At 39.1% G+C, this 144,179-nt stretch overlaps 5 protein-coding genes and 4 long non-coding RNA genes across 34 annotated transcripts in view; 4 read left to right on the top strand and 5 right to left on the bottom strand.

The window, feature by feature from the left end:
- Window positions 1–22,650: 22,650 nt before the first annotated feature.
- On the bottom strand, window positions 22,651–30,510 carry Arp6 (Actin-related protein 6). Of its 9 annotated transcripts, none has more exons than XR_015325082.1 (10): window positions 30,269–30,510; window positions 29,760–29,960; window positions 29,320–29,406; window positions 28,705–28,896; window positions 28,038–28,238; window positions 27,654–27,863; window positions 27,117–27,212; window positions 26,619–26,916; window positions 25,020–25,219; window positions 22,651–24,813 (listed from the first exon to the last, which is right to left on the bottom strand). XR_015325082.1 is itself a non-coding variant. In XM_086985493.1 (9 exons), exons 2-8 carry the CDS (start codon window positions 29,901–29,903, stop codon window positions 26,644–26,646), a joined length of 1,203 nt encoding a protein of 400 aa, XP_086841619.1. In that variant the 5' UTR covers window positions 29,904–29,960; window positions 30,269–30,510; the 3' UTR covers window positions 22,651–24,813; window positions 26,619–26,643. The 9 variants fall into 9 exon arrangements, 7 of the variants coding, with proteins under 7 accessions (XP_086841619.1, XP_022653146.1, XP_086841620.1 ...); XR_015325081.1 differs by having other exon boundaries at window positions 25,020–25,101; XM_086985493.1 differs by lacking the exon at window positions 25,020–25,219.
- Window positions 30,511–30,697: 187 nt separating this feature from the next.
- Window positions 30,698–35,893, top strand: LOC111246956 (uncharacterized). The gene is made up of 5 exons (XM_022797407.2): window positions 30,698–31,162; window positions 33,050–33,283; window positions 33,684–33,855; window positions 34,303–34,433; window positions 34,639–35,893. Exons 1-5 carry the CDS (start codon window positions 30,929–30,931, stop codon window positions 35,437–35,439), a joined length of 1,572 nt encoding a protein of 523 aa, XP_022653142.1. The 5' UTR covers window positions 30,698–30,928; the 3' UTR covers window positions 35,440–35,893.
- A 1,204-nt stretch (window positions 35,894–37,097) lies between these two features.
- On the bottom strand, window positions 37,098–55,754 carry Atg7 (Autophagy-related 7). Of its 5 annotated transcripts, XM_022797402.2 has the most exons (15): window positions 55,507–55,749; window positions 48,539–48,724; window positions 47,663–47,883; window positions 47,427–47,534; window positions 46,878–47,100; window positions 45,911–46,203; window positions 44,681–44,760; window positions 44,396–44,541; window positions 43,919–44,161; window positions 43,226–43,415; window positions 42,566–42,662; window positions 42,223–42,312; window positions 40,217–40,330; window positions 39,893–39,973; window positions 37,098–37,505 (listed from the first exon to the last, which is right to left on the bottom strand). In XM_022797402.2, the coding sequence occupies exons 1-15, from the start codon at window positions 55,541–55,543 to the stop codon at window positions 37,323–37,325; spliced, it is 2,292 nt and encodes a 763-aa protein (XP_022653137.1). In that variant the 5' UTR covers window positions 55,544–55,749; the 3' UTR covers window positions 37,098–37,322. The 5 variants fall into 5 exon arrangements, with proteins under 5 accessions (XP_022653137.1, XP_022653141.1, XP_022653138.1 ...); XM_022797406.2 differs by lacking the exon at window positions 43,919–44,161 and having other exon boundaries at window positions 55,507–55,754; XM_022797403.2 differs by lacking the exon at window positions 48,539–48,724 and having other exon boundaries at window positions 55,507–55,750.
- Window positions 48,701–55,245, top strand: LOC147756364 (uncharacterized). Its single transcript, XR_015325084.1, has 3 exons — window positions 48,701–48,817; window positions 50,042–50,538; window positions 52,622–55,245. It is a non-coding gene; the product is annotated as an uncharacterized LOC147756364 (long non-coding RNA).
- A 224-nt stretch (window positions 55,755–55,978) lies between the features above and the next one.
- Window positions 55,979–119,745, top strand: LOC111246953 (uncharacterized). Of its 14 annotated transcripts, XM_086985481.1 has the most exons (38): window positions 55,984–56,530; window positions 56,716–57,041; window positions 70,486–70,785; window positions 74,078–74,273; window positions 74,559–74,842; window positions 77,568–77,776; window positions 84,905–85,013; window positions 85,472–85,644; window positions 86,087–86,233; window positions 88,047–88,229; window positions 89,578–90,003; window positions 91,007–91,179; window positions 91,943–92,085; window positions 92,514–92,645; window positions 93,370–93,477; window positions 94,963–95,024; window positions 95,226–95,293; window positions 95,555–95,706; window positions 96,169–96,254; window positions 96,579–96,699; window positions 99,365–99,587; window positions 99,800–99,948; window positions 100,438–100,572; window positions 100,882–100,985; window positions 102,198–102,413; window positions 102,507–102,782; window positions 102,992–103,138; window positions 103,611–103,742; window positions 104,446–104,552; window positions 115,306–115,361; window positions 115,722–116,356; window positions 116,817–116,912; window positions 117,045–117,116; window positions 117,513–117,593; window positions 118,110–118,182; window positions 118,442–118,586; window positions 118,835–118,856; window positions 119,321–119,745. In XM_086985481.1, the coding sequence occupies exons 3-38, from the start codon at window positions 70,542–70,544 to the stop codon at window positions 119,384–119,386; spliced, it is 5,751 nt and encodes a 1,916-aa protein (XP_086841607.1). In that variant the 5' UTR covers window positions 55,984–56,530; window positions 56,716–57,041; window positions 70,486–70,541; the 3' UTR covers window positions 119,387–119,745. The 14 variants fall into 14 exon arrangements, 13 of the variants coding, with proteins under 13 accessions (XP_086841615.1, XP_086841613.1, XP_086841614.1 ...); XM_086985486.1 differs by having other exon boundaries at window positions 55,984–57,041; window positions 118,442–118,548; XM_086985484.1 differs by having other exon boundaries at window positions 55,984–57,041; window positions 118,442–118,548; window positions 119,312–119,745.
- On the bottom strand, window positions 103,200–104,869 carry LOC147756363 (uncharacterized). The gene is made up of 2 exons (XR_015325083.1): window positions 104,729–104,869; window positions 103,200–104,212 (listed from the first exon to the last, which is right to left on the bottom strand). It is a non-coding gene; the product is annotated as an uncharacterized LOC147756363 (long non-coding RNA).
- A 3,293-nt stretch (window positions 119,746–123,038) lies between the features above and the next one.
- On the bottom strand, window positions 123,039–125,149 carry LOC147756362 (uncharacterized). The gene is made up of 3 exons (XR_015323850.1): window positions 124,849–125,149; window positions 124,414–124,677; window positions 123,039–124,233 (listed from the first exon to the last, which is right to left on the bottom strand). It is a non-coding gene; the product is annotated as an uncharacterized LOC147756362 (long non-coding RNA).
- A 12,503-nt stretch (window positions 125,150–137,652) lies between these two features.
- LOC147756361 (uncharacterized) lies at window positions 137,653–140,444 on the top strand. The gene is made up of 2 exons (XR_015325086.1): window positions 137,653–137,958; window positions 138,192–140,444. It is a non-coding gene; the product is annotated as an uncharacterized LOC147756361 (long non-coding RNA).
- Window positions 140,433–144,179, bottom strand: part of alpha-Man-Ia (alpha-Mannosidase class I a) — a 39,810-nt gene continuing 36,063 nt past the window's right edge. The window contains exon 7 of the mRNA XM_022797633.2: window positions 140,433–144,179. This exon is cut by the window's right edge and continues 22 nt beyond it. Coding sequence (XP_022653368.1) covers window positions 143,730–144,179 — 450 coding nt within the window. The 3' untranslated portion in view covers window positions 140,433–143,729.

Here is a 144,179-nt window from a genome sequence, read left to right as displayed (position 1 = left end):
GACTCGGTGATCAGCGAAGCCGCCACTTACTACTTCGTTTCTATTCCCTCAGGATTCGTTATCTTACTTCAGTCCGTCTGCTGCTGCTCTTGCTATGCAACGTGGTCCTCGTTGATGTCCCTTCTACCATTTTAGTTTTTTGCCGCTCAAAAAACGATAAAATCATCATTCGCAGCGACGCACGTCCTGGTGGTCGTCGTCATCATCATCAACAATAAAGTTGTTCTTAGCAGAAAAAGTAGTTCTCACATCTTGTTTAGTTTGTTGAACAGCGCAGGTCGATTAGGACCAAGCCTCAAAAGGTCAAAAGTGGGACACCGTTATTGTATTATTGCTCACCGTTTAAGGGCGCGTTTGACACACGCAGGGTGATTATGAAGCCCATTCGTTATCAGACGAGGCAGCTACCATAACAAGCCACGACAAGCTATACGTTTTCTAGATTCGAAAACGATGATCGATGACTTCCTGAAGGAAACCGGCGCACAAGAATCAAGCTGGGTGGCTAGTTACATGCATCGAAAAAGTAAATGTTCGCTTGTGCTACAAATGCTTAGTGTACATTTTTTACCCAGTTCAAATCTGCATTTTGCACGAAGAAATTAATTCTCTAAAATCATTTTACACATTTTTATCGCTACACATATTGATAATATGCACCTTTCGTTACTATATACCTTGTACGGAGGTAACCAAAACATATTAAAACGAAAATGATGCTGGGAATATGATCGTTGATGGGATACTTACTTGGTTGCAGGCTGACGAGGTAGACTGTCGCTCCGCAACATCTTCACTCTCACTGTCACCCCTTTAATCATTGCAAAAGCAGAGAAGCGTCACAGGCGAGCCACTTTTGCTGTTGATGCAACCGGTATAAATCTTTGGCCACAGCAGCGAAAAAACGAGCTACTCGATCAGACCGGACGCTTGAAGGACCGACTCCAGACCTTACTATCGATCAGCGTTTGATGAGTGGGAACACATTGTTGGAGTGACGGGTAATATTGTGCGTCAGCCTCATTTACATCCCCATCTTGGGACTTTTTCAAATACGTGCAGGCGTCTAGATATGAGCTAACCGACGACTGAAGATCGCGGTGGCCGCTGAGTCTCACTCATGTCAATTCACTATTAGCACAGACACTGGTAATGAAAAGAGTGACATCAGGATCGCTGCGTCAAACTAGCCACAACAACAAAAGCCAGCGCAAGTGACACAATTATTACTTTGTTAGGTCATCAACGGTCATCCTGGACCGAAATAGCATAATAGTAATTATACTAGAAAAAACATGTCTTTTGCCGGTAACCTCCTTACGCCGTTCGTTGGAGCCAAAGCTCCAGGAACCCGAACTGGAAGCCATCGCACACCCCCAACCGGCTAAACAAAAGCAATGTAATTACACAAGCCACCACACGCAAACCCAGAGCTATGTCCTCGTCCTACTTAGGACAAGCATATTATAACATGAATCGTGTGCAACTAATAGCTCATGTATAATCTATTTTTACCCATTCTTCAGCCACATGTCTAACAGTTGTATATCTATAATGAATAACTGAATTTTTTCTATTAATGCTCGAACATAAATAGAGCATTACCGTCCATTATCGATTTAAATGTTAGACAATTATTACCATTAGCTAGCAGCAGCGAAAATGATGTGGAAATCCTGTTGTGTAAAAGAATTCGAGCCTTCCCTTAGCCATATGAAAGCAATTCGTAAATAAGAAATAAGAGTTATACACACAGGCACGCTTTTGTCGCTTAATCTTATTCAGTACAGGCGGATTAAATCATTTTAATTCAAGAGCGAGATGTATTAACAACATTTACTATCAGTCGGAAAAGGTTTTTCTTCGCAGCTGCTTTTGCGGAGACAGTTCCTTCAATTATAGGCCCTAATAGGCCTTTCCTTGCTACAACCAAAAAAACCTCTCTTTCAAAAACATGCAGATCTCAAGAGCGATAATAATGGTTTTGTCTTTTCCTATTAGCCTGTAAGTGGATCAATCAATCAATCAATCAATCAATTAAAATGGTCGTACTTGTCGTGTTATGCGTATTTGCGCCGGCGCAGATCAGAACGATAGGCATAACCAGTCTTCTAAAGAAATTATTTTCTACGCTTTGTTTTGGGGACGTCGATGGTTCGTGAAACAGTAATGTTTACACAAAATGTGACATGTTCAGACAAGTTAAATAGGAACTTAAAAGTTTTTTTCATCCAACAAAACCAAGCTAGCTACTTGTCTGAGAGAATACAAAGCGCACACGCCGCATACCTTTAAGTTTCGGGTTTTACGTCGTTAGCCATTGCATCAGATGGCCAGCTTTGGGCCCTGTGTTTATACCCGGCTTCAAACCCAACAGGCAGATACGCTATCCATTAAGCTATCACTGAGTGTCACCGATCTACCAAGCGCTAGCCTCGTTCAATGTGCAAAAGAGTCAACGTACATCTTACAACGACGATGTATATCCAGAGAAGCGATTTCACACACCCCAAAGATCGAGTAGAATAGATGATGGTACTAATCAAGAGAGCATAAAAAGACATACCAGCTTGAGGGGAGCTTTCCGTCCGAAAATACAATTTAAGCGAAGACCCTACACTCTTGTAGGTGATTAGTATTATTTTGTTAGATGTTCACAGTAGCAGTACAAAAATATACAGATAAACACAAACAATCGCATTCTCTCAACGTGCCCAAAAGCCAACAGCGCATTATGCGGCCGTCCCTAGCGGCCCACCTGGCCACGATAGATGCGTCGCCGATCTGTAAATTTAATGAGAGGCAGCGCTGGAATAAGGAACAAAATCATCCGCATTATTCCAACGTATGTTTGTTGTCATACTTTCTTCCTATGTACCTCGTAGCAGCTTTGCTTTGAAAAGGTAAGATCCATTTACTTAGGCTCACCCAAGCTCTTGGATGCAAGTGGACTTTAATAACAAATCTAGTATGTTCGTAGCCCGTCCTTCTGCTTTTCAATACCACGTGTACGTGCCACCATGTTACCACCAGAAACAATGTTACCTCTTATTAACAAACCTCGTTTTAACATATTTACAATAAATGGCTATATGTCCGAATGATCATACATGCATAACGGTTCTCACATGGTATGCACATAGGAGGAAACCAATTTTTTCCGTCTTCTAAAAGAAATACTGAAGGTTCGGAAGTTAACAATATCAATAATGCAGGTTTCTTTTATGGCAGCTTCTCGTTTCATCCAGTTTTCCGCAGACAATTCATCCATGGCACAAATTTTTTCCTGAAATTTGTCCATCATTTACGTTGTCGTAGTACAGGTTGTTCTTTAAACACTTCGATAAAACTAGCGGAAAAAGAGCGAAGGTTTGATATATAATCTGGGGAAGGGGGAAACGCATTCGACGCCACCTCGCCTGAAGATCGGCTCTTCACCGAAGTGATCCTTTAGTAATGCAGTCACTTTATTAGTAATGTGGAGGGTAGACTATCCTGTTACTACTACGTGTCCAGATTTTAGATCGCAAAAAAAGCCTGCGAATATTTTAGAATTTTGTTGAAAAAGGGGGCCAATGATGTCTTCGACCTACACATGTAGTGTCAGTGTCTTTTTTTTATGTGATCTTTTTGCGGATAGCCGGGAAATTCTCGTTCAGCGGAAAGTCGCGGACTGTAAGCCAGCTTAAAAAATATCCGTCTCGTAATTTCGGAGAGACAGCTAATATAGAAGAACGGGGGCAAAAGACTAAATAAAACGGATATTTGCCTTGATGTTTTGGTAATGTCTTAAGTTTGTAAGGTCTGTGGCAAAAAAAAATAGCTATATACTCACTTGGCTTTTTGTTGGCGTTACTTTGAAATTGCTCTTAGACAGCTCCTTTGGTTTCGTCTTCAGCATCCTGGATTACCGTTAACAATATGCAGCACTAAAAAACAGGTACACATCATCAGGGCTTATTGAAGGGCCTTAGCTACTGACCAGACTAACGCGCAAAGGAAACATCCAATCCACAACGAAGAACCTATTACTTTCAAACCAGCAGTCAACAATTCTCTGGCAAGATTTCTCAAACTCTCAAGTTAGAATGACCGAAGATACTAGTGCGGAATGAACAGAGGACCTGTTATGACGCATAGCGTGACACTGTTGCGGCACGCAGGCAGACAGGCGATATGCCCTGACCAGCAATCGCGGCCTGCAGGACGGAGCGAACTACACTGCACGCAAAGCACAGGAGCACACGGAAGCTCTAAAGGAGGAAAAAAGGACTTCATCTCGGAAGCGGAAACTCGTGGTCTTCTGTCATTGTAGAATGAACGTATTGGCTGCGTTAGACAAGTAAAGTTGATTTATTCAGCACTAAAAGTTTTCTCTTGTAGAAATTAATGTTACTACTATATTAACGGCGGAATTTCTGTAGCAGAAGCAGAACTTCATGCAAGGTTGTCTTTTATCACAATAGCTTATTATGTCAAAAAACAACACTTACGACACTAATTATGATTATGAAATGTAAACTTTGTCCTCAAATTCGAAGCCTTATGTTTTTAAGAAAGGCTTTTAATTATTTTTAAGAATGTTTTTCTTTTGCACTGTGTAATCACTCACCATCATTGGATACGATTAAACACTGCTTTATATGTTCGGTGTGCTGTTTCTGTATTGAGAGTTATGTTTAGCATAATTTACCGCATCGACCCTATTTTAAAGCCAATATGCGGGAATCAAGAAGTTCATTGAAATGGCAATGTAATAACCAGCCCCAATCGGGCTAGCGGATGCCTGATTTTCTTTTCGCATAATATACGCAATATCACTTTGTACCCAAACGTTCTAACAACTTAATTTACAGAGAACGAGACAACTAGAGTAGTTTTAGTGTATAATTACTGTAATAATTAGTAGCAGAAAAACATCTTAGATCTAGAATACTACGTTCAACATAATTAGGAACACAGGTCACATTACTGAGAAATGAAGCCGCCCAGAGCAACGACGCCCTTGTTGCCAATGGGAGTAATAATAATAACAACACGTTAACCATTACCGCAACAATAATGACGACAGCATAATCATTTACGGCGGGGAACCTTTTGACGGTCAACAGCATTGCCGCCTTCGGTGCAGCAGTAGCGGCAGCCGCAAGCATTACCGTGCTATTTCTTAGACGGCCGCTAATCGACGCCTGCCCACTTCTACTGGGCCGAATGTCAGTGGCGCCACCACCGGCCGTCCTTGACAATCATCAGCATCGCCACAAAAATAACAACAAAAAACAATATTGCCACCATTGCGTTGAATTCTGCCACTGCTCCTCTAGCAGCCTTCGGATTGACATAAAAAATTGAACCACCGAAATAAGTACCCAAGAATAAACAAGGTTATTTCTCGCATTTTCTGCCAGTCAATATGGTGCGTATGTTTATGGAATCCTAAAACAACACATGTATCTGTGTCGCAAAGTGAACGGCCATTCACTTTAACGAATACCAAAATTCGCTGAAGGGCATTGAAAAGCTAATAAAGACTTTACATATTTTCGAAATTATGGAAAAATTTCGAAATCGACGCTACGCTTCTTCGCAAATATTTCACTGCCTACTTTTCTAAAGACTATCAAATGTTTACATGAGCTTTGTAAGAAGTCCTAATCTTTTTTTTTGTAAGTTTGTAAAAGATAAATTCTAATTTGTAAAATAATGATCGGGTATTGAATTAGCAGACTGTCTGAATGTTGGTTTCATTAGACGCAAAATTACCCATAGTAACTCATCATAACGCAACCAACAAATTCAAATAAGTGGACCGCGGGGTCCGAATCGGGACTCCCTGATGGCTATCCCGAGGGTTGTTCTATCTATTAGAGATCAGACTATATTCGTTATAAGCGCTGCCTTTTTTGTTGGCCTGCGATTGGGTAGCGAGCAATAAATTAGAGAACATCAAATCCGTCGTTTGTTTAGCTTACCAACTCTCCGAGTGGATTCGAACCGTAAACATTTACTTACTATCAACAATTGGTACTGCAGATTGTAACAAAGTTCATTTGTAGGTTCGTACAAGCGATCCATCAGCTAGAAACATCGAAGTACGCTCGAGCCGATGTAGATATACGTACAGCCTATACGTACATGTGTCCACATTGTTCAAAAGATCGGTAAAAAATGATTCTATTTAATCACGAGGCTTGTGTTGTTGCGTTCCATTGCTATCTAATTCATTTATGAAAAGAGTGAACTTCAACAGTAAGACACCACCTTATGGTGGGATTTAGGTCAGAGGAAATAGGAGACAACCCCCAAGCGGCAGTGCGTTGCCAAACCAACTCGAAAAATTCAATAAGAACAATAATCTATACAAGCATATCTTCGCGCCGTGTTAGCTCTCACTTTTGCCGTCCTGGCCATATACTTCCATGTGTGAAAAATTAGTTAAAATATTGTTCCTATGCAAGTTATTTTTTGTAAGTTTTCTTGTAACTTCTTGGCGACGACAGCACGAGTGTAGCTCAACTTTCGAGTTCGAAGTGCACGTCGATATGCCAAAGATGGTTCATCGTGATGGACGATTTAACGCAGGTATTGATGGCTTGGTTACTTTGAATAGGATTATCATTGATACGTTGTATTTGTTGGCCTTGATTTTTTCAACTTTGACTTATATGAACTTTCACTATCAGGTGAGTTCACTCACCATTTATGGCTATCTTGTATAGAACGGATTCACTGCAGCGATAAGAAGTACATAGTGAATTTATGCGTTTATTTAGATTTTAAGGATTGTTCTATTGAACACTTTTTCCCCGGCGATCGAGTACTACTTTGAAGTAGTATGTACTCTTTGAATTGCCATAGGCAGGTATTTTTCCAGCTATTGCGTTGGTCAACTCTGATATGTCCTTTTCGTCTACGTATGTAAAGACGTTTTTAACTTCCGATGTAAAGGTGCTACATTACAAATGTGTCGAAGATAATTGAAATAATCATCAAACTACTCGTTGAAAAAGGCTGTTATCTATATATTTCGGACGAGTAAAATACAAGCGAGCGCATGCTGTCAGCTTGAAAGGTTTAGGTGAAACTGATTTGTTGTTGGCTTGTTCCAGTTCTTCCTTCCGACTTATTACTACTTAAGGCGGATTCTTCGACTTAATGAACTTGTGCTAGGCTTCGTGTGGGATGGCATAACATGCCCCATCACTGTGATGACCCAGCAACCAATCGGCCGTACACTCGATTGGATTGGAGCCGAGTTGAGGGCCTGAAAGTGGGAAAGGGCTGACAGTAAGGGCGGCCGTCACCGCCGCCGCCGCCGCCGCCGCCACTACCACAACCGTTTCTTCTTGCTCCTCCACCTCCTTCTTTTCTAACGCTGCGTTTCTAACGCTCCACGTTGGACATAGCTAACGGTGCTGGCAGAGCAGCGGCCGGCATACATCCGCTCGCTACTGCTGCGGCTGCCGAAGCGTCTTCGAGAGACAAAAAAAAAAGCCAGAAAGAGAGCACTGCTGCTGCTGGTAAGAAAGAACAAAGGGCAAGAATACGGACTGGAGGAGGATAACAATCTGGAAAAAAAAAGTCTATTGAATTAGCAGTGGGACGTTGATTGTTGAGGCTTAGGAAAATGAAAAATAGGTGAAAGAAAATGGGTTTGAGGTGACAGAAAGGAGGCGTTTTTGGCGGTTATTTCGTATTTCATCGTTTACTTCTCTCTCAGTATTTACTTCGAAAAAACTGGCCGTTGCCAGTGTTGCCACTACTGTTGATGTTGTTGTTGTGGTTTAAATAGTAGTGCGCCTGCGCTGAACCGCCCTCTGACTGGCGAAGGCGCCGCCCACGCCCGCACTGCGCACTCCTTAATAACATCTGTTTCATTCCTTCACTTATCGGACAAACGCCATATTACAGAGATTCTAGACACTACTCGCATATCCACCTAACCATCAATCGTCTCAGGCAGACAAACCTAGGTATACCGTCATCACCATAATGGTCATGATGACGAGGTTTACATCAGCAATCATCGTCGAAAATAATCATGATGATGATAGTCGTGGTGAGCTCTCATTGTCAACTTTTTCGGCCAACGTCATATACCTTCAATTTGATCTCTTTGGGTTTCTATTACTCAAACTGACTGTCGCCGCTACATGTGAATGCCACCATATAGTGGAATAAGCCACACCTGCATTTGCAACAATAGATAATCAATTAGTTTGTAATCAGTGCTGACAGTGCTTTACCATGGCAACGGCCGATCACGCAAGCAACCTATGCTTACTTGCCAAGCAAGGGACGAAGGCAGGTCCGTGCGGGTTACTAGGGATCGTGCAGTGGAACTGCGGGGGCTCCAATATACTAACGTTACCCGCATGAAACGCCTCGGATGACATCGTAATCCTGATCGAAACCTAGGTAACTGACCTTTTGGAGCTTGCAAGTTATTACTCCGTACGCTGCTTTGCTTATAGGGACTCGACCTTCTTTGTGGCAGAATACTAGTCTTTTAGAATCACCGGGTCAAAGAGCTCACAGTACATTTAACTGAGGACAGCGTAGTCGCGTCGCCGAACCCGGGATAAAACGTACGCCTAGAGGCTAACGAACCAACTTTGACATTGGCTCGTCAATGGTATCTTTAGCCTACATCTATTGTGGTGACCGGAAGCATCAATACTTAATCAGGCCGTACGGTAGCGTTCGACACACGCTAAATGACCAACACTGCTGGATCCGACAACAATTCGAACTTGACGCTAACGTTCTCTGGCCGAGTAAAGAACCCCGTAATAGATGTCTTAACCACGAATTTTAGTAGAGAGAGGATCAATCCGATCTTCGGGTAAATAATTTGTCCATCAAGAGAAATCGGCTGTTTGTCCCACGTGTGTTTGTTGTAATGTCCGCTACAGGTTAAACTACCCCTCAACGGACCAATCAGCTCGTTGCAGCGCACAGGAAGCACCAATAACAAGAGAACCAATAATCTTGGAACAGGAATTCCCAGTTTACGAACTAACGCGGGCAACATTCAAGTAGGGCAACTGGGTCAAGTGAGGTATGGAACGAACGCCTCAAGAACCCGCTAATTCTGTCAGTCTGCTGGGTAGCGTTATTAAGCGAATGTCTTCGCTCGGGAACTTTAACAGTCCAATAAAATGGCTCTGTTTTATATGTCGTCCCTAAAGGCCAACAAGGGCACACACAGCAAACGCCACGGTGTGGTATCGTAAAGGGCAGTGTACACAACATGCGTATGCTTTTCTCCCATCTCCTAGCACGACGAGAGCAATGCGCATTTAGAAAAGAACGCTCATTATCCGCGGCATGTAAGAGTTTCAATCAAAGAGCAAACAACTGATTGGGATCGCGTGTCAATTCACGTCTGCTGCATTTGTGACTTTAAGGCAGCACTTGGCTCCGTCTCAAGAGAGGCAGCATTAACAATTCGACAAGGATCGGGCTGACCGCTAGTGGGTCTAACAGTGAGAGAGTTGCTGTCAAACCATTGGGTCGGCCGAGGGACACAAACTAAGCTTTCTTCTGTTCTCTCTTCTGCTAGAGTACCTAGCCGAAAAAAGTTCGCGCCTTCAAAATGCTCCCATATACACACGACCTAGTCGTCTATGGAAATAACCGATTCCAGGTACAACCTTCGAGCTTGGTTTAACGATGGGTTTCACATACGTTACCATATTAGGCCTCTAAAATACGTCAACGAGCTCCCGCACATCTAAAACTGCTTGCGCCGCATAGAGCGCGCAGCTTCACATCGCACATAGATGAAAGCTGCACAAAAGCATTGTTAACAGAGTTACCAAAACTTGTTGTTTATCTCAACGACATCAAAATCACCCCAGCGCCACCAGTTGAAATCGACGTAATGTAGTAACGATCGTAGGACAACGAGCAGCTAGATAGGCTGAGAAGGTCGTTCCGAAGTACGAAGTAGACTCGCGTGTCCGCTTGCCGAGAGGCCGTTCTTCGCCAAAGAACTTAACATACGCTTCAAGCTTTCGCAAAGTCACACTTTTACGAAAATCTCGCTAATTAACAATGGAAATTTATGGAAATTGGCAACGATTTCTGCAGCAGTGGAACGACACATAGAAAGAACGGTTTGGCCGTCAAGCGCTGTGTCATGTCAGACTTTTACAAACCCAATAGAAGCTACGTCCGCAAAAATGTAGATAATGTCTCCGATATACATCATGCTGTTCGCCGGTAACATGTGCCGCCGGTACATTCTCTTTTTGAAGCTCATTATTATAAACTCTATGCAATCTTGTATTACTCTAGTCATGTATATGGATCTAATTGTAGTTATTCTATATATATTGTAAGTCGTTAAGAGCCATTCTATAGAAGCGAATAGAAATTGCTTTGGCAGAGCGTTACAGTGACTCCCATCGATTTCTGAACCGACAAAATGGCGTAAAAAGTCGCTTAAAAAGAAGCCTCCGCACCGTTAATTATACCTCGCATAAACGGCATGAATAGCACTATGGATAGCATTATCTCCTGTTTTGCTACGTCAGTAACCCAATTATATTTAAATGACTTAGTCTCTATTTTCTATTACCAATCTCGACCAAACGATCACCGTCTACTATCTACTGACGTTTGAAAGTTCCATTCTCTAGCAATTTTTTCCTTACCATATTTGCGGCTGTATTAATATCTGCTCGTTACGCCCGTACTAATAAAGCTACGTACATGATACAATGATGACACGATAAAGGAGATACATTAAAATCATTTGTCAGCTTGTTTCACACCGTCCTTTTACGTGCCGGGCCTAAAAATGTTTTTTTTTGGAAATTTTTGGAACAATAAAGGCGGCCTACATGCTGATTTGTTTCAATTCGGCGGGCTCTGCTGTTTCACTTGCAGCGGATGTAAATAGTTATTTTGCCCTTGACAATAGGACAACTAGGATTATGTGAAATGGCCTGACAAGGACCCTACAAGTGAGCGGGCGTCTCATGCTATCTGTTTAAGAGGAAAGCTGCTTAAATATTTTACGTGTTTGGAACGTGTGCCACTTCAAACCACCTTTTCCTCTCCAACGTGGACAACTTACACGATAGTCACTGTTCAAAGCTGAGTTACTGTAGAGTCATGCCATACTTCTACATTCACTGTTACTTTAAGCAATTGCTAGTTAGATTTTTATACGTTATTTAGAGAATTTCGATTACCCCTCCTCAAGCTATATTTACTATAATCGGGATGTTATTTATCTTCTTGGCCACTTCCCATTGCGAAACAGTCTTCCACCTACCGTCTCAACGTGGTGCGATCAACAACTAACCATTCGTTAGTAGAAGTCTCATTCGCAGTATACGTCCCTATTGACAACAAAGTTGAAGTATCAATAGAAGGTGTGTGAAATAGATGCGCGTATATCTATTAAAAACGTGTTCGTTACGGGATGTTAACATAGCTCTAGCATCACCATATTACACTGACGACTGACGCAAAGCCTTCCGGCGGCCCACAAAGTACCGAGTACTTCGATTACCGGGGCCACAACAGGGTCAGCCTCAAATATCGGTAGTTAAATAAATTCACTCAAATAGAAATGAACGAACGTAAGGCACCAGCTGTCAGTATCGTTACATGTTAGGTCATAGACACCAATTAGCTACAAAACGTAAAATGCACGTGTCGAATAATTTATGCAGATGCAACATCCTATATAAAAGAGGTAAATGTGTGCTTTTCAATAACGAGGAACTGATCCATCCATTGACAGGCACAGGTCTTCGTGCAACCTGCGTGCGCGCAGTTAACCACTTAGGCCACATCAAGCAATAAATGGGAACTTGTTGTCAAATCTGTATTCCGCTCTAATCGCAGTACTGGCTGAAGGCTAGCAAATCACATTGAAGAAGGTGGCCGGCACTTGTGCTTATATACGGCACGCAGCAGCAGTAGCACTAGCAGCTATCGCGGTCGCAGTCCCTATAGAATAGTAAAGCTAAGACGAAGGGTAGCAAAACGAATCAAAGCTGGTAGCGTGACTCTGAGGACTCTGTGTGGGTTTAGGCATTCAGAGCAAATCTCTCGTCGCGCAGCAAAGGAAGATCGGGCCTGATTGAGTACGAAGGTATTCCAGACTTCTTCTGTTTCATCTCTCTTCGCTGGGCAACCGAACCACGAACACCGGTCGCTGACCCCTATATTCTGCTACGCTAAGCACTCATCGACTAAGTGATCTCCTCCCAACTTTGCCATATCAGCATTGTTCGAGGTACGCAAGGAAACGTTACAGAGATCCTCTTAATAATCGCAGTATACTCAAGTTTCAACGTTACGCTCTGAAGCGATACAACAACCGTATGTTTCAATGTAGGTGATCAGGAATACTTTATTAAATTATCAAGTTTGGATGATCCTCCATGTCGCTTCATCTTACATAATCCGTCGGAAATTAAATACTATTAAATTATACTAAATTATGTATATATTATTAAATACTATACTAAAGGTAATGAAAGTTAACTTTGTCACACGTAACTTACACAACTGAGTTAAATGTTCGAACGGCAATAGCGTCAGTTATCCAATATCATCCATAGGGTCAATGTAATACATTCGTACGACATTCGAGTGAACTTTTTTTGGGGCAATTATATTGTATCCTTTGTGTTTTGCACCGTTAGTAATATCGGATAGATACATACATGTCATTTACTCTGTCCTTTCTGGTACTGATTTTCAAGGATATAGGTCGTCCACTTTGCACACAGCCCAAGTTGACATAAAGCGTTAAGGGCCATGTTTGACTATAGTACTCTGTCTGTTAAACAGCCGTATGCCCCACTAGCAGCACTGCGTATAATTAGGTAATAATACATTTAGATCACATTCACCCTGGCGCCTGGATTGGCAATTGACGTTCGGCGTTTGAACTTCACAGTAGTAATTATCTCGGATAGCTAACCTGACTCGTATAGATGTTTAGGTGAAGGCATTCAGATTAAAGCATTACAGGCATATTTTTAAATAAGTCTTATTATTAATATTTAAGAAAATCTTACCTAAATTTCTTATCTTACCGAATGTCTCAATCATACGGAACACACACACATATATACTACCAAACTAGTAAAACTTCACTAATGTTGCCTATGTCGCAATTTTTAGGCGCAAGCATCTGTTTACAACAAAGCTTCAGGAACCCTAATTTTAAAAAAAACTGTTATTAGTCCATGCAAACGCACGTTGACGAATCGAATTTTTTTTTTTATAACAAACCAAGCTTAATATATCGATAGTTCAAGTTCGAATCTGATCACTGTTCGCGGCTATTTGATTACTTAGAACAAAGTATATCATTATTAATGTAAATGATACCTAATTTAAAGCTCTAAAAACTCTACATTTTCATGTAAAACAGAGCACAACTACCGCCGACCGGCGAAGAAGCGTCTTGGCACTGTCACAGACGTTTCTTGGTCAGGAAACCTCAAGAATGAAGCAACGAAGAACACAACAAAAAAGACTCAGGAAGAGGAATGTGAACCTTTTTCCTTTACTCGTTCCTAGACTTCGTTGTTTCGTTTGCCGTTCCCATTTTAGCTGCTAGTGATTAGGAAGCAGCATCTAAGAGGTTTGCCTGTTGGAGGAACAACGAAACTGCCTGAATATGCTGCTGCTTTTAGAAATAATAGCGATGAAGGGAGTTATGAGATCGAACGAGACTGACCATGAGAGCCTTCGCGAATCTCTTTGCACCTTTCGACGTCTGCGCCAAGCCTGTTATTAAAGCACATTCGAGCTTCGTACCAACCGCCACCCTTTGGCAAACGCCCGCCGATCCTTTCGTACAGCTATTTTAACCACGATCACTATTATTACTATTGTGATTATTGCTATCTCTCAGTTATTGGTAATAGTGAGATGAGCAGTGGTGCGCTAGTGCTTTAGACGAGGGAATCTGAAAATAAATTGAGACGATTCGACTATTTTTTTTTTCTTAATGTTTTTAAAAAAAAAATTCCTAAAAAAGCGTGAGCTGTACGGTAAGCTGCACGACGGCCCCGTTTAAGTGTTTAGAAAGGACACTTGAAGTAATGTTCGTTGGAATAACGAAAGCATATGACATCACACAGCCAGAAGCTATAGAAATATGACTGCTTGTCATGCAGGTCAAACTCATATTAATGTATGGTTTTTTTGGCATCATTTTGTAGACGTAAAGGTGGCAATTGTGTGCTGGTTGTAGAAAACTTTGTATAACCTGACGAGTATTGATTAAATGAGCAGAACTTGGCATTAGGATCTGGCCAGTGCTAGCATTATATATATATATATATATATATATATATATATATATTAACGGAAATATTAGTTAAAATTTAATGAAGTTAATCGATGCCGCCCGAAAGTCGAGTACCGACGACCGTTCTATTTTGGTTAGATCGCCAGAAAGTCTTCGATCCTTGTTTAACGAAAAGGCATGTACTCTATGCAAAAATCAACCACCAAAAGTCTCGCTTACTGGTTAGGATTCAGAGGACGTGCCTATGGTGGGTGAAAGAAATTTTTTAAGCAATGTTTATATTCTAGGACTGGTCCAAAGAAGTGAATATGTTGCCGCCATCTTTCTTCTAGAGAAGCTGACGCATCACTGAGAAAGTTCAGCTGTTTTTGATCTTAAACAGCTAAAATACGTGCATTTCTACGCTATACGTCGTCCACAAAGACAGTCCATCTACTCGTCGTAACCGATTAGTGCAGGGTTAACTGCTTGAGAATCTGAACAAGGCCAGAGCGAGCGCAAGTGGCCACCGATGGGCCCAGCTGTAAGTCCGCTTCATTATTTCAGTTAATGGGTTAGTGAGCGACGAAGAGTCCAACAAGTCTTGACACGCCAATATTGGCTAGCTTATTCTTTTCTATTAAGAGGACTTCCGCGCATTGGGACACATTGACACGAGCTTGCCCCCCTATTTCAATTCAGGCTTGAAGCTGTAGTTACGGTGAATGATTCTCATCTCGCATAAACGTAACCGCTAGAAGTGAAAGTTCTACAGATGAGACATATGTTCTTGTTCAGATATTGTCTTATCCTGGTTTATTGTTGCGGCGTTTCCAAACTCGAAAATAGATAGTAACATGGATAAAATAAATTAAAATTCAGTCACAGGTTTTGTTAGATGATAATGCATAGAAAAGATGCAGTCATTATCGTAGTATCAACATAGTAACGTTATGTATCTTTTGAAAGTGAAATACATATAGACAGGCTATATCCTGCATAATAGAAAGTGCAAAGTTTGCTATCTCCACTGTCTTTTCAATCGGAATTTTTCATGGCCTCTACCAGTCAACTTCTTGGTCCATGTTACTATCTTTAATTCTTATTCACAAACGTGGTAAGCTTTTGTTTTTCTCAAGTCAAACCTTCATTTCAACTCCTTGATGGATGGCGGCTGGTTAGACTTATTTCTTTCTCTCTGAAGCATGGAGAACCAGAATACGTTTGAGAATCCTGGCTTTGTTCGATCAAGGGCGCGAAGTTGATAGAAAGCAAGTTGGCAGTAAGTTAGTCTCAAACTACTGGTAGTGTATGTCACGCACACAGGGGACTTTCAGATCGAAGAGGGTTCGTGCAGTGTCAAGCGCGAAATGTCTTGGACCATCAAACATTGCTCTGCCAACAAAGTCTTTTGAATACTTTGAGGGTCATGCTCGCCGAAAGCACGCCTGTTAGGTGTAAGCGAAACCTATGAAGCGAGTTTACCACAGCAAACGGATCTTCTTAGGGGAACTTTATCGTCAAGGTCTTTTGCAAATTAACATCAAGCTTCAAGTAAGCAACATGGCCTTACAGGGTGGCTAAAGCTTGTTGGAGATAATATCCGTTAGCGACATACCAAAAAGGATCGTCTGTATCTAGAAGAATTTTACTGACAGCTAATGTTTTTTTAATCTCGCTGGTTACCATAGAGAATAGAAGTGCACTGAGGCTACCGCCCTGAACAGCGTCTATCGTTTGCTGGAAAGGACTTAGGTACGTTACATCATCATAGACATTGCCTTTAGTGTCCATAGATTGCGCTTTTCATTAATCAGATTGCTAACTCAAGTAAGACGATTTTCCGAAAGCCAAGTACACCGTCATAGAAAAGCTATAAATGAGACTTGAAGCTGTTGAACGAGTGGTTAAGCGAGTAGATCTAAAATATCAAAGTTTAGAACCTTCTACCCACCATATAGATACTATTTAAAGCTTAACAAGAAATTAGGATCAAACTGCTACAAGCACAGCAGGTCTGCATATAACTGATTTGATCCTTGAGCATGATGCTTACAAAGCAGGTAATCCTAGTCCTAGCAATAGGTTCACTAAATCATGTTTGACTCGAAGTGCCTTTAATTAAACTTTAATTAACAACCGCAATTATTACCTACCTCTGTTTATTATAGAAAACATTTTTGGAATCCGGCACAAATTCAAAAATTTCAATTTGGTACACCGCATTAGACTCAGCCATGTGTGTTTGTTTAACTTGCTTTTACTATATAGTCAGATCACTGGAGTGTCAGTGATATGCTCTTCATAATTATTGTTTGTAGCAATGTATTTTACGATTGGGGATTTTTAGCTACTATAGGATTTTTGTGCCCTGTTAAGTAATCGCAATAGCTAACTGCGTCACGTATTCGCTTCTAAGCATATAATCCATATGTACGGATCTGTATTACAATAATTACAAAGAGATCACTAACCCCTATTTCTTATTAGTTGAACTATATGTAATTTTTTTCTGCATAAAATCGAAAAAAACCAATCAACCATCCATTACCACTTTTCGAATTCCTGCATTATCTGAGAGTGAGTACGGCTCATTTCATAAACTCTTCAAATCGAATGAGCTGATGTATGACATAGTAATTAGTACCTTCTCCTCACCAACACTCTTTTCTTTAAATTGGATAAATTGTGCGTTCCATCCTCTTTGATTTTCTATAGGCCTGCCTCTTTTGGCTAATCACTCCACTTCGTAGCAGCCTTATTGTTGGTCCTTGCTGGGCTTTTATGTAGTCTATGCACCCCTCGCTACATACCCAGGACCACATACATACTTAACACTTACGACTGCTGGCGTGTTTCTCCATGGAGTTGCCAGGAAGATAGTTACCGGTCCTTGCTGAAGACTTGAGAAATGTATAAGCCTTTTTTGTGTCCTTTGTTTCCTAACTCGAAGAATTGTTCTGCAGTCGTCGGTTCAGTTATGGTGGAATCGTTGAGCAAGCAAAGTTAGCATGCTCCGCATACGTCGCGGACAAATTGCAGGTCTCTCGCAAGTCGGGGAGATAATAAGCATTTGCTATATTAGATTATAATGATTTATGTCTTCTGCGAAAAACAGTATACCTACTAGGAAACTAAATACTATTTATCACAGTAAAAGTTTTATCGTCATCATCCGAAAGATTTAAAGGCTAGGAGCATTTTTGAAACTTATGTTTTAACAGCCATTCAGTTAGTCAATCGATATTCTGTTGAGCACTTTGTTCTGTTACTTCACACATCCTACCTCAGACGGTTGCTATTTGTATGTATAACGGCTAAGTCGCATTACCAGTATAACGCCAACCAGCCGTTAAACGTATTTAAATTGTTTAACAAAGATTACTACAATCTACTACTTACATGCTCACCAAGACAAAATTCAACAAATTGACACAGTCTATGGAGGATTTTTTGAAATCTGTGAAATTCTTAAATAGCAAAAAATACTCTCAATATATTAATGGATTTCTTTAATCGCTGCAATCAGGCAATACCAGGAAACGTGAGCACTATAGCCAAGCATTGTCCGAACTCCAATTTTTTGTCCTATAACGTGCGAGCCTCACTTATATCGTCGTTCTGCTGCACTTTGTACGCGGGGCATTTAGACAAGGACATAATAAAGTAGTAAAAATAGGTATAGTTAATTACTAGACTTAGACGACACTACCGTTGCCTGTTCGCTTCCTGCGTTAGTACATGTAAATACATAATTTTTTACTATTAGCGTATTTCTATTTTCTATTAACGTATAAGGCGATACCGTGTACTTATCCTTGTATATAAGTACACGGTACCGCCTTATACGTTAACAAGACATGGGGTTTCTAGTATGTCCGTTTGATAGAAATTTTTTAAATCAAGTAAGTTTATAAGTGCGACTTTCGATAACGGATTATATTTGTCTCCTGTTTCGGACTTTCTTGCTGATAGGGAGGCAAGACATACTATACAAATTATATGAAGTATGAGGATAGACACCAATATACCTAACGAAAAGATTATCACTTAAATGAATGATTCCTCATACTATTATTCACGTCGTTTTATATAATTTTTCATAAAACGACGCCTAGCCAAAGGCACAATAATTGTAATTGATTGACTGACTGGATGGCTATTAAAAATTAAATTTTAAAAATACTCTTTTAAGTCTTTCGGATGATAACAGCAAAGCTTTTACTGCGATAAATGGTATTTTGTTTTGTAGTAAGTATATGGTTTCCTGCAGACGATATAAATCATTCAATAGCAAATGTTTATTATGCATGAAAGATAAATTTATAAAAGGAAATATGTTTACATGGCTAAACATTGAAAACAGTATCTGTGTGCAATATTTGATGCGTATGAAACACCTTACATTATTGCAATTAGGTAAGTGCTCGTTGTTTTTTTTCGTTCATTTTTTGGCCATTGGGGTAACACACGATAGTTTTTTGTATTTCACATTTAGAAATCGAAAATAGCCATTGATTCAGCTTACGCTACTTAAAAACGCAACTAATTTTTTTGCACTTTTAAACCGTCTTCTTATGTTCTAATTTCTAATTAAATCTTTATATCATCTGCGTACACCTCGTGTTTATTATCATCTACATTTATTTATTCGCTCCCTTAGCGCTACTTCGAGACTACGAGAAAACGCTGTATAGGCCTTAACCACAAACAATAATGCTATAGAAATTCTAACTCGGGACAAAGGTAGTTACCACGCTAAGCTTTTAAGTACTAACTAAGCTAAAGGCTTTGGGCATAAATTTAATCCTAAACTCAATAACTAATAATTCCAGTTTGTGCAGAGGCAATGGGTAAATCACTCTGAAGGGCTTTATTTGTAACTACTAATGAGAGCCCAATCTTACTAACTCCTATCATTCGACTAGCAGTAATACCGACATTTAACGAAACTATATGGCCGTGAATAGAGAGGGCTATCCACGAAAGTAATGTCTATGCTATTATCGATAACTGTATATTTTCAGTTATCGAACACACTGAACATATCATTCCAAAATAGAACGGTAGTGTTCATGAAGAAAGTTCAAACTTTTTTGTGGATGGAAGATACATTTAAATCTAACGCTTTTTGCTGCAACGAATAATAATCATTGCAAGAGATGTTACTGCTTAATTCAGCTTGATGAACCTTGCCCAGTGTGTTACATAAAGCTCGTAAGCGTATTGAAGAACCGGTGGAAACGTAAATCAATTAAGTAATCTCTCAGTTCAAGCAGTACATTTCAGATTTATACATCAATAATGTTATTTAGAGACGTAACTTCAAACTACTTTAGTTCTAGCTTATAAAAAGTGTGAATGTTTCGATCAGTATCTTCTATTCAGTCTTTATGTAGAACAGGTAATCTTCGTTCCTGTAGTGCAAGGAAATCGATCTGAGTATAGAGGTTTGGAGGATGAATAGTCGACAAAGACGGGCGACAAAATCTGCTGAAGTAACCAGCGGGCGCAATGCGACGGTAATAAACTAGGAAGCAGTTTTTTTTAAAGTATCAACAAGTGGCTAAACTCACAGAGAAAGATAAATCTTTCTCAAACGGCATATAGCTGATTTAAAAATAACAAAATCACCCATTTATTAGATGGTGGCAGGAAAAAAATAAGCTAGAAGATAAAGATATAAGAAGACAAATAAATAAAGTCCATTGTCAAATATTGAATTTGCGTGTTTTATGGTCCTACATAGAACACCAGCCGTTTTAAATTTTATATACATGGTGTCATATTCGGTGAATTGAATGCTATGACCTCCTGATGGAGGTGAGGGCCTTCAATAATTAAACAAGCCAAAGTAGCTACTATTAGTGATCGTGCTCTAATAAAATAAAAGCATTCTGTATCTCAACAGAGTATGCAAATAGAGTTTTATATTCAGTAAACGGAACCACCAACTTTACATAGCGGACTCAGCTCAAGGTTAGTACTTTGGAAAGGAAGACGAAGAAAGCCATGAAAAGCTAAAGTTAAAACTATAATATTATCTATGCGAAGCTAGAGCAAATACTCAACGGACTTCTGGAGTGCACCCAGCCAAACGTAAACACCATCAATTGCCCCATCGCCGGACCTAGCCATTACTCTTTCGCAGACACTTTGTCAGCCTGTCCTAATAGAAGGGAATTTGATTGCAGATGTACACCTTTGACCGATCGTCATTGCCCTGAGGCTTTGCAGCATCAAGTCCGTAGTTCTCTTGCAGCTAGCCGGTTACAGTTATTTTGTTTCGTCAATTTTCTCAAGTTAGCATTATACTCCATGAATGAAAGACACTCTGCTGTACCCTCCAGGGAAAAATAGTTATCCAGTGGACTGCGTCGCACATATACACATAGACTTCCATCTACTTAAAATTTAACTTAGAGCGATCACTCTAGCGGGTGATCGCTCTGTTGGGCTGGTCGACAGACACAAATTTGAGAATGTTGTGTCTAAGTCATACTATGTGGCTGGCCAATAGATGGTTACATGAAACTAAGTTATGTGACATTAGAGAAAAGAGTCAATAGTAACAAAGTACTATTTACAACGTATAAATAGATAACGGTTATATAGAGGATCTTGCCATACAGAAATGGTATCTTAGTTAAACAGTGTTAGATATATATGGTTTGTTCATATAACTTATATATAGAGTTCGAAAAGTTACTACTGAATTACGGTATGCAGCATCTCCTAACGCATCTAATAGGTGTGATCATACCCCACGTTCCGATTTCCATTCCGGACTTAATAGTTAACGGGCGTGACAATATCAAACTCAACAGGAGAAGATACAATTATATATATATATATATAAATACTTATTTACTAGACACTAGATTAGATAAACGTTTAAAGCACCACAATTCGCAGCAGGAGAAAAACATTATTTGTCAGAGAAAGAGTGTGGCAAGCCTCACGCACAAGACAGACCAAAATTTAATTGAAAACAATTAGACGAACAAAAGTGCTAGTAATACAAGGAAAAATGGTACCTCTCAGTAGTATTTTAATACTGACTGCAACGTTAAAAGAACTTAGAACATATTTATGCAAACGGTAAGGATTACATACAGTAGGTTATATTGTAAAAATATTTCGAATTTTTTATAGAATGTATATCGAATTCAATCCAATAACAGAATCCGAACAATAGACCTGGTATAGTAAATAGATCGTTACTTGTGTTCGAGAAAGCGTGAATTGGAGCACTTAATAACCTTTCATACCCGGTAACCTTTAAAGCTGGGCTATTTAACGGCCATGTGTGCCCATCCCAGACCATGTTTTCACTCTGAAGCCGCCAGCCCTGCACTGATTTCTATGGGCTGGGCACATCCTCTGGATTGTCAGCAAATCAGAGGTTATTTCTGTAGTTCATTTTTGTATTAAGAATATAAAGCCAGAGAAAAATCATGGGCAATATACTGTTTCATTTCATACAAAATTAGCAACAGAAATAAAGCATTTTGGTTTTATTGTACTCAAAAAGCATTTATCCGGCTTTTATGATGTATAAGGTGCATCTGAAAGCATTGTACACTCACTAAATACTGTATTCTATTAAGTGCCACCGGTGCTGTAATGTACCACTTCTACATTAAAGGTCTTCATCGAAAGAGATGAGTCGTTCATAATGCATAACTGAATGGCAGCATTTGACTTTGGAGCCCGCACGGATTTTTTTTGCCATAGATTTTCCGCATGTTAGAAGATGCATCTGTTTTTCCTGAAACCCCTGGCTCATTTGTGACGTGATCTAGGGCGATCCAAGAAGTTCATTCAATAATTATCAGTAGCGCACTGCCTTAGGATCAGTTACCTACATCCTAAACAGAGTCATCTCTCAAGTGTCTAGATCCCTAACTATAGTATATGCAGATTATAGAAAAATGTACGATGGAAGACAGCCAAAAAATGTATATTTCCCTAAATCGATTGTTCAAATAGACAACTGCACTAGACTTGAATTTCTCGCTTCGTAACTGTACAGCATTGCGCTTCTGGTACAACAATCCGATAAATAGTTAAAAAATTGACGGTAACTAACTAATCTCAGCCAACTGCATCCGTGACTTAACGGTAACCACATCGATCAGTTTTACACACGAAAATCATGTGTGAAATCTTGTACCGGAAAAATGGACATACGTTTATTATTAATAGACCTGACTTGTGTATACGGTTCACTAGTTGTTGCGTGATGTGGATTATAACCTATGCGAATATAGCGAGAAGCGCAGAGCAAAGCAATGATAGGAAGGCTTCTCAAGCACATGCACAAAAGATATTTGTGTATCGCTTTCAGCAATCTCTACTATGACAAAGAGAACAAATAATGTTATGTATTTATTGCGTCACCAAAATTAAACAGAAATAATTATTGTCACGTAGTTCGCATACAGGTATAAACATTGCTTCTGTTTTTCCTTGTTTGATTCTCATTGTTTGATTAAAATACGATTGGCAACATGTGGTATCGGAACAAGAAACTTCTGGATACGTATAAAGTTATTTCCGATGTAACGGACGTATAAATTATGTGATTGCAATAAATGTACTTCCGGTCCGCCAAACGTATTTATAAGATACCCTTTCGCCGGCCTGTTATTTGCCAGTTTCCATCTGTCTAACCTTTTTACTGTGACAAATACAGTGGCAGCGGTAGGATCTAAGCGAATGCGAACGGCTTAATTCACCGCTTGATGAACAGTCTGCAGCAAGCTAATATGTCCGGAGTCTTTGTTTTTAACGGGAACCATTTGATAAAATGGCTGAGGTAGATTACAGGTTTGGCGGCAGACGGCTACCTGAACAGGTGGTTTGACCCTTGAAGCCTTATCGACGTGGCGCATTTTGTATCTCACACAGTCTAGGTCAACTCAAGCGGATGCCTTATGAACTGATTACTGTACAGGTGACATTTCAGCGGCTAATGGAGGCCTACTAAGTAAATTGCAGTACTAGCTGGTTTTTGTACATCTCGTTGATGTCATCGTAAATTCAGGGGTTCAAGAGACATCCATACCGTTTTTTAGATGTAATTTCTGTCGTTAACGCCGGCAGTGCTTGTTCGTTATGTAGGAGGTCGTATATCTCGATCGTTGAATTTTCCAGGCTCTCTTTTAACCCAGAGAAACTTGTGGTGATTACAGAACTTCCTGGTCGTGGTCTTTTACTACCGTCGAGTCGTCCCGAGATCTTGCCAAGGTTACCTAACCGCTATACAATTTGTTTAAAGCGTCCGCCTTTTCTGCGCCTCATCAGAGAGCATTTTTTTGCTTTCAAAGGGGCCCTAACAAGTGAATTATATAACACTTCTGGGAAAAGTTACCTATCGAAACATAGTGCCAACATCAGCAGGGGTGCTAGTCCAATTTGGCGTGGACGTAGAGCGCGTGCTAGCCTAGGCGAATAAACATTTTCGATTAAAAGAGAAGTGCAGCCGTCGGAGACAGTGTGCTTGGGTGTTGTTTAGACGATAAGGGAACTTCACCAATATCTGTATGGAGAGCGGTTCATCATATCAGGTCGCAGTAGCATGCTGAAGTATTTGTAGAGCAAGAGGGACTTATACCAAGCGAATTCAGTGGGTCTAGGAGATGTTGGAATACGACTTCAATGTGCAGTCTTGAAGTAGCACGACAACCCGTAGTTGTCCTGTAGCGACTATAGTAATACTCCTGAAAAGGCTGATAAGTTACGGTGCGTTATCTGACGAACCCGCATGGATTTGCGGTGGTGATTATGCTCAACAGAATGGTTCGATTTCTATTACGGGTAGTCAGACAATACCACTTCTGGTCGCGAAGCATCTGGCCGATCTTCCCGTGATCGACGACGTCAACTTTATTCGCTCTGTCACAAGACCATTTGGATTTAACAAAGACTGACTCCCTGAGGCTATAAAACCGGTGCTATTGAGTAGAGAGTATTGCACGCGTTTCGTTCATTTTTTTCGTGCCCACCGATTGACAGCCCGGGCCCCGGTAAAAACTCTCACCGCCCTTTAGAATTAGCATGGGTCCATGGAGGTGGTCTTAAAATACAAGGCCATCTACTTTTAGGACCGACTTCAATTTTTGGCACGTTCCAATATCCGCCGTTTAAGAACCGTCGTAATAGAGTAGATGTACGGCACGATTACGGCGCGTCTAAGAATTTGCTATAATCACCGGCTTCCCTGTCTGCACGATGGTCCCGACAGTCGTTTTTATAGTGAATAATATGGTCAGCGAGGTCCTAGGCGTGACACTATTCGAACTACTCCACGGGTTTAAGGCCTTGCTGTTAGAAGAGTTACTGAAGTCGCGGTTAGCCTTAGCCCGATCGTTTGGTATCCAAGCTACGGATAGAGGCCCATGCCCGGTTTCGTTAATGGAGGCGGGCTTCCGAAGAAAGAAACTTTCTTGTGCAGAACGCTCCGGTTTAGTGAGCCCGTCTTCCTATGCCTCGCATGCAGCCCTACACGTTCCGGAAGCTGCTGTCCACGTTCAAGCCTAAATGAAACGTCGAGAAGTAAGTCACACGGTTAGCCTATCGTTTACGGAGTTCACGGCGGCACCTGTCGCCGCCAATCTACAGAATCTCATGAAAGACTGAGCGCGGGATAAAGACATTCTGTTCGGTAGCATGGACGAATGAAATAGGTATATAAATTACACAATACATGTATTTCCGGTTTCGGCCGGCTGTGACTACATACATCCCCCGCCGGCTGGTCAATGGTAAGCCTCCAGCAGTCGAAGCTCGCTACCGGCGCATCAGGTACTCTTTCGCCTTTTCCCCTGATGGACACCACCATTATATGAAAGTGCTTAGAAAACGATTGTGAGCTTCTTGAAGCTTCTCAAGTCATTTCCTGTCACGCGCGATTCACTGTACTCAGCGAGGTAATAAAATAATCTACGATATAGGGAGTTTATTGTACAGGAACGGATAAGAATGCAGAAAAGGAAATTTTCGAAGAATTAGTAACACATATATGGGGTCCCAGCTGCCGTATCAATAGCTCTACGCATGTAGAGCTCTTAGTACAACGATCTAGTAACATCGACCCCCTAATACAATTGGTAAATATTGTTTGTAAATACCTTGTAAAGGCAAAATTTATAAAATTTCACATGACTATTTCTTCTTTAAACCACTCAGTATCTCTGCACGACGACGTACTCTATAAATATTGTATGCTATGAATACTTTAAATGTAACCTTAAATTTTCAAAAACAAACTAAATAAAAAATACTACGTAGATATTTAAATAATCCTGACGAACACTTTTTGCTTAAGCTCTTCATTACAAATATCCTACATTTGTCTCTCTGAAATACGTGCGTGTATCGATAATTCTTTCGCCCATTGTTTACAATCACTATGGAAAGAAGCTTCCACTCAGAGACTTAGATGTATTTTAACATATTCATAACTACACCTTGCTCAGCTACTTATATCAACTTCTGTTGGTGTTTATATATATTTAAATGAGATATCTTAACATACAGCTCAGAAACCTTAGTTACACTGATCATAAATAAACCAAATATTTTAAAATTAAAGCTACCGACATAGTCAGGCAAAGATTAAATTCTTCCCACCCAATTGAATCATAAGCAGCCTGAATAAGTATCTTGCAGAAAGCGGCTGCATGCTGTGCCTTTTGTCTAGGTAAGCTTTAGCACATGGGGATATTGACGTAATAGATTATGTAACAAACGCGTTGGAAGTAAAGAGCACTTGTAAATTTTAACAGTCCTCTGTTACGCTAATTGATGCTCGACGCCTTTAAGAGTACAATTATCTTTAGATTGTACCTCAATATCACAAAAAATGTAGAGAAAAAATTCATACATGGTTATTTCTGCGAACGCTGAACCGCACATGATATTTTAGGCGGTATCTACTATTCTCTGAGGGATTTTCAACTTAATATCCCCTTTTCTTATTTTAAAACATACTAGCTTTTAGATACATATTTTTGGATAATAATATTTAGGATTCTTCTGCATGTTACCTTCGCTCAGATTCTAGAAAGATTGTATAACGTTTCGTACACCCTGTACGGATATATTTATGTAAATATATATATATATATAGAATGTACTAGATGAGTATCGCCTAGTTTATGTGATTATGTAAAGAACGATGATCTTACAGAGATGACAATAGCATTGCACAAGAGTTCGCTCAAATTTTTCGAAAGTGTTTTTCATAAGACATTTGTTGAATAAAACCTTATATCATAAGCACACTGGTTCAACGAACCCAATGCTCTGTCTCAAATGTATAGAATAGAATTGTATTTACATGATATGTTAATAGATTAACGGTATTAGTGTAGCAAATTGTAGAAATCTACACAGAAGGCAATGCCTTGCTCGCCATATTGCTGTTTGGTAAGCGTCTTTTTAGCAAGATCATCTTTATTGTTAGCCAACAATTTTCCGCCATGCCATGCCGCATTAACTGGGTCGTCCAGTTTAACATGAATGTCGTAGAGCTCTGGAACGAGGCTCCGCAGGTCACTAGCGACTCGTTCGCGAAATCCCGGAAAAAGTGCATTGCCACCAGTTAGGAGAATATTTGAGTACATATGCGGGTGCACCTAAAATGTGGAAAATGCACATTATCAATCATCAATCATTATCATGTATCAAGTTAGGACGCTAAATGTACTCGCCCTCCCGTCATAGTACAACGGTGTGAGTGTATTTGAAAAAAACAAGCTAGCAATTATGATGTTTTATAAAATAAAACATTGCATGATGGATTATAACACATTACTTTAGCATGGTATATACGTACGTCCTTGGGCAATGACTTGACAGCGTGCGTCATTGCTTCACAGATTCCCATTTGATCAATACCAACATCAGATGGGTGAAAGAGCAGTTCTGGGACCTACGGAAAAACGGTGACATAAATAAAGTAATTGAGCACAATCATATACAGAATATTTCCTTTTATTTTAATTTTTGGTCAAAAATCGTTTGATATCAGGTCAGCTTTTTTCAGACAAAATACTTTGTTTTTCAGGAAATTCGGCTGCAGTCTTGTAAGGTGAAGAGTGAACCGCTTAGTACCAGTATCTACTTGATATAGATCAATCAATTTCAATTCAAACTTGAAACTTCAAAAAGTCAATTTTCTTCTAGTACCCACATATATTGAGACGAGCAAGCAGAGAGTGCATTTAATAGTCTAGCAGATACTCAAACCCCGACTTGAATTAACTTTTACAGTGTTTATTACTATATACACATTCAGCTGTGTAGGAGCGGATATACTATGCATTAGTTGAGTGCAACTGAAATCGACTCTTCTTCATAATGGCTCGCTTACTTGAAACCGCTCCAGGTTCATTCGTACAATCTGTTCGGTATCCGTTGCGCGCCCATTGGTTTGTTCCTTTGGTCTAACAAAGCCACGTTTAATCGACGTGTAATCAGGCAGGACATAGTCACGCCAAATTACATTATCCGGCAGACACTTTCGGGCTATGTCCATATCAGAGCGGTAATTCTGAGAGACGAAACATACATCTTCCTTTACCTAAAATGTTTGTCAACTAACTTTAGATTCTGCAAGCGTTTAGCTGAAAAGCTGTAACATCAGTTAATCTTTTAACTGTTTTTTTTTATATGTTTACATGCGTAGGACGTTGTTGACCAACAAAACCCTCAACGGATTCTCACAAACACGTCTTCAAAGAACTGGATTAATTACCTGATTAATGACGTAAGTTTCATCCATGACGTTAAGTTGCCGAAATGAAATAACATCCTTCAAATAGTTTGTAAGTTTCTTGCCTCCGACATTGATCCTACGAATTCCCTCCTTCACGCGACGTCCCTTTACATACGGTACCACATGGCTAAAAGAGTAACCGGAATCCAACACCAGACTGCACAATGCCGATGGATTCTCCTGTAGCAAATAAAAGCAAAAGTGAGCCAGTTAATTTTCTATCTGTTTGTTCAGAGTTTGCTGGGATGACGGAAAAAGGAAATGAATTCAACAAGAAAGCCTTAATCTTCCGAAAAAGCATCACTGGCATATTGCACTGGCACTAATCTATCGCTGACGGTCAATATCTCTAAACGAATCGATAAGTGAGTTTTTTCGATCAGAAGAACTCGATTCAAGAAATCCGTAACCACTCTTTTATTCTGATTAATTTAAAAAAACCGTCATCAAAAGTTCGTAATACTTGTTTTTATTACGCTCTTATGAACGTTACCCATATAGCTCATTTGAGAATTTGCTATGTAGGACAGACGAGGCATCTAATCTTAGAACGCAGAACTTCTTATAGTCAATATAATATTTCTATTATTTTCTGTGAATTGTTGTATTTTTTGGAAAAAAAACTATATTCAACTACGTCACTTACTTGGTGGTATTTATATGCAACAAGGGAACTAGGATTAATAACACATAGAGATTGAACACCGTAGTCCTCGAAGAAGATTTCTGTCAAGTTCTCCTGAATTGAGCAGAAGTCGAAATAAGGCTCGGTCAGGATAAGACCTGTCGACGAAAAATCTACACCAAGGCATTCTGAGCTGAACACATAGTCCCAAACCTGTTAATAAAATGTACAGCAATGCTTATGAACCTTTTCTCTTACATTTAACTCACGTTTTACCAATATTGTTTTTTTATTTATCTTAATATTTGTATTTATATTAATGTTTTATCAATATTGTTTGATGGTTTGTTAATTTACTAACTTTATTGAATAACGTTTGATTAAATCACATTTTGTTCGTCTTGAGTTCTTTCAATAATACTTATCGATTTGTCTACATTTTTTGATGCTACAATATACACGACGATTTCAGTTGTTATCCAAATAGATAGGCAGTAATGCATCGTCAGGCAACTTTGTTAAAATATACGACTTAGACCTACTTATCCACCCCCAACCATGATATCTTGATCGATCCCATTTACTTTTTACAGTGGAAACCAGCTTCCGTTTACAAAGGTGCACTCGTTGATTTACCTGCTTTTGAACTTCCCAATTAACGAGGTAGCCTCTTTCGTGGCACAAAATATAGTACAGCTGTGACATATCTTTACAGTCTTCGACCTGGAAAAGATCCGATAAGTTGATCCGATGATTTCTATTAAGCCACTTTAATTCTAATCTTGATGATGAAGATCTGTTTGTGACTGCAGGGCGGTAATATATTTAGTAGTAATGGCCTTTAGTTGAGAGCTGCATAAAAAATTATTCGACTAGTTGTAGACACCACATGAATTAGATGAAAAGTTTATTTATATGTTGAAAGCTTTCGGTCACAGTTATAGCGCAAACTAGTTATCTATTTGACATGTTAAATTCTGTCATGTAGCTCGTCTACCAGTTGAATTAATCCAAACACCACGTGGATCAGTAGTACTGATCCTGCTTTATACAATTGACAGTTTAAAGAACGTTACCTGGTCGCCGATGAATCGCCTCCGGGTTTCAGATTTCGCCTTCGTGATTGCGTTCGGTATTAGCCGTGGTTGGTTATCAGTGGCATAGCCGACCTTCAGGGAGTTGGCCCCGTTGTCCATTATGAACATATGCTCGGCTGCCATGACGCTTTGTCCTTTCGGATCCGTTAAGCTAAAATAGCTAGCAAATGTCGTGCTTACCTAAAAAAAACACACCACATAAATAGATTCAACTACACAACAAAACGTAGGCAAGCTTTATTATATTGGAAGTACCTTTTTTGGGCGTGCTAAATATATATTCTGACCTCAACACCGCAGTCAGATCACAATGTAATATTCACCTAGCTAATATCAGAGCACCACATCTATGCACTACTAAGACACAGGAAGCTTGTCCGACGAAGTCTAATGTAAAACGGTTTCAAATCGATAATAAGCAATAGTACCGGCCTCCCCTTGTTTGTCACTTGCTATTATTCTGAAGTTCATAGTTCAATGACACGTACTTTTTTTAGTATAGTCAATGCTGGACTACTTTAACAAGGGAGACCTTTTTATCCACTACACATACAGCAATCAATTAAGTGCTATCTGCATTTCGTTTGCGATCATTTGGGTAGCTTCACAATTGAATTGGGGCAAAGCACCGCCTTGGCGCGCATGTTGTTTGTTTCCAATTGAGTAGCGATTGGATGTAGCTGCGGCGCGTGTTCTGCAAAGACTGTTAATTTGGTCTAAATCGCCACAGATTCGGAATATATCTGATGCGATCCGTCACAACTGGTCATCGCCGTACAAAATGTAATGTTAGCTAATAAAAATCCGAAAAAAAGTGGTCGTTTGCAGAAACTGAAGAACTGCTACGGGTTCTTTCGTTCCTCTCAAAGTGGAGAGAGAGCTTTCGCTTTCAAGTATAATCAAACTGCCGGTCACCCAACTGATGTAAACAAACTACCTGAAGCAGTTATGCAAATGTCTTCATGATCGTGTTTTGTACGATCATTTCCGATTTTGTGTCATTTCGTCAAACGCTAGGAAGTTTGTGAAATTTGGTATAGGAGGTTGGCAAATAATATCACCAGTTAGTGCACCCTGTGCCATAGATATCCCGGGGGCGACAAATTGTACTGTTATCTTGACTCACTTTAGGATCAGTTAATTTTAAAATGGGACGTCGTTCGCTAACCTCTACAAAAGGAGGGAAGTTTATGAATCCAACAGATCAGGCTCGAAAGGAGGCGCGTAAAAAGGAACTAAAGAAAAACAAAAAACAACGTATGGCGGTACGACAAGCTGTCCTTAAGGGTAAAGATCCACACGCAATCATCGAAGACCTAATCAAGATTGATGAAATGCAATTCAATGTCACTTCTACTGCAGCTCCACCACTTTCCGAAAAGGTAATTTAGGCTTTAATAATCCTGTGTGTAATTAATAAATAGTGTCACAAATATATATATATATATATATACATATATATATATATATATATATATATATATACAAATACATGATTTAAAACCGCAAAAAACAGAAAAGTAAAACTAGTCTTCCTTATTCTGAATAATATTGATATTATTAAGGGCGTACTATATATTAAACTACCTATGCAAAATCTAACCCAGCGCACGAGCCAACTTACAAACAAATGCATCGCCGGGTAGCTGTGCACGGGCGACCTGAGGTGCACCTATTGCTCACACTCCATTATTGGGGATGACTAGAAACTGGCCAGTTATATTTAGCCCTGTTGGTTTGGGAAAATTTACTGATATTGTAATCTGCAAAACTGTGACAACTGCAAATAAGCGTAACCAGTAAGGCAGGGTTGTAGATTATCCACCTAACCCTAACTTTGCTAACTGCGAGTAAATGTTTGTTGTATTCTGTCAACTGCATCGATATGCTTCTTTGAATTGGGACGCTGTACAATGGAAGGGCATACAAATTTGGATGCAGCTAGACTATTAGATAATGTTATATGCAAACCGCCATTCTTGGCACCAAAGGTAAAAAAAATATAGTGTTATGTGATGTCTAAGCGGAATATACAGTAACTATGTGTCCAAGTTGTTCTGTTATTAATACTGTTATCTGCACTGATTCTGCTATCGGCTCAAAGATTATGCAGTTTTGAAGTTAATCGGTAATGAGGGGCTTTGTTGCCTCCGAGAGATCAAATTAGATGCAATTAAATAATGTGATTTCGATTTGTGTGCCCCGTTTTGTTCTATACAGACTAACTATATAGAAGTGGACCTGTCCTTGTGTAACATAATGTTGATCACCGTCCAATAAACGTTTCGGCATATGATTATTTCTTGCGGGTAGTACTAGCTCTCAGCTTATGGTGTACTGGCCGGAATTGTCAATTTCAGTTTCAGAGTTCTACTAACAAATCGGCATAAAAACAGGGTAACGGAGGTACCCAGAAATAGAGTTCTTGTGCGAAGCAATAAGCGGAGAATAATCGGAGCAATATCCGGAGCGAGGCTTTACTTAATAGGGGTTCAATATTAAAAAATGTTCAAATTCTAGGTATAAAGGTTGTTTCAGAGAAAACGATATATGGATGACTTTTGGCTGCTTTACACGGTTTGAATGAAAATAGATGCATGCAAAAAAGCCTTGAAGGTCCCAGATTTATTTTTGTCATCCTACACTAGTTAAACGTTGTCTTTCAAGACGTCTATCCCTTGAACGTCATTGATCCGTTTGTGATTATACCGAAAAAATTTTAAACAAGAAATACAGTTATTTTATATTTTGATTGCCGCTAAAGCTGTTTGAAGGCATTACTATTCTCTATAAAATGGGTCACAGGCGATAAAGTGCGTGAATCTTTCAATGCGATTTTTGAGTTTTGATGCACAGCTTTGTGCGTCGGTTTAGCTGCGAAAGCGGAGAACACAGATGATATCGTGCATATTGGGCTTACGTGTCATTAATATTAAGGCAGTAGTCGAGAAATATGAGTTGGACAGTATAACCACATTGACTTTCTTAGCCCCATAGCCTCACTTTTAGAAATTATAGCCTATCTTATTAAGGAACTATTCTATAACTTAATTTTAGTAAATCCTCTTATTCTTAAATAAGTGATCTCCTACTTTCACAATTTCCACTTATTGCGTAGAATCTCATTTCCCTCTCACACTGGATTCCAAATACACGTTTTTTCTGAGAATGTCTATTAAGCTGCATAAGTAGAAGTCAATTAAGTGAGTACTATCAGCCACACTTGACTTAGAATTCACGCAGATAAGTCATTGCGTTATTTTTTTCAGGTATTGACTGATAAACGCAGGAAACTCCTAGAAACGTTGGAACGTGTTGAAACTCTTTACAGAAAAGAAGACGCAGATAAGCATCGCGCTTTAAAAGCAATGTTTCGGGAGTATGAACAACGCAGATCGGAACTTGTGAGATATTTCGAATCTGTAAAACAGGCTGAAATGGTTACCCCCGATGAGATTCCTTTACCAACAGCTCCTACGATGATGTCGCTGGATGCATTGCAGGTTTGTTGAGCGCTTCGTTTTGAATATAACTTGGCAATTGTATTTCCTTGACAGCGAATCACGTCGCGATAGTCGTGTTCTTGAGGACTAATCCAGTGTCTTCAGTTTCACCTCTAGCAAAGTGTAACCTTTAGGTATACTCGCCCTTTTTAATATTATAGTCAGTATGGGCTGTAACCATACTGATTTAAACGGAATTAACAGAACTGTTTAATATACGTGGGCTCAGTGTTCGTCTTCTACTCACTTAGGTCATTATAGTTTACGTTTTACTTGTACAAGGTGCTACAATACATGTAAAATATTATCTAACAAAAAGCGTCAACATATTCGACTTGTCTTAGATTTTGCCTGCATCCTTCTTACATTTTTGGTGTATTTTCATGTATGTTTATGGTAGGATATTCCAATGCCGTCATCTGCGCCACCCCCGCCAGCGCCAAAGTCTATTTTGAAAAAGCATCCTTCATCATTCTTTAGTGATATGCAGCAACTTCAACAAAAGAGGGATTCAACAATTGAAAGACTGACTGGAGGCAAAGACGATCCCAAGGACAAGGGTGTGACAATCGGTGAGCATAATGTAGATATGAAAAGAAGGATATTTCTGCTAATTTCGCCTTTCTAAAAAAATTAGATTGAAAAGTTGCTTGCAATTCTCACAATAGTATTTTGAAAAAGTGTTTTTTTTCTTTTCATATAATCGTGCACTTATCTTTGACAATATTCGAGGCTCCTATAGCAGCGTCTTTTTAGTATAGCCAGGTGAGAAAAAAAAAACAAAAAAAAAAATAATATTAGCTGAATATGTGACAGATTAAAGAATAATTATTGCTGTCTTTGCAATGTGTGGCCGAAGTCTGCCATTTGAAGTTGTATCTACATTGTTACGCAGATGCAGTACTGAGAAAAAATTGGGTTTTTCTTTTAAAGAACGGCGTTTACACAGGTTAATGTTGTATAGGAAGATATAGTTTTTTCCTAGAATGTTCTTTAACATGTAATTACTGACATTACAGGTATCAGCGGCGCTCCGGGGGTACCGATCGGTCCACCGCCAAATTTGTCCGACTGCTCTGACCTAGACGACGAAGATGACGGTCCGGCTTCAGTAGCCTTGCCACCTCCATTTCCTCCGCTTGCAAAAAAGGTATAGAAAGCTAGTAAAGCAATAAATTATGTTGATAATAATCTTCATTATTTTCAGAAATGTCTGTACAACAATAGTAATAATGTACGCAAATTCTATAATTATGTTTAACTGATATTTCAAGCTTAGCTGGAACATCTTATCTGTGTAACTTTACTGAATTCATACGGATCGTCTCTTACTATGTACCCTTATGTTTTTCCAGGTTCCAGCAACGCAATTACAAGCCAATCCAGCCCCGCAGGTCAGAACTGCTAGTGAAGCAACTAGTGGAAGTGGTCAGAGCAAGCAACTGCGCTTCGCACCTCAGCCAACAACCGCAAAGGACGAAGTACTCGAATTCTTGCAACAACTTGAAAAAGTTCATCAAAAAGAGCAGCAGCCTAACCTTGGAACGCAAAACGTGCCAGGTGGACCTCCCCCGGGACCCCCTGGTCCGCCAGGCCAACAACCGCCACTGGGGCCGCCAGTGCAACCTGGAATGCTGCAACCACCTCCAATGGGTATGCCACCCCCACCCCCGCCAGGAATGTGGAACGCACAATTTCCACCCCCGCCACATCATCCCGACTTTATGCTTCCACCTGGTATGCCCCCTCACGGAGGTCCGCCGCCAATGGGTGGGCCAAAGGGTGGTCCAACACCGGGTCACCGAGGGCTTTCCGGCCAAATGTATCATCTCAACAAACCTATGTCTACCGCCGGCAAAACGACAATTCAAGCCAAGCCGCAAATGCGCAGTCTTCAACAGGAAGTGGTGAAGTTTGTACCAGCACAATTGCGAAAAAAGGGTTTATTGAGCAGTACAGGAGCGATTACTGCTGCAGGCGATCATACCGGCCGACGGGAGGGATCGGGATCCATTGGACTATCAGGAAGCAGAAAGGAATCTGGATCGGTCGGCGTACAAGGATCACAGTCAAATGCCGATGTCCCTCACAGAGGCCAGCCAACCAAGGATGATGCATATGCACAGTTTATGAAGGAAATGGAAGGGCTTATTTAGACACCGCGAATGCTGGGCGGCAGCCATTACAAACGGTTTATTAACAGCGCGACTGAACTAGTTCAATGTAAGAATTGTTAACCGTGAACCAATGATAAACTATATATTACGCCGACTTGGAATGAGCTCGAAATCGTGCGTGTGAGTTGATTTGATTTAAGGTTAGCAGCCCGTTAGTATAGTATTTGCAAACATTTTCCCGATATCCTGCTAATTACTTCAGGTATAGAAACAAAAACGAGTTACAGCTTTAACGCAGCAGAGGTACCTCATCATTTGAACATTTGACAGCTAATGAAAATGGTATGTGCTTTGCCGTCTAAGAACTATTTGAATGGAAGTATACTTGTAAACTAAGTGGGTGCATTGTATATACCATGTATGATAGACACTGTACAGAATAAATAAAATACTGTTTTATGTTATCTAAGTAGAAACGACTAAAAAACACTAACTGCTTTTATTCATTTTCCCAAATTTATTCTACATCTTTGAATTTTTTGCAGTTAAGCAATATGATATGAAGAATCACCTGGATAGTTACTGCACCCTGAAGTAGTACTACATTTCTGAAGGATTTCTTTATTTTCATGTATATATATCTCTACTATAAAATAATTTAGTCATATAACATACCTACTATATATGCATAATACAAGAATCTAACAATCTATGGCGTTAATGAACGTTAAATGTATTGCTAAGTCCACGCAGAAAGTAGTAGATTTAAATCGTAGAAAATAGTAGATAAGTGCACTAGCCCTAATTTATGATATTGGGTTAGTTTATCATTGGACCAAAATTTAAACTAAGTCTTCAGGCATTAGAGATCGCCAACCAGCCAACACTTACACTAATTATTAAAATTAATAAAGTAAACGAGTCAGGCAGTGCAACAAATTATGGTGAATGATACAAAAAAACGTATCATTCTTCAATGGAATATATATATATGTATGTATAGCTTGTATACGTAAGAATGTAAATTCCCTAGCCGTGAGCTTCTGTGCTGATAGTTTCCAACCGACGGCTTAGTCTTCCATGCAGTTACAAAGCGCACGCGTCACCTAAACTGTTAAAACGACCGAATCACAAGGCCTGGAGACCGTTTGTTCAGCCGACCCTTGCTCGATCGTACAGGGCGAAGGACAGAACCAGGAATGCGGAAACCGCTGGCTAGATAACCGACAGAAGCACATCGAGCTCGTTGCAATCATTGGTAATGGTGTCGTAGTCAAACTATGGTCTGTAGGATCGCCGGTAACGAAGCAAAAAGCGGCGCAGACTATACTACAACGGTAAAAGGAAGTGCAAGGCCGCAGGATTGTTGAAGAACTGTAACTAAGGTGTGTAGCTATTACAACGGTGGCCGATTGGGAGGCGCCACAGCAATCGGGATTTGACGTATTAACGGTTACGAGTTGCAGTTTGCCGAGACTGAATGCGTTGGTAACCTTTTATTAATGGCTCATATGTATGTCCGTTATTTATAAGCCGTTGAAGTACCGCGTGGTTCCACTACTCTTCATTTTCATTGGAAGCTTCTATGTGGGATTTCGTGAAGTAATTACCGATGGACTTTCTTTTATACAAGCTTATCCAGATTTTTGATGAAACTATTAAAAAGCCGTTGTATGAGAACATCAGAATAAGAACACTTTTGTTGAAAATTATTTGTTTTTTTTTACTTATATCCCTTAGTACCTGCATGCGCGGTTTATGAGTAAAGTAATTTCGTTGGAAGTAATAATTTAGCTCGATTATCACAGTGGCCCCATCAGCGTGAACCTATAGATGTATACGCACTACCTAAAGGATTTCAATGTTTGTAATATTTGGATTCGTGTAACCAACAATTTGCTAACCTCGCAAAATTGGTTGTCCTATCCAAGCAAACTCCCGTTACTCATCGATGACTCATTATCACTGTCGCCTAAAGCTATGATGTCTATATCTTTGGTTATTGCGTGCATATCCGCCAGGCCGGTGAATTTCTCTAAAAAGTTTTCCTCGGTGAGAGCCTTGAATATGAAGTCGAAGCCGCTTGACATGTATTCTGACACAACCTGCAGACTCACAGATATTGTATTGATATTATAAAACTTGATTGCGCAAATCATTTAAGTGCTTAATGTGTTATAATATCACTTACGTTACAGGTTTAATACAAAGAAAAATTTAGATCAAACATAGGCGCCTTTAAACTACTGTAGTTTTTGGAATATACGGCATTATCAAGCCATTTTTGGCAGGCTTCCAAACATTCGGGGTAAAAACTGGTAATTAAAAAACTGAGTGTTGACTTCAGTTCAATCAGAATAGTAACCTCCGTAAACCCACTTAAGTTCAACGATAACGTCGGCGGTTAATTCTATATCTAGTTTGAAATATTAAAATTAACAAAGAATTTACTCGCCGTATTTCGTTACTAAAAAGCGTGGTATAAATCAGTTTGAATAGAAACACTGGTGAAAACCTTGGCCCAATAAAGAATTTCCAGTTTTACGTTAGTTCTAGATGTAATGACATATTTTACTCAAAGGTTTGTTAGAACGCTATATCATATATGCGTAAGATATCTTTACACATTGTTCCCTAATTGTTCACCGCACGCTCATTTACAGACGGTTTTTGACGATAAATGTCGATAAAATTGGTAATCGCCTCGATTTCGCTCGACATTTCGGTTTCCAAATTTAAGAGCTGTCAAAACGTCCAGAACTGGTGAACATCGATGGGAATTTTAGCTCACTTTTCTCAGATTGACGTTTAAGGGTTGCACACCTTGTAAATGCAGTCGCAGTATTTTCAAACGTTTCAGCATGTTTCCTATAGTACCATACAGATACTATGCGTATTACAAGTGCTTCCGCGTATATCTTACGTAGTTCTATATACAAAATCGTATCTAAAATGAATGATCCTGAATTCTCGCAATATGTAGAAAATATACGTAAGAACTCCCAGAAATGCCTTGAAGATAGCTTGAAGTGGCTCGAGCGGTATCTGTGTATTTCTCATTACCTCTAACACGGAAGTCGCTGAGGAAGTCGAGGGTTTATTCTATTATAAGATGTTAGCTTGGTCACAACGCAAAATCTCAAAACCGCAACTTCAAATAATGTCCAAGAATAACAACATTAAGCAATGATTTCAACCTGATGCGTACATTATGCAAAAGTCAATTTGCTCAAGGGGACAACGGAAAACAAAATTATGTATAATTGCCAAAATGCTAAGGATGCAAGCACTGAACTGCTTCCAGAAAACCGACTTCTCAATGTAAGTTAAAGGGGATATTTAAGAGACCGTGGGGGGTATACGCATCAAATATTTACATAACAAGACTGTTGACTTTAACTGATTCTTAGAGAAAAAGGTCTACTATTTTATGTGTTACCGAAAGTCCACTCTGCCTTGTGCATGCTGCAGTGATTCGCTAATCTCCGAAAAAATATAAAGATAGTCCATATAAACCCATAAGGGCCTACATGGGCTTAGTATAGGCTAATCTGTTTGCGCAGCTCAACCATTTATTCAATAAAGCCAGAAGAAAACTGTTTGTATTCTGAGAAAGCGCTAAGGTCCTTGCTAAAAAAAATTACACCTCGTAATCGTTCAGTATAAAGGTAGTTAGGTTAAAGATTTTGTTTTTTATGCCATTAATCCTCGTAAGATTTTACTGCATAATGCTAAACCGGGTTTCGAATGAGTTGAGGGATAAGACAGAACTGTAACAATGCGCATACCGTTCTGCTAGAAAAATAAGATCGCGCTGAAGCGCGTGTCTTTAACGTAATGATTTATCGATTCTTGTGTCAAGGACTATCTATACAGTTATTAGTATCTGTTTGCGAAAAAAAAGCGGAAGTTTTTGATGTGATTGACAACAACAATAATGATACGCTGCGAGTCATTGTAATTAAAAAAAAAAAAAAAAAAACTATGTTTTAGTTGAGCCTAACATTGCATGTGTAAATCAGAGACCTAAATTATATTTAGAAATGGAGTAGCGTTTTCAGTTAGCTTTTCGTCAAGTTAGCCACCAATAGCACCCTGCTTCATATACAGTGGTCCATACAGTCCCTAAGACGATTGCTTAATACAACTAGATGTAATATCATATACAGATATATATAAGATCATAAGCTATTTGTTTCTGGTCAATTTTGCACAGAAATCGTTTTGGCACAATGGATTGCTTGTTTTATCTCACTATAGCCCAGTATGCATACACTAACCTAAAAAAACAGCTGGCCCAGATAGTTTGAAGAGTAACTGAAATTTTCTTTAAAAGTTACAAGATGTTTAATGTTACTCACTCGAACCGATACTTGAACATACGATTAAAAAACAATCGTCAATTAAAAAAGGCTGAACATTTTGTTTGGCATACTTTCATGTGTCAATGGATTACTTTTTTCTATGTTTTTGCTAAGCTGATCTACCTTACCTTAGGCGAACAGGCAGTGCACATATAGAACGCTGTACTGTTGGGTGTCATAAAGTGGTACCGAGACAGAAAATACCGGATCTAGAATAGAAGCAGGGTGACAAATGCGCAGCAAAGAAGGATATGAATGAGACTTATGAACATGACCTATCTACGATATCGTACATGTTAACCTTACATTGCCATACCTACATCGAAGGAAAGCTATTACTATTATTTTTATGTAGGTAAAGAAACTATCATAAAGCGCGTTGATGCAGAAGCATAACTCAAGGCGCATATTATCGATCGTTTGTAATATATGTAAGTAAGTCGTTTGAATACCTGATGAGGTACCGGCCCTAGCACACTCGAGTTGTTTAACGCTGTTCCCACAAGATCGGTTGCACACCCTTCAGGATCTCCGATTTGTTCAACGGGACTTTCAGCTGGAGCATCCTTTATTTATACGCATTATAGATATATTCATATTAGTTGAATAATACTAATCAATAATGAATAACATTTAGTGCTAAAGTAAATGGTTAGGGTGCCTCTTACGTTTATGATAAACCATCTATTCTTGGGTGACGATTTGTATCTACTTTATTGTATTATTTTGAGTCTCTCTAGATTTTTGTCCGTCCGCGTGTTTGTGGCTATTTAACCCAAAACGAAGCCGTAATTGATATTCCTTAGACCAGCTGAAATTTCATCCTGGGGTGAACCGGGCGTCACATCAAACTGGTTCAATCCTTTTTTTCGGACGGTAATCTCATCTTCCCGTAGAGCGTAATATCTTTTTAGACAAGTTAGTGATTTTTGCGGTTTGCGTCACAGACACCGATGATTTGAAAAGTTTAATTTGAAAGTACATTGTTTCTCAAATAAAATGTGGAATTTGGAGGCGAACTTTTTTTTTATATGTCTTCTGCTTAGTGGTGAAATAGTGATTTTTGCTGAAACGGTTTGATACTAATAAAGTATGAGCCCTTGCAGCATATATAGGTCATATTTAGATGGATGAATATTTTCTTCCAAAATAATTTTTTTCTCATTATAGAATATAATGATAATCGGCATAGAAAATTCGTCATTAAAAAGTTTTTTGTTTTTCTCAGCGCTACGAAGTGGGTGCAATTGAATTTTTCACATGTATGTTACTTAGTCGTAAAATCTAGTAAATTTTGCCGACACTGTTGAGCAATGATCCACTATGAACCTTGTTCTCGACATATGAATCATATTCTCTGCTTAGATTAATACGCTTTTCGAAGAAGGACTTCTTTCTCCCGTAGTGTAGGTTACCAGAACAGTCGAATAAAAAAAAAGAATCATTCGTTCATACGGTAACCAATCGCTACTGGCGTCATAATTGCACCAAGGTAATGGCTTTACTATAAGACAATCACTATACCAAAGAAGTATGATTGCTGCTACTGAATAATTGCAACAGCATAACAACATACAAACGAGATGTTAGGAAAGCTACAAGATGCCGGTCTATAATTAGGCACTAGTATAAGTTATGTTAGATGTCACACGAATCAAAACAAATTCGTAGTAATGGATTAACGATAATGGGAGGGGACATAGTGGAGACAAGAGAAATAAATGACCATTTTTGTAGGGTAACGGGTCCATATCCACAGGGCAATTGTAATGGAGCTTAAATTATGCAAATTATATCAGATGTGACCATCTACTCTAACAGAGTAGTACATACATTAACGTAATAGAGCCTTTGAAGTGAAAGAATAGATTGACTAAGTTAGAAAACCGAATTGTGTAACGGGATAGCAGCTACGAATTAATAGAACTGATGCTGAAAGATCTTAGGAAATCGCATCCATTTACTATATAGACTCAGGTTTGCTGGTGAACTACGAATTATGTTACGCTATGTTTATAACGAATCAAATTTCTTTATAGATAATTTGACCAAATAACTGCAAAAATGATAACAGATTATGTGGAGCTGTGTCATTGCAGCGGTATTACTACCACTAGTATAATTTACGCTAAGCTGGGTGTAACATCAACGAATTAGATTAGACAAAATGAATCGCCGATAAAATAAGCATGGGGTAAAAACCTTGCGGATTCCTATATAATGAGGCGGATTCCTCTGTTTTACCTAAAAAACACCAACGTTAATATGAAGCCTGGATTATTCAAGTGGCTTACGCCACTAATCATACATTAGAGTTTTCAGAAGTATCTATAGGTCCGAATATTACCATATATTCATTATCTGTTGCTTTATATAATTTGTTATATAAAAAAGAAACGTAAGTTATATAATAATATATACGTTATATAATAATTATATAATTTACATAACAACTTACGTTTCTTTTCGGGTGTGATAGCAATGATACCATGAGCTCTGTCGCGAATCCAGCGGCCATTTGACTTATACCAGGTCGGGATACGGTGCACTAAAATTAAAAATATTATCGACCACGTTATAGGTATCCCAAGCAGTCAGCATTTTCAAAAATTGGCGTTAGTTACCAATATCAACCTGATATCGTTAAAACGGACCAGAGCTCGTGCATTTAGATGATTTACTTAATAGCCACTTGTTTAAACGCACAATTCGGATGAATATTAACAGGTTCAAAAGGAATGGACACGGGTTTTATAAGATTTTGTCTCACTTGCGTATAACAAGCCTTTTATAACTTGTACCTGTTGATCCAGTGATCGATCTCTGGTAGAGTTTGTTGGAGCTACAACGTCGTTGCAGAAGTAGCATCCGAGTTCATTCGAACCGCCAACACCATGTCTAAATTATAACAAACATTTCAGTGTGTCAAAATTGTTAGTCAATAAAAAAATTCCACTTGCAAACATCAACTGAATATGAATTTTTCTTCACTTAAATAATATATAACCAGCTTTATAATAATGGAAAATATTATATAAATACAAATGCGTTTTGTATTTGTAATCGAAGCATAATAATATAATAAAATGTGTAACAACTTAATCGATTCAGTTAAAATAAGGAAAGCGTCTAAGTAACGTCATATAAACAATACTAGAATATAGAGAGGTATTTGAATATTTTTTTAATCAAATCTTACAAAAATATGTAGTATGATATATTACTTTCTTCTATCACTATTTCTGTACCTAAAAAAGCAACTAACTAGTAACTTTTACGGCTCTTGCTAAATGCATTTTGGAGCCCATTAAGCATCTTAAATTTATGTTGACTTGATATTGCGTCGAAGTCTACTACCTCTGAGGCAATTATGATGTTTCTATCATCAGCATATGCTACTTTATTATTTTTTTTTATCAAGAAGTAGGGGGCCGTGGTAAGCGGATTCAAGGAAAACACACCTCATTACAAGAAAAGTATCGAACCCGAGCGCGGCGTTGATAACGATTTTCTTTTTGGCTGCTCCAAACAGGGTGGGCAACCACCGAGCTTCACGGGTATCCAACAAAAGGAATATGGCATCGTGATCTTCGATGAGATCTTCCAACTGTTTTATAGCTTCTGAGGTTTCTTTTTTATACTCAGGCGTTACTGTTTCAGTGGAAATTAAAATAGGAGAACGGACTATTTTAATTAATGATGCCAGAACTATACACATCCAGCAGGCAAATTTTCAAGTTGTTGAACTTAACAGAATCAGTTTTCAAGCATTATATATTTCATTTAATCTCAGTTATAGTTGCAAATGTTGTCGCGAAACATTATCTTCATCACATGCGTGCCTGTTGAACCTAAAAGGTTTATTCGAAAAACTTATTACACGAGATACGTCTATTTTGCGACAATCCTGACATTACTCGAACCAATCTCAATCAAGTAAACACGAATAGAGTAATAGCATACAGGCGTATATCGTTAGGTTAGGCAAAAATAAATATTTAGAGCAAGTAAAGATTAATTTGTGTTTTTCTATATAAGCAGTGATCATTTCAGGTACCTCGTTTTGTTAAAAATATGCAATGTCATTTTTGTTGCCAAGTCGCCTTATATTATTGCTCGTGAGTATTATTGTAACTACTAATGGTAAATCCTACCAGAACCGTGTCCCGGCATGGGAATTTTCATCCTAACGTGTCTTGCATCGACCCCGGGGAAAATTTTCTTACAGCTCTCAGCAGCTGCCTCAGCTTTTGGTCGACCTCCGTTAAGAGAATCGTCAAACGTGAAAAGCGACTGCCGGACAGGATTCGAATAAGAAACATCACCGGAATCAACGAATGTTATACGGCGAACCCCCCATCCAAGAAGAGAGCGTGCCACGTTACATCCTAAGGTACCTTTACAGACATCCAGTGTTCATAGGATCCTTGTTACTATGTGAGGTCAAGTTAAAACGCCTGCAGCAATGTTTTTAACTACGGTTGTATAAGTCAGACAGTATAAAACTCCATACATTTAGTGTGTGAAGTCAAATTAATTTATATAATAAGACCAAACAATTTGCGCGAGTCTATCACACTTTTTCCATCGTTTGTTTAATCTAAAATGATATATCGCGAAAACCATATTACCTGATCCAAGAAGAAGACACTTTGTCTTCGAAACGCATTCCAAGTTGATATCAGGGGCCAGTCTCCATCGCATCAACTTGAGATTGAGGTCGACCGCGGACTCTGCCAACATTTTGGGGTCCATTGACGACGATAGATTGAGACGCCTTGACGAAAATTTACTTTAATGTATCTTTCATTTTTTTTAAATTAATTATTTAATTACTGCACATGTTTCGTCTTTTACATACGATACATCAAGTACTTTTTGTTAGAGCTGTATTGATACCAGACAAAACGTGTTACCTTGGTTTGTTTTCGCCCTGTTGATTTTCTTCCCAGCCAACGAATTTTGATAAAGACATGAACTCCGAATCGAGACTAACCTAAAGAAATACACACAATATTGAGATGAGTGACTCTGGTAAACTCGGCACTAACGCAATTTTTTACTGTACCGTATTTTGTCAAAGGCTATGTATTTATCGCATAGGAAATACTAATACTCAGTTTGTCAGAACTATATACACACTTTTTACATCTTGTTTTTTTTAGCTTTCAAGTCAGATTATCAGTACCGGCTTGATCAGATTTAGCTGGACGCATTCTGGTTCGATTATTTACAAAAGAGTAATTACCAGCTTAGTTTACCTAGCGTGCTTCCCTTGATCTACCTGTAGCGAAACCGCTACGCTTAGGTTACACATTAGTTTATTCACCAGTACCAGAACCCGTGTCGCCTGCCTTCACTGTCGCGTCCACTCGTCACTGCTTACATTCACCAGCTGATGATAAAAAAATCGTGTGTGCGCGTGTACATACAGCACATGTTTGTTTAGCTTAACAAGCGGCCCTCAAGCTGCTACTTACTTAACATACGCATCAGAAGCCTTTGTTAAAAATTCAAAATGCCTTTGTTGTAGCTTGTAACAAAAAACAAGCTTTAAAGCTAGATATTCTCTCAGTAGAAAGTTTTTTTTTATTAGGCAAAATCTACTCAGCAAGACATAATGGTAGGATAGCATACAGAAGGCGAACAATATTTAAACATGAATACATATAGCCTCGAAAACGGCTACAAGGATTCTAATTACTTTTAAAAACCCAACTAAACATATTAAAAAGACAATCTCGAATTGCGCGTGCTATGAGACTGTGGTGTTCCCATAGTTGAGTGCATATACTCCATATTGAATACTAAACTGGCTGAATTTTGCATGATTAAAACCACATAAATGCCAAGAGTAAGGGTTTCCTTTTCTCTTTTTAAAATGGATTCACCTTTTCTATAATAATAATATAAATCTTATTATTGTTGTATTTTTCAACTTAAAAATGCCTGTCAGTAAATGCACGCACTTAACGCATTTGCTTGTAGTTTAAATTTAATAGGTACTGGTACTCTACAAGGCCACACACGCTATGCGGCGACATACGTGGCAACAAATGGGTTCATATAAAATTAGAGCGGCTACTCGGTTTCGATCCTATACACAAATTTTGCTTGTGTTATACATAACGATAAATAGATATTACCTTCTGTAACCTGACTCGAAATATTCGGGACTTGTTATAGTTGTGTATACGAGATCCTCGCAGGCTGATCACTGTATACACTCCCGTGTGTTCACTGTTGGCTATCTCTGGCATATGGTACGCAATTGTGAGAATTAGGCCTCGAAGAGGCCATCCCGGGAAGTTGGCGTCACCAGAAGGATCCGCAAAGACGACATAGACGTGTGTTGAACATTTTCTCCGTACTTCTTCTAACGGAAGCTCCTCTAAAGTTATTCTATCCAACAGCACGAACATTTTGCCTTCAGAAATACCTGTGTGTATGCGATAAACTTGCTTTGTAAAGCTCCTACTTGTACGAAAAAAGGTCCTTCCATAGACTAAGTACATGTAATTGCTTTTTGGTCCACTACTTTAATGATGCTTATATAGTGCAACGCTTTTTATACAATTTACCGTGATTACACACTTTCTTTTCACGTTTTTCCTAAATAGTCGGCGAATCGACCCCGGGTATCAAATCTCGCTTTTAGGAGGAGTATTCCCTCCATTTTTATTTCTCTTCTTGATTTCGAATCAACGGAGCCGCGCTTAGTCATCATAGAACAATAGTCATGGGTGTGCTATTGCCCTTTTCAATCAGCGCTGTTTATGACCTGATCATTCATAGGTTAAATTTATATTAGACTGATCTGTATATGCATATATATTACATAAACAATGGGCAAAATTTTTTTTAATTCTTTTAAACTACGCACGTTTGTTAGAACTAGACGTTGTTGTCTTCGGCCTCTACATGTATACATGCATATGTACATTTTTTTTATTATATTCGCTATCGTGCATATGTATTAGGGGTAGTACGTCAGGGCATGCCAAAAGCAGAAACAATTACACAATTTGGGTGAATACAAAAAAATGTTTGTATACAATGACATTACAATGTACTAAATAACAAAATATGCACGATAAATTTTGAGACACTAACCAGCAATTCTGTTCATTTTGTCTTCATTAAAGTCGTCGTCATTAATTAGGCGTAATGGGTCGACTTGGGTGAATTTCACCTGGGGTGGTAGGCCCAGTGCTGGGAACGCGCACCAATAGACATAATCAAACTTCTTTAGATCAGCAAATGAGAGAAGAATAATCGGGCAAAGATGCTCTGACGGATGCCGAAGGGCCTCACCAGATATGATCGCTTCCACCATCTATCGAATAAGTAAAAGTTGCAGAAAAAATAAAGCACTGATAGACAGACTAAAATGGTGATTTTGCATGAAATACCTTATTAAAGAAAATCAATGGTGGTTATTTATGCTTGATTAAGTTTTCGAAACAAATCTGGCACAAGGATTAGGCAAATGAATTCATATCTTACTAGATTCGCTTAGCTTTAAATTTAACTAACAAGTCATTTTCAGACACCTTATTTCTGTCGATACTTTTTATAATTAAATATATTTATTAAATTTTTATATAATTTTTATTTATTTTCATTAAACAATAGGTATATATAATTCCTGCAATGACTAACCTTAATTACCGCTTCTTTGACGAGATTATTTTTGTCACACCGCTTGAACGATTCGATACTGTTCTTGTTGAAAAGTACACCACGCAAGCTTAATTGGGGATAATTTTCCTGTAATCAAACCAGCTTGTTAAATTATATAAAGCTTCTCATTGATAGCTTAGAATTTTGATAATTTAGCTTTTTAGTGTACGACACAAAACCCGATCATTTCGGAACATGCTTTTAAATTCGCGTACTTCTCGAAGGGCATTGTACCCAATGGATGCAATAGCGCGTGGAATATTGTGGTTGATATCATATTCAGCCCGAAACTTTACTGGCTCTTCACTGAGCTTAAGTTCGTTAAGTTTCTTGGTGCTCAACTTATGCCAAAAGTTGAGATCGATCTGAGAGGTGAACGGCAGGTAACGGAGGGGATCTTCGCTCTGACTGTGAGATGGCATCCTTGATTCGGATCCTGCAGCATAAAGCAAAACTGATTTCTAAGTTATATATTCTAGCATAGCATTGCAAAGACATCAATCAAACTTATTGACCTTTAAACAATTATCGCTACATTCCTCTTATGAAGGTAAATGAAATTAACTTTTTTTATACAACCCACAGTATCATTTGTTTCGTTTATCGCAACTTTATCTTTTAAATATGACTTGCAAAACTCTGCTACTCCCATAATAAATGCACGACTAAATGAGGGCAAGACAAGGGGTAAGTATGAGAATGACATGGCAGATCTCAGAAACTATAAAGAATGCTTAGATTCGCCTACGGATTAGAATTATCTATCGGATAATAAGTAAAGAGCTATACTGAACTGTACTAGAGTACGACAAACATTGATTAAACTATTACATTGCCACGACATGGCCTTTTAATAGATACTGAGTGCAGTATACTACTAAAGCAATCATGCATTTGGTACATTTCACATATAATGAAGAGCAATCTTTATTACAGTGTTCTATTTGAGGGCTTAATTTCTCCATGGCGTGCTGCTATGTTTCGAAAATAACTTGCACTTTGCACCTTGAGTTGTACTCGTCTAAGTGTCGGTGAAAAATTTTCAAAAACTTCACAGAATACTCAGAAAAATATTCACATGTAGACACAACCTAAAGAGCCGCTGCTATCGCGTTTCGTGTTTACGTTGAGACTGGTCAGCTGATTTAGAACATAAGCTGCGATTACTGACAGGGGAAGGAAGCCAGCTGAATTGAGACAGACGCAGACGGGAAGCGGAGAAGAGAGGGACAGATCAAGTGGTAGATGAAGACCGTTCGGGCCGATTTTACCCATTGCTGCATGGAGCCATTATTTGTGTGAGCGCGAAAAGAGTCGAAGACATGTGGACATAAATTATTTCTCTATTAGAACGGACAGTTTTCGAAAAGGTTTTGTCTGCAATATACTTGTGACAAGTAATGATTATAAACATAAATGAATGATGTTGCGCCTCTTAACGAATATACTCAGTCCACTTCAACATGCCCTTAGTATTGTGACTTATTCAAATTAGCTAGGAATAGATAACTAAATTGTATTCACTTTATCAAACAATGATCTGTATACGAATGCTAATATTATTGTTGCCATTACTGTTAGGTCCGAGACTGAGTGGCTGCTGTTGCCACCGTCATTATGTATCTGGAATAGCCAATGGAATAGAATCGTGTATCACTACCCCACATGACGCGAACATTGACTCAACTTAAAACACTGTCGACCTGCTAATTTGACTCATCAAAATGGCGGTGGAGATTCGCTTATTAACCTAGCACTATAGTATTTTGTAGCTTTAAAGAGGAACTAGGTTTTCGTAGAGGTGACTTCACCATTTAGTAGAGAGTTCTTTTCTGGGACCAAAGTATTTACCATGACGATTTAAAATCTTTCTTGCCACTTTCGAGATTCATCGGACACATAATGCATTATATGCAGAAGGTGTTCCCAAATACTGTATACGCAACTTAAATGGTTATAACTAAAATTTTTATTCACATATATGTATATATAAGTATTCCTCTTAGCGCGAACGTTAAATATTTTTTATCGTTCTGGTCAATACACTGATGATAACGTTCGGTCAGTGATTTAAAAAGTCCGTCAAACATTTTCTCTAGTGCTGTGACATATTTCTACCCAATTGCGATTTCTAGCTATTTCAGTGCTGCAGATTTTATGCCGTAGATTACCCTAATGGCCCCATTTTTTTAGAGATCCTCATCAAAAATTATCACGATATGCTCTTAAATCAAGATGCACGTGATAGGTGCTCCCTTCTACTAAAAATAAAATTTCCCATGCTAAAGTCCTCTGGAATACGTAACGAAACAGATTCTTAGAGTAAAGCTAGTTGCCACCGCTCGCTAGTAGCGGCACAAACGCAAAACAGTAAACAGGATTAAACTTTGGTCTAAAATAGCAACGGAAATACTTAGGTTTAAATTTATTAGTGCGTGCCATAATAGTAGGTCAGGCTATTTACACATGTTTTAATATAAAGCCTAGGGCCGCCTGCCTGTGTGCTTGAAAAAAAGAAAAAAAAATTCTCCATTGCTAAAACTACACCCAGTGGCGTCTGAACGTACGCACCTGTACACCCACTCTGATTGCAGGTTTCCATGGGGACAGACGCTGGAAATACCTTCGGTGGAACTCCGACAACAATTACATCCAAGCACACCCTTCCTAAACTGAGGATCTAAAATGGCGCATATATGGAATCGCTTCAGGAGACCCCGCACAGAACTTCGAAGGTGTTACAACATGGTCACGGATTCAGCTTGGGCTCTTGCTATCCGGAATAGCGCTGTGGTCTCTTTATTCAGTATAAAGCTCGCTGACAAATACGTATTTAGAAACATCTCCTCCTATTTTATCTTTAATGATGATTTCGTGCAGACGAGAACGCGCGGCTTACATTCCTCTGACATCGGCTTCCCAACCCAACGGCAAGCACCGATAGAAGCTTTGCGTCCGACGCTGTTTTTTATGGCGTGCCACGCTAATGCACCGAACCTGGCTATTATTAGCGCTGGGATACTTAACTAAACGACTTAAACACGACTGAGGGCGCTGGCTGATGCTGCCAACTGTTGAACTTCAGTTACAGGTAAGTGCATTTGGAACTTGCATGCAAACTTCGCAAGGGCCTTTGTGGGGTTACGTGGCGACGCTACAGCAAAGCTCTCACATTGCCACGATTTCTCGACGTTCTCTAAGAAATTCTTGAACTCTGACCACAAGCTGACACACTTTAATATAAGCTGCTCTTACTGGAGAAACGCGTGCGGGTTCCCATCAGCTTATCGGACGCCTTGTCGAACGGATGGTTTTGAACACCTCCTGTGTATTTCTGATGCCTATAACGAATTAGGACCTCTCGACTGAACTTATTTATGCCACCGTATGTAGACATTCGTCGCTCTCTCCAACGGCCTAATTCATTGCCCAGATTTCCAACAGTCAAACGCTCCATCGTGGTTTCAAGCTAAATTTTACCGACTATACGCAGGCTGTTTCAAGCGAATCCGACAGGCTTCGAGATTGAATAACTCTTAGCTGGAATGATGTCTTGTATTATGTATGTACAGCTTTATCTTTGCCATCTGCCTTCTTATACGTAACTTCTCTATCTGAGACATTTCGAAGTCAGTATATATTTGATATGTTTACCCATCAGTTCCCTTTCTTAGGGCATGAAATGCCCCGTAATTACATATACTTAGATCGGAAGAAAAAGTAAATTAAGGCCAACGTTAGATATTGGTTTCCTCAATCCAGAAGGTTACTGAGGCATGGCAATGAGCTGTGGTGGTGCCATCAATCAACCAGGTTGCGGACTTTTGATTGTCGTGAGTATCTCGAAGAACTCGAAATAACAGGCTGCGTTCATCGTTTCATTTTTAGTAAGTATCTTATAGTAGCAGATGTCCTTGATATCCATTGTAATGATGACCATCACCTTAGGTTCGAATCGACCCCACAGTGACACCGAACCCGATTTCTCCCCAGAACGACGCCATTATCTTGGGTGGTCTGTCTCCGGCTGGCAGTTGAAATTGATCCGCACCTCATCTGCGGCGACCGTATGCTCCAGGTGGATTTTTGTTAAGTAAAGTTCCATGAATTTGGAAATATAGTGGAATACATCACTCGCATTTTCACCTGGCCAACTTGTCTAGAGTCAACTTACTAGGAACTCTTTTTTATTCAACTTCTGCAATTTCAGTATTTGAGAACTAATTTTGTACGACGTTATATGTTGAACGCCAGTTTTGGCCAAGAAAGCCCTAAGATTTCAAGCTCTGCCTTCGTGAAAACCTCCTCGATTACGGCAATGTATCCTTGCTTTTTGGGTTTCGAAGGTAATCTCCTCGCTAGTCTTCAATGCTCCATCTCAACTTCGAAAATGTTTGCACCATCCTCGTATTGCCTTATTTTCCTAAGGTTTCCTTGTCTTCTCTAATGTCTTCACCAATCTTTGATGGTGATTCCGATTTTTGCTATGTTGTCTGCTTTAACTGCGTACCAAAGTAGGCGTGTAGTTAATATATAACTGTTTTTTTTTTTGGCTTTTGCCCAATTTAGGACGAGAGTGCCTTGTGACGTAAATCCAAAGAAACTTTTGATTATTTCCTAATCTTTGACTTTCGGTGCCATGAATGCCCTACAAAGATATCACTCCTCTTAACAAACACTTCTTCGTTCTCCCCCTTCCTACGTGTCCAGTCGCATTAAGTACACTAATAATTAAGCATTCTAATCTACTTACATAGTACTAGATCATCGTCCACTATGAAATGCAGAAAACGTTGATCTCGTATCTTAAAATGGATGCCTATCTTATTATTGAGTAAAATTTTAAGCCGATATTTTGTTTTCAAGATGCATTTAGGATTTTTGCAGTCTGAGACACTTTGTTCGAACATCTTTACTTGACTTGTTGGCAGGCAAGTTGTAATGAACCATGAAAGACCCGAAAATTAGCGTCGTTTACTAATACTAATATCCATATATATATATATATATATATCTACTTCTAGTATCAGTATGTGTCGTTGGTTTTAAAATTTTGAAACTTAGACGAAAGTGAAATTTCGTGGAAGATAAATGCAACTAAAGTGGCGCGACATCATCCTAAAAGAATGTACAACTGTAATAGCTTGTGGTGTCTGTTTGGTAATTTTGTGCAGGTGTTATCCGCCATAACTTCTTCAAGTTCTGCTTCGTCCATAACGGCTGAAGTATACTCTGAACGGTAAAAAGAGATCAAAAACAAACATCTCATTAAGCAACCAAAAGTTGTGAGTAGAAGTAAAGCACCTCCATTACGCGGCAAGGCTTAACGCCACCTCACGAAAACCACGGTTGCATAAATGCAGAAGTTACAGTTACTCTCACACACAACTCATAACTGCTTCCATATAGTATCTTTTTTTGGAATCTTGACAATTTCTTTATAGTAGTAGCGTTGTTCAGATTTCAACATGGTGTCAAAGTTGCCTGTTGAGACTTCATGAACTTTGGTCTTCTTAAATTTCTGCACCAGCGGCATAAATGGCTTACCTTTGATGGGCTCGCAGAGTTGAAGTTCACTGGTCGTACTTCCTACTAAATACTTTAGTATATCTTTTTGTCTTTTATTTCTGACGAATGTTACGTAGATCACATAGAAACGTTTCTTAGGATTTATAATCAGCAGGTCATTTTGGATCTTCTATGATCGGGTTAGGTTGGGCAAAAAACTAAAGCTAGGTAATTGTAAAACTTCTGGCAGGGCGAAACCTCATGAATCTTACACGGCAAAAATATAGCAACTGAGACCGATGGTTCAAGCAGAGTGATATTTCAAAGCCTCTGCCGCTTTATTATCGATAATATCTTCTCTATAATTTTGACAATATAATTTTTCATACAAGCACGATCTTTTTCGAGCAGTCTACGTATTACACAAACAATTAATTGTTTCATTACGTTATAAGTCAATGCGTGTCTCGAACAGCGCATTCTACAAAAAAAGTTTGCAGAAACCTTACCTACACGAGACTAGCCTGGTCTGCCTCCTGTAGACATATTTTATTGACCTTGGGAATTGCCGATGTTTGATTGTATCTCACACGATTGTGGAATGTGCTGTTCTCATAAACGAGTTCACATTTAGGCGTATTGTAAAGAGGTGCTGTTTAGTAAGGTGTGCCATTAAAAGCTTTAATAGCCGGGGAAAGAGTTAGCTTCGTTAGATAACTTCGCTGCGATTCTAAAAACCATATGACGAAAAAGAATGAACGCATTGGGTTAAATCCTGTGAGTATTTTTTGTTGCTAATTTTTTGAAACAGCATCGTTACTTAGGTAAAGCTCGCTCTTCAATTTCATTCTAGCTTGAAAACCGTTGGTTGGACTGGTTGGCTATAAACATATGTCTCCCACTGCAGTAGACCGGTTGCTAGTATCACTAGGGAGGAGTGTGCATAATCAATACATTGAATATCGAAGATGATCTCCAAACTATTTTGTTCCGTTGCACCATGCATTTTGCGCTGTAGACAAGGCCTTCGTTCCTGACTTGTAACTTTCTTTATAGGTACATTATCATCCGTATATAACTCCGTTCGTATAATATCATACATACCTGTACGTCACCCCTTAAATACTCGTGACAGGCATTTACCCTGTCAACGTAGTGACGATCGCTTTGGGATTTAACGAAGTTTTATTGACGTATACGCCATATTGCAGGTTAAAATATGTTTATACCCGGACTCCATTTGCAAAACTCGCAGGCTTTAACAGATAATCGATTTTTACAAAATAAAAAAAAAACAGATTTTGCTCCTATTTAACCTAGCAACGTTACACATTTACAACTTGCAAGCCTAAAAAACCTTTAAAAAATGTGTAATTAGTAAATGCTAACCACGATTGGTGTCTTCGATAATACTATTATGATCAGTCTTGCACTAAAACATATTTTGACCAGTTGTTGAAACGTTATCACATGCTTTGTTTCAATAATTCCTGTTGCCTCAACTGTTCGATAATCCTTATTCAGGTTATTCAGTGCCGTGTTCCAGCCATCTTGTGAGTTTGCAGCTGAATTATCCTGAACTTCCGTTGCAGTTAAGCTATCATTAATAACTTGCTACTTCATTAGAGATATTTTTATATCTCAAGGAAAAACAGACAAGGTCTTTTAATATTGCGCTAAAATTTTCGGCCGCTTTTAAGACAAAGCATAGAAGCAGCGCCAACTTGATAGTTTGGAATAACGTAAGTGTTTCTTTTTCCATATTTGGTTCCATGGCAGACAATGAGAATCATTCCGAAAGCGAACTTATGCCGATCTCTTCTTATTGTTAGGGCCAAGTCTTTACAAACAGCCACAAAAGTGGTTAGGGTCGTTTTTTGGATGGTCCGGATATGCATGAGTCTCACGTGTATGTATATTTTGCAGTGCAAAGTTTACAGTGGAAACCAGGGATGAAAAGATCGTAAGCATTTTTGGTAAGGTGCGCTTGACAACTTGACTGCCCAAGATGCTCAACCCTGTATGTCCAACGTAAGTAAATCACATAAGAGTAATTGTGATAATCAATTTGAATGACAAGTCCGCAAGTACAAGATTGCCTCAGTGCTCATGCCCACATAGAAAACGTAAATCCTATAGTTGCACTCCGACGTATCTTGACGTCCCAAAATTCAGCAGATCATGAATTATATACTGCGGTGTTCTTGAGGATTTACTTGCTTTTTTCATAAACTAACACGGATGTGTTGAGCAGCTTCAATTTTGTTTCTTTGAATTAGAAAAGTGTTGGCTGACTGTGGGTTTTATAAAAAAAAAAAAAATTGTATGGTTACTTGGTTTAAAGTGTTCACACATTTTGTTGGAAGTTATGGCTTGTTCCTACTTTTTTTAACAGAAGCTTAAAAGTAATATGAAATCTTTATTTTGACATTCAGAACGACAAAGTACACTGTTTCATGATGAATTTTCCATTGTTGTAATATTTTTTATTTGTTTACTTGAAAACGCTAATTTTTCTGTGATTCATAGTTTAAAGTAATCAAAAACGTACCTCTCTTCCTTTTCTCTGCTCCCCGCTCGATCTTCATTGTAAGGTACCACCACTTTTGTTATTACGATTCTATCCGTCAGTCAAAGCCTAGTGTTTTGTTTATTGATGTTGAGTATTGGAACCGTCTGCTTGTAGATGGCGGTCTGCGTAGCCTCGTTCCGCTGCCTGCTCAACAAATCATAGCGCTAATAAGCGCGTAGTGGCAACAGTGGTGTCGGTGTAGCTGTACTCGATAAGCAATCAGCCTTCGTCGTCCCTGCTCACCGTGTGGCTCTACGGTGCCCTCGCCTATTTTCCGCCTCGCAACAGTTGTGCGGCTGCCGCCACCGTCGGCGACACTTCCGCAGCTGTTGGTGCTGCCCTTTCCTGATACAGTTGCCGTTGCTCAGGAACGCCGCCGCCACCACCGTGCCTGTCGAGGAGCGCCCTCTCGGGACATGAACATGAAGCGAGTAAGAGTGGGACGATAATGGCGACAGCAACAAAGTGGTCCCTACTTTCGCTCAGTTGTTTCATTAACCATATTTAAGTACCACATACAACATGCCTAACGATGATATGTATTTTCAGTACGATGTTACGATGATGAGCTTCTGACACTGTAACAGCAACAACAACTACTTTTGCTGATGCTGCGGATCCTGTTGACATTACAGTGGCTCAACTGCGCAAACGTGAGAAGGCGGCGGTAGCGATGGTGGTGATGATGGGATAGCAACTCCCTCTGGTGGTGTGCATTTGGTCTTTTCAGCCACACTCCCTCGCATTCCCTTTCCTGGCTGCCGCTTCGGGACTCGATAGGCTGAGGAGGAAGCTGCTGATTCGCACTGTCTCCAGACCCTCCTCTGGGTGGCGCTGTACTTTAATGCAAGAATTTTCGAGTTGCTTTGATGATCGTGCATTTGTCTTGGGTCGTCAATGGTTTCCATTTTTTCAAACCCATTTTTTGTAGGAGCAGTAATCTCGCCATGATATGTTTGTTTACGATAGTAATGACGAGAATGGCGCACACAGTGCGATCAGAGTAAGTGGCGTGTCTTTCCTGTGAGACCAAAACGTAGTTGATGGAAAAACGAAAAACCCACCCTGGATTTATTTACAGTGTTTTTTAAACGCATGCTGTCTACGCCTGTAGTCCAGCTAGCAAATCGTTTTCCTGTTGTTACCATTGGAATTATACCACGGAACTTTGTGACTTAATCATTGCAGAAGTGCAGAAGGACTCCAATGTTACATACAAGCGCATACGATTTCCGTAACACTGTGACTGCGTCGCAGTGACTGTAATTTGTGCTCCACAAGTAATTACCGCGCGAGTGCAATCAAATCAACCGATAACGCTGCTCCCATGCAGAGCAAGCCTTATATTCTCTATTACCTGGTTGTTTTTCTGTTGCAATAGTCGATGCCTTGTAGTGCAGGTGCGCTAGATACGATTGGAAACGTGCTCAAGCAACTGGCGGACTTAGTCATGCTACTTCAGGATTGCAGCTGCGGCGTCTGCAGTTGTTAACCGGCGGATGTTAAGCGAGCAGGTGGGTGAATATCATCGATGAACACGCTGAACAAATGATGATTTTCTTAATGTGATGTTCTTACAATCTACGATCTTGGCGTGTTCATATACAGCTTGTTGCGTAGCGAGTCTAAAGCCTATTTGGCGCGTACTTGTTATTAGTTACATTCTGCAATACACTATTCTTGCAAAACGTTCTGCTGGTTGCAACTTCAAGTGTTTGGCGGTATTGTTGCTTACTCTTCGGTTACAGCTGATTTTCCTTAAAAGGCTATTTTACACCGAAGCGTTTCTCCCGCGAAAGAAGTCATTACAATGAAGTTTACTCACTCGTCAAGAGGGATTACCCCGGAGGTCTATTGGTCCATCTGTCTGTTATTTATTTTTTTGCTGCCCCCTGGTGGCAAGTGGATGATTTGCCACTGATAGTACAGCTTTATTCTACGTACGTTTCCGGGCAAACTGTGTTACGACGCCCTGCAAGGAACAAGCGCGTGATGATCGTTAATGTCATGTATACTAGATACAAACACGCACTTGTAGATGGGAGGAAAACTTTTTTGTTTGGCTCGATGAACCGTATATATCTAACGTAGGAGAGTATTCTCCTCTGTCTACTGTGGCGTCATTGTTTTTAATGATTGCGCATACATACGACGCAATATCATTTGACGCGATATGTATGCCTGACTTCCTGCAACGTAAACACTTGCGTGCGGATTAGCAACGAAATAGGTAGATACTTATTTTCACACCTATATCTGCTGAGGAAACGTTAGATAAAAAATGAAAATGGGCATATGAGTATTATTGTCTGCTCTGGAGCTTCATGCTATAAAGAAATAAATGGTAGACTTGACATAATAATATAACAGTATTGAAACAAAAAAATATCTGCAAATTCATCTAACTGGCAAGATTTTCCTCTTAATTTCTTTATACCTAAACTATCAATAAACAATTTCCCAAAGACTTTAGAGACTGCCATAATAACGTTATATAGAGACGTTTAATGAGGAATTGCTTCAATGATAATCTTGCTTGTTGCTTTTCAACGCTAAAGTTATGGTCAGCGATACATTTTTTACAAACTTTTTTGAAACCTTTAATGAATTTCGGGATGAATCTTCATAACAATATTTGATATTTTTTAGAAAAATCATATTTGGGTTTATTACTCCATCTGAAGCCTAAGATAAGCTATGCATCTAAGCCATCGATGACAGTGATGCATAGATTATCTTACGGATATGGTAGGTGGGTGTATCAAAGATTTCCAATGCAGCTGAGTAACTGTGCATCGTGTCAGCGATGTGCGCCAGAGCTTTGTGTTGCATTGTTCTGGGTTATTTCTCGCATAGGCGCTGCCCTTTACAGTTGTACAGAGTGGGCTTGCCTGGCCTACGAGGCACACAAATGATGGTTTCCTTCATTAGCTTTTTCACTTCAAATATGCCGGATCTGTTCCACCTTTTGTTAGCTCGCAGCATTTCTTCATCAAACTCGTAACTTGTTATCCATGATTTATCTTATAGATATCACACTGTGACAGGCTCTGCAACGCCGAGAAGCAGGCCAAAAAATGCGCAGATTTTGTCTATCGATTAAGGAGTGGGAACCTTACTGGGAATTTCTCTGTAGATGTAGAGGATTCTTTACGGTTGCATATGATAAATCCAAATCTCAAGATATAACAGTCGCACTAATCGAAAGATCTTCTTCAAAAGATTGGATTTTCTTCGTCGTTATCAAGCAAAAAAAGTCATCCTAGGTACAAAGTATATTTGAGGTGTAAATACTTCGTACAACGTTTCCTGAACCAATCGATTCAGCTATGCTTTCCAAGGGCAGCACAAATTCCAGACATCTTTGTTATAGTTAGAGTTCTCTTAGTTAGAGTTTGAAGAAGAACATCGCAGGCGTCAGAAACTCACGACAGTAGTGCGCTTTGAATGCCCACACAATTGTTTCTATCAGCAAATTGAGTATTTTTTGGTGCGAATTTATTTGCAAAAGGATCAAGTAAAGCAAATTAGAGTTTTCTGTAGTATAATTAATATTAGTACTAACCGCTTCTAGTGTTTCAGAGGATGTTTTAGTCTTATAAGATAATAATATTTGCGCATTAAAAGGATACGGGTAAAAAGCGAACGCCATCTGCGGGTTTTGTGCCGCTATAGGAAAGTAAGCAAAGGCTAGAAAGGGCTAACCACAGTGGCAACGGAGATTCTTCAAAATGTTTCAGTGTCAAACGATGCCTGTCAGCGCAACAAACAGTACGTAGAGATATGTCGTTACGATAGATGTAGAGTCTTAAACACAAAATGAGAGAACGCGCTCGATAGCTTACTAAGTGATCAGTAGCTACCTTAAGCTGTGTCTCATCAAACTACTATTCTATTATGAAACTATGTTTCCTTCGTAATCTCCCTTATTTAAAGGTAGACTATCGACAAATACGTTATCAGGTAACACCGAAATTGGTTCAGTAGCTAGGACTTAATACGACAGAAAAAAGACTCGCCAAGGTAATGGCTGTATATTGCTAAGCAGCTCCCAATAATAGCGAAAACCATACATATATATATATACCACCTCACATATGTACAATTTCGATCAAAAGCCCTGAGACAATGAATATAAAATAGTGAGAACATAATCACTGGTTCTTCTATGGAGGTTTTCTGTAATCAAGGTCAAAGCAGAGGCCATGCGTAATATACACGAATAATACGCCAACTGTGAAAAAACGATAAAATGTTTTCCTACAGTATAAGGCTGTGGTACGTTTGCCACGCATTTCATGAACTCTGTCGTTAATCATTTTTCGATCCACGTGAAAACATCAAATTACTGGCTGAAAGAATGAAAGAAAGAATTTACATTTCCTGCCTCGCTCGCAGATACACACCTGCGTTCTTCTTTTTCTCTCATTGTGTTTAACGCAATGATACTTAATCGTGCTACGATGCTTGCTATGATAAAAAGGCGATGACATATATACTTCTCTGCCAGTAAATCAACAGAATAAGCAAAGGAGTCCAGCTGGAATAACGCTGATGTCCACTATCATCGCTTCTCCACTGCCGAGCAGACCGTTGTTGATTCTGAGAAGTTCGCGTTGCCAGCGATTGGTTACCCAGCCGACCGTTCACAGCCTCACTAGCAAGTGTTGGTCGGCTTGACTGCTGACGAAAGTTTGGTCGCTTACGATGAATTCGCACAAACCCACGAACAGCCATGAATGATGTTGAAATTATAAAAGAAATGTATTCGATCGGTTGACCCAGTCGATGTTGACTGAGTGAAATAGATATTTTCTTGCACAAAAGAAACTGGTTCGCTCGCAAAAGATTCACTTTATTTCCCGGCAGAGGCTAAAATCCCTAATGATATAGGCATCAGACCTCCGGAGCTAAAGTCCCCGATTCGTTTGACGGTAGCTTTAACACCGTAGTCAGATGCAACAGTTTTATGATTACTCACGAATGATACACTTCGATTAATTACTGTCAATCAGATCGATACCCCATAATTATGCTAAAGATTTCATTTTTAGCGTTGCTAACAGAGACAGACCAATTACGACATTTTGTTTTCAATAAATGTGCGATAGAACCCATGTAAGATTTTTACACTAGCTGATCAAATATGAACCAGAATCTTTAGCGTCATTGTAGTGAAGTATAGTTCTAGGTAGTAATTAGTATATTAGATCGAACTAATAGGACCGAAATTTTTTGTCGTTAATATCCTCGCAACCGAGACTAAATATTTTTGTTAGATAAACGGTTCCATTTGTAATGTATTTCTTATTTGTTAAGTTCCTTCATTTACTACCTTGTAGCTGTGATACTGTATAATTGATACAATATTTAGTACTTTGTTACGATTATAAGGCGAACATTCGCGAGTCTCAATTTGGTAATTGAAGTCCAACTTGTGCAACCGGTCGTTCAGGTTGGATTTTTTCAAAGCCGTGATGAACCTTCAATGTTCAATAGCATTTTAAACTTTTCGATTTTAGTTGTGACGCAATGTGGTAATGATTAAACTACTCCAAGGGATAGCGTACCATTATCTTTATTATTATCTATATAAAATTGCTGGGTAGTGCCCAATTTGAACTCTAAGGCTTCTACCCAGAGGAAGGACAGCAATAAACATATAATCATATTATATAAAATAACGGTATCTTAATAATTTAAGAGCCTTAAAAAATGTTGTCTAAGTGTCCAGGGGAACGAAAGTCGCCATAACTGAGTGATATATCATAACGGTTATATTGACAATGCCGCTCTGAGCAAAGGACCACCTTCATCACTAATGAGCGTTCAACGTTATTATTTCTCTGCCGGATACCGATGTATGCCAATGAATCGGTGTTCGCTGTTTATTGATTGACACACAACTCCGCTAATCCATTGCCGCTGGCATCACTTTGTCTACCTTCACGTTGCCTCTTTTATTTCCCAGCAATTGTTTGGATTACTTTTGGCTAGAGCATGACCTACCAACATCGGCTTTTGTAGCATATACTGTTTTGCTGCTCTGAGAAGGTGTCATCATCATGTAATTGTTATAAGAAAAACAACAGCTGTGACGAATATTAACACACGTATGTATTTATTTTTTATCAATTTCATTATATATTCATTACTATCAATTTTCAGTCTGTCTTGGAAGTTTTCTACTATCGCAGCAACAGTAGAGCAGCAGTGTTTTGATTAATTTTACAGACGATTATATATTTTTATAGAACAGTTAAGTAGATTGATACTTCACAGTTCTTCTTAGATTACTAAGTTATGGAATGATATTGAGGAGTTGGCATTTACGCACTATTAAGTATCACTTAAGTGTCCCTGTTCACGAAAAGAAAAAAAATAGTGGAAATCCAGATTGTTAGTATTTCTAGTTGGTTCTAGTATCTAGCTAAGTATACGCGTTAGTGGACTTGAACCACAAATTCGCTAGGCCTAAAATAGGATTCAAATACTGTTTTAGAATAGAAGGTGAAAAAGTTGTAACTATGGGAAGTTGCTGATCACCTTGCCGCATAACAGATCGCTTGAAGAAAGCCCAGATTAGTTCAGCAAAACGGCTTAACGTGCCTTGAAGCAACACCGAACTCGATAATCGAAGGAAAAATGTTTCTAGAACTCTTGCTATGTTTTACTTGGCTAAGCCATGGCCGACATTTTCTATGCGCCGAAGATATTATAGAAACGAAAACCACGGGATGGATGCGCGTATCTCGAGTGTCACAAACAAATACTTGGAAATTCTAATCCGTTTCATAAGTAGGCACATTAGTGTTAGCCTAGATGGCCAGCCTGAGAAGTTGTGCTGTCTAGATTTGTACACATGACCATTTGACTTGAGTGCACGTTTGTACACTTGATAATATCAGTACGGACAATGCTATCCGTGACGCAGCACTAATTCTAAACAACAATGTTAGTATATTTCCGAAAACGATTTATGACTTGGAAATATTTATCACATTGTGTACGAAACAAGCTAGAAAGATCTTATAATTAAAAGGTATTTTAAAAGGGATTTATTAAAAGGGATTTTATCAAAAGAGATACTAGAGCCATACGAATTATAGGCCTATGGCGATGGTTTATTACTGGCTGATTTACTCGTCCGTGTTTATCAACTTGTTGCCTAATCGAATAAAAGGAAGGAGAGCCTTGAAAATTGTGCGTGTGACATTTTACGTCTGAATTAGGACAGACCAACTGGTGTCGGAGATCGGTTCTAATAGATGGGTAAGTTTGTCCACGCTGCGTACTTTCATTTGCGTCATGTTATGCATTAAATTTCGCAATCAAATAACTATTATGAGTTGCTAAAAAAAAGAAACGATCTTTTTCCTCACGTATATATGTATTATGATAGTTCTGAGGGCCAATTAAATACCATTCAGCTTGACAATAGAAGAAAAATGTCACAGCTACTTTTGGTGTTTAATACGAGAGCAACACCCTCCCTGTTCCTTCGATTTTATCAATTTAGATCACACGAAATTGACGTCAACGTAGCGTAAAAGACCTTTAGAGCAAAACAGCCAGATTCGCATGACCTACCCTTTTAAGAATTAATTTGCTAACCATTTTCGTGTAACAATGACGGTGCTATCAAGTTAGTTAGTTTTAGTGAAAGCTATCCTGCTTAAAGCAAAAACAATAACGCTGTAATAACATATCCAGAAAATGAATGGGTAATAACAGGTTAGGGTAAGAACAAACGCAATGGCTACCGTGGTCAGCACGAAGACGTTGTTTGAAGACGTACGTATAATCGTTCGAGATGGCAGAGTTCGCGTTTGACCTTTCTGCTAATTTTCTTTCGGCACTATCCGCGTGTTATCAACAACTCTTGATCGTCGACCGTCGAAGCTGTCGCTGAATCTGAAAGAAGAACCGTGATATCAACGATTACGGTTGCCATCGTCGGTATGGCTCAACAGCGGAGGGGCCCGCGTGCAACACCACTTGCACCCCGGGGCACCAGTGGGTGTGGCTGATTTCGTACTAAACAAGCAGATTTCGAGTCGGTCGTACTGACAATACGACATCGGCGCCGAATAGGAAGTTCGCGCAATATTACGAATAGCCCTTCCAGAGATAAGCAAGGTGGATCATGAGAGTTGCAAGATAAAACAGCGACCGAGATAACAAGATATCGTCTCCGGCTTGCGCTTGGACGATCATACTAATCTAACGGACTGATCGGAAGTGATTCAGCGATCGATCATGAAAGAACGACTATCGATAAACGTAGGCTATAAAGAACTAATCAGCAACTAAGCACATACATAATCGTTGACTAACTCTCTAAAAACAATAATAAAAATTCTTTCACTACGTTCGTGGAAATGTTCGCGTGGCGCATTTAGCAGTCCGCGATTATATCGTACGTGACATTACTGCCAAGCTTCTCTACCAACTAAAGGACAGATCGTTTTAATGCGTTTAGAATAGAGTTCATATGTCTTAGATTTTAAGCTACTGAGTTTTGACACGCCGCTTATGTTGCAATTATGCAGCTGGTCATCATAAATACAATGATTATTTCGCAGAAATTTCCGGAATTTGGAGGGAACTCCGTGCTGTCAGTGTTACTTGAGGTGCATAGGCCTAGCTGATCGGGTGTTCGCTATGGGCTATTGTAATTCACATTAGGAGGCGCGTGACCACGAAGCCGCGCGCGCAGGTCACGATCACTCTAGTATTGTTGAAAGGCACTCTGAAGCCAACAGCCCGATGCCGGCCAAAAAAAAACATGTTTCTTAAGCTTAACTTCGCAGCTTTCAGAGGGTATTACCTAAAATATTTGACAATACTATCCGCTGCTTCTACAGCAATATTGTACCTGTTTGTTCTAAAAAGAAATTTAGTACTATTTATCGTAAGGAGTGGCATACTTTGTTACGCTATAAAAGTAAAATCTTTTTGTTGACTTTTTGTTTCTCTTAAACAACTACCTCATATTTTTGCCCTTGTTGTTATTATTATTTTGTTGCTATTATTTGTCACAGGAACCAAGACGCCATTCCTTGACAGATATATCCATTTCCTCACAACATGCCCGGCTTCAGTTGATGAGATATATTGCTTCTTGCCGGCCCGTCGCGGTCCGTAAAAATCCACGTATCTTTTGCTAAACTGATCTCGCAGCCCTGCCTCTACGAGTGTCTTATGTGCAAGATAGGAAAGACATTTTGTTCCCTTTCTATAGTCGAGATTCTCAGTTGAAATTCCCCTGGCGATAGGCCTCGGCTGATTGCGGTCTTAGCATCGTTTTCAGGGCTTGTTGTCGAGTGAGTCAGTGGTCGAGGGCGAAGATACGAGTAATTTGGAAGGACCGGACAACAGAAGCAATTTGACAATCATTTTTTTCATCGACTTTTCTACTGCTATCGGTATTTCTTACCGAAGCATACTCATGCCTAGCCTCAAATTTGTATTCAATAGGCCACATGTTATGTTTCGTTAGCAGAGTGCTGTCCTCTAAGTAGAAGATAAGCAGTATTATTGTTGTCTACCAAGTCAAGCAGATCGCATTCAGATTTCCTGCTAGCAACATAATGTTTTGGTAGATGGCACTAATGTTCCTTTATCGGACCATCTGAATTTGAGCCTAATGTTGACCTTTTCTGCATTTGCAGGCTCGTAAAACGCGATAATATAGTCCAATGAAAATACTGGCGATTTAAAGCAACGTCAGATGCCGAGAGCATTGTAGGGTTGCTTCCTGTGCTTTTTTTGACATCACTGAATCTTTCCTAGTGGAAGCACTTGCTTCTTGGAAAGGAGCATTAATTTTATTCAGCACGAGCAAATCTAACCTATTTTTTTTAACAGGTTCGCAAATACATCGATATCAGACTAAGCGTAGCTTCACCCTGATTTTAGCAACGTTTCATAAGTGATCCGCAACAGTAGCTACTGTATAATTTACCATAGCAGTTTGCGAGTGCATCTACCTTTCGTGATTTACGCGTGACACATTTCGATATCTGAGTGGCTGCATCTTATAATAATTCGTCTCGACTGAATCGACGGAAGAAACAAAACAAATTTTTCTGAGGGGTTCAAAATAAATTTCCGGAACAGTAGTCTACTGTCGCCTTAGAATTACTTATTTTAAAATGTCTAGTTAGTTATTGGTGTAAGAAAGTTACTAGTTCTAATATATGCTATCGGTTTTAGTGTCCTGTGCATCAAGTGACTGTTGATGATGTTAACTGAGCAATTTTCCTTTGATAGGGACCAGGAAGTGGAACGATTAGCAGGCAGACTCCGAGTTACCGCCTGAGAGCACCATGTTGATTTCTTTGTGAAATTTAATTGTTTCCGTGATAAAAGCATATTTTATGCAGTTGCTGTTCCGACTCGTGTCTTAAACTTCACTTGTCTGCAATTAATTGAATGAGGTATTCGCAGTTCTCACGGACATTTTCGCTAACAGCGGTCGAAGTAAGGGTAGGCCTTAATTCGAATTTATTTAAAATATTGTTAGTAAATACTTTTGGATGCCTGTGAAGTACGGACAGCTCGAATTTACCCTCTATAAAAGTACAGTGGATATGCGACAAACATAAGTTGCTATAGGATAACGCTTAAGCATTACAATAGACTGGCATTGCATTTAAACGAGGCCAAAAAATACATCGTTATGGGCTTGATGTAAAGGTTTGCGTAAAGTTTTCATGACCTCTACTTGCTTCTACACAATGAGTAGTGCTTGCTTGAATTAAAAACGCGCTCTGTGGGAAGACCAGTTACGAGAGACGTTGATTACGAGTCAACTTGCACTTCGAAGTACATCGTTTCAGAATTTAGTGGCAAAATGACTCAAATAGAAACTTCAGTTGGAGGCCAATAAGTCAGCGCTCTTTCAGCAGGGGCGAATCAGAGTTTTTCTATCAGTTAGTTCGTTCGTTTACTTAGCGGGTAATTAGAGTTTAGCTTGATCGGGCAAAAATACTTGTAACTACTCACGACAAGTTAACATCTATGCACTTCGCTTAAAAATGTGTCTGTGAGAGTGCAGACTTTGTAGTAAGAGTCAATCATACATTACAGGCGAAACAAGCTTCATTTTACTTCTTTTAGGTACGTGATCGCAAATTAGCCATGCTTCGTATCGATGCACACCCAAAACAGCATGCCTTGAAGTTTTGTGGGACTACCATGTCTCTTAACTTCTTCTGGGTCGAAATACGTTGAAAGTAGCAAGGGCAGTAATATTTGGCAGAGACTTTTCAGTGGCAGATCGTTCGCTAAGCAGCAGTTACCAGATGATTGTTTTTCCATGCACCTTAAGAGCTGTGAAAAAAAACAAGTAAGGTATGAGAAGTTGAGTTGTTGGGAAAATTAAATAGTGTCCAGCACTGCATTGAAATATATAGCGATATAAAAACACACGTGATCAGACAAACTCAATAAGGCCGTGTTTAACGCTTCAGAAGTTTCTGTGCTTTGCGACCTGAGAACGTTTTATGGCCTGTTAAGGATCTCGATTATTCTATAGCACACGTCTGTTATGAAAGAATATACTACTCATGACCGAACTACTTAACTTATGGCGTAACCAGTATGATGATTACTGATGTATGCCCTCTCCTTACTTTAGGCTAAAAATATGCTTTGGTAGTCTTAAAAAATTTTCAAACGTTCGCGCTACGCACCATTTCAGATAGTACTAGAACATTTAGCTGTCCAGATCAGTGTTGTGCCAAACGTTCTAGAATTTTTAAAAGTTAGAGAAGCAATTCAAAAGCCTATCAGAGAAATCGTGCCAGTCACTAGACAACAACGACACAAAGATGGCGAGTTCGCGTCGTCTGGCAGTCGAATCATTGGAATGAAAACATTAATTAACGGTAGATACGATTTTGTTTTCTGGCTACATTTTACTTCTTTTAGGTAGAATTCGAATTGAAGTTCGTTTAACCATTGAGCGGTACTAAGGATTGGTTTAGATGGTGATTTCGGCACGCTTAGTCTAGAATGACTACGGACGTGAAAATTTCTGGTAGACGCAGTCCACGCTATTTTAATCGGAGAGGACCTGAACCACCAAAACGTTCCGTTCGGTAATAACGTGAAGACCCCAGTAACTCGACATCGTGTTATGACACCTGTCTAGAAAGTATGATGCGCCCGACAACAACGACATATATGACCCGACAGTCACCATTTATCAAATAGTTCCTGTACGGATGATGCAAATAACCGTCCCGATTGGTTTATATAGAAGCAATAGGAGTGCCTTGTTGGTGCATAACGAGCACAAAGCACGTGTTCTAATAGCTTGTACGTGCAGCTAGTATCAACAAATTGTTATTTCAAATTGTGTTTGCAGGCCCATCTATTCAGACATGCACTGCTTACATAGCTATCCACAGTCCAAAAATGATAACACTCACAATATGTAGTGGGCTGTTGAGGCAGTTGGCTTTTACCTATGTCGGAGAAGAAGCTGTACAAAACATATTGAATATAAGTTATTCATTTTGACAACGCATGAACACTCGAAGATATCTCCCGACGATTCTCTGCTATAGCTTCCCTAAAGATCCTCCCTGTCCATCATAGCTTTGATTGGGAAACCATAGCTTTATGCTCATTTACCGTCCCTGCTCTTGTCTTGACGGCCGCGGCAAGCTTGACCTTTGAGTGATTCACGCAGCGAATATATCGGACCATCGCTGACCAAATGCAGTACCAATGAGAAGAGAGAGCCCGCGCTGTGGCGTCACTCCAGCCCCTTTTAGCGCCCAGTTGTTTTCTCGACCCTCGAAAATTACGTGCCCTCAGCTAGAGACACCACGGTGCAACCGTGGACATGCTACCTCGTTAAACACGCTCGTTCAGCACAGACAAATGACAGTTGTAATAGGTACCGCACAAAAAACAGCCGTGTATTTTTTATCATATATAAATTACTCGTTACAATTGAGCTATAAAAGAAAGAGAAAAGTGTCATCCAACCTATCCTGGTTGGCACTGAACTATTAGGTATTGCATACCAATCGTTCTTTTGAATCAATAAAAGCGCTATGAAGAATAACATGTAAAAGGCCAGCTAAGAAAGCCATGGAACTTTATCAAAGCAGCAGTATCTTAATTTCCAATAAATACCTTTGCCTATAGGTTATGACAGATCATCACAGGGATATCGTGTTTGTTTTATTAGGGACATAATTATCGGTTCTTTTCTATCTGGAATTAGTTGTTATTGGCTGTATAGTTGAAATGTTAGAAGAGGCAGCGACCGGCAGACAAAGACGATTTATAGCACCGTGAAGCCTTTCTATTCTCGAGTTGCTTAGATATGCAGTTGAGATATATCTACTGCAGTACGTTTGGTCCAGGTGAGGTTAGGTAAAAATGTGAACGCTTGAAGTAAGTACGAAGAGTTAAGAATCCGTTTGAGCCAAGAAGACCGATCATTAAGTAACTTACAATGATTACTTATGAATATATTATGAAACAACATTGTCTTGTGTTAATGTACTACGAAATGTCGTATGGACGAAATGAAAACGTAGTGAGCCTATCGGCTCCGGCCACCTCTACGCCGTCATTCCCTTTGCAGTTGTGAACAAAACGTGACGTTTACGTATTGATGTCTGCATATAGAATGCTCTCTAAATGAGCTGAAGAAACAGACCAGCTTGATTTACGCCGCATCTAAAAGTAACCGAATCTGCACTTGTTCTGTATTTCCTCATCGAGGATCGTTCGGAACAATATAGAAGCAGCGGGCATTTTGTGAAGATTAATATTAAACTGTAGGGTACGAAGCATCTACAGCAGCTGATGCTGCTCTAATTCTCGAATTCGTATAGACAGCGAAAGCAATTTCAGGCGAAATTCTAACTCCTAAACGATTTACCAAGATCACTGGGGAAATGATCGCATCGTTTGACTATATTAGTTAGCTTCTTTGTGAGAGCGTATAACCGTACAGCTTTAAGAAAAAATAGTTGGCTAGACAGTACGTAAACACCGTATAATTTCAAGCATTCCCTTTCAGAATTGGAGGTATCATTGATTTCAACTCGAAAAGACCCATCGAATAGCTTCCGATCATGTTCATAAAGCTATAATCAATCCCCAGCTCAATAAACGTCACAATTAACAAGCCGTAACGAACTCGATATGAAGCCTTAAGGAAACCGACGTCGATTCAGTATAATTCCCTGCAATGATTTTTATATGCTGGCTTAGATTATGTCTTGCTTGTAGTTTACCCTTCACGAACTCATGTTGGGTAATGTTACAATACCACGTCTCGATATTCAGTAAGTCAAACGTGACCAACTATGGTTTTTTTCAACTAGACAGGGAATAGACTCTTGCGCTACTGAGCGCTAATTCTCTCCAGAAGATCTAATACCTTTCTTGTGCACTGACGAAGCCATTGAAAGAGGCCAGGAAAGAGGCGACCTTCATGGGATAGAGTCATCTGAATTGTACCGTTTATTCAATGATTTCATGTTCAGTATGCCATAGTCGATTTCGTTAAATCTACTGTAATCGACCATGCGACCTCTACAAAAACTGTGATCGGAACAGAATCGGCAAAATGTAAATCTGACAGTAAATTGACAGAAATCAAAAAGTAGAAAGACAGCCTCAATTAAAATTACCCAAATTATAGGGGTTAGAAATTTGCGTTTCTTAAATTTGAGTTATTAATACATTTTTAAAGAAGAATAAAAAAGAATTCAAGAAAATCAAAACAAGTTGTCGCGTAAAAAAACAGCCTAGAATATTTCAATTAAAAAAAAAAAAAAAATGAAGAATCAATACGTATCGAGGCTACAAGTATTCTTTGTGTGCTTTTTTCCAGATATCTATTGGTTTACTTATTTCGGTCAAACGATGTATGGCTGATATATACTGATGTGTTGTATTCGTATGTTTTATAACTTCCAGGAAACCCCGCCTTGTTTAGTATAAGCGAGGTGTAGAAACGTTGTCTTCGTCTCAGTATGTTCAGGAAACCCGTAACGTCCATTAGACCCCCGGACACGCAGTCATCAGGCGAAATAGAAGGTGGCGAAGAAAACGGTTCAACCAAAATAACGCGTCCCCAGCCAGCCGTCGTTTCTACTATCAATACAGCGGTTTCTAGAGTAAACGGCACCGCCATTTACTCAAATACAATCGACAACGACGAAAGAATCGAAGATATTTACGCGTCAATTCCGGTGACCAATATAACCACCGATACAGGTAAAGAACAAAGGAACCTATTTACTTAATGCATTTCGTTCTCGCTTAGTACGTAAGTTGTTACGTGCGTAATTCTATTGGTAATAAGCAGCTTTGAAGCGGCAATACGTTGATCCGGTCTGCTAGTATGTTACATGATCGGCAAAACGGTGGGTGGCTTCTAAGTTGGAAGCCACCCGCTGCTTCTTAATGCCTTTAAAAAGTTATTTATTCCGGTTGCCCCTACGTCGTGGTGTTGTTTAGAATGCGGACAAACGCAGCAGGAGTTCCTTGGACAGTCCTTGAAACCATCCATACAGACGCTCACTTTTCCAGCAATTAGTAGAATAGAACGATGCAATCACGCTCGAATGTATAAAATTCGATTTCGGGGATGATTTCGTGCCCAGCACGGTATCGTTCATATTTTCTAGAAATTGACCATGGCTGTACGGTTCGAAATTGACAAGAGCAGTTTGCTTTCTATGTATGGCTGTTACAGTTCTAATCTTAAATAGTAGTATTAAATTATATATCTATTTCTTTGTGTATCCATCAATCGATAAGTGTAAAGCTTACACAAAGCACATGTTCCACAGCTGAACTGAACATAATGACTGTGACATCTGTGCCTGAAGTCTGAGCATCCGGTTCGGGTGTCGCTACCTACGAACCGGCGAACTCGTCCTAAACATATGAATAGGCTATACGACAATACAGGGTAAATGCACAGTATACGAGGGTCATGGTAGGCAGTATTTTTCGAGAGAATGAACGCGTCACCTCATCTATTTGTCATTTATGACTATTTTTATTCAAACACTGTGCGGCAGAGTCAGACCTATGTTTCTGTGCATACCTAACCACATGTTTATTTGTCAGTTCGTAACGCTCGCATTGTTAAATCGCGCGACAAGGACACTAACAGGGTTAGCTTGCTAAATCAGTTTCATAAGCTACACTTTCTCCTCCAACCACGTAATAATTAGTGACAGCAGAACGAAGTCCACTTAGGGATGAAGTGTTCGCTAATCGGAGCGCATCATAACAATGGTTTTATCATTTTATAATCCTCCTTCTATTGAGTGCGACAAAAAGCCTTTTTAATAGTTGGCTTTTAGCTGCCTCTTTTGACAGGTAGCGGCACCGCTGTTTAGCACTATTTCAAAAAGCCGAAATGGGGAGTGGGGCTCGATCTAGAGGAGTTAAATAGGAAAATAGACGACTGTAATATATTCATTGTCCTTCCAATTACTGATTGGACTTTACTGCATGACCAGAGTATGCCTCTCACGCCTAAATTTCAATTTACACCATTCTCCTGTGTTCCTTATGCTAGTAAGAAAACCCGTTAGCATCGCGTCGTTGCAGGGTCGATTTGGAAATGTTACAAGAGTGAAAACAAAATAAATAGAGCAAGCGGTAAGGGATAAGCTCCGCATATATCGATCTGTGTATCATTACCAGAACATGTTAACTGTAAAGCACTGCAACACAAACGGAGATATAGTGACTTCCAACAACCTGATGGCCTGCGTACCTTTTTCTGGGCGTCGTAGTTAAGAGCTGATATTTTTCCCTGGCACAGGGGCTTCGTCCTGAAAACGAACAGGCCAGAACGATGGTTCGGATTTCTGCAGTTAAAGAGTTTCATTTTGAACGTTGAGCTTTTTTTTCTCTTGCAAAATTGCAACGTTTCTACGGATTAGGAGAAAAACCGGACACGTTCTAAGGTAAGGGACAAAAAAAGGACAAGGGTTCTTAGGTAATCTGCTTATACACCAAATACATAGTTCTTTAAATTTCGAATTATTTACTTAGTGCGAATAAAAGGCTATTTTTAAAGAGGAACTACCCAATTCTGGTCTGGCTAATCTATGAAGGACACAAACTGTCCGGTACAACGACTATATGAATTTATAGGAGTCACGAGAAGTTTGGCTGTCACCGTGTAATAGAGAACTCCTTCGGGAATCACAGTTTATGATCAGCAGCCTCCTAAACGGCTAACTAAACATTTCTATCTATTACCATTCTCGTGATCGGACGAGCCATATACTATGTTATTTTTCCAAAAGCTCAGAATTTAGCTTTTAGTTTCCAACAGTTTTTTTTTTTTAATTCTTTGGCTCGTGATTGTAGCCTAGGTATAATGCAGACGTCATGTTCGCGAAGTTACACAAGAAATGCTTTATATATTTCAAATAAGTCGACTTCACGCTTGAGGTAGCGAAATATCTATAACATATTCCAACGAAATAAGATATCATACTATAATTTCGTTTGGCCCTTAATTGGTTTCGGTAATTTTGCCAAAAGAAAGCGCGACTCAAGACAGCTCTTAGAAAGACACAAAGTGAATACGTTTTCAACAGGCACATTACGTTCAGGGCCAACGTCCTTAGATATACAATACAAATTTGCGGTTGTATTCTTCTAGAAATTAGCTTCTCGATGCAGTTTACTCCGTGCTTGGATCCCTTTAGGTGTCGAAATGCTCTGAGCAAAAATGTCCAACTGGCTACCTTCCGACAAACTCCAGAAGGGCTAAACATTACGAAAATATAACGCCTCAGCCGCTTTGTTGTTGAAATCGTGTTGAAATGCTCTCATATTTGAAACAAAGCCTTCCATCAGACAGAATTTCAAACGCATTGAAGCAAGGGAATCCGCAAACGTGTTACAGGAACACTGTGGCCGGTTAATTTGTAGAATTATTTAAGAATAGATTAACTAGAAATAAATGTCTTTGTTCTTTTTTTTTAACACCCCAGTCTCTCTTCCTATACGCACAAGTCCTCGAAATCACTCCTCTCTTCGGATATAGTAGCAGGGACTTGATCCGATTAGGAGTCTAACCGTGGTGGGCTTTGCTGGATTTATCTGGGTTTTTTCAACAGGCCTAGGAAATGAAAGCAATTCTACAAGCAGCTTTTAATATTAATAATAGTTCATTATTCTCCAAAATTCCTTATTGTTTGTTATTAACTATTATTAATTCCTAGTAATAATTTTTGCGCTGAGATTTGAATCAGCATGACAGTATGGTTGTTATTTACGGTTACGATTGTAACGTACTCAAAGGGATGTTTATTAGCCAGCCATAGCACGCTGCCTCTGACAGACATTCGTTGCACACAGCTCTCACCATTGTACTACACATTCAATATTCGAACACACAGGAAGTTAGAGAGGATTGGGGAAGTGTTCATTTGAAATTCGCAATTGGGTACCAGTCGAAACACACTGCTTTACTGAACTGGAAGTTGCAAAATACTAAACACAATTAATCGTTTGAATTTACACTTTTCAGGCAGAAGCCGCCTACAAACGTGCGTCATTTCTGCAGGAGGAACTAAGAGCGGACCTCTACCAGAAGCTCCGTTAGAGCTTCTCGCTGAGATCCAACGAGAATTGCCCGTCTATTTTCGAAATCACGATAGTGAAAAGCACTACGGCGTATTCGCGAGACAAAACTCGGAACAGTTCAGGGACACCGACTCGATCAGGAAAGTAACTGAAATCAGTAGAGCTCGTCATATTCATACATCATATTGTTGCCTTTTATTAATTTCGTCTAGTTGAAATGCGCCCGATCACGATAATGATTATTATTATTTTACGTATAGAAGTCTATTGTGCAAGATCTAATCAGCCCGAGCTGCCCGAACTAAACGTGACTGGATCACTCCATCAATGGCTGGATAATAGTGCCCTGGCATGGGAACTGATGATGGCGACCAGTTTTTGTAATAACAATAATCCAATAACTAACTACGATGATGAATTTTCAGATTTATGAAACAGCATCGGCTGTCGTGGTGGTGTAGTCCAGTTAACTCATCAGATAATTCCGTAATGGCTGATGAAAGCCCGGACCAATTTCGCGAAACGTCACAGGATATCTACGAAGTTGTGGCAGAAAATCACCGGGATAACAACTACGAAACTGCAAGAAAATGCCAAACAGAGCAGACTGATGAGAGTCTATCCAAAAACATCGATGATGCGAAGAAGAACCCTCACGACTATGAAGTTATTCCCGAAGATTTTTTTCTTAAGCAACGCGAGCTAAGAGGTAATTGTAAGCCTGCGTCCCGAGGCTGTTCATTTGCCTGGATACCTAAGGCGCCTTGCAGAATTACGGGTCTTCTTAACAGAAGGCACCGTAACGATAGTTTGAACTACCTCGTGCATTTATATCCTAAGACGAATTAACTTGAGCCCTTGTCGTCTTTGTTTGCAATGAGAACCGTTTCCGCCAGAACTGAAAAGCTACAACCTTTAATCTTGAATCACAGTGTAAAAACTTACATCAAATAATACACACATTATGTAACTTGTACACACACTTTCTAGGGTCTAATCTAAATTCCGCACAACATGAAGAGTGTAGCTTTCTAGAGGTCTTCGGAATATCTCTTCGGAATTATAACATTAAATCAAAAAAAAAGGAGTTCATTTTCTGATTACGTATAATAAGCAAAGTATGTAGTCGTTAAATGAAGCCTAACAACCATTTTAGTAGAGCTACTACATTCTTCCAAGGTATAGTAGCTTACAATTTCAGCTAACTTGAGTAGATCATCTCCAGTATCAATGTTGCAGTTATTGCCAATAATGGCTAGAAAATGTTCGCCTGACAATAATCTTCGTGGCGGTTATTTAGAATTTTGTCTGATTTAATACCGTAAACACTGGTGAACTTCAATATGTATAGAAATTGATTTTTTTCGCATAACTTTTCTAATCCTACCGCTGAAGTAATACAGTGCTTTGAGTCACGTTTATCATAGTTCTTTTCATTCAACTGAGTTTCTTTACCGATCGACCTTTTATCTATCACCTAACTCTATCTGCTTGCTCAGAACCTATTTTATGTATGCATGCATAGATAGGATAAACATTTTATGCCGAAATCATATACACCGTAGGACGTTACCGTTGCAATAACGGAGGTGGAAAGCTTTCTGTGTTTGCTATTGTCAAATTTCACGCTACGGGGTCCTCGATCCATTGTCGTTGCTAGATACCTTCCCGTTGTTATCTCTCTCCCAATTTTCCCGGTTTCAGCCACAGTCTTGATCGTTCCCTTCTTAGAGGGGCAACGTTTTTACGCATTCGATAGTCGACTTCCATAAAATAGCCTTCTTAACTACTTTTCTCTCTATTTTCTAAATTCTCGAATCTATTATCTAGTATTATTAGTAATAAAACGTGGTTAGGAGCTACGAAACAAAGTTTTCAAGTTAGTTGCCTTTGTCTCACGTTGTGCTCAAGTGAGTAAGTAAGTAACGAGCCAACTCTAGCCTAACAATGACGACTTCTGAAAAATTATCCACTGGTGAATTGATATGGTAGTGAATTACTGTTTGTTTAGTATGAGCTACTATGAAAAAAACAATGTACATTGTCTAAATATAACATTCCGGTGGGCTTTGTGTACTTCCTTTATAGGACCCAGTTGTTTTATTCGATCTTGGAGTGATATGATATAATTCTTTTTATGGCGAGGGGATACGTTAACAGTGAAACGTACGTGGAGAAACCTAAGGACAAATATCGTGCCGCCATTACAGAAAAACGAGCAGACAGATGTAGGTACGAGTGGCCCAAAATTGAGCGCCTTCGGACCAGATGGCCATCCTTGTACCCATATTACGGAGTTCGACCTGGTGTGAAGCTGGCCTTTTCATGTCCGATTTACATTGACACGACTGTTGCTTTGTGCTTATTTAGCTTTTGTTTCGTAAACGTATTTCTCGAATACACGTAATTGTTTAGCAAGCGTTAGCTGTTGCACTTTTTATCATCGGATTGATCAAGCGACACTTTATACTCTGCTAATGTTGCTTTTGCCTTCACACCGGCTCGCTAGCGAGGCTGGCGTAAGATGCATTTGTGTCATACTAGAATGTCAGAAAAATTGATTTTTATTGACTGATTTTATACTGTATTTCTAGCTTAAGCTAAAACGATGCGTCTTTGTACAGCCAAATCTGAGTTGTCAGATACTATAATTTCTTTCTGCAGTTCGTCGTCAGTATATGCTAGCGCGCTAGCTTAAAATGGTGACCACAGCCAGTTTCTCATAACCGTCCCTATTTATTCTGTTTCTGGAAACCAATTAAACCTTCTAGTGTATTTTACACCGAAAAGATTAGAAGCAGGTAATAATTCAGGCGAAAATATATAATAATAATAATAATATAGCCCCAAACGCTAAGCAAAGCCATTGAATGATATTACCAGCGCTTATTGCTACCGTTGCCACTGACACCTTGCTCGACACATGAGTCATCATTCTTGCGGTTGACTTATTTTCATTGTTCTAGAATCGAGTATTCTAGCTTCCACCTCGTCAACTATTCTTTGCTATTTTAAAATAACCTCTAGTGACCTAATCTAAAGTTCCGACATTATTTGTGCGTGTGGAATAAAGTTAAAATAATATATAAGTTTCGGCCAACAGGCACGGTTCTCGAAGCCAAGGCCCGCTTTCATTTGTCAATCGGAGACACTGTAGTGTAACATCTGGATATCGTTGGCCAATCTGACTCATACGAGTTTTCTAATAACAGTTAGATTGGTTCATTGGAGAAAGTGTTCGCTGCGGGTTCGAAAATGGTACATTTCAATTGCATTAATAAGGTGACGTCAGGCGTCGTCATATCGCCTCAATATTGGCTTTTTCTGAACTTTCTTAGAAAGTAAACACCGAGAACCCAGACGGATACTTTCTACATCTTATACCAAGGTTTGCCGTCTAAATATCATACGACGCACTCGACTGTATCTTTCAGATTTCAGATCCGCAGCTGTTCCAGCCGCTCGTTCCAGTGCTCCCAAAACATTTGCCCCTGTTGCGAGCGTATCGTCAACGAATCCCTTTCATGTTGGTGCTAGTAACATGACGAGTGACTATAGTTCTCCTCTGTCAGCCGACTTCCCGATTTTGCCCGACACGGACTCTTTCTCGCACCATCCGAGCCGATCTTCCGAGCTTACGCAGGTACAGCAATAATGAAATTAGAAAGAAAACTACAGTGGGCGGCACGTTTAAATCAATTGTTTTTCTTTCATTCCTAGAGTCGATCTAAACAAAAGTAGGTATTTCAACGAAAAGTGCTAAAACCGTTGCGATTGTTCAGTACATATTATCATGACTATTCACCGCGAGCACAAACGATTTGGCAATTGTAGACTGGCTAAACGATCGCTTAAATGCTTTACAAACAAAAAAAAAAAACTACAATTGCAGGCTTATATCAGACCAAAACTTTCAAAACGTTTAGTTAAAGCTACTAAAAAGTCCAATCGAATCAGCAGACCATTAGAGCTTATCTTACATTAGGACGCCCCAGTCGGTGCTCCATGCTATTCTCTCTAGAAGGGCTAGTTTTTTTAAAATCAAAAATTGATTTTTTGAGCCATTTAAAACCGTTTGGCTTCATGAGGATATTTCTTAGCTTTCTCAAATGGTGCGGGAAACAAGCTGTAACATAGACCTTCTTCGATCTCAAGTAACAAAAGAAGTTTTTTTTAATTTCGACGAGCGTTACAAGGCAGTGCCAAGAGCTTGAATTCAATTCCAGTCGACTGACGAACGGATATTCCTTGTGATGACTTTTTTTGGTTGGAACAAGCCCTTAAAATTTGCTCCCATTCGAAGGTACCATCCTGTAAATGTCGGACTCATAAACGTATATGACTAGCTATTCTATCCAAAAAGAAGTAACGAATTGCACGGTGTCCTACAGGATGAAACAGTCGTCTGAATAATAATATAGCTGATATACGTTAAGGCGGTTAAGAACGATACAGCCGGATGGCTCAGCCTATCTAAAGAAGTATGTACTTTAATCGCTTGACGCTTGAAATTAGCTAACTACGATGAGGAATTAAGTCGCCGAAGCACATCAACGAACTAGTCTTTCCCAAGCCGGTCTATGCTTACACAAAAGCGTAAGCGTGAACAAAAAATTCGCGAAATTATAATGGGCACAATGGCACAAAGACAGCGATATATCGCAGTCGAGGTTTGTGGAGTAGCATATAAGTTTAGAGATTGACACTGATTCCCTTGGTTTCCCAACATTCACATACTTCGTAAGCGACATCCTTGATCTTGCGATGGTGCTCTAAGAATCTATATATGGTTGTATTCGGAAGAACAGTCAACAAAGTTGCAGTAATTTCTATGGTTGTTCTTATGATACGATACGAGGAATTGAGGCAACGTCACTCTATGAGGTAAAATCGACCGAATTCGTTATTTACAGCAAATAACCATCTAATATCGAACCCTAACTGCTGCATCTTTCAATGCTGAGGATCCACGTGAACATATCAATAAGCTATGCTTCCTGAAGTAAGGGCCAGCAAGGGCTTATAGACGTGGTAGTAGTCTCTACAACGTTCCTCAAGCACTTAAACGTTAATTGACGTCATTGACGAAGTTATCATTCTGTTAGGTCAGGAACTAATATTGAATTGAAAATACATTAGCAAGCTAGTGAATTCTGAGTGATGAAGTCCCTTCCGTAAATTGATGATATTGCTCTGAGGGGCCCAATAGTATCTTTGTTCCTAGACGAAAAAGAGGCTATCTGAACTGTTAGGACAATAGTTCGGATTGGACTCCCTGAACGGCTTTGCTAATATTTAGATATTTTCTAAGATAGATAAGGCTCCTAAGCGGCAGGAAGTATAGTAGCTTGGAGTATATAAGGTAGCAATAATGGGATGTTACGGAAATAATATCAGTATCGAGGCCGCACCGTCCGGGCGGTCGTCGTCAACACTCATCAATGATCTGCGCATTGGCGAGGAACACTATCTATCGTGATTTAATAGTATGAGATGATCTGCGCATTGGCGAGGAACACTATCTATCGTGATTTAATAGTATGAGATGATCTGCTAAACGATTTAGGGGCACCAGGGTAAGCTAAAATCAGCAAAATAGGTCACGTTGTGTGGAAGTAACGACCTGTGTTTCCTAGAAGTGTTTTACAGATATAGCAGTAGAAACAAAGCAATAAGCATTTCCCTCATAGGATTTCACTAGGTGCCAAGAACGTTTTCATTTCTTCGCGACGAATGCGAAAGGTACTGATTTATGGCACTTATATAACATCTTAATAAAGCGTTTTCCTTAGCAGAAGCTCGCGACCAACTGTGTAACGTTCATTTAACTACTCAAAATCTATGGACATCTTTCTTGTTATGAAAAAATGTCTGCACCATGCGTAGCGGCCGTATACAGCGCGACCAATTCAGGATGAATCGAAGTTGCGTCTAGTAAAGAAGATGGTTTCCCATCAAAAAAAGCATATATATATTGGAGCATGAAAGTTGCATTAGAATTGTAAGTTTATTTTTTTTAAACTGTTAAATACCTATATTTGTGTAGCCTGCGGCCAACTGAAGTAGGGCTTTAGCTGAATGCTTTTGAGACAAGCCGATGAAAAAGCGATCACAATCGTACGCTAATCTATGTTTTATTAGAACGTCTTCTCAAAAGACTATATTGTGTTTAGTTTGTTTTTATAAACAGTCAAGTATTTGTTAACTTGGTATCTTCAATTGGTGACTAAATGAACACGGAAAAGTTCGGCAGCAACTAAAAGTTGAAAACATGTTAGAGAAAGGCGTTCTCGTTAGGATACTTGAAACAACACAACCACCGTATTAGGCATTTCTCGATTGACTAAAAATTGTTTTGGCTATACATATATTACTATTATTATGGCTCCCGGACTGCATTGATCCTAAAATGTATGCCTTTTATATCGCTGACAAAAATCACGTTCAGTTTCCTTTATCTAGCCGGTAGGTTTAACCGATCAAAATCCAGGCTTTACGCTAAAAGCTCGATCGCTTAAGGTTGTAATGCAAGCAAACAAATGTGCCGACCTTTTGATTACTTTTACTCATGTCCTGTCTCCATGAGGTCCTTCATTTAGAAGTAACTTTTGCGAGTGAGTCATCGTACCCGTAGAGTTTTGCTAATTATTGGAAATAGGCAGTTTTGCCTCATCTATTACATAAGTAATTAATGTGTGGTAAATAAATAGCTTTTCTGCTTACTACTATACTTTAATCGGAACGTCAATGATTGAACCGAAGAACTATCTATTGCATAATCTCATCGCGCGTTTCAGTTTTTTTTTTTATTGTTTAGGTGCTCGTTTGTGTGGTCGGCACCGTACACACATCGCCATCATCATTATTATTACCATCGCTGTTTATACTCAAACAACGAGGCGACATCGGTGATTGTACTGGCGGGAGGAGCCAGTGACAAAAAGTCCCTCTCACCGCCCCGAAAACATTGCGCGTGATATTATATTTACGCTACCAGTTATGAAATTCATTTATTTGCCCTTGCATTAGACTGTTGTTATACTGGTATATTATGTTGTTTTTATTGTGTCGGGATAGGTCGTCGGCTTTCAAGCCCCTTGTTGGTTTACCCATTTGAAAATTTACCAACTCAGTACAACAAAAAAGAATTACAGTCAATTTTTGGGAATTTATCTAGTTGACTGTAGCCGAACATAGATATCTGTTCGTAACAAATCTAAATCATAACTACTTACTTAGTCGCGCAGCGGTTGGGTGAGCTAAAATTTTCACTGAAGAAGTTAAGGGTTAAGGTCTGACGTTCCGCAATGCGATAGATACATACACGAAGTACATTTTGTTCCTGTTTCTTCTGAAGTTATTCTCATTCTTAAACGGGAATAACGTCCTCTGGTTTTATTGAATGTCAGTTTCTACCTGCGGACACCGCTAATTCATTATTATGTCTAATACAGTACTATTTATCCATCACGAAGTAAGTCGTTTTTGGCCTCAAGGAGCCAAAACTTTTTAGTTATTGCCGCAATGGTGCAGTGCTAATGTGTTTACAAACTGACCAGAATGACATAGGGACGATTGAAGTTCAAATCTACACAAGAGCACCCTAGAATAGTCCAGTAAAAATCCCGGTAGCAATAGAGAAATAATAGAAATGATTATCTCGTATTCGGTTTGATGCTTTCAAATTGTCCGTATTGAATCTTTACCGCGAGAGGTCACTTTATAGAAAGTACATTTGGGGGTCAACTATGAAACACTCTTCCCATGTCACCTCATTAAAGCCTACGTATATCGGGCACATTTGTCGCTTTCAGGGTTAGTTTTGTTCCAAAGAGCAACGCGTGGGCTTCATTTCACGTCATTTTTGCCTTTTTTTGTGTGATAATGACAACAAAACAGAAGGCGAAAGAATGTAATCTTCTAAAAAAAATAAATGGCAAAGTGAATGGAGCAGAACACCTTAGGATTAAAAAATCATACTAGTCTATTAACAATCAATTGAAGCAATTACCCTACGTAGGCCAATCCAAAAAAACAAGCAACACACAGGCGGATATAGTAACAGAAAAAAATGACTAAGCCAATATAGATAACATGTGTGTCAACAAAACAAAGGAGACTCAATTTAAGTCAGCCTCCATATCTCCAGTTTTTACGTTCAGTATCCGCCGTTAAGCATTTCATCAGAGGGCTCCCAGCACGGAACGAAGTGTGTCTGTCTATGCCCGAATTCGCATCTAGACCGCAATGTGTCCCTAAGATTAGCAGGCAAATACGTTACCCATCGAGTTATCACGGAGGACTAGTCAACATGTGCTGTAAGAGCGCGCGCAGTTTTAAAATTTGGTTAGACACACTATCTATTCCCAGGTATCCTCATGATAACGCTTAGTTTCTCTGTCAAACAGGGCAACGTCCTGGAGACCGAAGTGGAGTGAATCTACTTCAACAACAGCGCCGATAACAGTAGCACCTTAGTGAGAACGCAACGGAGCCGTAACAGGCTATCTGTCAGCCAGGCCACTGCTGGCCGAGTTGTGTGGCCTGTGCGGTACCTCTGCCGTCACTGCTGCCATATGTTCATCGGCCTCGTAGCTCTCGCACATGGAAATCACAATAATAACAATCCAAGTGGTTATTTTCCGCCACATAGGCTGCGGACAAAAGTTTCGACTCTCGAATATAAATCCATATTGTAGCGTGCGTTTGTATTGGGCTCAATCACTGCGATTTTAACGTTGCTGTCTAATCATCAAACGATGAAAAATAAGCGAATGAACAGCCGAAAGGAACAGTTATAGTTGACTCTCAATGACGCGGTGATTGAAGAGTGACATTGTGTTCTCCCGCCCCCATCATGGCAACAGCTAACAGTTAGCAGAAGCTGAACAGTGGGTCTTATTACTTCATGTTCTTAGTACATATATCCTAAAAAAAAGGTAGTTCTGTAAGTGTTTTTTCTAATGCAGTAAAGCAGTGAACAGATGCGCGTCTATAGTAAAGACACTTGGCAAGTCTATGAAGCGATTCATAGGTTGTTGATGTGAAGTAAGTACTTGCTATTTTTATTCGATATGAACGCTCAATCGCAGGACTAATGCCCCCGACACTATCGTTTAGAGCTGTTTCACCCCTTACTTTTCTATTTCTTAAATGTTCTAATGTCGCAGCGCTGGATGCGACTATATTCGTTCCTCTATGTTTCGAGTTTTACATTAAGCATTCTATCAAACAAACGGCCGGCTTCCTGTCTTCTGTCGGAAGTCTTCTGTCTACGTCCGGGTCCGAACCTAGATTACAATATGTCCCTAAGATTGGCCCTAACATTCGTGCTTAAAAAAGGTCCATGAGAATGCTTAGCAGTCGGAAAGTTTAGATACAAGTTTTTTTTCATGGATAACGAATTTGCTTGAAAAACTCCTCTTATAATCATCGAGGTACCTTTTACTCTGTTTACCTCGCAAGGGGGACGTTTATGAGTTTCTTGTTAATGAGCCCATTTTTGTTATTATTAACGACAGCGACAATCGAACGACTGTGCTAGCCAATTACTAGGCTAAAAACGATAAACCGTTTCTACCAAGAGAAGCTTAAAGTTTTCATTACGTTCCACTGCACTCGACTCTAGACATCTGAAAAGTCATCATAAAGCATACCATCTATAAAACGCAATGGTTTTGTGTTCGAGAGACCCTTATACTTCTGTATTCTTCGAGATCTGAGACTATTTAGTACCATATTGTCACCTAGAATTTTAGCAGACGGGCTGCAGTAAGCCAAATTCGTACCGTATAAACCTTGCGTCCGGTAAACTAGTAGAAGCACTCTTTACTAAAGAATCTGCTACCACAAACACCGCCGGTAAGCCGATGGTTCGTTAAAAAGTAGAGAATAAATTTTGAACTTGGAATTGGGTCTCATGGAAGACCCTTTGTTAAGACAATCGTGAGGCTAAAAGTTGTGATGGAAGCCGGCTCATCCCAATGTGCGCGGGTGTTAGTACTTAGACTCGTGTATATATATATATATATATATATATATATATATATATATATATATATATGGAAGGAAATACTAATAGGCGTCGGTAAAAAATAGAGAAATGGGTGCTGTCCAATTTGTGCAGAGACCAACTATGATGACGTAAAGTGCTTTCGTCTCTTTGCCCTCACGTTACCACAGTGACTCATTCCTGTTTCAAATTGTGACCCGTGATGAAAAATATACCTTAGAGATGGTTGTAAACCATCACATCAGCCGATAGATATAGATGAGCCGACGAGACATTGCGCGGAAGCATACGTACAGCCGCAAGAGCTTACCTTATAATGGAAGAATCACTGTGACAAAAATAGAGCAAGATCAGGCTCTCTGTCATTGACCGTATTCACCAGACATTGCTCCCAGAGGATACAATTTTTGTTTGAATTTCTAGAAGCTGTGAATGAAAACAATTATTCAAAGCTCAACCAGATGTCGAATTTACCTTTAGAGAAATTATAGAATCTCTTATTTCAGACTTGTATAGCAGCGGCTGAAAATCGTAGATAATAGTAGAGCATACTTAGATGAAAAGATTAAAACTGAAAAGGTTAAAGTTACCTATGTTGTGGTTTATATTGTATTACCTATGACCTGACTTTAGTTATAGATAAAATGAACTTTATTCAGAAAAATAATCGACAGCCTCACCATTGGAAAGCACATTGATAAGAACGAACTATGGTAGCCCTTCAGGCGGATATTGATTGCTCTTAATTTCTCGTTACAGGCGTCTCTTTACGATGTACCTCGTTCTCCACAACCACCCCCTGGGGAGAAAGGCAGCTGCTTATCAGACAACCTTTATACACCTTTTGACATCAGTTTAGGGAATAGAGGTACATACCTCAAATAAGAAGAAAAAGGATAAATATAGCTATTATTATATTTTGAACATTAACAGTATTGGAATAATCGCGTTTCGTTTTTTGTATAGAATTTTGTTAAGTGTTATTCCAATATGCATTTAAATTTACTTAGCTTATTTATGGAACTTTAAAATTGAGCATTTACAAAATAGCCTTAGTTATCAAGTCGTCTTTCCCGCCTTTTGCACATGTTTTTTTCTGTTGTTTTCGGTTGTAATCGCTAAAGGGTGATAGTAGTCCATGTGTCAATATATGCATCCATCCAGGAAGTTGAAATATAACTTGAAAATGAGTTACTTCTAGTATAGTAGAATGTTGTATTTTGGTTGAACCTCAAATAAAGTTAGACTATCTCTGGCAATTTTGTCTCGTAAATGCTTAGATCTTAAACGTTAAATCAGAAATGCTTCCGCGTTGGCTTGTGATAGGCAATGAGTCTGGTGAGGACGGCAGCTCATTAACATACGATCTGCCCCGGAAGACCGAAAGGGGAAAAGCGCGCCATGATTCAAACCAAGAGACTGGAGAGATTTCGTGTGAGCTGAACAAGCATTATGATGTTCCAGCGAATCTACCTCATCCTGCCGCCAGGCCGAGAAGGGTTAGTTTTCAAGCCGTACCAGCATAGTAGTCACTCTTCGGCCTAACGTTACGTACGGATTCTATTTGAATATAGATGCTATAGCGTAATGCACAAACGTCGCCATTTAACGTTTGGCAGACGTTAGGGAATTTTCGAAGTAGCATTTAACCAGTTCCAAAAAATGTCCAAGCATGCGAGTGAAAAATTAGATGGTACTACAGAATCAGACCGGTACGCAACGTCTAGTTCACACAGTGCATCAACCTGCAATTTTCCTACTATTATTTCTATTTTTCCTGCGACCTCAATACAACCTCAGGGCGTATCAAGATTATGTACGATGCGTAACCTGAATCATGCATGCATGATTATAATTGTGAGTTACGTATTCGTAATCTGGGCATTTCTCTAAAAAAGTGACATCAGATTTATGCGATTACTTGCCTATGTCTGTGTTTAGGTGATCCCGGAGCCCCGGCGAAACCTTCTCAGAGAGAACAATGCCCTCAGTTGCAGCGATGCCAATAAAAACATCGATACTTGTCACAAACTTTCTCGAATGACACACCCTCCACAGAATAATCAATACGAAGTTGTTTCAGAAAAGGTATCTTTAGAATATCATCTACTATTTAGGTTTAGCTTATTTTTATATTGCAATGCGTAAAAAGACCTTTTGATATTCTGCGTTCGTAGGATTTTTCAGTGCTGTAACAAAGTTTGCTTTTCAGATTATTTCTGCATTGAAGGTTGAGCAATTGAAAACAGATGGCGTATACGCTTATAGCTCCCCATATCGCGGTCAGTACGGCGTTATTTTGTAAAAACTGCATTACCAAATTCTTCGACCCATTTGAAGCTGGTGTGTCTTAACAGATGTTCAGGCTTACTCGCGTCGACGTCTGATCAGGGAGAGCACCTTCAGATCACGTTTTTCACATTATTATTTAGTAGTTAACAGGATGCTTGACATTTTCAATTCCGCGTGGGTTTTTCTCTAGTCGTACTACCTTGTAGCAGGCACTGAACAGGTGCCGGTGTTCATTAAAACAAATCCAAAATATATTTACTATGGGCAGCAATACAAAGCAATAAATGTTATTTCTCGAACGGTATTAGAAAGAGAGACGGCTGTTTACGGCTGGCTCGAGTAGAGTAACAGACAAGATACGCGCGGTTTTCGGCGCGTTGCACCCTGCATTGCGTATCTACACAGATGACGTGTGCACCAAGATGTGCAAGCCCCGAATCAGTCAGTTATGTATTTACCAAACAGTGGCGCATAGTGATACGATCGCTGATCGAAAGCTATCAATAAATATAGTAAATATATACTACTATATTAAAGTTACCATTGCGTTGAGTTATGGACGTGGTTTAAACTCCTGGAGTCCAGCTATTTTGTTATTTCTTAGTTTATATAACAAATATAAGAGTGAATGGAAGCACGTTACGGGTTTGTTTAGCATAAGCCATGCATCAGATTCGTATCTGTCGTATTCGTCAAATGTTCTACCTCAAACGATCGTATGCATCAAACGTTCTTCGGTCGGGGTGAACTGTTTTTGTTCCGAGAAGCCGAACTGTGCTTAACCATGGAACCACAGCCGGGAGAGTCAGAACGTTTGTGTAGATATATTTACAGGCGCAACCTTAATAGAAATGCTAATATGTTAGAAAAAAAATACCATAAATAACCAGAAATTTATGGGACCTCTGTGTCTCAAGTATTACGTCCGGCATCGTCGTTAGGCGTTTAATTGGACAGCAGGCTTCCAGCACGAGACAAAGTGTGTCTATGCCCGGATTCAAGTGCAGACCACAACGCGTCCCCCACATTACGTTAATACAAATATGTAACCCGCTAAGCTAGGGAATAGAAATACGAGAACGTATTTATGGAACGTAGGAAGTCTATCGATACGTTCATTCATGCAAACCGTGCAGTCATAATGAATTAAGTTTATCGTATTGAAGTTTAGGCGAGAGAGGCAGAGTAAAAGAAATATTCTGTGTGTCATATGAGAAATGCTACACGCTGTTTTGTGAAGATCAAAATACATTGCAAGTGTTCGAAAAGTAGCATTATGTAGGCTGATCGAATCTAAAGGAAAACGTGCGAAATTCTTATTGTCTTTCTGTAAATACATATCCCGCGAACCTGGCTTGAAATCCCAATAGTCGTTCAATATCTTCAAGTTTTAATATCCTCTTGGATATCTTTAAAGACGTATTTTGTTTTACTTATTAATTTATATGCTCAAAAAACGATGTGCAGAAAAATTCAACTTGGAGTCCGAATCCCATAAGATTTCATAACTTTCCAAATGTCCTGTTACAAGCTCGTCCGGAGCACGATCCTAAAATTGTCTGTGAAAATCACCTATAAATATCTGTTTTAATCTAATATGCACTCACAGCCGGTACCTGAAACTAGTTCAGGACTTTCTTCCGAGGCAGTTCGAGTCCCCGCTATCCATCCACGACTTTGTTCGACTGACGATTCCGCAAAGCAAGGTTCAGCTGCTGCCCTGGCGGAAATGCTCATCTTCCCAGATACATACGATCTACCGATTCCAGCAGAGTCCGCCCAAGGAGAACAGGTAACTGACCGAGAAAAGTAAACATTCGCCTAGTATCTTCTGTGCCACAATATTTGAAGGAGAAGTAGCTATGGTTCAATCTTTTCGGGGAAACAAGCGCTCGTACAAAGCGAGGTCGTAAGCTCTTAGCGTTACCTCGAATCAACAAACGACAGCACTGTAAAGTAGTGAGCGACTACAGACGAAAGGAAAGTAGGGTTTCCGCACAGATGAACGTCGACTCAACGTGTACCCTTAATTGATGCAATCCAAATGTGTATTTTTGGCTATTGTTCTGTTTTTATTAGGTTGTTAACGAGGAGATTCCATGTAAGCAGAGCTACCATATCACGGTTCGTCCATAGAGACCTCAGCTACATGTTATATGCTGTAAAAGTCAGACAGGTGGCCTTTAAGAACGCTAACATTTGGTCTATGTCGTTTATTTCTCAATTCGAAAATATCTATCTTCGATGCAAAGTCAATCCCATGAACATCGCTGGCTTGTTCATGAGTCAAAGGTTGCATGTATATTATATATCTACATAGATATATATTTATATACATATAGAAGGCGGCGCCCAGTGCTAGAATTTTATATAGTAAAGTATAGTCATTGTTATCAGACATAACTGTTATTCACCGCTCTTATATGTTCACGCTGTTAGATCATAAGCTATTTGACTGGTCTAAGTTTTACTAAAGTTAGAATAGTAACCGTGCGTCGAACGATAACTGCAGATGCAAGCTTGTAAAGTGCCGCTCGTACAAAAAAAAAATGGAGCGAAATCGAATTTTGCGCTGATGACAGGTCAAAACTCTCGAAAATGTAAAGGGTACAACGTGTCAAGCTACCTAAAAATGTAAGGAGGCAGAAAAAGTTTCAATAAGGGCTTATCTAGGCGACCCAACTGGTAATTTATATCCTTCCCTACGAGGTGGCTGTTAGTCTCTCTGAAAGAAACCCAGGTGCATTAGAAATGATTTTGCGATGCATCTTTGAGCCCTTCTTCGGATCCTCTTCGGATTTTTCAAAGATGGCCTAGATAATAGCAACAACGACTGCTGATTTCGAGCAAAAAAAAAAAACTAGTTTTCTTGACGTCTGCCTGCTGATCCTTGTACAATTTTTTTAGGAATGCGTCGATCTTTTTGTTATCTTCTAAAAAGAACTACCTTTTTTTGGTATCAGAAATAGCGGATGAATGCATTCGCGTTACGGCAAACGGTTTGCCAAAGTAAGTTTACCCAAGTTTAGACGATGCACTATATATATATATATATATATATATATATGAATAGTGCGAATTGTGTTGTTTTTGGCGAGACTGTGATCGATATTGTTTGTTTTATGTTCCTCTGAATTTAGGATCCCAATTGGGCTTCAGATCTGAGCTCTTTGTTACTCAATGAGCCAACGTACGATGTCCCATTAGCCACGAGTACGACTCCGCCACCAGCGGGCTCGCCCCCGCCACCTTCGGATCCCCCGCCACCTCCGCCGCTTTCCAGTAGTCCGGTATCACTACCACCCCCGTCAAGTCCACCGCCTGCGTTAATTTCTTCGACTTCAGTAACACCACCGTTGCTGTCATTGAGTTCGATGAGTTATCCCCTACAGACGCAACAACAGCCTCCGGTAGCCACCTCGGCTAGTTCCTCGGGAGTAGCAACCGGGCCGATCACCGATAGTGGACATAGTAGCAGCAGTAGCACTAGTGGAGTGAGCTTAACAATAGCAACACCATTGTCACCTGTGTTTAGTTCCGTAACAGAACATCACTTCCGAGAACAGGTAGGTGTAGCTTTCATTTGAGCTTAGTTATATTCAGTTACCTCCAACGTTAAACTTGAGCCTTACGCTTTATAAATCAAGCTTTCTGTTTATCACAGCCTCCGCTCGTCGAGGACTGACAAGCGTTGGGACGATGATATAGATATACTTCAAAATCGAGCGCAAGGATAAGTATATAAAAAATGTTTGTCGAAAGAAATTCATTTGTTAAACATTAAATCGATTTATATATTTCGATCTTTCCCCTCAAGGGGGTGTGCAATTTGGCCATATTATTCGTATGTCAAAATATGCGGTAAGCAATACAAAAAATGATGTTCGTTCGTGATGCGATTTAACGTCTGCATCTTCTCTCAAAGTATTCTCATAAAATTGAAATTTTTTATCTTTTTAATAGTTGTGATCCAAAGAAAATGTATTAGGACGTTCAGTCAAGAGAATTTCACATACATATATACCAATTAATTCAAAAACATTTTCTTGACGAAAGACGACCTACGTGACATTCATTCATTTAGAGAACTTTGGTTGCAAGCTTTTACAAGCTGTAATTAAGCTGGAAACTGTCTGGACTCGTTGTAGTTTGGTTCAAAGACGCTAACAAATAAATCTGGCAGGTCTAAATTTTAATGCGTGCCAGATCAAAGGTCTCAAAAGCTAAAATTGCAAGCAACGTAACCATTAGAGCGTATCTGGACAACCTTATCGGGAGCACCTTACAACGCTGGGCCTACGAACGGCACGCAATCAGCAGAAATATGCTCGATCTCGTTCACTTTTTGTGCAGCGTTCCCCCTTCTCTCTGTCTCTCTATCGCTTCCTCCTTCTCTGAAAAGTCAGACACGACTTCCACGTCGCCGTAGTCATCGTCGTCTTCCACCGTAAGAAACAGCAAATACGCAAGCGAAAGTGGGGGCTTGATGATATTGCGATCAACTAAATGAGTTCAGCGTACTTCACAGCAGTACAGGGCTATCGCCTTATTCGCGGCATTTTTTTACAGATGGTAGCCACTAACCACCAACCCCCGCCGGTCCCTGCGCCCCGCCAAAAAGCTCCGCCGCCGTTACCTCCCAAAACTGAAGTAACAGCTCCTCGATCACGTCCTTTCAATGAGCATCGCAAGTTCTCTCTCCAAAATACAAGCGCTTCGCCGGTAAAAGAATCTGTATTATCGTGAGTATCCGTTATATTCGTTACCATACTTTACTCGAATGGATTACGATTAAATTAAACGAATCGGGTACTCCATATCTACGAAGCTTAGAATGCATTTCACTTTCAGGTCCATGCAAACTCCATCAAGCTAAATAGATTTTCTTTACAAAAAATGGCATTATCTCCAACCGGGTCTAGCGTACCCTCAGCACTGAATTGGCATAGCATTGTCCTGGGGTAATCATTTTCTTGCGGATCCTCATTCGCTTGAGTTACAGTTCATACACTTCAGCTGCCTGCTCGAGGCAATATAATTTATAATTATGACCTGTGAAGCCGTTTCTTCCGACAATGGCCTGACAAAGTGATTATATATAAATCACCTCCTGAGGACTGCTAATCGTGTACAGTGACAACCTAATATAGAACGTACTTTCGGTGTGTTCATGAAACTACCGGTTTGCTAGCATCGATTTTGAGTACACTCACTCTCGAGAGCGGGTTATTTGTTCGGCACCTGTAGGATGTGTCACGCTTTGCAAAATCTCTGGCAACCTTTTCTTATACGTCAGCCTTAATACAAAAGCAGACACTTGCACTCTACGTAGAAATGGCTGGAGTACCGGAAACAGGCGTCGGCTATTGTACGGCTATTGTACAGAACGGCCGAACGGAGGTCTAGTTCGAGCAGTAGTACATATACTTTTTCAAATAATACATTAATTTTTAGTACTACCTTAGTGTATTGAGTTGGCGAAGTCATGGTTGATGTCTTTTACAGAGAAAGAGGTAATTCTCTAACGTCGTGGTATTTAGACACAAACCAGATCCGCAATTGTGATATTCCGCACCGCGAGCTGATGGGCAGTTCCGAAGATGGAAGTACTGATCCTAGTTCGATGCCCTCAATGTCTCTTGCATTCCGTAAGTTGAATTTCGCTGTGTTCGCGAAGAAAAACGACCGATTTATTCGTAGACGCAATAATTACTTTTCTTTGGGCCATACTGTGTGGTATATATATATAGATATAGCCTTAATCGAACTTACGTTGACTTAATGCAATTGTTGAGAACACCCGAACTAACAAAGCAACTTACAACGACTTAATTTTCGAGCAAGTATTCAACGCCTCTCGTCAAAGATAGCTCCATAACCAGGCCATTGATGGTTTTGTGGTAAGTAGTCAGTCACCGGACAGAGTTAACGGAAAAATGTTTGCCACCTAAAAAGACTCCGAGAATGATCGACTTCAACAGGCTTTGTTGCTGTGAAGGCGCACGTCTGTGTGCGCTGAACTTCGTCAGCTGCCCAAGACCTTCTAAGTTTCCTGGCGTATGCGTTTCTGTTGCAGCCTCTCCACTGAAGCACTCGCCTAGTGGAAAACTTCCTTCGAGCGGACTAACTGGGTCAGGTTTACATCAACGAAGCGGAAGCAGAATTTTTTCATCGGCTATTAAGATTTCTAGCAAACTCATGCGAAAACGTTAGTTTCACAACAATTCCCCCAAAAGTGTTTTATTGATATTTGAATTTAATTACGTAAACTATCTTGTTAGTCTTTGTTCGGTTGGCAGTGGTGCAATGTTTCGCCCTCTTCGGCTGTTCTCTTGGATCTTTTTAATAATTTTATCTTCTTAATAAAGATATCTTACTATACCATCTGTGGCTAGCTGAACTTGAGCGTGCTTAAAATAGAATTTTTCTCTTTGCTCTAGAATCCTATATTAGTTTAGGTTTTTCGGATTATCTGTAGGGGCCCAACTAACAAAAGAAAGGACCTTAACCACTAGCTGCAACAGTGCTCCCATTCAACATGAACATAATTTTTTATTTCAAGATTAACGTATAAGTTGGAAAGTTTTTTCACCGGCTAGTTTAATTACTGCACCGTATGGATATTAAATTTAGCATCTGCGGATTCAAGGATCACAAACTATTAAAAAGGCATGGCCGTCAACCCTAGTCGCGCATTTAGAAACCAAATACGCCTAAGTCATCCACTGCCAATGAGCAATAACTGGAACCTATCTTTCGACACAAGTGTTAAGGTTCTCGTCGCACAACATAAATACCCGTAGATGGTGTATGTATAGTGTTTATGGTACTCTGAGGCCGGAACAAATTGCAGTGCTGGAACAGTGATGCACTATATAGCTACATAACTTAATACTACAGCTATACTTCTCCTTGAATTCCCTTTTTCACAGAGAGTGCAACGGCGACTATTTCCTCGGAAAGTTGGGATTCGAATTCCGCTGATAGCGATACCAATGATGGAATGGTGCTCTACTTCAATCAACTTGACGGACGAAAAGGTGCATCCTTTTATAGCAGACAGAAAGTTAATTTTTTATAGAGGGTGGAGCGAAAATCATGATAATTTAAAAAAAAAAATCTCTATTTAGAAGAAGCAAAAGTTACGCAAATTGTTGCCTATAATTCTGCAGCATATTTTTAATAGGGGCACCTTAATACTATTCATTTCTATATTACGATGTTGTTATAATGGCGTTAGCATGTGCCTAGAATTCAATAGCTATAAAAAAGGCTACTCTGGCCTATTAAATGATATATTGAATAGAATCACAGTTCCCTATAGTATGCCTATAACGTAGTATTATTATTATAGGACTATGGCCTTGTTACAAATGTGGAGTTCGATACGCCCTTCATGTAGCACGTTCGCTGCAATTTTAACAGATGCAAATGCATAAAGACTTGCCAAAATAGATTTTCTCAAATGATCCAAGCTTTTGCCTCGTCTTGTATTATAATGTGTAAAATATTAAAATCAACCTAGAATATTTAGCTTAGGACGCTTATGTTAATCTAAACGGAGAAGCATCAAATGCGCTCTACGTAATAGCCACGTAAATTACGTAACAATCACAATTATTGTATTGAATGGTTATGTACCAGATGAGTACGGGTCTAATCGTTACATCTCATACCTATAAAAGATGTATCAAAATGGTATAGTCGCCTGCTTCTTGTCGGCTAGAAGCTAGCCTGTGCCAATGCGGTTCGGCATTGTCTTTCTTATCTGCTATTCAGACGCTTAATTTTAGAACATTCGAACGGTGCTGTGTAAAAGATCTCTATTCTCGTCTCTGACAAACAGAGCTAGGCTATCAAAAAGTCTGCGATACGTTCTAAATTAATCAGGTGCCCGCAGGTGGTGCTATTACTGCAGAAGGGCCCCGAGGATAAGGCTTTATGTCAACGTGTACTGCACAAGCGATGCCGACAGTTTCGTGTCGTACGAAACAATGCAATTTGACGGCAATGCTTGTTCTGGGTGACCCGTCACGGCGACTATGGGAGACAACGCGGACAAAGTTATATAACTTGCAGTGGCCGATAGTCAGTCAGCTCCAGAGAGTTAGACGTCTCACCCAAGTTATGTCGCACTATTTTCAGACGTTTAAGGAAATTCCCGAAAAATTCAACAAAGCATTTCTATGACTGAGTCCGAAACCTATTTCAAAAACAGTCAAATATGATTGCCATAAACAGTCGAACGGAAATTCCTTCGAGGGAGATTACAGGGATTCTAGAGAACGACCTAAACACACATAATTGACACAGAGTGAAATTCTTCACATGCTAACATATCACTGTATCAAAAAGGTTAATGTATATTATTCTACCGTTTCTAAAAATAAAAGACCTTGCGTTGTGTGGCCTAGAGTGCTTGAAGTATTCAGGTATAGAAAGCCTGACGAATCTATATTTCGAAGCCTAGCAAACTGCTCTTGTTTCGTATAATTTTAATTTTTAAATACATACGTCTATTGCAGATTACTGTCAGCGGTTATGCGTCATTGGAGATGGCTTCCTCAAACTATATGATAACGATTTGGTTCGTTCACTTTTTTTCTTTCGCTTCTAAATGTTTTCATGCGAGTTGACAGGAAATCCATTAGCCAATGTTTACCTTTATTATGCCTGCGAAGACCCATTAGGGCCTCGTGAATCATGATCGATCAATAATTAATGAAGACGTATAATCTGCGCCTATTTAATGAGTACGAACCTACTACGAGGCATGTTTATATTTCAGATGACAAGCCCATCATTATGCCTTAGTTTTGACGAGGTCACTCTCTTACTGGCGAGGAGGGATATTTGGTACGTGGCAAATGATACCTTGGTTCGAGCCCATTATCATCATAATTAGTTTTGATGTTCATAATACAGTGATTTTATAGCAAAAAGCACGCTAATATTTTAACTATCGTATCATGCATTAAACCAGAACTGTTCGTACCGTCCAATAAAGAAAGCGCACTATTCAGAGAAAAAATCGGAAGAAAAATGGTTTAATTTTCCATGGATTTTCTTACGTCTTAGCGTTATAATACCATTGGTTGTTATTTGCGCTTGCTACAGTCCCTCGTCAAAGAGTGCACCGAACCTTTTTTTAATCGATGTTCGAGCAAATGGAGTGAGTCGAAGTCTTGGGTTCACTTCGGCTATCGAGCGAGCTGAGTTCCTCCGAAGAGTGAATCAATCATTTAATCCCCCTTGTCTTCAACTGCAAGGTAATAATACCGTGACCTGAAGTTGGCCGAAAGACACAATTGTCCACGACCGAATAATAGTTAGCAAGATTTAACTTCACACATTAGAATGTCAGTTAAACGATTAGATCTGCTCAAACGCATCCTTAATTCGTTTTCAATAGGAAATCGTTCAGTTATTAGTATTGATTGATTTTAGGTCTTTTCTTGCGAGACCTGTGTGTCGTCCCCAACCAATCATTCGTAAACCAATCATTCTGAGGATTTTTCTAACTGACCGCTAACGCACACCGCGCGATGTCATGAAACGAGCGAAGTTCTGTTAAACCGCAGTGATTGCAAAAGAGTCTAGTTTTAGAGGGTCTTCCCTTTGACACAAACCCTGTCTTGCTAGTCCAGGCAGCAAGATAATTAAAAAATATCGTATAGCGGTAAAATACTTATATCTGTACTCACTTATACAGTGCATTGCTTAATGAGCAGGTGAGATCTGGGCGTCTGGCATACTATGGTGTCGCTACTCTGCATCGGGAGACTGGCAGAATGTCAAAGCCGTAATTCACGGAAAGGTTAGCCTAAGTGGCCTGAATGAACACAGACGTAAATAGCAACTCTGTTAAGCAGAAAATGACGTAGTACATAATCATAGTAGAATCGGTGTAATATATGAGCCGGGTTTCTTAGTATACGCAATGCATATCCCACGTGTTACTCCAATATCATCTAGTATAAATAGAAATTAACTGAGAGTTAACTGAATGCTAGTAAATGAATTTCTACCGGTCCTGTGACGAGACTGCCGTAGTTAGATTTTTTTCCACTGGAAGGTTGATTCGTTGCTCTGCGTCCTCAGTTCTAACCGATTCGTATCCTTGCACGTTTGAGACGATTAGGAGTTCACGCCGATTCTAGCGGAGCGCCAGGATAATGATGCGGCGACCCTGGACGGAACCACAAGGACAATGACCGTGCCCGCCAATGTGACAATTGACCTTCGCAAAGCTAAGGCTGTTGGTTCGTATATTTTGAAACGAATAATGACAATGCATTACATCAATAGTGCCGTAACACAGCCTGACTCTGGACACAGGAACGGATTTTTCGTTTGTGAGGATACTACAGTATTTATATTACGAACACACACGTTATATGTCGTCCATCTATCTGGCAATTAAATAAAAATCACATTTAACAGTTTTCTGCACACCGTTAGAATACTGAAGTTTGTTTCAGAATTCGTTTATAGTGAGGGTTACAATGGGTGTCGGATCTCTTAGGTATTATTTTCATTTACTTTTATTTATTACAACTTTATTGCCACACATAACTAACGTTGCAAACAGCTCTTCCAATGAAACGTACATAAATAAATATAATAAGCTAGATTAAATTATCCAACAATATATTCCACACAATGGTGTACTTCAAAGGCTAATGTCTCAATTGGTTGACGGCGATTCATCGTCGTCGTCGTCATATAGTAAAACACTGGGCATTACTCTGACAAGTAGGGTATGCGCTTACCTTGGCTTTAACGTATCGATCGTGTACCATTGATCGATCTCAAAGGCGGATCCAATTGAATCAAACGATTCATGCATTTTCCTGTATTGCTGGCTAGTTGATCAAGACGTTTTCGAGAAGTTTGGGATGTTCGACCTTTAATAGTCTATAAGCTAGCAAATCCTGCTCTGTAAATGTGTATGGCGACCATACTCCACAGCCGCATCAAAACGAGTTTGTAAAGCTTTTTTGCATTTTTAGCTTCTATTTGTTTGCGTAAATGATCGTTTATTCCTACAATCGAGACTGCTAAGTTGTACTAATGCCTTGGGGATATTGCAATCTGAAAAATTATTCCAAATTGGAGTTCGCCATATAAGAGCTATATGATTGTGTTGGTAGGTAGTAGATAGAAAATTGGTTATCGGTAGGTTTCTCCATTTGTATGTTTTTAATATACAAGTCCAATTCGAAATTAGCATGGTATGCCGTTCTTACTTACTTCGATCCATTAGCCCCTCGTGTGAACTCAGTCTGTAGTAGTATTCTTTTGTTGTTATCATCCGCAGTTTTCGAAACGACCTGCCTTGAAGCTTATTGTTCAATGATGGGCAAATTTGTTTATTATGTAACTACCATGGTCGCAATTGTATTCATTAACGTCTGTATTGTTTTCCAGTATGTTTGTGTTAATATCCATTGTAATCAATCTCATTAAGTTGGTTTTGAGTGGCCCAATCCTAGGTGATAAGGTCAGAACAGTTAGAGGCCTCGTAAGTCGGAGGTTTTTATTTTAGTTCGGGACGTCATTTGACTAATGCTTTTGACTCGTTGCAATTATCTCGTGTGTTTCTTCTTGCAATTCCATTATAATTTTCACTAGCGTTACTATTATTATGTTTTTAATTGAACGGCAATCCATATTTCATTTAAACACATTTCATAAATGTTCGCCCTCTGTTTTTATTCCTTGAACTTTTCACGTTTAAACACTCGTTATGTAAATGGAACCCAAGCGGCACTGATGTTTCTCTATTTCTCCTCCATTGACCGGTACGAATGTATGTATCGTCTGTGTGCGTTTTTAGCGGTACCTTTTCGTACTTTCTTTCGAGAATAAATGCTGGATAAACTTGCAAGATACTCAATCATAATTGTAATATGTAATCGAAATTTAGGGAATTACAAACGCCTGCTTAAATTGTCTTTTCTATTTTCTAGACATATGTACAAGCTCCGTTTCTTTACTGTAGATCCAAACGATGTGCTTAAATGGAAAAAATATACTCAATTTCATTTTGTCTTCTTTAAACTGTCCCAAAATTGTTCCATCAACCCTACGTTTACAACACATACGCTTGTCTTCTCGATCAATTTACGAATCCTTTGCCGATTATCTTTCTTCATCTTTCAACGGCAGGGGAGGGAGGGGGGGGGGTACATCCTCTCCAGTCCCGAGATGCTTTTAGTATTGAACTTCGCAGACCACTTTCAAATATTTCTCTGGGGCCTAGAAGCGGCCTCGCATACGCACAAACATTGCGGGTTGTCACCGCAGATTTTTGGCGTTGGCAAAGGGAAAAATATAGCAAATGTGTAAAATATACGAAGAAAATCTATTGTTTTAAGGTAAAATTCCGTTTGTTACACAATAAAAGTACGACAGGTTTATGGTGGAGAGAGAACGTACTTTCAAAAAGCTTATAAAGATAAACAGACAGCGAAGAGGTAAAGGAAAAAGAAGCAAATGAATAAAACTTATGCACAAGCCAATATCTTTATTGTTAAGTCAGTATATAAATAATGCACCAAACCAATATTGAAAAATTCATTAAATTTCAATTGATAAATAATCATAGAGCAAAAACCATTTAGTTTTTTGATAGCACCCAGTAGCTGACTAGTGATTACCTACGATTTGCATACGTGCTTCGGCAGAATTAAACTATTCAGAAAAATGTAAAAAAACGCAAAAATAAAAGAGAAAATTCTGTCCGATCTTCAGCGAAGGAAAAGTCATAGATGTATTTCCGTATGCGAACAGAAGCGTTTTATGAACAAAATAGTAAAATAGTCAAAATTCATTTATATACAATTATTTTGTTTTAGGGTGTATATATATTTTAAGCATGTTTTAATAGCAACTATATTGGCTTTTATTGGCTCGCTATCTCAGAGTGGACCCCCGCATCGCAAGGGATGGGGGGCGGCGACGTTTCTTCTAGCAGCCCAACGCTGCCCAGTAGTAGTGGTGGATCTCCACCAATGGACCGCATTTTTCACATTGTGCTTCCTGGTCAAACTATATATCTTCGGGGCCCAGCATCGCATGAAACGCTTGCCTGGTTCGACTTACTTGAAAAAACACACACAACTTACCTAGATAAGAAGCTTTTAAGGTACGTTTAGTAATAAGGTAAGAAACTTGCGATGTATGTAACGAATATAAAATGACATTATTGATTTTACGCTTTTGATCAGCGGGCTGTGACTAGATGATTTTTTGGACTTGGCTAAAATTATGAGGGATAATTTAACACTGAAACGGCATATTGATCTGGAAGAAATAATAATGTTATCTCCTTCAATTACGTCATCTGTTTGTTGGTAGCGAGCAATACCTGAATACGGAAAACGTGCCGCTAGCCGTTGAGAAATGTGTAAACTTCGTTTCGGCACATGGCTCGGATCTGATAGGAGTTTATCGTCTGCCTGGGTCTCAAGTAAAAATCGAACGACTCGTCGAAGCACTCAAACGAAGTTCGTATTAAATCCCGATATTAAACAAGCATTCTAAACATGTGTTTAATATATAATTTAATAATTCAGTAACGATATTAATACTTGCATCGCTGCTGTGCTTCAAATGCCCACTCTTGTGTTAGAGTTTCAAGATTTAGAAAAATAAGAGAACGTAAATTTATTTGTGATTTTTTTCCTATTTTTTGAAGAGTCCTAAACATTATTATTCACAGGATCACATGAATACAATTAAGAATTTTTAATTTCGTTTGAGATTTTTGCAAAAATTATCTATCTCACCTTTACGCCAATTACCACTCGAATGCGTTCAGGCTAGAAAAAGGGGTGAATATATCGTGCACCTTCATCCAACTATCTTTATGCAAATGTCTAAAATAGCCGGACCAAATAATTTACTGTCAGGAGTTACCAGGTTAAAGATATTGCTTAAGTTTATTTGGAACTATTAACTTTCTCTTTCTCTGTTGTTTTCTTTACGTATGTCAGACGCATGGGACGTTCACTTAGTACCGGAAGATTATTCAGCTCACGACGTTGCAAATGTCCTCCGCCGCTTTCTGCGTTCTTTTGATGACTGTCTGTTAACCCAACGCCTTTACGATTCATGGATCAAGTGTTCCAGTAAATATATTTATATATTTATTTATTTCGTTTTTTTATTTTTAAGCATTCTTCGTTTGTTTAGCATTCGGTATTATATTTGTCATATTAAAGGACGAAACTTTTCCAGTTTGATAGGAATACGTCTCGAGCGATACTGCTAATGACTCATCCCGACCATTCTTAGTTCTTTTACCTTAATCACATTAAAATATACATAGTTTTTGGTGTTACGGTACATTACCTTAGTTGTATCCCAGAATCGTTGACTTCTGCATAATAGGATCTCGATTCGGCCTTTACTTTTTCACCGTTACATCGCTTTTTCAGAGATTGAAAGCCTGGACGAGCGCCTACCGCGCCTAAAAGACATCATCTCGGAGTTGCCGACGGTAGAATGCGCCACGCTTCGTTATCTATGCTCACACCTGAAGGTATTATTGGTAAAAGAAAATGCACTACTTCACAACGTCTCCAACGTATATCTACAGAGCTGAGACATTCACCGCACCCGCCGCTATTTTTCACTTAAAGGACCGCATTAAAAAACAGGACCAATCAGGCGTGTTCATCTTGCACGCTGACGACGGTACATCATGTCATCTAAAGCGATTACCTAAAAATCATCATCGCCATAATAATGCTCCTTCTAAATTCGATCTTTTTCGAATGAACTAAAATAGATAGCTCAAAGAATTGCTTTACATGTGGTAAAAGTGTTGCTTCGAGAAATTAGGCTTATTGGATATAACGTCCGTTTACGCGAGCTACCACTTCGATTCGACAGCTAACAGGTCATTTTGGAAAAGTCCGCAGACTACTTTCCAGTAACAGTTGCTTATAAAGCGATATTGGGCAGTGCAGATTTGTTAAATGTCACTCAAGGATCCTTTACATTAAAAAATTGCAATTTCGAACTTCGAACAAAGAATAAGGTTTTAATCTTCTTTTTTAATCACAACAGATAAAGGTATTCGAAAATAGCTGACCTCCGTTCATATTTCTAACTTTCTTACCTAGGCCATGATAGCTCGTTCCTCTAGCCTAAAAATGGCAGATCAACCATGTCTGTCTCAATTATGACAAAGCACCCTGCGCACACTAATGCATAGATGTAGTACATACACTGTCGCTAAGCAAGCCTTAAAAGAAAGCAGCAGATGTGACAACCTTATCATAAAACTATTGCGTTTGACGGATAAAAGTTAACTTCATGTAAGAATAAACGAACGCCGAGAATATGGACACCACACAGACGAACTATCATTTCAAAGTAGTCATTACAAATTGTGGAGAAGAAATGATATAGGTTAGGCTGTTCGCACGAGTACGAACGTTTCATCGCAGAGTGCATTTGAAAGAAGTATCTAACGCTAATCGTGGCCAATGCAGACTCCCTGGACAATTGTATAACAAGCACATAAGCGGCGAATATTTCTAAATACTGCGGAAAACTCTATATACCATGCGAGAGTATAGTGAGAATAGAGAGAAATAAGTAGTAAGAACCCATCCTACAATTGTACACACTATACACGCTGATACAGCTGTACAAAACACGCGTCCGATACGTAGATTTGCCTCCCAAAAACATTACCTCGCTCCGGCTTCCAAGTACGTTGTATAATTCAATTTCTGAATTAAAGGCAATCGCAGACCGTCACGAGGTAAATTTAATGACCGAAATAAATCTGGCCACGATCTTTGGTCCAACTATACTCTTCAAAGAATCACCAACATCGCGGGGATATCGAGACCCTACCCAAACACCAACAACGTCTCTTGCGGAAACGAATTATAGTCTGACAATAGCGGCGGATCTACTCAACCACTTCTGTTTCCTTTTCGACGTCTCGCAAGAGGTGGGGAGACATTTTGTAACCTTATTGGCACTAATGGTTATTTTCACAGGCCATATTAATATGTGACGAACTTTCCAAATAACCATGATGTAGGTGGTGGCAAAAGAACGTGAGATTCAACGGTTAATGGCCGAACTTCGAGAAGCGAGGGTGGCTCAACGTCCAGCGGGCGATATCCTTGTCGGTGTACACATCTACAACAGGGAGTGGGGTCGTTGTCTAAATATTAAGTTAACTCCATCTATGACTGCCCTAGGGCTATGCCGTTCAGTTAGGGCGCAGCTGAAGCTCGCTGACTTAGCAAACACACTTGCCGTATTTGAGGTGATCTGTGATCAGCAACTCGAGAGACCACTGCACCATTCAGAGGTATCATCAATTTATTCGTTCACAACGTTTCAAAGATGGGTGTTGAATCATCTACAACCATACTTAAGCACCAGTGATAATAATCATATTATTATCCTATTACATAATTACCCTTATTCAGTTCTTGTTTCAGTGTATTAACTAATAACGCATACCTTAAGCGATTACTGTATACAGTACACTTTTATCCTGTTTCTGCGAAATTGCAGTCCGTCTTCCGCGCGGTCCTTCGGTGGACTGACTGGGATACGGAGTTCGCAAAAGGAAACTACCTTCTGGTAAAAAGAAATTATATTTACGACGATGTCATTAATTTCCGAAACAACGTCAAACAACCGCTGGCCAACGCATCGGAGGTAAACTAATGCAAGGTTATACAGAGATACGTTTAGCGTCTAAATAACAACAGCATAGATATTCACAAAAGAAAATACTGTTTGAGATTTGCTCGTTTTATTCTTATGATATAGGGAATTCATTAAGTAGTGTTTTAACATACGCAATCAAGCTATTTTTTAACGGCATTTGCTTTTTATTGCATGCCGACCTGCTTTTGATTATTCTACTTAGGCTCAAGTAACCAATCCTTGAAGTTTTCCTGTTGTTTGGTGATATGCAATGTACAACGAAATTCGTAATCTTACGGCCACCTGTACATATCCCTACAATAGTATACTTTGCAGGTTATTTTTTAAAAACAAGCCAATTGAAACACTCATGGGCCTTTTAATGTTTAGAAGGACATTGCAGTTACAATATTAGTTAAATGCTGTGTTAAATGAGTTGTCAGAAAGTAATTACTTGCCTATTACTGGAATACATTAACAGGTGCCGTTTGCGGAAGCAAGTTCTAAGAAGTTCAATAAAGTTTCTATGGAGTTTGCACGTGCGGCCCTGCAGATCGTCAAGGAGAGAAAGGATAGCAAGGACAAAAGCCTTAAAGAAAAAAGAATTCTTAAGGTAAAGCGAAACTGTCATAAATTACAGCATTATTGAATCAAGGGGCGCGCGTCATTTTGTGTTGCATTGAAACTTTGTTTTGCATCGTTAGCCTCCTATTAACGCGTCGTATGAAATTTCTTATGAATTGACTAATAATAATTATAATTTATAATGAAACATTAGCTACGATTTCCTAACTACTCGTTTGCAAACCTCTGATCGGATAGCAGCTTGGTTGAAAAAAAAACATGTTTTGGCATACATCGTTTCAACTTATCAACACAGATACCGCATCTGATGGTGACTGATTTTAGTGCAGATATAAGAAAAGTATTTCACTTGAATTGGCGCATCTTGCGCCTGTAAGCGATGTAAGTTAGGAATAGAAGTAGATGTTTGGTAGCAGATATCTTGAATGTTTAAAAAGACAACGCGTACTCGGCTTCTTATGGAGTTCACGACCATGGTGATAGTAGCATTAGAGATATCTGAAAACATAAAGGGCGGGTCGTAGGTCAATATAGCACGCCACATGGGCTAAAGCGACCGACGCTTCTGAAAAGTCAAGTTCAAACGCTAGCAGCAAAGGGAATGCAGTTCGTCGGGTTAGTGCCTATAATAATACAAAACATGTCGGAAGCAGCTATCCACAATAAGTTATTCAAGCAACATATAAGGTCTAACATCTCGATTCAACATTTGAATGGTCCGACAATTTCAGGAGTGGCTTGCAGAGAACATCGAAGTCTACGTCGGCGCTGAGCCCAACCGAAAAGCGCCCACAAAATTTTGTCTCTCTTTTCTCGTTAAAAATGAGCAAGTCCGGAGGTAAGTAGCCGAGGTAAAACAATGCGCTGTGTAGCGAATTCGTCTAAAGAAGCATGATATGGATGCACCGTTAAATTATAACGTTACGGATATAGGTGGCTTCGATCATTCCTCTGGGTTAAGTTAGTTTTTCAACAATAAAAATATTTATCCAAGTTCACAAATTTAATATTTACTCTTTTACTGTTCAGAAAGCGCGACCGCCCATTTCTCTGCCATACGATGGCGCTCCAGTCGCAAAGCGCACTAACGTCATGGCTTTCCTCCATTTTGTGCGCACAGCATACATCCCTTATCGCTCCAGACGAAGAAGCACCTGACTTACTATTACTGTAAATGTGATGTCACTAGTATTATTATTCGGAATCTTAATGTTAGTGGTAGCCGCCAACTATTACGCCTTATAGGGATGATAATCTTGTACCCTTTAGCTGACATACTTGTTGAATGGGTATCCGCTGCTTTCCAAATTCACCCTATTGTGTACATACATTCGCGTCGAAATCGCAGTCCATTTATCACAGACGTCTACTAAATAGCTTATAAATAAATGTTGCACTAGAAATAACATCAATGATTCGTTAGTACTAAGAGTCGCGATACGGTTGCGATCAAGTCACTCGGCGAAGAGGAACTTCATGAGGAGTTTTATTAGAAATTAACTTAACATTAACGTATTAGCATAATTCTGTAGAAAGTTGTAACCAGTAACAAACAACAATTTATGGCATAACACCGTGGCCAACCTGCGCGAAGATCCCAATGACGTATATTAAAAATTATCATACCACTACAAACTCTATGACATTTAATCTATTTGTCGTTCAAGTAAGCGTATATTTCCCAACGGTCATCACAAAAATCGAGTTGTCATGAAGATGCTGAGACTTGATACGTTGCTTTGTCGCGATATTACTGTTAGTTACGTATACAGTATTCTTCTTGTATATTGGAATCGGTTGTTACAGTTGAATCGATTATACTCAACAACGCAGAAATTGTACATGCAGTGAGCTCTAGACTACTCGGAATGGAGGAGGTTTCTGTTGTTCTTTTCACATCATGTATAGGTGCAGCATCTCCTCATTGATAATTTGAGCGAAACGGCAATATATAATTTAAGAGAAATTTACAACTTTTCCTTTTGTTCAATTTAAGAGTCCCGAATTTGTACTGGCGAAAGAGACAGAAGTTCAGTTCTAGCGGAAACGATTTTCTTTCTCAAGATAACATTCAAACTTTTGATCTGCTGCATACGTTAGATAGCACTCGCGTTATTCAATAACAAGGTGCTTGAAAATAAAGAATGAGATTGAAACACATTGTTGAATTTCGACATACAACGAAAATACGTAACATGCACACAAGTTTAACACCTGCAGGCAACCTTTTGCAGTAACATGAGACTCCGATGGCATGGATACATCGAATGAGCGGCCATATGTCAGGCCCTTTTATATTCATTACCTATGAATAATGAACTTTATGTTCAAATCAGTGTTAGTTATAACGTAGATATGATGATAGAGCTTACGTTTTACAGAATTGACCAAATTATACACCTGCACAGCAGGAAGCCATTTAACATACTCGTGCGCGCGGTCGTTTATGCTTGGCAAAGATATATAGAAAACATGTACACGTTATGAATGAAGCATTATAATAAACCATGTGTAATATACGGTACCATTTCAATTGCAATGCGCTTAGTATATATATATATATATATATATATATACATATTGGATACAATGCAATCTATATTTATGATCGTTTAAAAAATAAACTTTATAATGCTGTACGTCTACGTAGGTTTTCTAACTTGCAAAATAGGTTACAATAAGTCATAGGTTCATTGAGAGGCCGCCGTGATCGCTTAGTGGGTATTTGCCTGCTGATCTTAGGAACATGTTGTGTCTAGGTGGATCTAGATCCAAACCCAGACATACGCAAATTTCGATTTGTACTGCGGTTAGCTGTCTAATGGAATGCTTAACGGTAATATGGGACGTAAATCTTGAAACATAGACGTGTATGAATCCCTAATAAGCTCAATCAGACCCACTCGGCGTAAATCTTTTAAAGGCACCTGATGTCATATTCAACACTTGACTCCGAAAGTTTACTTGAGTTGTTAAAGCAGTTGAAGTATTATATAAAATGACAACAATTTCACGCTATATTTAAAACTGTGTTGTTAACCCATCGTATTGCATCATTAGTGTCTATGTTTCTAACTTTACAAAAGTATACGCATTGTATGTCGAACCATCATTTTGGATAGTCTATGATTTTTTGCGTAGTATTTATATCTTTAATGTACTTATATATAGGCCTTCGGCTTCGACCGACGTATTAACTGTGCCCGCTACGTTCCCGAAAACGTCAGCCTCTGAAGGATAGGCGTCCATCAAATCAAATAAACTTCGGGGTGTTTTTGTATGTGCACATGACTATGAAAATACACCAGAAGGCTTTTGGGTTTTCTATTTTTGTTTCCTTGTATTTTTTCCTAATTTCCTTGTATTAACGTTATATGTTTAATTAGTTGATTAAATTTTTCCTAAGTAAGATCAATGATCCAAGTTGTTGTAAAAAGCGCAGTCGAATAATGTTCATATGAAAAATCACTGCGAACCTCTTGACTAATACGCGGTGTCTTTTTTTTGGGCAGACGAATTTAACATCCTGCGCTTATAGAAGCTTGTGTTTACCAGAATCTTCGTTCGCTTTAGCATACTTTTGGCAGTGTATGCACTTTGCTTGAAAAAACAAATCTCCAGAAAAATTTGCCAGGTCACAACGAAATGTCTCTGCTTTTCACATCTTCTCAAATAGCCTTAAAAGCATTAAGATGAGTTTCGAGACATTAACGCGAACAATTCGGCCTGCCGCGGAAGCCCTGTGCTCTGAAGTGGTAAACTGTGCTTTGACAGGCATCAACCGGTAAACTTTTCTGTCTAACTTGAACATCCGTACAACCGTTGACCAGTGAGAACTTGGTTTTTAATGTGCTAATATTGAATTGGTGCAAGAATGGCGCTCCAACGTTGACACTCATTCACATCACAATCAGATGGTGCCGAAACGACGTGGGGCTAGGATCTGGTTGGCGCAAACATGTAATTTTCCGTTTTCGAAGGCACTGGGCGTTAAAAAATCGGTACTTCATCCCTAATACCCGTTTTTTTGCCAACATTTTTGTGAGGCCGAGAGCTATACCTCTGTAGGATGTGGGAACTTCCGGTAAGTAGTTTCAGACTAAGAAAACGATATCGTATCAAAATCACTTTCTCTGCTACGATGAAGGTAGCAACCTGGCCAAATTTCGCCGTCCATTACACGCTGGCCAGAAACGTTTCTACTGAATTATAGCTCCGCTTTGACTGGCATATGTTTCTTCGCGAGTCTCACCGAAAATTGCTGGAGGTACACTTGCTTTTAAATTTTTGCCACACGTCAGTCTCTACCGGCGTTAGACGTTCCATTTTTTACCAGCCAGCTTTGCCGGTCCATCTATAGCCAATGGTCAAGAATTGTACCCTGCTAACCTGGCAGTCATATTTGTGTCCTATAAAAAAAAAAACAAATCACTTTCTCATAGTGGAAACATTTTATAAATTGCAAGGTAGAAACTACTTCGCAAAAGGATCTTTGTATGTATGCAAATGCGATATCTGAATATGAAGATAATTTAACAGTTCGTTTATCCCAACAGGCATGCGTTCATCCGCCGATCTTGGCTTTATATTTTTAAAGCAAAACAGCAGAGTCGTTATAGAGCGAAACAGTGCTTTATTTTAAAAACGTAAACAAAAATTAGCTATTATCCGGTATCTTCGCGCTAAATCAAAAGCTCTCTTTTTTTTTACTTAGAGTCAACGTTCTACCTTATTGGCAGTTTTTGTGCGGTTTTCAAAAAATGTGGGGAAGGTTTTCATAGGGCAAACCCTGAATAGGTTTTCGATTTAAAGGACTCAAGAGGCCATTTTCGATATATCTAGATTTTTTTAAATTAAAAATTAAGGAAACCGAAAGGTGTCAATTGGGTCATCTAAATAAGCTTTATCATTTTTTTGAGACTTCCTGGGTATTTTTGCATTTTTTTAGCTGTTTGCTCTTTTCAGGTCTTTATATTTTTCGTATTTTTGGCCTTCTACAAAGCCAAAATCTAACTTCATTGGACTTCGTTGCATGTAGCCTATTTCAGCGATACTCTAACGAGCTTATATCTAACAATATCGCGTAAAATACAGTTAACATTAAAGCGTTATTTGCGGATTGAAGAACCAGTATTTTTGAATGGTCTTATACCTTCAAATTCATTAATATAGTGAATGATGATACTGTACACATATGCTTGGTAAATCTGACTGCTAAGAAAGACACTTCTAAAACATGTAGAAAATTTCGTTGGATTATTTCTTTTTATTCGGATACATCCAAGAAGCATAAGCGTAAATTTCAATTCAGGTGCATATATATACGTGCTCCGTCCTTTTCTTCATATGGTGTACAGCACGCAGCCTGAGATTTCTCAGTTAATTTCTTTTACATTAAACATTTTATGAAAAGGATAAGATCAGATCACGTCATAATCATATTGAAGGATGATGTGTTTCTACACTTCAATAACTTTGTCTGGCACCCAAGTAGACAAGATTGGGCTGTCTTGTTGCCTTCTATTTTATAAAGGACAACGAAGGAAAGTCGTATCAAGATTCGGAGAACTACCCTTATTGTTAATTGACACAACGTACTTCATTAGTTCATGAAGCGTAACCGCAGTAGTAAAAACCTGCCTGATATACCTGGTTCTTTCGTACGTTCATCATATATTTTGCTGTGAATAAAATCTCTATAATAGATCGAATAGAAGGCTTTGACTAATAACAATGACGTTTAATCCATCATCGTATTGTGTCATTTCTATCAATAGAAAATTGCCTTGCTTCTCCACCGCAAGATGGCGCTAGAAACAACAATTCGCAGACCATTATTTGAATTGCGTTTGCATGTTCTTGGTCCGCTCAAATGCTCCTCTGTATGTTCGCTAAATAACAGAACTCGAGTTGGTAAATAGTTAGCAGACGAAGTGAAAGTTTCGAACGTCCTTTCAAGACCCATGTTAATTAAGGCTAACTTTTTTTTAATGAGAACCTACGGCGCAAGAACGAACCAATTTGTGATGCGCGTTCTGTGAAGTTTGTTTTTCTAAACGTAAAAAGTGTTGTTGTAATTTTCCTCCTAAGACAATGTAAGTCTGCGCGACCTGCTTAAAATATCTAATATCGACGTTCGAAAAGCAGTTTGTGTTGTTGAAAATATAGGGGAAGTATGTCTGCCAAAAAAAGCGAAGCTTTAACGGGTCACATTTACGTACGAGAAGTTTGCCCGAATGACGATGATTGCGCGTTTCGAAAGCCACTAGATTTCTGCAATTACTGCATCTCCATATCAGTTGGAGTCGATTACAGCATCTATCTAGTACCTGCCACACTCAGGAAGACCAACATAAATTATAATTTGGCAAAATAGAAACGAGATTGTGGAGCGCGGTTGCAGGTCTGCATTCGTGTGACCACTGATCAGCCATCACGTATAAGCAAGAATAGAAGACACAAGAGTAGAATAAGTACTGCTCATTATTTTTATGCAGTTGTTGGGTAAATCCAGTTCAGTGAAAAGAAATAAAAATTTGTGATAAGTACTTAGCTAACTCTGCGCGATACAATGGTGTTGATCTCAAATGCTAGAAAAATAGTCACACATCTTAGATATGTGCCAGATTTAAGTAGATATACTGGAACGAAAGTAATCAAGCTTAAATTATGTAACAGGTAGTTTGTTCTTTTATTCTGTATTGGAAGAAAAAAGTCTTTTGCGTGGATTTAAGCATCATTGAGATTCACCATTGCAAAAAAAATGTTGATAGTGTATTATGCTCCAAAATGTTTACATAGCTTCTCTTTCATATATAGAATATTTCGGAAACAAATGTTTTAGAGTGTTTTAAAGATAATTATAATTACTAAAATAACTAAACAACGTTTAAAGATCAGATTGATGCCCACGTATTCGCTATACATTTTTCACCAATGCGAACTCCAACCAAAGCTTTTTTTTTTTTAATATACAGGCAGCTTAGTAATAAATATCGATGTCGTTCGATTAGTTTTTTATCAAGGTTTATAGGCTTGATAGTTTTAAGAGAATCCATTATAGGTTATTCTTTTTAAGTCATCAGAGCCACATACCAAAAAGGTTACATGTTTTATAGAAATATTATACTCCTGGAAACAGCTTCTATAAAGCTGTTTCCTAATTTTCAGAAATGAAGTAAGCTTGCATCAAAAAAAAGTTGTGAAGAAATGTATGAAGATTATTGTGAGACCAACTCAATGTCCGAACGTCTCCTAGTTTTTGTATTTGTTTTCTTGAATGCATCATTATTTTGGTACCTCGAACACTTATAAAATAGTATAGGAAGTTGATTCCAAACGCACTGGTGTATTATCCAATAAATTCGCAAAAAGATTAACAAAAAAAATTGTGCCTTTACGATGCCTAGGTTTGCAAAAATTTCTTCCTTTAGTAAAGAAAGAGAAAAGTGCAATATTAAATATTTTAAAAACCATACAAATCATAAATTGATTTTTATAGCATCATCACTCAGCGCCGAGAGATTATCGTGAATATAATAGTATTGCTTGCTTGGCACAGAAAATCGACATATTTTGTCGAAGTCTCAATTAAACAACATAGGACGAACTATGTGTGTCTTAACATTACCTTTTTGCTGGCATCGGTTTTTATTGGATTATGGATGGACTACGAGGTACCCTAGATGTTTTATGATTTCCTGAACGCTGTGGTTTGCTGAAAGCAGCGATCCAATCTAATAAGAGAAGTCTGCGGAGAGTAAAGGACACCAACGGAGTAGCGGCTTGTAGACTTGTGGTCGTGTCTATAGAGCGCATCTCCATGATACAGCAGTGGCTCACGTGTTTGCCTGCTACATTTAAGAACACATGGTGGTCTAGGAATGAACCTGGGCATAGACACTTTTCGTTCCGTGGTAGAAACCAGCCTCACGTAGTAGAACTGGACGTAAAACTTAAAACATTTGAATTATCACAGTGCGCCAATATCTCATGGGCGAATGTGTGTTGGGTGACTAAACGAAGCAGGGCGCATCGATCAATGCGTTTCAATCTGTAAGAGGACGTGCTGGGTGCGATTTTGTATATCTTAAAGTACGGAAGTGAGTTTCCTAGGCATATGGCTCCTAGTACAAAACTTTCTCGATGAGAAGAGTTTACTTATCAATAATGATTAAAGTCATTTTTAAGCTTGTTTTTCCCACAAATCTTCAGGATAGACCGTAACCTAAATTATAGCTGTTTCTTATTAATCATTTTTAAGACTTTATCCCCAACAAGAACATATATTTGAACGCTATCCGTTGCATATGCTGTAAGCGCCGCTCCTGACGAATATGTTTATTCAATAAAACCACCATTTGCCAGAATCACAGCTTCAAACTGAGACTCAGGCTGCTCACAGGCTTGTTCCTAAGATTTTCTTTTAGAAGTATGCAAACACTTTCTTGATAGCGCGAATGAGTAAATCAGCGCTGTCATATCGAGATTAGTTAAACTTACACTTAATAACGCACCATACATAGTGTTTTTTTAATGGACGAAGTAGGTAATAAGCAAATATGTAAACAAGACAAAGATTGTTTTTGTGGCTTAGATTTACGTCGATAAAAAAACTTTGTTTATCAGAGACAACTTGTTGCTTCATCTTCGAGAGACCAGAGAAACGACACCAACTAAGTCTGTTGACTTTATATTTTTTGGCATTCGTAAAACCATAAGGGAGCAATAGAATACGATCTCAGTTTAGTCGATGCGCTTTGTATATATATATTACTAGATGTTTAGGAGTATTGCTTGTGCTGCGATGGCTTCGCAGGTTAAAAGAGAATGCTTGAATACGATGTCCGGAAAAGCATTGGTTCGAATGTACCGATGCGTCTACATGCCTAACGTGCGCTAATAAAAAAAAAGTAGCTAAAGAAGCATGTCGACCGTTTTATGTCATATAGGTTACCTGTCGCTACTCACGGATATATGATGATGAATTGCAGCTTTAAATTTTCTAAATTACTTGCGTACCAATCACGAACGGTCCGAAGCTGTTTTACCGTTTTAATGAATATCCAAACTGCGTATATAGATTATGTAATATATATAAGATTGAGACAAAAGTTTTTTGATAGTTGGAAATATTCCGCCTCGTATCTGTTCAAGTAGTGTGAAACACGTAAAGGATTCCAATATAATGTAAACTTAAATGACACTTTTATAACAAGAGCGCCCTAATACCGTTTCTATATTCCAATAGGTATACTACAGGGTACAACACTCCAGTGATACAAAACTGAAAATGCAATTGATCAGCCTTCAACCCTTTTATAAAACTCACCAATAATTCCTCATTGCACCTTGTGAATATATCAGATGTCTTAGTGCATCTTTGTAGCCGAACAATTTTGCTTCTTTTAGGTGAGATGCTAATGGGTCTATGGACCAGACGTAGTCGTAGGGTTCCCGTTTATCGTAAGCATACATATGGTACATATGGGTACGCTATGTGACCATACGTATGCATATGCGACACGTATAGTAAAGTTTGAAATAAAAAAAGCAGCGACCACTACCGACACATTCTGTATTCCTTTCCTAATGGCATCCGAACAATAACAGACGCTTAAAGTTATTGTTGTTATAATTAAACTTAAATTTTCGATGGCGAACTGCTAAGGTTAAATATTTACTATTTTAAGAAAGGATGTCGAATTGATTGCTGATGGTGGGCTTCGTGTTAAAGCTACGAAAGCCTAGGCGCATTGTATATGACAAAGGTCAGGTGTCACTCTACGATTACCACACAGAGCCCGTGCCTACTGTTTTTCCCGTGTATTCTATTGAATATAAACGCGAACAGAAACACTAAATTGAAGAGCACCTACTCCGTGTTATTATTAGTTTTGTACGCATTTTATTTCGATATGCTTCTGAGTGACGATAAACAGAGGAGGACCTAACAAAGTGAAAATTGGCAAAAACTGACAAAGTCTTTGGACATACATAATCGTCAAGAGAACAAAAATCAATACGTTAGAAGTCGTGGTTGTAGCGTAAACACTATTGTCATAGCACTATAACAGTAATAAAGAAATGTAAAAAAATTGCACTAAGGTGACCCCGTTTTCTCAGCAAAATCCATCCTCTATCAGAAAAGGTTGCGTATCAGTTCTATTTTAACAGATGTAAAACGAGGATTTCCTGTATGTCAGGGGACTCCTGCGTCACCTTCAAATATACACACATGTTACCCACGGGTATCGCAGAAGACCTTTGCTGAATTTTCAATATATGACGCGTGGTTCAATAGGCTGTATATGGCTGTTTTCTCAGTAAATTTAAAAAAAAAAAGAAAGAAGAATCTCGATTTCAGGGAAGTTTTCATCCTAGCTCTGAAAACATGGCATTTTTGACTATTTATAATCGGGACCTTGGTGTCAAAGTCGTTTTAAATGAGGGTGCGAAATCAGGTGATTGTGATGGGTTCAGCGAACATCCAAATTGTAGAGGGTCTGTGCCTAAGCTTCGTCCTCCACAAGGACCATATAGCTATCGTTAGGAAGACGCTGAGTCGCCTTCTGTGCAGAACAGTTACTTTTTTTTCAGCTACGCACAGTAGATGTGTTTGTATGGCTTCAAGAATAGAAAATAGTAAACGATATTTTTGTTAGTCCCCCTATCACATAATTACTGACTATCTTCTAGTAGAATTGAAAATTTGGACGCGTCGGGGAAAGCTTACGCCATTTTGTTACTCAGCAGTGCTAATTCGTTTGACTGTAAAATGGAACATTGCACTTAGTGTAAACCAAAGAGGCCTATTATGAATTTGTCCGAATTTTTTTTTTAATTTATAGATAAAATCGTTTTTGGTGTTACTTTCGAATGCTTCACTTACAATTAATAACAAGCCAATAGGCAACTGCCATCGGTAAAGACTTGCTGGTGACGGTACAATGCAAATAGACGAAAACACCACAAAACTGTAGATACACTGAGATCTCGAAGAGGTATTATCGTTCTTTCTACTTAGGTTGCTTTAAAGCGATATATCTCAGGTAATATAGGTCGCGACGGTTACAAGCCATAACAAAGTAGAATGGTGGACCTAGTGAATGAAAGGGGCGTCGTCTGTCACCAAAACAGTGAAATATTACTTATTTTTTAACTACCTACCAAAACTATAGGAGAATTTGAACGGGAAATTTAATTGTATCCACCGTAAAATCCGGATCTTGTACCATCAGATTATCATCTCTCTCGGCCTATGTAGAGTTTCCTGAATGGTGTTCAGTTTCAATGGAGAGGAATAAAAATTATTTTTCACTATAATTTCGCTCTATATAGAAGTTTGACAGTTATGGATGGGATTATGTTGTTGCCAGAAAAATGGCAAAACGTCATCAGTCAAAATTAGCCTGCATAGTTTAATAATATTGTTTTAAGAGGTAAAAATATATTTACCTTAAGTTCAATGCCTTTTTGACTACTCAGTATATATTAATACGAAACTAGTATAGATCCTGAAACAAAAATAATTGAAATTAATTAAATATATTTAAGTTGAAGTATATTAACAAGGTTCAATTTATTCTCAGAGACATGAGTATGTCACCAATGGATGGCCGTATAAATATAACTAGTCCAAATTCAGGTGAGTTTATCTCAAAGCCGACCTGTATATATAATGGAGGAAAATAACGGAACTAAGTCCTATGCGTTTTCCTAGTAGAACTTAAGAAGCGAAAAGTCGATCATGTGCCCTCTCCTAAGAAATAGTGTAATGAAACTAGAGAGATACGAACTAAAAAGCAGCAGTGTTATGCAGTATTATTTGTTACTTAAAGTTTATCCGCGTATCCCGCGCCCGTTCCTGTGGTAGGAATGGTAAAACGGATATTGCTAGCTGTGTAATGAGGAGATACTACAAGAGATACAACTTGAAATATATGTACTCCGAAGGTGAAGGGTTTTCTATGAAAGTCCCTAATATCCAATATCCATAATTTGACAGCTGGCTGCGTGCAGTGCGATGTGGATCAGCCAGCCAAAGCTAGTGACCACTCAGCCGACCCAAGTGGCCACGTAACGACGGAAAATCATCGAAGCAGCTTAAAAGGAAGCATGATTGATGTTGTAAATATTCCCCTCGCGGTAGCAAGATCCGATAAATACGTCTTTCTCAAGAACCCTTCTACAATAGTTAATAGAAGCGGCCTAGGCGACCTGAGTTCTCACGCAGCTAGTCGAAGTGAAATCAACGTGACCACTGCTGCTGTTATTGACAGCGTATGTGGCGGTGCAAGCACGAACAACCTTGTGGAAAATCCAAGTTTTCATCTAGTCACAGATAAACATTTAACAAAGTCAAACTCTGGCAGCATAGTAGGCTGCCTCAGTAATGATCCAGCACGACAGAGAACAATTGCTTGTAATCAAGTGTGTAAATCGGACATTAATCGTGAAAATGATCCCGGCATCGGAGCTTGTGACTACATAGGAAATCAAGAGCGACCGTCATTTTATGCTGATGGAGCCAAATACTGGGAAGGGATCGAGCCAACTATCGAGGGGATGCTTGGGGGATTCGCTGAGATTTCCGACATTGACGTGGGTGCCAGTAAACGTTTTCTGAGAGAATTTTGTGAGGTAAGGATACAACTCTAGTGAAGTAATTAAATAGAAATAAAACACGTTTTTGCCTGTCTTCTTCTATTAGTATTTCTAGTAGTAAAAGAAAAGTAGAAAAGGTAACTTTTATAACTGCTAAATTTAGAATTTACTAGTGCTTACCCGAGTGACCTAACAGGTGATTAATAGGAAACAATTAGTACATAACTAAATTATTTTAAATAGAGTTTCCGCAGAGCGTTCATGGTTTCCTAGGCTTAAGCAAGTTTTGCACCAAGTATCTCACGAATACTCGGATTGATCAACCGGTACGTGTAGTGACGAAAAATGTTTAAATAGACCGAGGTTTCTATGTATTTCAGTAAATAATCTTTCAAAATTTCACCTGCGGGAATCCTGTGTGAATATGCTGGATCAGTTGCTCTAAATATAAAACATCTGTTCACTTTATTCGTTGTTTCACTTTATTTATTTTCAGAGAAAACAAAATGCAACTGGAACAGTTCGGGCGTTGGACTGTGGAGCAGGAATTGGTCGCGTCACGAAAATGATGCTTTCGCATATCTTTACTGAGGTTTGTAAAAGCCTCACGCATTTGGCAGGCGCCCAGTTGCCAGCATGTATTAATCAGTCAATCAACTATTTGTTGTTTTGTGACGATATTAATTAATTGGTGCACTTTAACCATTGTGTTTTTAAATTCTAGGTAGACATGCTGGAACAGAATCAGCAGTTCCTTGATAAGGCTGACGATTACCTTGGAGATATCAGGCATAAGGTAAACCATTGCTTCGATCCATCTACACACACTGACCTGATTTTCATGTATTTCCCTTTACTTTCGAACAATGATAGGTCTTACAGGCTATATCAGCTAAATAGATGCACAACCGCTTTAAAGCATAAAATTTGAAAGAAACAAGGTATTTCTATTCAAAAAGCAGTACGCTGCAAATACGAAAAAGATTCTTGTAGAAAATGCAGCAATTAGATTTGTGTAGCCGTGTGTTCGTTTGAGCGAACAGAGCCATTACTAAAGTGAAATTATACATATAGTAATGATAGAAGTATTAAGCTGGGCCAGTTTAAAAAGAATTAGTAAACAGCAAATAAATTACCTGTTTTTCACCTCTGATAATATGGACTATTACTGGGCGTTTGCGTATTTTTTAAGGTGGGCCGAAAGATTTGCGCAGGTCTCCAATCCTTCATACCCGACCCAGAACGGCGGTACGATGTCATATGGGTGCAATGGGTCTGTATACATTAATAAAAGGTGATCTTTGTTGCCAGAAAAACTTCAGAACGTATTAAAAAAATGCTACTACCACATGCAGTATATACATCTCATGTTTAATATAATAAGTAATTAAATTTGTGCATCAGGCCCCGAACGAAATATGTGATGGATAATAATAATAGTGATTATTATTATTACTATTAACCAAAGGTATTGAGGGTATTGCTGAAATGATAACCAGCTAAGTACATTTGTAAGATCACGCCATTTCTAATAAGTAAACTTTAGTTCAATGTACTTATGATACTATACCTTATAAAAGGACACTACTATGAAACAGTGTGAAGTGGAGATCAGAACGCAACAACAAGAGGTTCCTGCCCACTACCAGCAAAGATTGTATTTGCCCTTGGTTTCCTACCCTTTTTTCTTAAATACATCGGAAATAAGTATGCAATACTGTAGAGTAACCTGAATCAGTGAATTTCAGTCGATGGACTAAAATGCATTTAAAAAAAATATTTTTTATAGGTGACTGGGCATTTAACGGATACTGATTTTGTCGAATTTCTAAAAAAGGCTGCCAATGGACTACGTGAAAATGGTATGTAGTGTACATCGTTACGTATCACTCCGGCGAATTGAACTTTGTTCAGTGTTTGATAAAAGAAATATTTCAAATGAGCAATTCGTGCCACGGCTACAAAGTTTCTCACATTGAGTGTAATAGAAATTGATTAACATAGGCTCTTAAAAGAGGCCTCAATTTTTGAATAGCCATAGGTGTCCACTAACTACCGAGAGAATAATTATTGGGTTGTCTATTGATGTGTACTGAATACTTATTTACCTTTACGTCACAGGTTTAGTTTGTATCAAGGACAACTTATCATCATGCTCTGTTGAAATGGATAATAAAGACTCTTCGGTAACAAGGCCCCGCTCACTGCTGCTAGAGATATTTAAAAAGGCGAGCCTCAGGGTTGTTGGTGAACGAAAGCAAATACGGTTTGTTCGTTAGCTTATTATTCCCTCAAACCAAAAAAAGTCCATTACTTTATGTTTAAAACAGAAAAACCGTGAAAAACGGTTCTTCTGCAAATGCCTTTTTGTCTCGATGTGTGCTTCTCAATCATATTTAAATTGATTTTAAATCTGTCTTGTAATTTTTGATTCTAGAATATGCTGATTTAGCTTATCATTGATAACTATTTTATTAACGTATCTATATATATTGTCTGTATTTGCTATTTCAGCTTCCCGAAAGGACTGTATGAGGTGAAAATGTTTGCCCTTAAACCCAAGAAAGTAGATTAAATAACCCAGTAGCAAAAAGCCTATAAATCATCGATGTATACATGTAATATAAGACTATGCACAAAAGCCATTAGACTTTCATCAAGCCGAAAGATGCCACTAGGAGATTTCTATTTTAAGCCAGTGTACAGCTCGAGGACAACTAATAAAGACGGATTTAAAATCAATATAATTGACCATATTCATTGCGGCAGGAGGTATAATAGCATACCGTACGAAGCCCCAATCGATGAAATTTAGATAGCAGATACATCGAAAATTTCTTACTTTTGTGCGCTAGCAAGCTACACATCTATGTTGTCATTTATGAAGCAATTGTTAATCCACGTGAATGTCACACTGTGTCTTTTGCTCGATGTGTCAAACACATCAAAATAAAACAGAAATACGTTTTCCTTTTTTTGTCATATGAGGAGGATTTTTAGCTTGCAAAACGGAATCCCTGCAATTCTGCCGAATCTCACCAAGAAGAAAGGCTGTGGAACACGTGAAATCACAAAAGGAACAAATTAAAAGGTTACAAAGATAAACCGTAATACTTCTTCTAGTAGAATGTGACGATCTACGAAAACAAACAGGCATGGCGCTACAATAGAGACCATTACGATTTAATCATACTAGCAACATAAGTTGAAGTAATATTTTTTTAATGAAATGCGTTTTTGTATGCTGTCCGTGTTCATGTGTACTGCTTAGTCATATATTCCCCATCGTCACAACATTTTCGTTTGGGAACTTTTCTATTTAAAAGGAAATGCAGTGCGTGAAAATGCATTAAAAATCACGCGACAATATACGAACAAATAAGGTGTCTTAATAAAGGATTTTAACTGTTTCTGGACATTCTGAATTTGTTGCCTCAGTTTTATATATGTGCACCTATGCGGTTCTAGTTATACTAGTTCGGTTACTTTGCTAATGGCTGATGAGTCTTAAGCTCGAGCTATGCATTCTAGGCATTAGGTCAAAAAAGCAAAGGTATCTAAGATCAAATTAAATAACCTATTCTTCAGGAGAACTTGTCACTTTGCACATTACCGAGTGAGTTTGATCGTATTTTAGCAGAAAGTCAACGCCGGCCGAAAGTCACCAGCGAAAATACTTTATCCAAAGATTTCTGCCAATAACAAATGACACAATTACAAAGTTCGTCATGAAGACTAAGTGGTCAGCGCTAGGGTAGGTTACTGCCGCCACACCTGACTAGCAACGCTTTTGTTAGAATCGTAAAAACCGTTCTAGTCGTTATTGAAACGGTTAACATATGCAGTGGTTGCCAAAGGTTATTGAACAAGCTGGATAATAAGGGAGAATATAATTTGATAAAATATAAAATTTATTTTTCCGATAAACAATTACTACACACTCACTACAATTCTGTAAAAAACCAGATCGATAAATAGACATAAGATTGACAACTAAATTACAAAAAAAAAATAGTATGCTAAAAATATTTTTCAGGTGTCGTTCTTAACACTTAATTACTGACCTAATGACTTCACTATGATACATCTGCGTCAGTATGTTTGGCTTCTACATTCTCGCTTATCGTGATACTATACAATCTAAATTTCAAGACGAACAAAAGGATTAATGAGTATACTAAAAAGAAAATTACTACCGCGGCTGTGTGCAGTGCGACCCAAGTGTAGAAGCCTAACGGCAATATCGGACCTTAAATTGGAAACAGAGTCTTAGGTGACCTAAATTATTGAGTGAGTATTCACATTGTTGAAAATGTTTGCCCTTACCGTTAACGTAATAACTTGTCTACATCATATAGTATTAACTTCGCCGCAATACTAACTCCCGAATGTTCATTTGCCTGTTGCTTTATGACGTAAACTGTGTAGTATATTAAGCAAAAAATTAGGTGCAAGCGCAACAGAGGTGTGCTCCGTAAATGTATGCATCGAAAAAGCATTACAAACACTTTTTGAGCTACAGAAATAGTTTATTTTAAATATTCTTGCCTGTTCAATTTCCAAAAAATCTGTAGCGCGTAGTTGTCGCTTATTTGAAAAATGTACTTTTACCATTTTAGTCAATTACGTTGCGTTTTAGCGTTCAAACAAATGCTGGAAATTACGGAATAATAACAGTGGGAAGAAATAATAATAATAAGTCAACGAGAAGTGAAGTAATTCAAATTCATTTCATGTAACAACGTAGCTGTGCTAATTCGAGTAGCTCTATAAACATCGCGGATATTTCTGCGGAAGAAATAATGAGTGTACAATTTTACACATTTTTAGAAATGTTCTGTTCATTTTAAGCTTTGGCGTGAGGTACTGCGGCAGTATTTACACTGGCATAAATTTTAATTTCCTCCGGCAAGTCTTTCGAGGCAAATTCTCGTATTGCTGTTCTGATCATTCATTGTCTTACTCGCAGCTCCTTCTATCGCAAGATGGTGCCTCGGTTGGACCGTAAGTGTGTTCGTTGAAATGCATATACAGGCTGCTATAAGTCATCAGTGGTTTCGAAACTTGAAACGAGCATTGCTAGATTAAGTCTTACCGTTTATTTCCATGCGGGCTTTTACAAATGCAACGAAGCAAACGGGCAAAACCTACACAAATATATTGCTGGCATTCGCTGTAACACTTCACGAAGGCCTGGGGTTATTTGAACTATTTCCTTCTTTTTAAAAGTGGCAAACCTTCAATCGTGCAATGATACTCGACTGATCGGGTGCTATAACACTATCCAGGTTTTTTTTACAACAAAGTAGTTCGTTTCTTGAAAACATTTTTACGCTAGCCCTGAAACACTATAGGGCCTATCGGATCTACTCGAATTGAACTTTTATCGTAGGCTACTAGGAACAAGCGCGTTCACACTCCTCGACATCGATCAATCTTCGAACGATCATCTTCACAACTGCAGATCTCCACCGATGGGGGCAGATGGGGAACACAGGCGCACGACCTTGAGACTTTGGATGTCTGTAATTTTCACAGCAAGCCACCACTTCTCAAACCTGTGAATATACGCCAGAGTCGATAGAAACATCCATATCCGCTGCGCGATCCGCCACAGTGGATCCGCCACTTGGCAAGCTTAACTTATTATTGACGCTGCTTAATTCTGCCAACATCGCTATTGTCTCATTTTCGTGTGTAAGCTCCACAAAAGCTGTGAAATCAGGCAGTGACGCTGCAGTAATATGGTTCAAAAAATAATTACTACGATAACGACCTCTAGAGGAACGCCTTAAATACAAAAGGCAACACAACGCATTCCCATAGGAACCTTATCTCTCTGTATAAACATGTGCAGTTCTGATGATCGTTTCGAACTCGTCCAAAAACTTCTCCAGCATTAAATAATGTTTCCCCGCTTGACTATACGAGATCCAAATTTATCCCACGTCGCCGCGCTGCCCATAACGGGTTTGAATTAGTTTTGGACGAGGCCTGGCAAGCGACCAAGATAAAGTGCTACAAACCACAAAGAGATAAGCGAGTGAGGAAGCCGAAGGACAAGAACGCATTGCCGCAATCGAAGAGGCTTCTCGCGAAAGCAGAACTTATCGAAAAGGCTCTGCCAAAACTGGCTTTTCATGTAAAATGTGTTGTCGAATTGTAACTTAAATACTGAAAATAGGAAATCTAAGTAAAAATTGGGTTCTTTTTTGTGAATTGGATTTAGCTAGCAATGTGTGTAGTGCATTTGATGCGCAATTTCGATCAACAAAAAAAAGTACCTGAAACACAGCGTTGCCATAGCATGTTTCTATTTTTATCATCAGTTAGAAAGTATTCAGGGAAGAGAGTCGTGTTGCTTTGAAAGTTCGATGCCAATCTCTAGTAGGTTCTGACGTAAAGTAATGGCCATACTTACAATGGATTTCAGGAATCGTCTGGTACTATGATATATGTAGCAAAATGACACAATTAGTGCAACCTGCTATCTTGAGTTTTTCAAGAAATTTATGAACGGTTGGGAGACCAATCGAAAGCAACCTGGTTACTTGATGCCATTGCCAGGCCTCATCGCCTTGCCTCAGTCGTTCGCAGGGTAGAGCAAAAGTTTGTCTAACATTGGCTTTAACCTGTTTACTCTATCGATATAGGTCCGTCTGATATCGGAATTTTTCCTGCTTTGAAAAGGGCTGTTGGTAGAAAAATACACGCCAGTATTTATTTACTTTGAGAAGGCATACATAGAGATGCTACACATGGTAATGGTGGGTACATAGACAAGTGAGTAAAAAGTAAAGGTGGGTATCTGTCACATATTGAAAATCAAATGACGCTTATGAGTCTAACTGAGTTCAAAAGTAATGCAGTTTTAAGTTCGATATATATATATATATATATATATATATATATATATATATATAGATCTCCAATTTAAATGAGAAGAAGTTGAAAATATGGGCTAAGAAATGCCAACGACTCCCGAGGGAATCGAAGCGGTTATCGGACCAGGTCGTGAGGCAGGTGCGTAGATATCTACAGGAAGCGGCCTAGGCTTAATTCGATTTGAAGATCAGTTAAGAGGATCCGTGAAGAGGCTTTAAAGTAAAATTTTACGCTACTCTCCGACAGAAGAAGTAGGTTCGCCGGAAAAATTTCACTGTCGATGCAAGGAATCTGATGAGACGTTCAGGTGGTGCCTGTCTTACGGTCTGGGTATGAAGCACGGAGGTTTTCTTATGCAGCATTTGAAGAATGACGAGGTTAGCTACCTTCGCTAATTTCCTGACCTCAACAAGGGCCACTTCCAATGCTGAGTTCGTCCGGGTGGTTTAAGATATGTCGAAGGAGTGTGCTATTTGCTCGTGGGAGCGGCCCCAGCTTATTGTGCCAGTTCCGCATTATTTGAGCACTGACCGCCTTGGCGGCGAGAGTGTGGCTTCCGCCTTTTTAACAATGCTAGGTATTTTGTTCTGTTTCGGAAAGATTACGACATGCGCTTTTACATGCAGTGGAAGCTTTGGAGTTTTCTAACTGGCATCAGAGTCATCTAAGTCCGCAGAAAATCGTTCGTCGTCTAATGGCACAGAACTCTCCAAGTAGAGGAATTTGGGTCGGTACACATGCACACGTACACGAGTATGACGTATATTATCTCGCTGGAGAAGGCCGCTGAAGTTTATTCCTTTGGACACCATTCATAACGTATCTGCAAGAGCGTCGGTAGAGAAAGGTAAACAGGGACCTTATTAAGCAGAAAGAACAGCTGGGATCAGTACAAGCACTGCGGCGACAATAAGATGTGCGTCAAGATGACAGAAGATCCCGTTGTGTAGGCCTTCTGGCGTGAGGTTGTGCAGAACACCCTTGATCGTGTAGGAAGCCCGGCATGTTGTGAGACTAGTTAATCGGTTCTGAAAACAGCGGAATTTTGTCGTTGCCCTGTTTGAAGTCTGATAAGCCCCCCACAAAGATTTAGATCGGGAGACTTAGCTGATTGAAACTATCGCTAGATAATCATTCGTTTAATCTATAATATAATTGAGGCACAGCAGGGAGCTATGCTGTCGTCATAGTGTAATCAGATTGCGTACCTTTGATTGCTGTTATAAACGTGCGTAAGTCTCTTAAGGATCTTGAGATAGCAAGCTGCGCTTTCTCATTTTCGGGACGTATCTTATAGTAGCAGATACTTCTGATGTTTGCTGTACATATAACTTGATTTTAAGTGACTTCATTTTGGTTCGCTTCGTCTATGCCTAACGGTGAAAATTCAACTACGGCCCATCTATAGCGATCGTAGACTTCACTCAGGCTCTATGTTGATTAAAGTTTAGCAAACTGCATCTCCGATAAGCCTGGAATCAACGCATTTTTTACTTAATTTTCGCATTTTTAGTCTTTGAGTCGTAATTTAGTAACACATTATTTGCTAAATGCCAGTTTCAGCCGACAGAGCCCTTATAATCCAAAGCTTTTCCCGATTACGGCGATGAGCCTTTGTCTTTCGGACTTCGATATCTAATTACCTTTATCCTGGTTTTGTAACACTTCGGTCTCTGTTTTTGAAATGTTTACACCATTACGCACTGTGTTTTCGCCTAAGACCTACTTTACAAACGTCTGCACCAATCTTTGATAAATTTCTGCAGCGCTGTGGGCTTCGAGGAACAAGAACTTGACCAGTGAGCGTTGATTTCCAAGAGTAAAAGGTAATTTTTCCAACCGGTTCTCACTCGTAAGCTTCTATAGTGCTAAGGTATTTACCAGCCAAATTTTGGTCGTAGATGTACGTAGTTAAAAAGTTATTGAATTTCGAAATCTGGCGGAGTCGCTTATAACAACCTAATTATGGATAAATACGTATGTAGGGCTATATATACGTGGAGCGAATAGTTGTAAAATGCTTAAACCAGTGCGCTTCAGTATATGTATAAATGTAGATTGTAAATATGCATGCGGCAAGCATAATAATATCATAATTCCTAGGTAAAAGCAGCGCCAATCTGTATAATGACATATGAATCCGACTTAATCGCAGGATGCCAATAGTATAATTATTACTAGCAGCATTTTAGTGCAGGTGATAGCGGAAAAAAAGGTCCTCGGGGTGCGCCGCATCGATATCGATGTGCGCTTGTATGAATACAATTTAACGTCACGAAAATTAGGAAACGGAACAAAGCAATAGGATAAAAAGCTAATTTCAACGGGCATTTGCAGCATACTCCGCAAGGTTACGCAAGTGGGTCGTCTTACGCGCATGTCTTAATGCGCCAATGCTGCTGTGGCATTTCCCTTTTAGCCTGACTCTGTATTTCCTTGCTTTTGAAGCTGACTTTACTTTGGTGCTATATCCCATTTAATAAATCTTACCTTGAGAGCTATTTCGATCTTGTTCTGTGCCATGTCTTGTTTCTGTTTATGTGTGACAACAGTGATATGAATTCAGGTGAACGTGGGTTTAACAAGTAACAGTGACGACAGATCAGATATAAAAGATTGCTTTGAAAAGATTGTTAAGTCTGATCTTTCTTAACTTTCAAACTAATGGACAGACCTTTATGTGAATTAACGGATCTGGGAAGACCGTTGGGTATAATTTACGAAAAAATTCAGAGCAAATGTATATGATGGGTGGTGGAACAACAACGAAACAGTGGAAAACATTACACAGACTCACTTAACAGGTAATTTAATAATTGTCGTCTAGAGTTTCTAGTATCAATAATACTATTTGTCGATTAAAGTTGCAACGTTAAATGTGCTCATAATCTTGTTTTGTTTAAAACAGTAAGAACAGTGTGTTTGACTATTTCTGTGCATATATGAATGTCTATATAGCAATATGTAGGCGGAATCGGAAACGAAGTTGCGTAATACGCCGGGCAGTTCCTCTCACAGTCTGAAGAACAAAGTGAAGTTGATATCGAACTGTAACTTTCGTTCCCAAAAGAAGATGTTCTCTCGTAGCGTTACCGCTGTACAGTCTTTGCCTGCTTATCTGCATTTCTCTTTCCTATCTCCTCTTTCCCGCTTGAGGGATCCTATTTTCCTCAAGCACCCCGTCACCTCCTCGTTGAGAGTGACACTAAGCGCGAATGTTTAGGTAGCACGGAACACAACGTCAGGATAATGCAATTTACAACGCTAAAACCTTTGTGCATCTAGGGGGTAGGGATAGTTTTATTTCTATACTTACGAGATAGATATGTAGTTGGCGGTGGCTTACGTTAACTTTAAATGTGTCCACTATTTCTAGATAAAAGACCCATGAGGTCTAGTTTTATGAATGGGTTACAATACTTATTACCACGGTGATTAAATCAGAGAAAAAACAAATGCAATAAAGTAGATCTTTCTTGATGACCTTCCGCTATTCCCAACACGACTGGCTTTAACAACCACCACTCCGTCTAGCTTCAAAAGCCTGTCAGAGGAAGTTTTTACTGGGTTTTTCGACACACTTACCCTTTTGTAGCTGTAATGGGGTAATCATATACGCAGCAATTAATACCCTAAAAATGATTAATTTTTCAGAAACTTGTTTAGATGCGGCCTAAAGAACAAAAAAGATAATGCTAATTACGAAATGTTATCTTTGCAGCTCTCATCTTCAGCACATGGTGCAATGAGTATAGCTGAACAAAATGCTATATCTAAATGCGGAGACAGTAGAGGCTCGGCGACTTACCGAGGACTCTTAGAGGAGCAGAAGAGATTTCGATTGATTTATTGGATTTTTCGGGAAGGAGAAACGTGACCTTTACTGCTTCGACTCCCGTGCTATTGTTCCCCGTGCCGGTTAAATCAGGAGGTAACGAAGTGCACCCTAGATTACGATGGGAAAGTAACACTCCATTCTACCCCTCGCAGTACGACACCAACTACTTTAGCTATATGCAGTATGTAAATGCATACATACGACAAAGAACCTGCAGAGCTAGCTCAGTTGCACCTAAAATATGCAGGCTGGCGAAATTAACAAGAAAGTTTATTAAACTTGTGTTTATTAAACTTGAGTTTGTAAACCTAGTGGTTCAGTTTGAATCCAATTAAATTGCCCTTGCTTATCAGCTTATTGTATTTAAGAGCTCTGTGTTGCTCACAAAAGATAAACTAGACCATCGGATGCTACAGCGCGCGGAATATTCCAAACTCGCTGCAATTCTTATAGATTATTGACTAGGCAGATAGCATCGTAGACCCGCGCGACGTTACAACGTATGTGCCAGACTGGTTTTGGCCTTTGTGCAGAACTTAGCCACTATCGGCCCTTGAAAAGGCTCATGATCGATACCTGACAATTTCCCATCCAATCTGTACTTTAACACGCTTCAAGAAAAGGATATACTCGGCGGACTGCACCCCGGCTCTAGTTCACGATAAGCGGTGGGACGACAGTAATGCACTAGTTCAAGAACCTCTTCGTATGAGTGGTGTAGAAGGTTTATGGTGAGTATTACTGCCCATGCTAATTGAACTAATATACGCGTTATAACCTAGTATATTTAATATCAAGTCTACAAAGTATCAGTAGCGTCTGTCAAAGCTCCATGCCAGGTCGGTTGCTTTAATACTAAACCTTAGAGTGCATTTGCATTACGCCGTTTGCAGTCTGTGCACGATGCGCGCTTCGACTAGACACCTTCTACAACTCGTAAGGTCCAGCGGTTCGTTTTTATGAGAAACATATTCTTGACTAATAACGAAGTGATTCGTATAGAACAAAAGCACTGCTGATGTGCTCCCATTGAAGAGGAAATATCATCAATAGCGTTTCAATTAAGTTCGCTGATTTTTCGTCTTCAAAGTCGGTATGTTGCTGCCCAAATGTCTTTTCGTTCTCCTCCAGGTCGAAAGAAACGAACAGAGCGTATATTCAATATAAAATCATATCAATTCGATATTTTTGTAGCATCCATGATTTATAGTTGTAACTGATTCTTTCAGCCTGACACAACTTTATTATGCAGTTGCCTATGACAGTGTAAAATACCTTATCGGTATAATTATTCGAAACGAGTCATAGTTACGGTCTTTTTGTTTGCTGCTGCTGGATAGTAGCAGACTTAGGGAAAACGATTAGACCCATACTATTAAGGATGAGCTCTTTTGCCCTGAGCATGTAGCTAAATAAAGTTAAATGGACAATAATAAAACAAAGAAAAATATCATAAAACACTTCTGCTCTCAGTTCAAAATAATTCTCAACGTATTTATTAGAAATGTACATTTAAGTGTCCAGTAATATGTTCGATTCAGTTTTCGAAAATTGTTACCGTCTATCGATGCGAAACGTTCGTATGACATGAGCAACCTGAAAAGTTGTATTTATCTTTGGGAACGAGCGGCGTCATATATAAAACATTCTAGTATGAAGGTTCCAGAGGTAAACTGTTTTGCATACCCAGATCTAACTACCGGGACTAAAACGACTATGAAGTTTTCTCATACAGCGATGCTTGCTGCCTGTTCAGCTCTTCAATATGACTCAGCTGACAGAGGCGCGTGTTTGTAATCCATTCATTACGACAATGCCCAAATACTTCAAGTGTAACGTGTATTTTTCATTCTCGACTATCGCAAACAACAGTTTTGCTGCCCGCATCCAACAAGCTACCCGGAAACAAGCTACGGCAACATCGTTAAAACTGCCATCAGCAATAGTAAAACTAGAAACGAATGACTAACAGGACATGATAAGCACGAGCCATTTAGTGGATATTTGCCTGCTCATCAGCGTCTCTCTGCTGGTCGTGCTGCCTAGTTTGGCTTAACAGAGTCTCCTCATTGTTTTACCGTCAGAACAACAGCTGTGCATGATTCGCCCCTAAAATCAAAGCGCTTCTTTAAAGTCTGCCTGAAGCTTAAAGACTAGAGCTATCAAAATCATCTAGAACATTGGTCCATCAAAAACGAATTGTTTGAAAATTAGTTGAAGATTTTTAAGAACAATATTTCACACTCTATTTTACCAAAATAGAGTTCTTAATACATATTGGTTAATTACAGAATTGACATGCCACCTCAACCCAAAATATCAATAAGAAAATCAGAGGGATAGGGGCGTTTCTTATGAGCCATATTATGGTACACTATGGACATCGAAAAAGAACATGGTCCAAGTCAGATGACAATAATATTATTAAGGAAATTACCACGTTCCTATTTATATACGAGCCGCATACTCTACTAGGGTACAGACATGTGGGTTCGTCGATGAGTCCAGCGGCGTTCGAGCCTATCGTCCAACAAGCGCCCACAACAGACGCCTTATTAGCCAATGTTTTTTTTATGAAATAACTATTTCAATACTACTAAATAGCTTCAAAGCAAGAGACGTACTGGCTTCATATACAGTATCTTCTGCAAAATCAATACCAATAAAGAATTGTCATTCAAGAATTACTTGAAGTAAGGACTTGAATGTCAGATGTGCAAATGCACAATGTTTAGATCTGTGCCTGCAACATGTTTTTCGCGACGCCAAAACGGCATGTGATATTTATGATAAATGATTTCCGGAAACCGTTCTTATTGTCTTTTCCTTTTTTTTTCTTTCCTTGACAGTTTTTGGTTCTGCTACTCGGTAATTATTGAACTTCCCCGTTGCGTAGAAAAATCAGAATACTAAACATTTTAGTATTTCACTTCGTACGATCAACCGCACAGGTCTCAGTTTCCTAAATCCTGCTTGTCACCTTCAACGAATTAATCCCCATGCCTCACGCAATACACCTACTCAATCATTTGTCATTTGTCGGAAAAGTTTTCAAACTCAATCGTAAAATTAGGCTGTAGTCCTTTCCTCTTAGATATGCTCAATCCTTAGGACTGCCTTCTTTTAGGTCTTTTTTGAACTCTGGGATTGAAATGACAAAGCATCGATCATTGTACATAAAAGTAGGTACTAGCAGCGACGTGCGCGCTCGACCATTGGCGCTGTCTGTATCCACGTACGATTTGTGTCCACTTTCCGCTTCCCAGCTTTAAACCTATTTCAATGGATAAAATGAACATCATAACTTCCTGATAGTCGAACAAGACGCTGAGAAAAATGTGCGTTTTTGACCCATATCTGAGATATCATTGAGTTTGCCTTTGAAGCGATACTCAAAAAATTGTGCTTTTGTGATGACGGCCACAGCATGCGTCAAGATTCGCCTACAACAGTTGTGAACGGATCTACATTTACTTGGAATTTAGGTCTTTCTGTACAATTTTTACTGAGAGCCTTACCGATTTCAAACCATTTTCAAAACGATTCGACAAAACTGGGAGGGAAGCTCTACACCTTCCGTGAGCTTTCGAAAAATAACTTTGCAGCCCTTTAGTTTTACTTTTAACTCGTTTCGGTTCGTTTACGCTATGAGTTTTTCATACGTCGCGAAGTATTTAGTACCATTTCTATAGTTGGCACTTACATAGGACTTACTAAAAGCTTCTTATAGCCGTTAAAGCATTCTCTGTGGGCGCATGACGTTTTGTTGTTAACATATAGAACATGAAGCTGCATTTCTGGCATTTGATTTTTGTGTTCTGAGGACAAAACAGAAGATGGCCCAGATTCACTCACTTTAAAACGGTTATAAAGTACAAAGCTTATACTTGGATTCTATTAAACTTGACCAGCTCTATTTACTCCACCCACCTCGTTTACCCTAATTATATGCATGCACACGAAAAAAAGCCACAGCAATTGTTTTATACTGTCGTTGAATATCACCAGTTAACATCACAACCGTATGGCATTACTTCACCATAAGCGAAGAAGCAAATGAATTAGCCTTCAAAGTCGAAGAGGGCACAGGCTATTTGTGAAGGAATATAGTTGCCGTATTGAGAAATTGTTATTTCACTAGGAATCGTTTGTTGTCAAATTCATCAGTACTAACAATCATATCGAATAAACTAGTAATGGTTATCGAGATGAAAACATGTCGGGCAGATCAGAACACGTTAAGTAAATGTGCCTAATGACTTCTGATTCAGTCCCGAAACGATCCAAATTAGGTCATATTGTAGGTGATTAGGGCGTGAATTTCGAGGCTTATACTGTGGCATCGCATAGTTGATAACAGATGAAGCCCTACAGGCAAAAACGAATTTGAACGAGTTTGTCCTAGAAAGCTACAACTGACATATCACTAATTTGCTATATTACTGATTTAGTACTATTCAAAGTCGCTTCTCTACGGTAACTCAGTTACTCTATGCTACGGCTATTGTATAAGTCATATCATTTAAACACTGCGTGCTAAGGAGATCAACAGATTTCTGCGAAATCAATTTTCTTGGTACCACAGTAACGACGTCTTCATTTTTCTTTAGAACCAGATATTTAACCTAGTGCGTACCCTAGCGTGGTTTCGGTGACAGCTTAGTGAATAGCGTATTTGCATGATGTTCTTAGGGAAACGGTGTATATTCTAGATTGGAACTTGGGCATAGACATACACACTTCGTGTCGTGGTGGGAGCCAGCCGTTTACCCAGTGCTTAACGGTTATGATAGTGAACGTAAAAGTTTTTTTTATTCTATAACGTTCCAAGATACAATGTAACATAAACCTACCAGAAAAAGGTCATAATCGATATGAGGCCTTGTTTATTTGAGCGCTTTCAACTGTCGCATTGGAGGTGATTTTGTGTTGTGGACGCTGCCAGTAGGCAAACACTGCTTTCGGCGGAAATTTCAACTATGTTGGTACAGTGGAAGCACACACGCTTCGACAACGACCCTTGTTTAACACCATAGCTACTTTAATAGTCGGATAGTCTATGAAATCCTTATAACTCCGTTTTATCCACACGCTCTAGATTACCTGGTGAAAGAGGAATTAGATCAACACACTAGTTACCTTCCAACTTGCTTCATGTGATTTAATTGTGAATTCAACTGACTTCAAAAGGTGTATCGCAAACTCGGAGTTCAGGTAGTAGACTATAAAAGTCAATTCTAGGGTTCGTAAAAGTTGGCAATTTGTATTCGTGGCTGCTGCATAGCCAAGACAGAGGTCCGACAAAGAAAGAGGTACACAAAGGCCGTTTGCCGGCGATCGTCAGTTGGGCGATAGAAAGAGGACAGAGAGATGAAGGAGGTGTGCTTTTTGGTCCCTTCACTGCCGCCTTTCCTTCTCTGCTTTTACGGAAATTTATATCTCGTCTTGTGTTACCGCGCATTGTCCTCCTTTCACGGACATCTCCGTTATGAATCAACTCCCTGCCTAATGGAATCCAACGTATATAGTAAAGCTATCCATGAAGTTCGAATCGACAAAGTAAATGAGACCAATGTTACTACCAATATAGTGCTGTCTAGTAGTAGATACATATGTGATTATATACGTAATACTGTACTGCAAATGCGAAGGGGTCGGCGGTGGTATACATTTAAGCACTTATGGCTACCAATAGGTGTGTGTGTGTGTGTGCGCGCCATGGAGGAATAAAGTGCAGGGGGTTGCTAAAGTGAGTTGGTTGACTGGCGGATAACCGAGGGAAAGGACCGAGTAGGCTTTGGCAGCAGCGATCATAATGGTGGCAGTAATAGCAGAGGAAAACAAGAAAGGTCTGGGTAGGGGCAAAGGAATGACTTTTAGCGAAGGACGACGGAGTCTGCTCACGCCCCACTCGATTGGAAGCTCAAGCCTCTGAAGGACTCCTTTGGGTGGAAAGGGCTTTGGCGATTGTTACATGTAGGCAAGGAAAAACTCGTCGAAAGTGCATATCACGTAACTACTTCAACGTGAATCTGACTGAAATCATTTACATATTATCTTGCATAGTCAATCATTGATTTGTTGCGGCAAATGGCCGAAGTTTTAAACAAACTATACTAAGGGAAAACACGGATCAGTTCATTTCTCAGCTCTACTGTTCAGGATGCGCAGGAATAATTCGAATTACTCATTATTAATGCAAATTCTGATTTAATTAAGTAGAATGTTTATGTTGTATTGTTTTGGCATCTAACTCTAATTGTGTTCACACGTTAGCTAATGGCCTAGGCGACGCTCAGTTAACAGGACATCTACGATGTATTAGCGGATTTGCATGCTGTCTCCTTACTTACAGGATGCAATGACCGATATAAAAGTCCGTATTCAAGCCTAGTACAGCCGCTAACCCCATTGATAGGAAAAAGGCTTGTATAAGTTATATTTTACACCTTGTCCATATACTGTACGAAATATCTGCACCCTCATGCGTTGCTAAATGGAAGGAGTTCAAATTATGGATAATTAATAATAATAATACTACTAGCTTATTGATAACAGATCAATCTCCGTGATCCATTGCCGTACTGTTGGTTTGTCCGTATGGCTATTTCACATCTACCCAAAATCGAATTATCTATCTGTTCTTTCCGCCAAAGGACAGTGCCTGTTATTTAATTTTATATATGAACCATATTTGACAAATTGTGTTCATACCAATACACAGGTATCATATCTGTATACAGTACTGGGATGCGATTCTAATAGGTTTTGCCTTTACCTCAACGTAAAGACAGGGCTTAATTACTTAGTCGGGCACAGATATTTGAAATAGGTAAAATTTACAAATATATCTAATTTGTGTCTTGATTGATTTGATAAAGGAGATAGCACAGTTTTAGATAGTGGCACTAAGGAGTAAGATTTAACGGATTCAATATTTACGAACAGTCAATTAGGATCACATAAAGTAATTATGACGTGGAAAGTACACAAACTGCGTTAAATTTTTGAATTTCCGAAGGACTTAAAAGTAAAGTGTATATTTCATTAATATTTTTACGTCAACGATAGAAGATACATTTCCCATTTCGTTCATTAACAACTAACTCGAGGGCTCTATTCGGACAAAAAAATCTAGTAGGTATGTTATGAACGCCGACGGTCCTAGACGTGTGCTGAGACATAATATACCTCTTGTTTAAACCAAATATATATTCTAATTTTAAATTCGATATATACGTTTATTTATTTCTTAAACAATATATTTTAAGGGAATTTCTCATACTAGAGCTGTCATTTCTGACGGTCATGATTATTCAATACGCCACGATTGTGGCGAGTCAATAATTGCATCACGTGATGTTGCTAAGCTCAGAAGCGATGATATATATAGGAAATACCAATGGATTTCTGTTCCTAAAATAGGGCCTAAAAATAGGTCGTCAAAAGTGCCCAAAGAAGGCTAACTCGTAGGTATTAATTGCTATAATAGATTTACGTTCAATAGGAAGCGCGAATATCACAGATCGATAACAAGCATTGCGGTTTGAACGCCGATAAAAAGGTTATAGAAAAATTTCGCGGCAATATTTATTTTCACATTTCCTGGTCGGTCTTCGTTTGAACGTTGTTAAAAAAAAACGATCTACTATATCATTATCTAAAAACATTTAAGCACTTTCGCACTGATATGAAAACGGTAAGCAATGTATTGCAAGAACTTTCACGTGACGGTATCTTTTTAACGTAATGCGCGTTTCACACTAGTAAAGTGTATATTAAAATAGGAAGAGTATATTGCATTACAGTTTTGTGTACGGCTTAGAACCTTGGAAAAACTAACGTCATGCTTTATGCATTTAGGTTTTTATGTGACAGTGGCTAAAATGTCGATTTCCCTCTCAAGCGAAAAGCGAGGTTTCAACGTCTAGAATGCGCACTTGCGAAGACGGCTTCATATCAAAGCTAAGAAAGCACTCCCAGAAACGTGCTAGCGACTTTTTGAAGACAGACATTTGTTAGTTATTGAACACTTTTACGTACGTCAACTGCTCCTTCCTTATAATTAAATTGTAGCTAATTGCATGGTTGTAGAAAGCACCTCTGCTTTTCTTAACGACAGAGCCATAAATTTACCGCGGTGTCTCGTTTTGCTTGTTCACATGTTTTCGTGACGCCTAACGCTGATTCGTTACGTCTTTGATCACGTCATGCAAGTCATTTAGAACATTGACGAACTAACAAGGTCGGGTGGTGAGCAACAAAACCGTTTCGAAAAGTATGCGCCTTTTCAGCGCCGCTGCTCCCACTGGCCTTCTAAAGAAAAACAATTAAGACTTCAATTCAAAATTCAAACGGCCTTGATGCATCACTACACGAACCTGTGGGTTGCTGTAAAGTTTCAACGGTTCTTTTCCCGGCGGCATTATTACGTTTCGCTATAATTTGTGTAAGCGTCAACATTTTCCTTAGCATTGTAGGTTTATGTTGGAATGAAACACTAAAAATCGATTTATAACACGCGGTACCTTCTGCTAGATCGATTACTATTATGTCTGGGTACGCGTTGATTCTTGAGGGCTCAGCACATGCAGTCTTCTTATTGACCGAAATCAGGACTTGCTGACCAATTTGGATGCTACAGTTTTACCAAAAAGCCAATCTATGCTTATTTGTTAATTCAGCAAATAATATAGTATAGTTCAACCATATCCCGGTAGTGCTTACCACATGAATCGTCTCGGCAGCAGTCATGAGCATATTAATGATATGAGATTTTGCCTGTGGGAAACAGGTCATAGCAGGTATTTCATATTAAACTTATCGTTACTGTTTGTCGATTAATTATTCATGATGACGTCGTCCACCGTATCTCCTGATCTATTTATAGCTAGTCAAACCCAATTGGTCTCGAAATCAGCCTGAGAATCCCTTCATGACCGTGTCAGCATAGCAAACATCATCGTCGTCGAACATTGCGCCCATGCTGCTCTCAAATATTTATACATAGAGAGAACTATAATATACAGCGTGTTCCAAATTTCCCACCAAAACAAGGTATACACCAGAGAAGAAGAGGTTCCCAAATGGAGAATTTAAGGGTTTGATGGATGGGTTTGGGCCTGACAGAAATAGTCCCTCAGTGCACAGACAGAATGATGCTTGAAAGAGGGTAGCAGGTTCATGGTGTTCACAACCAGGAGTGCACGTTATTTTATGCAGAGGTTTTCACATACCTCTGCGGTTTTTGGTTTGGATGCAAAAGTATGTCTATTAATTCAAGAAACAAGCAAAACAGTTTTTACATTACCTACAGTGGACTTTTAGAGCAAAGGTGTGTCTCACAAGCTTACTACAGCTTATTTACCGTTTATTATTATATGCAGTCTTACAAGTCCTATTACAGCTGCATAGCGATTCCGAAGCTGGCGACTCGTTCTACGTGAAATGAAACCTCAACACATCTCGATGAAAGATGCTGCTACGGTAGTTCTCACTTAGAGGTTATCAAAAGCATCGCATACGCAGCCTTTTTTCCACCACATTACTGTAATTATTCCGAAGAAAATTTGGCCTTTTTGGATCATGGGGTCTTTCGCACCTGGATACAGCTGATAAACAATGCGTTAGCCTAAACAGAACAGCGACATAGCGTAAATATATCTCTTGTACGGCAGTACTATATTTGTAAAGGCCCCTAAAGTCAGTGATAAAGCGAGTGAAGGAAGGAAGGAAGGAAGGAAGAAAAGAGCTAGGCGCAAGGAGCAGTCTGATCGAGTCCAATGTGCTCAGAGTACGCGGTATGAGTGGAATAACGGTAAGCCCTTCTACTATGGCGACGATAGCATATCCCTCCAACATATTAACGAAGTGATGATGACAGTAATACAAAGCTATACTGTTTTGCTAAAGCTAGTACCGTGCTTGAATTGAAGCGGAATTTTCTCATGAAACGAATCCGATTGCCAAAAAAATAATAAAAAGGTTGATGAGGGCATACAAAGATAGTCAACCAACTATGTTTAGAAATTAGGTTCCTCAAACTATTCCAAAAGGAAATGAGCTTACAGAAGCACACAGACGAGAGCACGAGAAGGAGATTGGCACCTAGGTATCTATAGAAAATATCAGATTAGACCAAATTCGATGGGTTAATCACGACATACAAAACAAGGAAAACATGACGAATCTTGCAGATATGTACAAGGTCATTGTTTGAAATCTTGCAACGAAAACGACGTGCCAGCATGTTGAGGATGCACTGAACTAGTGGCCCGGCATGGCAGGACACATAGAGATAGATGCGCCCATATGAGAAGCTAAAGAAAAATTGTCAGTGTTGAATCGGTGCTTGAGACTCGACTGTTACCGGTCGGCTGCTAAACGTAAAGTGGTTATTCATGGGCTGGTTTTCATACCCAGCCTTGGAGTAAGTTTTACTGCCATAATACCTAGGTATTATGGCAGTAAAACTTACTCCAAGAAACTAGGTATGCTGCTAGAAACTGCCGAAATCAAGTGGTAGAGGAAGGAAGGTGCCACAAGTGTGGCACCCTTGGTCATGTCGCAAACAGTAGCGGTGCCACGCCAATTTGCTGCAGTTGCGGCATAACCAGGCACGGGGCAGACAGGATCCAAATAGACGAAACGACATGGCGTCGCTTACCATTTGAATCGAACACGCTTACAGCGGCAGCTACAGAATTCTAGGGGCCTGCAGAAGCCACTTCTGCAAAACGACTGAAGAAAAAGAAATGATGCATGAACGTCAAATACATGAGAGCGCCTACACAGTGGCCTTTAACCGTATTAGCAAAAAGGGTGAAGACATATTGATCAACAGGAGGAGACAAGCGTCTTCTCCAGCTACTGCGGAACGCTGGCAATAACATTGGCTCCACTTAAAATTATCCAAGTAAGTTGCGATCAAAGCAGAATTGCTAACGTTCCGCTCGATGCCATGGCTAACAAATGTCAAGCGGCGCTCTGCCTTATAGGTGGTCTGAACATTATCTAAAAAGAAAAGCTACCATTGCGATAGCAATCCAAATAGTTTGGTCAAGGAGGGTTGTGATTCTTCTAAACAGTACTACCGTTTCAGCGCGGTATCACTAGAGGATGCTAATAATTTTTTCGTGGAATCACCAGGTTACTTCAAACACGTGGAGTGTCGGGAGGAGTAACCAAGTGGGACAGATGCTAACGGAATGAATAGCCACTAATGATTCTATAATCTTCAGTAAGAGATATTCCTATATTTATGTGGAGTGAACATGAATCTTGCGTTGACGCGACTGTCTGCCGCTCTATATTCGCTAAGAGGATAGCTAGATAGCAAGTTCTCGACGAGTAAAAGGACTTCAATGACGATCGCTTAATTGAATAAGAAATGGAAGTTAGCACACAGACGAGGCCCAAGGCGCTGAAGTGACTATAGCGGATTAAAATACGAGGTGGCGGTGCACTCAAAGAAAAATATGTTAAAAGGAAAGAGGCATCTAAAAAGCACAGCCGATCTTTAGACCCTTTTGGCAAAGAGTTGTGTATAAGCTGCAGCGCCCTCTATTCATCTCAAAAAGCAGCGGTCTATATGCAAAAATAGTGGAGCGTGAAGATCAAGCTAGGTGGACACGAATAAAAATTTTTAAATTGAATGTTATCAATCACGTAATTTAGAGCCAGGAAATATTTATTATTACATATCTACGGATCTTGAACAGAACTTGATCAATGTTATAATTTATTTGTGGATTTTTTTATTTATTTATTTTTATTTATGTATACAATTTATTATTATCTGAAGCACTAGGTGCCACCAATCTCCGGGGATTTAGTTGCGCGTTGCTTGGTTTAAATAATAGGATATAACGTTACCATTGTTTTGCTCATTTTGAGTAATTAAGGCAATCACTCGCGATTTTTGCTTGAAGCCGTATTCCATCTGATGAATTCTACTTATAATTGAAACATCGAAGTAATGAAATTCAATTGTTTTTTTCAATTATATACACGGATGCATACGTATGGAAAACGTAGATAGAGAACGCATAGTTTTTACAGGGCGAAGTAGCAGCTGTACTATTCAAATAAGGCTATCGCAATATTAATTTACCGTTTTCGCAACATGCTATAAATGACAATGTGATTATGGCTGTACCATGTACGGTGACGAATTCAGCCGTTCTGTCAATATAATCTGTCAGTATTTTGTCTCTTAATGAGCCACCCATTCGTCATCGCTCTCAATCAAGACCATTACTCTTAGGCAAGGGACCAAATCGTAAACCCTCAGACGCAGCCATGGACAGCTCTTTCAATTTGTGTGCTTACTGTTGAGTCTGGTTGTAGAGGGTTGAATAAAACCTCTATAAATTATATAGGCCAATGCCTGGTTACGCATAAGTCTTGTTTGTTTAGAATATAAAAAATAGTTTAAAACATGTGAATAAGATGCAGCAGTTAGGCGGAAAATTTAGCTTGCATCTGTAATTTTTCTCTTCTATAGTCCTTTTCTTAATCCTTGTATACTGACGCTGATTTTTAATTCCCTTATTCAATAAAGGGGCGTTTCTCTTCCGCCTCGTTGTCCCCTAAATCCACGACTGTCAATAATAGATTAACAACGACTATTCCTGTATGTACAAAATAAGATTGACTTTGCTTTTAATTGTAGCAGTTATTAGTTTCGTCTTTGTATCCTGAGGATGCTTTTTAGTCAAATCAATCCTGAATAACTATTAGAAAAGCCGACAAATTATGCAAGTCAATATTTTCCAATCACACCTCACGAATCAAAGAATATCGCGTCCCAGAATTGATTATTAAGCAAAGAATTTTATATTTCCACGTTATTCTGAGAATGGGCTGATACAGACTATGTATTTTAGTGGACAATTGACTGTTTGTAGAGAAAATTACCAAAGAGTAACTTTTTGTTCAACAGAAAACGCTTGTAGCATTAGGACGGATAATATTAGGTTGGCTGCATAAAATTCGATTCAGCACAGTTACCGAATACAGCACAGATACCGAAGTTACTGAAACAGAAAGTTTACTCAGTTATGGAAAAGAGTCTTCACATTATCAAGAATAAATAAGGCCTTTTACTGCCAATGACGTTTAAGTCCTTGCGTTTCACCACCGAACCAATATAGTACCTATATCTTAGGATGCTTTACTGCCATAGAAGTCATACCAGATACCCTTTAAGGCAGGTGGCAACGCAGTGCATCACATTTAGGCGTGACAATGATTCAGTAACTATCACGAAACAATTATGTCGACGGTCGCTATTTTTTGCATAACGTTCAGATATAACACACGGTGGTTGATTGCACCTAATTAACTTCAAATACTTGTTTACGCCTCTGAATAAACACAACAACAATGTTAAATACTCAACTCATACGCAAACCATTTATTTTACGTATCAAGCCTAGTAATATTTCAATTGGTATCATTAACTATTGGTATCTTATTTATTTACACTTTACAATGAACTTTAATGAGTTACATCATTTGCTTCGATTTACAATAGCATAGAGTGCTGTACTTAGCTATGGTAATATTCATTCTACAATATATGTACCGCACTACAATTAATCATTACTTGTTATTATATTAATATCATTTAATGTATTATGGTATATTCTTGCAGATTCCACTTTTGAAATCTGTGTTATTTATACAAATTTTTGTCTAAACCACAGTTATGTCGATGGCATACAAAAAAATGTCGTTGGCTTTGAACATGGCGTTATCGTAATATAATTACTATTCATTTTATTACTACTATAAATTACTACGGGATGTTATCGCACCGTGCACTTCATTCTCGTTGGCAATTAGAAAAGTTTACGCCTGCAATACTAAGTGATTATAATAGTACATACCAATTGTATCGTAATATGATCGTCACATAGACGAATAGAGAAACACGTTCTTAATCATCGATTACGCGTAGAATTATACTACAGTTAGTAGTCAGGTGTTACTATTATTACTTATCAGGTGTCATAGTCATGAGGTGTAAGTCTCATAATGGCGACAGTCAAACCGCACTGGCATAGTTGTACTTAGAACGTAGCATTCGTCTTTTCCCTACCGGAAGTTTGTTGCTTCGCCAATCCCAAGAAAAAGGCCTTCCGACTGGACAACAGGGACACGACATTTTTGTATCCCTCCTAAAAATTGGAATACGAGGGATACTGACTTTATTCGTTCTATTCCATCATTGTTATCGTCATGGCCATATATTCTTGTTTCCCTTTTCCATCACCACCAATAATAAGTATATCCTTGTGGTAGCTGAGTCACGCACAACTGTATAGTGGCTTTGGAAACAGTGTCGCCATTACCTCACTGGTTGGTGGGAAGTGAGTGGGCTTCTGCAAACCAAAGCCTCGCTCAATTCGACTCACCAAGCATCGCTTGGCGCTGTACGGTTCCACCATCTCGAAGCTGTGAAATCAGTACTAGTAGAAATAGTTGTAACAGTACACGTATATAAATTTGACCGTCTGATGCGATACTTCAAAACCAATGCAACCAGTAAGAAGTATATTCTCATTCAATTCATTGTTCGTATGTTTCTATCTAAGGTACATATCTGGTTAAATTCTCAAGGTAAAGTGTCCGACGCATACTTGACCTGTTTATGGGTGCATCTTCCCTATAAGATATTCGAGCTATATTAGGCTCTCGCACTAGCTAGATGTTTGATCAGAAAAAGGTCGGTGTCTCCATTTGAATTATAACTGAAAGGACAAGCGTACCTCACAATTGTTTATGTTGATAATGGATGCAATAATGCCCGTATTCTGAGCTATCTTTGTTTTACGATTTTTTAGATAACCGTTGTTGGCTTTTCGCCGTTGTTATAAAAGGCGACAAGGTTCGTACTTCGAAAGACAGAATTTGACTTTTTTGTGAAGGATCCTCTTCAAGAACGTCCTCATATTTCAAAACATACATCTATTTAGAGGGACTCGAATCGTATTGCACTGAGAAATTTGAAATTATTCCCCGACATGTATTTAGAGGAGTCGCTTCAAAGATGCAGCAGCTTGGCAAGATAACCTTCGTTTCGTAAGATCCACTAGTATAGCTCAAAATAAAATTCAGTACTACCAGTTTCCTTTCTGTCTAGGGTGAAGATCTTTCATCAGCAATTACTCACATTATCAGTGACCAACAATAACGATAACAGCAACGCCCGCACATTTTAGTATGGCAAAATAATAAAATAACTTAAGGGGCTTACTAATAAGCTGGTACCGTATGTCTCGAACTTGCGTTTGCCCAACATATAGCACCCACGGCTTTCATTGTCACTTTTCTATCTCACATAAAAACACGGAGTTGATTTGATATTTTCAATAATAACCTTAACTATTGCTGCCAGGATACTTTTTTTATAACTTCAGCTTTCTCTTATCGCCTTGTTTACACGAGCAGCATCTATCAATTAGAGTCATCTATCAGAGCCAGCACCCATCTATCTCAAAGACAAAGCGATTTGATATTAATCATTCAGCAAAAAAACATTGTTGACATGCGCACTTTGATTACCAATACCAAGCTGAAATCTTCCGCGAAGAAACATTATTCGTCTACCTTTGGTAGATCGAATCCAAAAAGTTGGGGATGCACTACGTGCAAAAGAAGTGGCCTCAAAGAGCAGACGAACAATGACTAGCTGAACGATGAGTTTAGCGAACCCTGATCGTTACTTTGATTTCTCACTATTGATTAAACTGAACGACGCCATCTCTAATCTGGGTAATGATATTCATCTATCAATGACCTTAGACGATCCGAAAAAACTGAGAAAAAATCATACATTTTTTTGTCTAAGCGCAGCTGACAACTTGAACTCTTCCATTTGACCTGGAATTTGCATGGGCCATTATGATCATTTATTATTTATCTTCATGATGATTATGAACGAAGGTATGAAGTAGCTATGATTAACAGTCTGGGCAGCAGCACAGCGCTTTCTTATGAACATCTTTTTCTCGGCGCATCTGATCAACAAGTTAACATTCAACTATGGGACAACCAGCGCCATAAAATAACACTTAATATAAATCACGAACCAACATAAGACACAAGGAAAAGTGCCTAAAACAATAGTATAAAAGATCGCGTAATCAACTTTTTTTATTTCTTTAACATATTAAGCCACAACAATGAACGCCCTTATCCTATTAACTCTGTCATCATCAGAGGAACGCACTTAAATGATTCGTAGTCACTGCACTAAAATAGCGAATTTTGACAGCAACGCTTAACCCATACTCCATTTTTGAAACGTTACTGTGGACCTGACAACGCTGCGTCCATGTACAAACACTGGCCCTCTCAAGTACACACATCTCTCTAACTTCTGCTGTGCAAACAGCCACACGCACCTACATTACTCTATATCCACCTCATCTCCCTTCCTCTTTCTAAATAAATATGTATGCATATATATTCTATGGCTGCAATGCTAATACTCATAGATAGGGAAGACTCATTTCACTAAGCTATAAGGAGACTTATCATAGCACCTCTGAATAAGTAAGTGTCTGAAAGCATCATCACCCTTGAGCTAGATATCCCGTTCCTTATCGTCTTATCGTAATTCCTCCTGCATATTTTCGTCGTTCTTCAATAACGATTATATTTACTGTTTGAAAAAAACTATTGCTGGCTCTTGTAGATCGGGTTGCGATTCCGTATGGGCAATGGATGAGCTTCTGTGTTAAACACCCATTCATCCAGCGGTAACAAATCATCTTCAGAGAATAGTAAATAGAGGTACTTGAGTGTTTCAGCCAAGAAGAAGCTCTGCTGAACGTCGTCCTTTGCTGCACGCCGATTATAGACGTCTTTAATTCCGGTGTAGCCTCCCTCGACGCGACAATACTTTTCAATCGCTTGAACGGCCTCCCAACCCCAATCGCGATACCGACGATCTTTAGTAAGTCGCCAGAGATAGAAATACGATTCAATGACCTCCGGTCGAAGGATATAGTATTTGTCTTGGAACCTGATCGCTTTTGCGTCGCCCGCCTTGATGCTGAATCGGAACGACTCGGGGCCAAGACCAGTATCCGACCTATTATATGACTCATGACACGTGCTTGTCAA

This window comes from Varroa destructor, unplaced genomic scaffold (assembly GCF_002443255.2).
Source record: "Varroa destructor unplaced genomic scaffold, Vdes_3.0 BEIS01000003.1, whole genome shotgun sequence".
Classification (NCBI taxonomy): Eukaryota; Metazoa; Arthropoda; class Arachnida; order Mesostigmata; family Varroidae; genus Varroa; species Varroa destructor.
Note: the sequence above shows the minus strand (reverse complement) of the source record. Positions and strands in the feature narration are given on the sequence as shown.

Coding starts and splice junctions, on each gene's coding strand:
- Arp6 (XM_086985493.1), bottom strand. CDS start 29,903: ATGGCAGCCGAGCATATGTTCATAATGGACAACGGGGCCAACTCCCTG. Junction 29,407..29,759: donor GGCGATTCATCGGCGACCAG/GTAACGTTCTTT, acceptor GATCTTTTCCAG/GTCGAAGACTGTAAAGATAT. Junction 28,897..29,319: donor ATTGGGAAGTTCAAAAGCAG/GTAAATCAACGA, acceptor TTTTATTAACAG/GTTTGGGACTATGTGTTCAG.
- Atg7 (XM_022797402.2), bottom strand. CDS start 55,543: ATGAAGATCGAGCGGGGAGCAGAGAAAAGGAAGAGAG. Junction 42,663..43,225: donor GATACTTTTCTTGTAATGAG/GTGTGTTTTCCT, acceptor GTTATAATTTAG/ACATGGTGTTGGCGGTTCGA. Junction 40,331..42,222: donor TATCACACCCGAAAAGAAAC/GTAAGTTGTTAT, acceptor GTATAAATAAAG/GATGCTCCAGCTGAAAGTCC.
- LOC111246956 (XM_022797407.2), top strand. CDS start 30,929: ATGGGACGTCGTTCGCTAACCTCTACAAAAGGAGGGAAGTTTATGAAT. Junction 31,163..33,049: donor CTCCACCACTTTCCGAAAAG/GTAATTTAGGCT, acceptor TATTTTTTTCAG/GTATTGACTGATAAACGCAG. Junction 33,856..34,302: donor GGACAAGGGTGTGACAATCG/GTGAGCATAATG, acceptor CTGACATTACAG/GTATCAGCGGCGCTCCGGGG.
- LOC111246953 (XM_086985481.1), top strand. CDS start 70,542: ATGTTCAGGAAACCCGTAACGTCCATTAGACCCCCGGACACGCAGTCA. Junction 74,843..77,567: donor TAAGCAACGCGAGCTAAGAG/GTAATTGTAAGC, acceptor TGTATCTTTCAG/ATTTCAGATCCGCAGCTGTT. Junction 95,294..95,554: donor CTGGCGAGGAGGGATATTTG/GTACGTGGCAAA, acceptor CGCTTGCTACAG/TCCCTCGTCAAAGAGTGCAC.